The 140,322-nt window shown below is 33.3% G+C and overlaps 21 protein-coding genes and 1 non-coding gene across 29 annotated transcripts; 7 read left to right on the forward strand and 15 right to left on the reverse strand.

The window, feature by feature from the left end:
- Window positions 1-4,695: 4,695 nt before the first annotated feature.
- On the reverse strand, window positions 4,696-8,761 carry LOC126666196 (beta-glucosidase 24-like). Of its 2 annotated transcripts, none has more exons than XM_050359196.2 (13): window positions 8,572-8,761; window positions 7,963-8,032; window positions 7,810-7,868; window positions 7,646-7,721; window positions 7,440-7,517; window positions 6,933-7,020; window positions 6,589-6,844; window positions 6,323-6,441; window positions 5,996-6,219; window positions 5,731-5,762; window positions 5,610-5,643; window positions 5,289-5,391; window positions 4,696-5,142 (listed from the first exon to the last, which is right to left on the reverse strand). In XM_050359196.2, exons 1-13 carry the CDS (start codon window positions 8,725-8,727, stop codon window positions 4,908-4,910), a joined length of 1,530 nt encoding a protein of 509 aa, XP_050215153.1. In that variant the 5' UTR covers window positions 8,728-8,761; the 3' UTR covers window positions 4,696-4,907. The 2 variants fall into 2 exon arrangements, with proteins under 2 accessions (XP_050215153.1, XP_050215152.1); XM_050359195.2 differs by having other exon boundaries at window positions 5,541-5,643.
- Window positions 8,762-18,946: 10,185 nt separating this feature from the next.
- Window positions 18,947-24,196, reverse strand: LOC126653620 (protein SIEL). Of its 2 annotated transcripts, XM_050347566.2 has the most exons (9): window positions 23,430-24,196; window positions 23,260-23,340; window positions 22,857-23,090; window positions 22,320-22,511; window positions 21,727-21,867; window positions 21,445-21,534; window positions 19,978-20,516; window positions 19,437-19,873; window positions 19,035-19,231 (listed from the first exon to the last, which is right to left on the reverse strand). In XM_050347566.2, exons 1-9 carry the CDS (start codon window positions 24,057-24,059, stop codon window positions 19,221-19,223), a joined length of 2,355 nt encoding a protein of 784 aa, XP_050203523.1. In that variant the 5' UTR covers window positions 24,060-24,196; the 3' UTR covers window positions 19,035-19,220. The 2 variants fall into 2 exon arrangements, with proteins under 2 accessions (XP_050203516.1, XP_050203523.1); XM_050347559.2 differs by having other exon boundaries at window positions 18,947-19,873.
- A 163-nt stretch (window positions 24,197-24,359) lies between these two features.
- LOC126653635 (uncharacterized) lies at window positions 24,360-26,154 on the reverse strand. The gene is made up of 5 exons (XM_050347575.2): window positions 25,823-26,154; window positions 25,207-25,271; window positions 25,061-25,121; window positions 24,775-24,921; window positions 24,360-24,697 (listed from the first exon to the last, which is right to left on the reverse strand). Exons 1-5 carry the CDS (start codon window positions 26,085-26,087, stop codon window positions 24,573-24,575), a joined length of 663 nt encoding a protein of 220 aa, XP_050203532.1. The 5' UTR covers window positions 26,088-26,154; the 3' UTR covers window positions 24,360-24,572.
- Window positions 26,155-31,876: 5,722 nt separating this feature from the next.
- Window positions 31,877-33,399, reverse strand: LOC126665229 (non-specific lipid-transfer protein A-like). The gene is made up of 2 exons (XM_050357956.2): window positions 32,944-33,399; window positions 31,877-32,244 (listed from the first exon to the last, which is right to left on the reverse strand). Exons 1-2 carry the CDS (start codon window positions 33,282-33,284, stop codon window positions 32,235-32,237), a joined length of 351 nt encoding a protein of 116 aa, XP_050213913.1. The 5' UTR covers window positions 33,285-33,399; the 3' UTR covers window positions 31,877-32,234.
- Window positions 33,400-35,042: 1,643 nt separating this feature from the next.
- Window positions 35,043-36,951, reverse strand: LOC126680160 (legumin B-like). The gene is made up of 4 exons (XM_050375219.2): window positions 36,615-36,951; window positions 36,240-36,499; window positions 35,643-36,161; window positions 35,043-35,569 (listed from the first exon to the last, which is right to left on the reverse strand). The coding sequence occupies exons 1-4, from the start codon at window positions 36,949-36,951 to the stop codon at window positions 35,183-35,185; spliced, it is 1,503 nt and encodes a 500-aa protein (XP_050231176.1). The 3' UTR covers window positions 35,043-35,182.
- Window positions 36,952-43,728: 6,777 nt separating this feature from the next.
- Window positions 43,729-51,872, forward strand: LOC126666111 (uncharacterized). The gene is made up of 2 exons (XM_050359067.2): window positions 43,729-43,945; window positions 51,562-51,872. Exons 1-2 carry the CDS (start codon window positions 43,835-43,837, stop codon window positions 51,793-51,795), a joined length of 345 nt encoding a protein of 114 aa, XP_050215024.1. The 5' UTR covers window positions 43,729-43,834; the 3' UTR covers window positions 51,796-51,872.
- Window positions 51,873-58,337: 6,465 nt separating this feature from the next.
- LOC126686558 (uncharacterized) lies at window positions 58,338-58,952 on the reverse strand. The gene has a single exon (XM_050380713.1). It carries the CDS (start codon window positions 58,950-58,952, stop codon window positions 58,338-58,340), a length of 615 nt encoding a protein of 204 aa, XP_050236670.1.
- Window positions 58,953-59,097: 145 nt separating this feature from the next.
- On the reverse strand, window positions 59,098-60,940 carry LOC126686638 (serine/threonine-protein phosphatase 7 long form homolog). The gene is made up of 5 exons (XM_050380807.1): window positions 60,806-60,940; window positions 59,949-60,715; window positions 59,773-59,860; window positions 59,282-59,677; window positions 59,098-59,187 (listed from the first exon to the last, which is right to left on the reverse strand). The coding sequence occupies exons 1-5, from the start codon at window positions 60,902-60,904 to the stop codon at window positions 59,098-59,100; spliced, it is 1,440 nt and encodes a 479-aa protein (XP_050236764.1). The 5' UTR covers window positions 60,905-60,940.
- Window positions 60,941-61,257: 317 nt separating this feature from the next.
- Window positions 61,258-62,739, reverse strand: LOC126686702 (uncharacterized). Its single transcript, XM_050380930.2, has 2 exons — window positions 62,565-62,739; window positions 61,258-61,979 (listed from the first exon to the last, which is right to left on the reverse strand). The coding sequence occupies exon 2, from the start codon at window positions 61,975-61,977 to the stop codon at window positions 61,258-61,260; it is 720 nt and encodes a 239-aa protein (XP_050236887.1). The 5' UTR covers window positions 61,978-61,979; window positions 62,565-62,739.
- Window positions 62,740-69,187: 6,448 nt separating this feature from the next.
- Window positions 69,188-69,802, reverse strand: LOC126686774 (uncharacterized). The gene is made up of 2 exons (XM_050381044.1): window positions 69,647-69,802; window positions 69,188-69,601 (listed from the first exon to the last, which is right to left on the reverse strand). Exons 1-2 carry the CDS (start codon window positions 69,800-69,802, stop codon window positions 69,188-69,190), a joined length of 570 nt encoding a protein of 189 aa, XP_050237001.1.
- Window positions 69,803-70,298: 496 nt separating this feature from the next.
- Window positions 70,299-72,338, forward strand: LOC126666296 (uncharacterized). 2 transcript variants are annotated; one of them, XM_050359311.2, is made up of 4 exons: window positions 70,299-70,471; window positions 71,557-71,757; window positions 71,850-71,908; window positions 72,066-72,338. In XM_050359311.2, the coding sequence occupies exons 1-3, from the start codon at window positions 70,361-70,363 to the stop codon at window positions 71,901-71,903; spliced, it is 366 nt and encodes a 121-aa protein (XP_050215268.1). In that variant the 5' UTR covers window positions 70,299-70,360; the 3' UTR covers window positions 71,904-71,908; window positions 72,066-72,338. The 2 variants fall into 2 exon arrangements, with proteins under 2 accessions (XP_050215268.1, XP_050215269.1); XM_050359312.2 differs by lacking the exon at window positions 71,850-71,908 and having other exon boundaries at window positions 70,302-70,471.
- Window positions 72,339-73,396: 1,058 nt separating this feature from the next.
- Window positions 73,397-74,400, forward strand: LOC126665841 (PRA1 family protein B4). Its single transcript, XM_050358771.1, has one exon. The coding sequence runs from the start codon at window positions 73,500-73,502 to the stop codon at window positions 74,160-74,162; it is 663 nt and encodes a 220-aa protein (XP_050214728.1). The 5' UTR covers window positions 73,397-73,499; the 3' UTR covers window positions 74,163-74,400.
- A 1,302-nt stretch (window positions 74,401-75,702) lies between these two features.
- LOC126665842 (B3 domain-containing transcription factor VRN1-like) lies at window positions 75,703-76,343 on the reverse strand. Its single transcript, XM_050358772.2, has 2 exons — window positions 76,070-76,343; window positions 75,703-75,958 (listed from the first exon to the last, which is right to left on the reverse strand). The coding sequence occupies exons 1-2, from the start codon at window positions 76,172-76,174 to the stop codon at window positions 75,722-75,724; spliced, it is 342 nt and encodes a 113-aa protein (XP_050214729.1). The 5' UTR covers window positions 76,175-76,343; the 3' UTR covers window positions 75,703-75,721.
- A 503-nt stretch (window positions 76,344-76,846) lies between these two features.
- Window positions 76,847-80,178, forward strand: LOC126686539 (probably inactive leucine-rich repeat receptor-like protein kinase IMK2). The gene is made up of 2 exons (XM_050380644.2): window positions 76,847-79,184; window positions 79,268-80,178. The coding sequence occupies exons 1-2, from the start codon at window positions 77,186-77,188 to the stop codon at window positions 79,885-79,887; spliced, it is 2,619 nt and encodes an 872-aa protein (XP_050236601.1). The 5' UTR covers window positions 76,847-77,185; the 3' UTR covers window positions 79,888-80,178.
- A 126-nt stretch (window positions 80,179-80,304) lies between these two features.
- Window positions 80,305-83,985, forward strand: LOC126686546 (uncharacterized). Of its 2 annotated transcripts, none has more exons than XM_050380666.2 (3): window positions 80,305-81,330; window positions 81,625-81,716; window positions 83,689-83,985. In XM_050380666.2, the coding sequence occupies exons 1-2, from the start codon at window positions 80,422-80,424 to the stop codon at window positions 81,676-81,678; spliced, it is 963 nt and encodes a 320-aa protein (XP_050236623.1). In that variant the 5' UTR covers window positions 80,305-80,421; the 3' UTR covers window positions 81,679-81,716; window positions 83,689-83,985. The 2 variants fall into 2 exon arrangements, with proteins under 2 accessions (XP_050236623.1, XP_050236614.1); XM_050380657.2 differs by having other exon boundaries at window positions 80,306-81,330; window positions 83,692-83,985.
- Window positions 83,986-85,259: 1,274 nt separating this feature from the next.
- LOC126664776 (dehydration-responsive element-binding protein 2B-like) lies at window positions 85,260-86,448 on the forward strand. Its single transcript, XM_050357326.2, has one exon. It carries the CDS (start codon window positions 85,675-85,677, stop codon window positions 86,266-86,268), a length of 594 nt encoding a protein of 197 aa, XP_050213283.1. The 5' UTR covers window positions 85,260-85,674; the 3' UTR covers window positions 86,269-86,448.
- A 1,006-nt stretch (window positions 86,449-87,454) lies between these two features.
- On the reverse strand, window positions 87,455-89,594 carry LOC126669853 (ADP-ribosylation factor-like protein 2). The gene is made up of 4 exons (XM_050363463.2): window positions 89,435-89,594; window positions 88,582-88,926; window positions 88,413-88,493; window positions 87,455-87,698 (listed from the first exon to the last, which is right to left on the reverse strand). The coding sequence occupies exons 2-4, from the start codon at window positions 88,918-88,920 to the stop codon at window positions 87,561-87,563; spliced, it is 558 nt and encodes a 185-aa protein (XP_050219420.1). The 5' UTR covers window positions 88,921-88,926; window positions 89,435-89,594; the 3' UTR covers window positions 87,455-87,560.
- Window positions 89,595-90,205: 611 nt separating this feature from the next.
- LOC126663094 (protein DETOXIFICATION 44, chloroplastic) lies at window positions 90,206-95,772 on the reverse strand. 4 transcript variants are annotated; one of them, XM_050356399.2, is made up of 13 exons: window positions 95,439-95,768; window positions 95,229-95,350; window positions 94,879-95,046; window positions 94,640-94,782; window positions 93,764-93,899; window positions 93,453-93,549; window positions 93,235-93,335; window positions 92,724-92,887; window positions 91,751-91,822; window positions 91,512-91,628; window positions 91,161-91,256; window positions 90,962-91,083; window positions 90,206-90,639 (listed from the first exon to the last, which is right to left on the reverse strand). In XM_050356399.2, exons 1-13 carry the CDS (start codon window positions 95,699-95,701, stop codon window positions 90,588-90,590), a joined length of 1,653 nt encoding a protein of 550 aa, XP_050212356.1. In that variant the 5' UTR covers window positions 95,702-95,768; the 3' UTR covers window positions 90,206-90,587. The 4 variants fall into 4 exon arrangements, 2 of the variants coding, with proteins under 2 accessions (XP_050212356.1, XP_050212357.1); XR_007636415.2 differs by lacking the exons at window positions 90,206-90,639; window positions 91,161-91,256 and having other exon boundaries at window positions 90,974-91,103; window positions 91,744-91,822; window positions 95,439-95,772; XM_050356400.2 differs by lacking the exons at window positions 90,206-90,639; window positions 91,161-91,256 and having other exon boundaries at window positions 90,974-91,103; window positions 95,439-95,772.
- A 16,901-nt stretch (window positions 95,773-112,673) lies between these two features.
- LOC126666287 (uncharacterized) lies at window positions 112,674-120,101 on the forward strand. Its single transcript, XM_056105786.1, has 2 exons — window positions 112,674-117,531; window positions 119,365-120,101. Exon 1 carries the CDS (start codon window positions 114,492-114,494, stop codon window positions 117,465-117,467), a length of 2,976 nt encoding a protein of 991 aa, XP_055961761.1. The 5' UTR covers window positions 112,674-114,491; the 3' UTR covers window positions 117,468-117,531; window positions 119,365-120,101.
- On the reverse strand, window positions 115,137-115,243 carry LOC126666459 (small nucleolar RNA R71). The gene has a single exon (XR_007637957.1). It is a non-coding gene; the product is annotated as a small nucleolar RNA R71 (small nucleolar RNA).
- Window positions 120,102-126,382: 6,281 nt separating the features above from the next.
- On the reverse strand, window positions 126,383-127,734 carry LOC126686857 (uncharacterized). Its single transcript, XM_056104942.1, has 4 exons — window positions 127,705-127,734; window positions 127,350-127,598; window positions 127,111-127,215; window positions 126,383-126,796 (listed from the first exon to the last, which is right to left on the reverse strand). Exons 1-4 carry the CDS (start codon window positions 127,732-127,734, stop codon window positions 126,383-126,385), a joined length of 798 nt encoding a protein of 265 aa, XP_055960917.1.
- A 588-nt stretch (window positions 127,735-128,322) lies between these two features.
- LOC126686940 (uncharacterized) lies at window positions 128,323-130,629 on the reverse strand. The gene is made up of 5 exons (XM_056104949.1): window positions 130,311-130,629; window positions 129,785-130,181; window positions 129,257-129,625; window positions 129,081-129,180; window positions 128,323-129,006 (listed from the first exon to the last, which is right to left on the reverse strand). The coding sequence occupies exons 1-5, from the start codon at window positions 130,627-130,629 to the stop codon at window positions 128,323-128,325; spliced, it is 1,869 nt and encodes a 622-aa protein (XP_055960924.1).
- Window positions 130,630-140,322: the final 9,693 nt, after the last annotated feature.

The following is a 140,322-nucleotide window of genomic DNA, read 5'->3' on the forward strand; positions in this document are numbered from 1 at the left end:
CAGACCTAAGCCGAGCTCCGAGCTCCTGAGCCCGAAAGACTGGACCATCTGGTCCGAGCTCTGAGCTGCTCTCAGATACAGGAACCATGATAACTTGACTCCCAAGTTATCCGGGCTCCGAGGTCCTGCCCATGAGCGCTCACTCGTGTACCAGATCTGGGGACCACAGAAGATCTTCTGACAGGTACGTGAGGAATGTTCCCTCTGACACACCTAACAACCCGTGCCTCCCGCAGGGATATTCTACCACGTCAGCATAACTGATTTTTGGGACCACTGGGCTCACAGCCTGCCAGCAAGGCAGGTTTGTCCTTAAACCCTAACTATAAATAGAGGGTTTAAGGACAAACCCTAGGTAATTTTCTTTTTCTCTACTCTAAGCACTCTCTTTTCTCTTCTTCTTCCTTTACCTCAAATCTCACTTGAGCGTCGGAGTGAACGTCCGGTGACCCCCACCGGAGTTCTTTCTGACCTCTGTCTGCTTGTGGTGTGCAGGTCGTTACAGCTCGGATTTAGTTTGGTGATTCATCAGGAAGGATATAGAATTCAATTCTCATCAACGAATCGCTTAACGAATTGTAATCACAATTCACCTAAATACCTCAATTGTTGTATAACCTTTTGATTATAATATAAATTCTTAATCCATATACCGATCTCACATACTCACATCTATATCATCTTATATATCCATCATTCGCATCTATTTCTTTTCTCTCTAATGAACCGTCTCTTTTTTCTTATGTTGCTTTAATTTTATAAAATATAACAAATAGTTAACTCTTTTTCATTTTTATTTTTAACGGATTAAAATTTATCGACGAAGCGTATATCAATTTATTGTTTTTAAAATAAAAAAATCTATTAATAAAAAAATGTTTGATTAGTCAGTACATATAATTTGATTACTAGAGGGACACGCATCGACCAATTAAATAAATTAAAATAGTCATATGCTAACACATGAGATTTTTTTATGGTAGTTAAAACAATATTTATGCATCTCAAATAAGTTAAAGTAGTCATATGCTATCAAACTGATAATATTACAAAGTAAAAAATTGTTGTTGAAGACATCCATTACAACTTTTAAAATAAACAGAATTAGATTGACTTTACTTGCCATGATTTTTTTTGGCAATCAAATAATCTTCCATTAAAATCAAGTAGTTACAAGTGTAAAAATTTAGAAAGGATATTAACCATTTCTAATGACCTAACATGGAACAAGATGTAAAATTTTGATTCGCAGATCGCCTTATAAAATATAAATAAAAATTACATAATTGCTCTATCACAATAAAATCCAATTATCCTCTGTCTAACAGAAAACTCACAATCCTTCTTAAGAAAACAAACAAACTTTTCATGTAGAAAGGACAATTAATTTTCGTAAATAAAGACAATCACTATAAATTTTCTTTTGAAAAATCTCTCAAGCCCTAGTAAGTTTTCTTTTTCTTATTCAATTGGGAGGTGGTTTTTGGCCAAAAATCACCTTCCAAATATCTTAGATTCAGTTTTTTTTTTAATTTTTTTTCATATTTTTTGTTTTTAGCGTATATCAAATTCAATAATCGTAAATCAAGAATAAAAAATAGATCGAAAACCTTTCAACAATAAAAATAAAATAGTTTATGTCTATCATAATTTTTAATATTATATTTTATTATTTGTTGTCGTTTTGTTTTGTAAACGAGGGTTTGTTAATGGTGGTTAAATCGGATGTCATGAATATATTTTATGATATTAAAAATAAGTTTGTTGGAGAAATTTTACGGATCACTGCACTTTATTTGCAAAACAGTTGATGATATATATTTTTATTTTTATAATTAAATATGCGAAAAAGCAGCGAGTGTAAGCATAAATTGTCTGTTCCATGTTAGTTTATTGGATTGGGATTCTCTCAAGTTCAAAATGAACTTGTGGGGTCATGTTCATGATCTAAACCATTCATTGTAAAATGAATGGTGTAGATTAATTTGATTAAAATCGTACCTTTTTGATCTACATCGTTCATTTTATAATGAGTGGTGTAGATCATTAAACATGACTCCCTCAAGTTCAAAATGAACTTGAGGGAATCTCAATCCAAGTTTATTATATTTATTTTTTTAATTTTTTCGAATTTTTTACACACATAAATTGTTTCATATTTAATTTAATAAAATCTAATATTTTTTTAAAAAAATAACTTCAAGAAAACGATAATTTATTTGGTTCAACCAATACAGCATATGTCTACAGAAAAAAAAGAAATTAATTCTATTATCATAAGAACATAGTTACAATAAAGTTACATTAAACATTTATACTAAAACACACAATATTATCCTTTTATCTAATTTCATATTGATTTTCATCTTAAAAACGTTTCTACACAAAATCTCAATTTATCATATACTTGGTCTGATTCACGGAGTTGAGTCGACCATCAAAACAAATTAAGAGACCAACTTTCTGACTAGAGCTGGTTAGTCTTCCAAATATAATTTCTCAAAACTAGAAAATCCTGAATCTCCATAGTGACAATTAACTCTAAAAGAGACAAATACAAATAAAAGATATTTCATGAAAAAAATGTTTTCATTATCACCAGTAGAAAAAAGAATAAACAAAGAATAAAGGGCAAAAGAGAGGATTTTTAAAAGAAGAGTGAAGGAAAAGAAAAAGCAAAAGGGAGGGAAATTAGAGAAAAAAAGAAAGAACAAGGATTATCATGTATAGGAAAAATCATTTTCAACAACATTTATTCTTGCTCTATATATCCTTAAGATTAAAGTTCGAAACCGTACAGTTTTCGAGGAGATTTAACTTCATATTTCATTTTCAATCAAGATTTAAAGTGGGAATTATCTGTCTCCATAATTAGATAGAATTGGAAACAAAAGAAATATCATGTTGACCGTTACTATTTCTTTGAATAATATTTAATAAAATTATTTTAAAACTGAAAATAATTGAATTCTTTTTTCTTATATTTTTTCAACCGCACAGATCGATATGTAGAATATTAAAATAAATAAGCGGACGATTTTTGTGTCATAGCAATATCCTTTTTGTTAATGCCATTATGATCAATACACATACGTCTCATTTAACTACTAATGTTAAAACATATAATCTTAACATGATATAAATTTAAAATAAATAACACAGCACGATACAATTAATACGTTAGGATTAATGACAGAACTAGAATGGAGCTAGATAGAGTGGCCGTCCTATTCCGATTTTGAATAATTGCTACCGATAAAATAAATATTTTATAATTTTCTTTTTTAAAAAATTGAGCCAAACATGTTGTTTGGTCTTAAAAAAATTAAAAAACGCCAAACAACATATCATTCCGCCTAAAGAAAGATAGCCAGACAACATATAGTTCAACCAATTTTTTTTTCCACATGAATAATTTTTTTTGATTCTGCCACTGTAAAGATAAATAAGCAACACAACTAACACAATTAATACGATCCATTTAACCTATAAAGATATTTAAAATAGATTAAATATGATTTTAATTTCAAATTTACCATTTCATACTCAAATTATTAAATTTTAATATGATTAATTATATTTATATGTTAATGTATTTTTTTTTATGTTTTTATGAAACTATAATCTTTTCATTTCTAAGATTATTAAAAGTAGTTAAACGGATTGTGCGGATTTGCAAGTCAAACTGCGATATGATTACTTATTCTGTGTCATACATGGATCAACATGTGTTTTGCTAATCGCAAAGTTAATTTATAAAGGGACGATGACAAAACTATATAAAATTTTAAAAATATTTACAAAAGTATTTGTAAACTTTTTTTATTTACAAAAATACGACTGATTTAAAATTAATTACAAAAGTATTAAAAAATGAAAATTAATTACAAAAGTACGATTTGTATAATGTCGCTATAATTATGGTATAATTTTGGAATACTAAAACTATAAATTAAATAATTTTAAAATAATATTTGGTTTATTATTAGTATAATTTCAGTACATTTTCGGTATACCGATTATAAATTTTTATATATATTTTTTAGTTGATAATATGTATATTTTTTTTATATGTACTTTTTACTATAGTTGGTAATGAACTAGAGAATTTGTATATTGTTGATATAATTTTAGTATATTGTTAGGTTAATATTTAGTATGCGATGTGGTGTAATGTTGATGTAATAATATAATTTCAGTATATTTTGATGTGTACACTTTTGGTATACTGTTGGTATAATTTTAGTATATTATTAATTTAATTTTTAGTATACGATTTGATGAAATTTTGGTAAATTTTCATTTAATATTAATGAAATCTTAGTATGTATAATATCGGTATAATTTTGGTATAATGTTGATAAAATGTTAATATAATGTTAGTTTATTAGTATACTGATAATATACCCACATTATACACCATATGTTTGATATTATTTTTTTATTTTTTTGTACTTTTGTAAATATTATTAATATTTTTGTAAATGAAAAAAGGGTGTAATTTCCTTGAAACAACCCGCGCAAAAGTTTTAATTATTTTACTATCAGGCCTATACTCTATTCATAGATCTAACCAATGAGAAATAAACTCTATATATATATATTGAATTTCTAGTTTCTAACATCTGATTGGTTGGCTTCGTACATACTAAAATTATATAAAGAAGAAGAAGAATTACCCAGCTACGCATACTATTCATGGAAAACAAAAAGAACTTCAAATAGTCATACACAAATACACAATATTACATTCTGGAATCTCTTACACTCTTGAGCATAACAAACTCATTCATAAATCTAGACTTCAACAAAACCATATATAAAAACAAACTAAACATATATCATGTTTTAAAATATAAATTATCTGAGTTTATCTCTCAGCACACTGTAATAAAAGCATTGCATTATTAAACATCATTAGCGTTCACCGAAGCGTCTTCATTGATCGCGGCGGATTTCAGAGTACGGTATCCACTGTCGAGGAAATTTTCGAACCAGTCGACTGATGTTTTCGGAAGTCTGGTGAGGTTGTTCTTGTAGTCTATGTAGTACAGTCCGAACCTCACTGTATAACCACTTGCCCACTCATAGTTGTCCATAAATGACCATGCAAAATAACCTTTTACTGGGACAGTGTGATTGCTGCATTCCAAAAACAAGTTTATTACAAATGTAAAATATTTATTTTTGCATTTTGGTCGGACCAGCCGGTTGAACTAGTCCGACAGTTGGATTCTAAACTAATAGTCTTTTTAAGAAAATCAAGCGAACAAAATATATGAACTCACTCAATAGATCCGAGCACATTCCAGAGATGGGATTTGTAGTAATCTTTCCTCCAAGGATCATCGAGATTATCTGGGGATGTTTCATTTTTGGCTTCACCCATACCTATAATTATAGTAGAAAATTTGAAGAATATATAAATAGCTATCAATTAATTTTATGTCTAATAGAGTGAGAATGGCCTACTTTTTATTAAATGTATATCTGAAAAAAGAGTTATTTGCATATTAATGAGAATCATAAATTGGACTTGCCATTTTCAGTAATATAGATTGTTGGATTGCGGTACACATCTTTGGTATAGTTCAAAAGATATCGGATACCTTGTGGATAAACATATAGCCATTCTACTGAAGTCTGCAAAACATATAATTTATCAGATAATAAAATTATTTTCTGTTTTTATTTTCTTTTACTGTGAATTGATTTTTTTAGCACACTAACCGGTTTACCAATTGGTACACCATTCTTGTAAGCTGTAAAAAAAAAGAAAAAACATATTATTCGCAAGGATGAGATATTTGATGAACTAACAATAACTATAATATATTAAATTTAAGTTGTCAATAAACTTTCATTTTATTTTGATATAAGAAAAAAAATTATTAGTAGCAAAACTCGATTATCATATAGATTTAATTTGATTTGAAATCGCTAAAAAACTTTCCGTTGTTAATAATCTTGAAGTTCAATAAAAGTAGTTACGTACCTGTTACATTGACATGACTATCAGTTGAGTAACTAAGATGAGTTGGATCAGGATCAACACTAAAATTTGAAGAAGCATAATATCCAGTGTAGTAATTTAAACCAAGAAAGTCAAATGTTCCTTTGACGAATTCAGATTCATGACCCACAAACTTTGGCAATCGATCTCCAACTAGCTTTTGCATGCTTACTGGATAGTGACCATAAGTCAAAGGATGCAAGAACCTATAATAATATTAATAAACAATTAGTAGATATATATTAAATTGAAAAGAACCATACATTTTTATTCTTAATTAGCTTAATTATAACTTGGAAGATGACTTACCAACCAAGCACGAAGTCAAGAGACCTTAGAGATGCTTTTCGATCATGGTGATCCTCAGAGTTATAGGGTTCATACCAATTGGAAACAACTGTTACTCCGATCTTGCCTTTTTGGTTTACCTTTGCACATGCATTAATATAGTTGAATACAAAAAAAAAAACACTTAAATGTTAATTTTTAGAATTAAGTATAACTTAATTTATTTAAGAATTAATAGTATTTAATTTTATGACAATACTGTTAGAGTTTGTTCTAGTATAATATACCTGGAATTTCTCCCTATATAGTCTGGCAGCAGTTGCATGAGCAAAAAGAAGATTATGGTTAACTATGTAAGGTTCTGTGGATGAATTTCCAGCTTGACATGCTTTATTCACCCAAGTTGAACATCTCCCTGGGGCCAAAGTACCCCTGTCGTAACCCATTGATGAGAAAGTCCATGGTTCGTTTACAGTTATCCACTTTTTAACTCGATCTCCAAATTTTTCGAAGCAAAGTTCTGCAAAATCTTTGAAATCTTTCCTGTAATAATCACATACATAAATATTTTTAGTTAATAAAATTATGCATTATCGACTCAGAAGCTGTGAATTAATTAATGTATACTAACACTATGTCACGGCTTAAGAAGCCACCATATTTATCTTCTAGGGCTTGAGGAACATCCCAATGAAAAAGAGTTACAAATGGCTCCATATCTACAATACATGAGAAAAAAATTAAGATCAGTCTACAGAAATTGCATGAATTATATCATTAAGAAATTCTTATTTACATTAGCACCATGTATAGCATGATTTTTAAACATCATTGACTATAACTTATTTTTATTATGATTTTTAAATCTTGTCAATTTTGTTTAATTTTTTTTCGAGTGTTGCCATATATATCTCGGCTTGTATGGAGCATTTCTTGTATGATGAGGTTTTCCCTGACTTGCACAATAAAAATTCATTACTAGAACAAAAAGACCTCACTTTATCGGACTCTCTTAATGATTTTTTTCCCAATTAGATGTGCAAATGAGTTATAATTATTGATCAATAATTTCACTTCGCTTATAATTATTACAGAAAATCATTTGAATCCATCAAGAACAAGTTTGTAGAGTTGTGACCTTGCTCTATAAGCTCATTGATAACCCTATTGTAGAATTCAATCCCTTCCTCGTTAACTCCTTCTCTTATCCTTCCGCCTGATATTTTAAAATTTTAAAAAGGAACGCAAAATAAGTTAATATAGCATAGATATATACACACAAACACGCTTACATATTCACATGCAAAGACAAGCTAGGACAAGAATTAGTGAAGAAACACGTACTAGGTATCAACCTAGACCATGAAATGGAGAATCTGTAGGCATCGAGACCCATATCTTCCATCAATTCAATATCATCCTGCAATGAAAGATCCATATTAACTTAGATGGATGAGAGAATTAGAACTAATATATATTATAGTATATACTTTCAGAAAAGTTGATACCTTGTAGCGGTCGTAGGAATCATCTGCTACATCGGCATTGCTACCATCAGCTATCCTCCCTACAAAATTATTTCATGCAAATTATGTTAAAAAATCAACTTTATAAATATTATTTTTATAATGTTCACCACCATAAGTATGAAAATTAAAGACCTGGTTGCTCGTGGGAAAATGTATCCCATATACTAGGTCCTCTGCATTTCTTGTTTGCTTTACCTTCAATCTGAATTCACATTATAAACATAAACATTAGATTGATAAAAGAATTAGGTAAAATGATTTTTAAAATCCACAATGATCATTTTATCAAACATATTTCGGAAATATAATTTGGACATGTTAATTTGCCAATTTTATAAATTTGGATAAATATATCTAAACCTCAAATTATGTCTATTTTTAAGATTTATTTTTATTAATTTTTGATTCCATTAATAATTATTTTATACGATTTATCTTTAATTTCACTTCAGTAAGTGTTATTTTGGTTTAAAATAAAAATTTATATCTGAAAATAGATTTTAATTGATGGTCACATATGTTTGTTCCAATTTGTGAAATTGATGTACAAAATGTTCAAATCAGTTTTTAGAGGTATAAAAACAGTAAAATTCTGAATATAAAAAATTACTTTGTCTATTTTTTACAACGCCTATCAAATATTAATTTATAATTTTCATATAATATTATAACAGTTTTAAAATTAATATTAAATTATCATTGTTATTGCCACATTATTATATATATATATATATATATGACCTGATAAGCAGAGGTGGAAGATCCAAAAATGAAGCCAGGTGGAAAATAACTGCGATCAAAATCCTGTGGGATGTCATCATCTGCTATTGCTGAGTGTGTATAAGCCAGTAAGCTTATCATAAGAATTAGTAAAACAATGGACCGTGTAGTAGCCATATTATTTATCTGAATGGTTTATGTTTCTGAGTTGCCAATCAATTAATGCCCCTTTTTATAGACTTCCAAAAGCATGAAATGGAATTACGTGTAGTGCATGGTTCTTTTTTAGTGATGATTATAGAGATAAGTTGGTCCTACATGCCAATTTCACACATCTTTGATCAAGTGCATATAAGTAATTAATTATCCAAAAAAAAGAAGTACACATTAGTTACTGTTTTTTTTGTGTGTCTTGTATATTTACAAAATCATTGAATAAATAAAAACCCAAAAATTAAACCACTAGTGTTTTACGGGGTTAAACTCTCGGTTTATCTGAAATTATAGAAATGAAATTATATTTCAAATCGTTAAAAGAAGTCATTCAAGTATGATTTTATTGGCAATGGGAGGTAACTGTGGCCATATCAATTAAATTTCATTACAAAAGAATATCGAATTTTTCACCAATTACAAAATGGGTATGAAATTACTATTTTTCTTTTAAAGAAAATACTAAATCAGCCCGCACGGGTTTGGTCTAGTAGTCTAAGTCTCAGCCATTTGAGCGCCAAAGGTCGCGGGTTCGAATCTCGGCTACGTCCTTTCTTAATATGGAGTGGTTGAGGTTGGGTTGATGGCCATTATAGTCCGGAATTACCAGGTATGTGGGCTTGCGGCCGGTCCACATTCCGGGGTTTGATAATGATATTAAATTTCGGCTCAGTAGAGTGAGTTCTCATCACCAAAAATAAAATACTAAGTTATATCTTTTTTTATATTCTTCGCATACAATATAGGAAAAAACGCAACATTTTAGAGCGTTTTTCACTGAGTGACATTCCGTTGTAATAAAACCATAATTTAGTGATCTTTTTGAAGCTTTAGAATATAATATCCATTTTGTGATTTTAGCTAAATTGAATGGCCCGAAAAAATTAATATCCGCTTCGTGGAAAAGAAAAAAAATAGAAAACCCATTAATGTAAACTAAATTTCTATAATGTAGAAGGGATCTATCCTCACAGTCATGTATCTCTGATCTATCCTCATGATTACTACAATTAAAAATTATAATTAGACACTCGTCTAAAATCTTAAATGTTTTTTTCATGAATTTGTTATCTAGTATTAGTATCATTCAGGAGCGGATCCAGGAGGTCGAGGAGGGTCTGCCGACCCTTCTTGCCGGAAAAAATCAAGAACTAGTAACACTGCACTGCTATGAAGCACGAAAATTTCGACAAAATTGCGTGTCACGTTTCGGAAACGTTTCAGAAACCGGAAACTCTCAGAAACTCTCGAAAACTCATAAGAAAACATTTCGGGCCTTTTCCATAAATAAAAAAAATTATATAATTATAAAAAAACCTAAAAAATCCCCGATAAATAATTTTTATGAATCAATTACCTACAGTTTTTATTATTTACGTTATCTATAATATAGCTTATTTTCTTATTTTTGTTGGATTTAATTATGTTTTATTTAATTTATTAATTGGCATAAATATATAAATAAAATTTAATATATATAGAACTTTATAATTTCTAATAATATAAATATATCCTTATTTTTTTATTATTTACACGTTTCCCCCACGTTTCGTGTCCTTCATTTTAAAAATTCGCCGTATCCCTGTGTCCGTTTCGTGTCGTTTCCGTTTCCCGTTTCCGTTTCCGTGCTACATAGCTGCACATCAACAAAATTACAGAAATAGGGGCAGGTTTTTCTTGTACGGGTAGTTACAAGTGCTTGTTACGTTTTCCGGAACTGCTCTTAAAACGTTGGTTGTTTACTGTCGTTTGATTTTATCATCTATAATCAAAATGTCTAGAGCTAAAATCTTATATGACGGACTAGGTTAAAGTTAAAAGCATGTACCAAAATTCTCTCGTTTGGATATGACATGATAGAGAATGTCAGCAATTCATTCATCTTTATTTAGTTGTTGATCTGACAATATCCCACTGTTTTTTTTTCATGTATTAAGCTCTATTATTCAATACAAGGAAGATAACATATTGTCCTTCTTCTCTAAACCGGTATTCAACATTTTTTTTTAATAAATAACCGGTATTCTACATGGTACTAGAGCTTTTAGAGATCAAGATTCTAGGATTTGTAAAATAAATTTACCGATTAATCAACACGAATTAATTCTTTTTAGCTTTTTTTTTTCGAGATTAAAGAATAAGATGAAATTCCAAGGCATATATGAGTTGCTAAGGCGCTCTTCTAGTTTAAGTGAGGTCGCGGGTTCGAACCGTACTCATGTATACATAATGCAGCCGTTTAAAATTTGGGATCAGAGTTTTACCTTCCGCAAGAGACCTACCCGGCTCGAGTGGAGATTAGTCTGAATGTAGAAGGTTTAAAGGTACCGTTTCATAGTTGAAAGTCGTTCAGCACACCTCATAATCAGATAAAAAAAATAGAATAAGATGGAAAGTAAGGTCACACTGGGAGCAACAATATGTTTGACAATCACAATCAAGAACGATCCGCACATGCTTACAATGGCTATCATTTGATGTTATACACTAATAAATTATTATAAAAATAACGGATAGTTTTTTTTGATAATTAGACAAGAGGAAGTGTTTGTGGGTGGAATTCAATCCATGACTTTAATATTTTGTGTCCAATATTTATATCATTTGAGATACAAATTGTTGGTAAAAATAAGGGATAGTTATACCACCCCGTGAGTTTTAGCCAAACTTGCTCTTTCTTGTCTCACGTTTTAATATTCAATTATTTACCCCTCAATATTAACCAACTATAAGATATTCCTTTTGTCTTCTAATTTTATTAGTTAATTTAGTTATAAGATTAGATTATTTTTTTAAAAAAATCAACCTCTAAATTTATTTTTTTCAAATAAATTAAAAAAAATTAAAAATTTAAAATTCATAAAAAATCCAATATTTCGTCAAAACAAATTAAAATATTAACATAATCCAAATTTCACGAAAACTTACAAATGTTATATAATTTTATGAAAAATAATAAAAAAACTACGAAAATGTCTTTTTGATAAATTTAATTTTATAAAGTAATTGTCAGTCGTGTGATTGGCTCTCCAGTACGTCAACAAAAGGCGGTTGCACATGGAAGCACGGTACCATATTGAAAATTTAAGAGCAAATTACTATGAAGCCCCTCATATTTGACATAATTCACACTTTAATCCCTCCTGTTTGAAAATTTAATAATGTGGCCCCTCACTTTTGCTTCTGTCAATATTTTAGTCCCTCCATCCAGTTTTAGTGTTAGTCAACGAAGTTAGGGGACTTATGGGTAAATTAATTATCAAATCTGAGGGACGAAATCTTTGATAAAAAAAAAGTGAGGGGTGAAATCATTGAGAAAAACAAAAGTGGGGGACCATATAATTTCGTTGACTTCGTTGACTAACATCCAAAATGGATAGAAGGAATAAATCGTTGAAAAAACTAAAAGTAAGGGGCTATATAGTTCAATTTTCAAACAAGAGGGACTAAACTGTGAATTATATCAAATGTGAAGGGTGTCATAGTAATTTGCTCCTTAATGGTAACTCATGGAGCCACGTATCACAATTATTGTAGGTGTGTGAGAGTCACATGCAAGACCGTCAGTAAAAAAATATTATTTCCTGTTTCTTTGAACAATATTTCACTTGATTTGAAAAAAAAAATATTAAATTTTAAAAATAAATTTTAAATAAATAATAAGAAAATTTATTTTTAACAATATTCTGAATATATAGAATTAAAAAATTTATATTAACAACACTTATGGGCACTTCACTCGCTAGAATAAAAAAAAGGAATAACCGATTAAAAATTCCACGTATAGGTCACAACTATAGTAAGAGTGGGAGTTCCCGTATATCGTCTTCGCCGACATTTTATTTTACCTAAAAAATAAAAATGATGGTTGATCAGTCGGATGTTAGATATGGCAACCAATAACGAGATTGCAATAGGCTTTTTATGTCATGAATGTTCTCTTTAATAAAATCGTCATGACCAGACTTTTTACCATATAACCTATATCTGAAAAACTGGAACACAACTATACTTCCATTGCTTACAATTTATTTCAATTGGTTCGAATTTTATGTAGTAAAATTATTTTTGGACTTGTTTCGAATTAACAGAGGTCAAAATAAACGGGATTTTTAGATCATGTCAAAATAAATATTTTTTCGAATTAACATAGGTCAAAGTGAATTGTACTTTATTTTTATTAAGGTAAAATGACCTTTTTTATTTTTTATTTTAATTATTTTATCAAATGTATTCTTAAAATATTTGGTCAATATATCCCGTTAAAATAAATATTCAGATTGTGTCTAATCCGACGTAAATTGCTTATATGGATTTATTTGATTGATCAAAATAGAAAAGAAAATTTTATATTGAATTGAAATTTAAATATAATTGTACTAATTTATAAAATTGACGAACTAGACTTTCCAAAACTTTTTAGAGATATATTTAATAAAATGTTCAAAGTTATAAATAAAAAAATTATTTTACCTTTATTAATAACTTTTTATCCTTTTTATTTATATTTTAGATATAATTGTCGTAACTCTAAAATTAAAGCATCAAAATGTTAAAATTATTTTTAAAACATATTTTTATCAATTTAATTATAGTAATGGATATATAAAATCATTTTGTCAAAAAAAAGTATTATTTAAAAGAGAATATTATCTCTATGGAATAAAAAAAGTGAAAGTGATATTATCTTCTACTTAAAATAAAGTTTTCTCATCAATTTTATAAATCTTCTTGCTTAAAATTGGCCAATTCATCATTAATAAAGAGAGACAAAGAATAAAGGGGAAAAACAAGAGGTTTTCAAAAGAAGAGGGTGTAAAAAGAAAGAAAGAAACAAATAGAATGCATAGCAAAGGTCATTTTCAACAGGATTTGTACTTGTACTTTGCTTGAGATTAAAGTATAAAACCATATATAGTTGTATTCTTAGGGAATAAATTTTTCATGTTTGTTTTTGAATCAAAAGCAAGACTTGAAGTGGACATATATCTTCATTTGAGCGTTAAAAAGGACTGATTAATAGTTCCAAAAGAGATGATGCATAAGGACATAGGATACAATCATACAAGGGACTAAGGGAGAGTCGTGGACTCATGGCAGCTCCTACTATCCCCAAAATTACAATTTGGCCTAATAATTTCATTATTTCAAATGTTTTCTCTTTTTATTGTTATTATTATAATAAAATATTCATTGAATGTGCAACTCGGCGATTCATCCGCTCCACTCAGTCTTTATTCTTTAAATGATTCCTTTTAAGAGAAAATTAGAAATAAATTTTCTACTGAAAGCACTTCAAATATGCGCTCCATAGATACTTCCATCAAAAAAATAGCATGATTCATAAAGTATATGAACAAAAACTCTAGTACGGGTGATTAAATATTCATAAAGTAAGACAATCCATAAAAGAGAAAAAAAAAACCAACAGATCTCAGACATGTGATTACTCTCACAAAACAAAATTAAATGCTAAAACAAGAGAGAAATCAGAGGGTGGGGAAGTGATTTGAGCCAAAAACAAAAAGACCAAAATCACCTCCTTTGGAAGTTGTAGCTAAAATTTCTAAAAACAGTGAGAGAATTTAGAGAGAAGGTAATAAAATATGGGATTTTTAGACAAGTACCTATAAAACACCTAAATATTCTCAAGAGTACCCTTTGACTAAGATTACTTGAAATTTACGGTTTGACCAATTTCAGTTGCAAAACTAAATTTTCTAATAGCAAATATACGATTTATCATAATTGTCGGGTGAGGAAGTGAAGAATCTAATGTGTCGGACTTTCAAATTGCTCATGGTGCGTGATGCGCATCGAGGCTCTATTAGTTGGTCTGTGAGAGAAACAAATGCAATTTTGAAGTTACAGATTTTCACCCAAAAAAATTAAGGTCATTGATTACAATGACGATGAAGATTAAAGGTCTAATAATAATGATGATGATCAAGATGGTGATAATTTTGAAGATAAAGGTAATACGATGGAGATTTACTGAGCAATTCTTCCACTGCTAAAATCATAGGTTTGGGGACGACGATGGCGGCGACGGGCGGTTGCTTTTTGTTTCCTTTTAACCGCCGATTATGGTCCTCAACCTAATGCTTTCAACCCTGTATATTCAACCAAATATTTTTTGTCTTATTCTTTTGGATTTTGTTGATTTCTTACATACTCTACCCACTGCTTATGTATTTGTTCTTTCCATTATTGATTGATATGTATTTTTTAATTTACATTCTCAATTGCTTGCATATATTGTTATTAAGGATCAATTGTTAGTGATTGTTATAAAAAAATAGCGGGATTAAATCAAGTATAAGCATATGTTTGATATAAATTTATCTAAATATCTATAATTTTGTTGGGTACTGGAAAATTGGAGCAGATTATAGATTTTTGTTTTATGATAATGCTAAAATTGTAAGTAGATGTAATTAAATTATAAATTTTTGGGCAATCATTTAGTAAACCTTTAGTAACCTATTAACAAACCTAAATCAATATTATCCTGATTTAAATTGTTTTATTATCGGTAAATATTAGGAAACCTATTAGTAGACGTTTTTGAAAATCCTGGGTATCTTAATAGTACAGACGGAAATTCGTATCTAGAAAAATCTTCAATGTTAGAACAAGTTACACATTTTTCTCTAACTCTCATTTCTTAATTTATAATAAGTTGGTTCCATGAATATCGTATATAGAGCGGGTCTTAGTAAGAATTTTTGAAATGGCGAAGCTAATATAGCTCTAGAGAGAGGAAAACCTTCATAATGTTGGAATATTAAACCTATAGGAATACTAAAGGGATGTAAAACTTCAGGGATGTTTATCGGTTATCTTTGGGTTACCTAATAGTTGAAAGTGTAATCTATCAGTAAAAATATTTGGTAACCATTTAGTAAAGCAATAGTATCTCGATTTAAATTGTTTTATTATCGGTAAACATTAGGAAACCTATTAATAAATTTTTTTGGAAATCTTGGGTATATTGGGTATTTTAATGGTGCACATATTGTTATAGTATACTCATACAAAGTGTTATTATTACTAAACATTTGTCTACTAGTTCACTAACAGTTTATTAATAGTTTACTATCGGTTTACTTAAAAATCTATTAGTAAACCTTTAGTAACCTTTTTAAAAACAAATTTACTATCGATTCGTTTTCAATTTACTATCGGTATTATATGCATACACGGAACTAGTTTCAATTTGTTTTAATAGTTTACTAATAGCTTACTATCAGTTTACTAATAGTCAACTATCGGTTTACTATTAATATATCAAAAACGAGTTCATTTTTAGTTTTAATTCGGCTTACTAATAGTCAACAATTTATTTACTATCAGTATTATAAATATATGCAAAATTAGTTTATCTTTTGGTTTACTAAACGAGTAGTTAACTTACGGTCTACTATCAATTAACTAATAGGTAGTTAACTATTGATCTACTATCAATTTACTATATTTGTTTGTCCTTTACGATTGCGACTTTGCTGCCTATTTTTCTTAAAAGATGGAAATAATATTTTCAAAATTAACTATAAATTTATCGACGGTTTACTCACGATTAACTAACGTTGTACTATCACAAAATTTATATTAATTTCTTAAAAGATGGAAATTAAATATAAATTTATCGATAATTTACTAACAGTGTACTATAAATAAATTTATTAATTTTTTTAAAAGTACAATATGTTTAAAATACACAATTCAAATTTACCAACACTTTATTAACCATATAATCATAATAAAAATTATTACAAAATTTTATTATAAACCCTTCCGCCTTCACCACCGCAACAGCAACTGTCAAACGAAACTTAAATCGTCTTTTTTAAAATCTAAAATTATTGGTTAACCATTAGTTAACCATTGGTTAACCAACGGCAAACCTGGTCCTAAAAATTACAAATCAAAAATAGCAACCAATATTCATAGGTTTAGAAAACAATCCTATACAATAAAACAATCCTGTACAATAAAACAATCCAAACAATCAACTAAAACTGAAAATCCATATACTAGACAATCACAATTTTAAATCTTTTTTTTCATTTTTGTCTTTCTCGCTCCCGCATTCGTCTTCTTAACTTCAACCTCTTTGTCACTCTCAATATTTTCAGCCATCTTCATGTTCCCATATTGATACAAATAGAAATGCAATACGCTCCCGCTGTTGATCAGTAGAAATAATACTTTCACCAAACTTGTCATCAAGTGGATTCAATCCCTTCACAAGTTTCATTTTTTTTTTGCCTTGACAAATAATATTAGCTTGGCATCAAAAACTTTATAATCAGAAACTATCTTCAAAATTTGCTGAATTTTTTTAAAAATATATAAAATTAGTAACCTTTTAGTGAACTGTTAGAAACTATTTAGTAAAAAATAATAGAATAATGGAAAGAGAGAGAGGAAACCAGAAACTGTTTACAATTTGCAGATTAAACAACACAAAAAAGAAACGATAGATGACGATGGCTCTGAGTTGTTTGAAGGAATTGATTTGTTTGTGCCTTGTCAATTGGCAGTGCTTGATGAACAAAACAAGCATCTCATATATTCAATCAAGGTGACACGCCTCCGCCGTCGCCGTCGCCGTCGCCGCAATACTGAAAATAGCAGCGTACCTCTCCATCTCAACAACAACAAAATTACTCTCGACGAAAACCTCTTCTCTGGTCTCGTCGTCGTTGCCTCTGATCTCCAAATCCAATCATCTGATGATTCTATTGCAGCCTTTACTCATTCATTAGTTGATTTCAATTCGATCACAACTAAATCAAATCCAACATCGTAATCCCTAGCCAATTCAATGGAAATTTCGCGTCATGGCCGAAAAGATCTCAGCGAATATATGATTCTCATCTGAATTGATTGACACAAAGATATCTACTCTACTTTGCAATACAAATCGTATATTTCAAAAACCTGAACAGTAAAAAAATCAAAGAAAATATGTAAAGAAGAAAGGAAAAAGATAGGTGAGGTGATTTTGCAAAATATTACGCGCGTCTGTATAAGTGAGAATAAATAAGCTTTTGATGGTGCTGGGCCGAATTTCCTCATAAAATATTGATTTATTAGTTTCGTCCAATCCATGGAGATGGAAAAAATAATCAACCAATTTACAAGCTTATAAATTAGTACTACAATGTCAAATGAGAAGGTAATAAAAATGACAAGATGACTAGTATTACAATGTCAAAGGAGGTGAATTTAAGGGAGAAAATATTGATTTTATCTATCTACTAATGACTATTATTCAAAAAAATTGCATATAAAGTATTGACTTATCAGTTTCGTCCAATCCGTGGAGATGGAAAAAATAATCAACCAATTTACAAGCTTATAAATTAGTATTACAATTTACAAGCTTATTACAAACCGAAAAGAGAAATTATATTACAATGTCACTGCAGTGCAGTTCAACTAAACCAAGACATCTCCTATTATCTTCAACACTGCATTTAGTTGGTACGTCTCTTCGATTCTACTGAAAATTTTGTTTGCATCAGGATTGTACTTGGTAAAAGATATAAAATTTCGATCCAGATACAATAAATCACTGCAAGAAAAACAGTTACTGTACAAGACGATTTTCTATCATTACCAAACTGTTAAAAACTATGTAAAATAATTCGAAACCTCTAAATATAAGGAAAAAAATACACAATGATCAGAAGGAAAAATACGCAATGCATATGAAATCGACATACCGTAACCCCATCCCCATAGCACTATCAGAGAAAAACCATATTCCAAATAACTATGATCCAAGTCTTCCAGGTGTAGACTAGACCAGGTCACCATCAGTGGATTTCTTGCCTATACCAGTTTCTTATACTAAAAAAAAATCTTTAGGCATAAAATCCACTCGTATAAAATAATCCACAATAAAGCTGGTCTAACCAATAAAATTTGGATAATTATTTTTATCGAAACCAGATTTTTATAGATTAAAGAACTCTATTATTATTAAATTATAGAGTTCACTCATGTTAAAAAATGATCCGCTGTAGATCCTGTCTAGGCTCAAATATCTCCATGTAAAGCCAGTTCCATGATCAGCAGAAGTACAAAAAAATATGGTTAATCATCTTTTGATGCACCAAACCCGTAAAAAGTAACAATAAAGATGTTTTAGGGGAAAAAATGCAAGCACCAATAGAAAACCAGTAGATGCTAAAACCTGCATAGATAAACTTCTTTTTCGGGGCAAATATACAGTAATGGATGTTTTGGACCGCCACAGATTTTGACTGAATGAACATCTTCAAAAATGCATTCGATTCCAATACAAACTCTTACCGTGAATGAACCTATTTTAGGAGTTCTGTGAAAGGGTGCAACAAAATTAAAATTATTAGCCTCACCATAGCCTCGAAGAGTGTTCAGATCCAAAAAGACAAACTGTGTCGACTCTTCACTCATTGCCATCCTCAGCCATAACCTGGTTTCACTTGAAGTATTATGCAAAGTGATCATTAAAGGTATACCAACAGGTAATCCTGATATAAAGGGAAGAGGATTTTCAGAATCATTATTCTGAACATTCAATTCTGCATACAAATGCCTCACTCCTGCGCATAAACTGAACTGCTCGATAGAAAATCGATTAACTAACTCCATTAACGCAAAGGGACTGCAGGAAATACCTCCAACTGAAGTGGCACTTCCATGCAGAGTTCTTTTAACTTCCCCAACAAAATTGGAGAGCTGAATAGATCCTTCCTCGTGAAGAAATTCTAGACGTGAAATTGTAGCAGACAGCCTTTTCAAAGTAGTACGGTAGCAGCAGATTTCTAGTTTAAACAACCTCAATATGCATGCCAAAACCACAAGCTCCAAGACATGTGACTCCTCTTCTTTAGAGAACCCTATGAACTTACATCTCATTTCTCTGAGCTTCCTTTCTAATTTACCTAAGAGAATCTCCAACTCTCCAATTTCGTAAGACTGGCCCTTCCGCACAATGTGCCTCCAGATCTTCGCAAGCAGTGTCATTATTTTAATATACTGTGACATAAACGCCAAAACACTGGTGGATTCTGAAAATGATGAAGCAATCATTGCCACTTCTTCCTTGCAAGCCCTACGTTAACAAAAAAGAACTGGTAATGTACAAAATGGAAGACATAAAATAAGGCAATAAAAATGGCAAGATGTAAGATGAAAGAAAATAACTAGATTAAGAACCTCAAAGTCTTTAATGCTGTATCAATGCAACTTGATTGCACCAACTGCCACACATCTTTGACATTTGCGACCATTAAATTCATAGACTTCCTCATTTGGTCATGCTCATCCAGTTGGCATTCTGCATATGAGTCCCCTACATCCCCTGATTCAACTGATATTATAGAATGAAATTCTGATTTTTCAACGCCTGTTTGCAGCAATGGTGTCAAAACAGGATCGCTAGCATCTATCACATTATGAGTCCCAACATAAGCATTAATTGAAGGAAGAGATGGTTCTTCCCCTTCAACTTCCATATTAGAAGAAACAGGAGCTCTACTGCACTGAAATAAATATTCCAAAAGGGCGTCTTGGTCCAGAATATCTTTCAGTGCAAAAGAGATCCGCCCTAGCAGTGTAACTGCATAAGAGAAAAATCTAGGTGGAATACTCTGGCACCTCTGATCACCTGAGAGTGGAGCTGAGATGGAAAGTACAAGAAATGCAGCTATTCTTGCACTATCCAGGCTTATATTTCCATTAGAATCGGGCTCTATCTGAATGAAATAAGTAATTTAAAGGTTGGAAAAATGAATATTAATATGCGATGAATGTGATAGATGCTGTTTTTCTTTCAATTTAAGGTTCAGTAGATGAAAGATGGAAAATATATGTAAAAGTAGATGATTAAGAGTTAGTTTTTTCTCTCAAGTTCTTAATTTTAATGCAAAAACAGAAAAGACGGATAAATTGCAAAAGATTACTAACAATACAAGGAAGGAGAGAGAAGGCGAGGAGAAGAAATAAAACTATGTCCTCTCTATTAGAGACAGGAGAACCAGATATTAAAACTAAGCACGCTAGTAGATGATGCAGTACTAAACTTATGCAATTGATGATTAGCACTAGAAAGAGACCTGAACAAAAGAGTTATATAACAAACATGTTTTGAAAGTTACTGATTTAGTGAAAATTTGTAGACCTTATCGTTCAGGAAATCTATGGATTTACAGAAGCAGAATAGCAATATGATATTTCCACCATATCCCCGTATCCTCCATAGTTTTTTTTTTTGATGAATTGTATCCTCCATATTATTCATTTGACATTTCCTACAAATATAATTGGAAAAAAGAAAAGAAAGTAATAAAATGTGTACTCTTGCGATTTCTAATGTTCCATATAGCAAAAGATACATATGTTAAATCGTAGACATACTTGTTATTAATAATTGAACACAATCACCACATAGTTAGCTGGTAAAGTGTTTAATGGAGCGTCTTTTATCCAACACTACTCAGCACAATATATCCATACGGATAAAAATAGGCCATAAATGGGGACACAAGCCAAAGACTAAGATAAAATCGTCCCAAAGATTGCACTCATTCAAGGAAATCAAACTAGGAGTATAGCAAATCTTTTACTAGGAAATTATTCAGTATCAGAAGTCGAGATTGAAAACATGTATATAATTATGCTAACCTCTCGAGAAACCTTCTTGATAATGCTTGCTGTGAAATCTTTATGGCTTCGCCCCATATAAAATAAAACGGAGAAGACATCATCTTCATCCTAGAAATAAAAGAAATTTAAACGAGTTTGAAAATAAGATAATCTAAAATCAAAATTATGTGTGGGAACATGTATCAGATGCTTTTCTTTTTTCAGGGTTCTCTCTACTGCTTCTTCAGTACGCATAGGTGGATAATTAGAATGCATCATGCAAGACAACATTCAGAGAACAATGGTGGAGAAGCAGCGTACCTGAGGATACATATCCAAATTCTCAAGAAGGCTGTCTATGGATAGTTGAAACAGCTCCAAATTGGAAAGCTTCATTAGTTTAAAAACTTTTCTTGCTGAAGATCTTATTACATCATTAATATCCACCAGAGTGCCAAGAAACTGCAAAATGCAGCAACTTTTACCTTATTAGGCAATTATAATAAGAAAAGAAGGAATCTTCAAAAAAATAATCTTTTTTTACAGATTAGAAGTTATAGTATAATAAGAACACTATACATTTGTGACACAAACTAGATGGTTGAAATCATCAGTAGTTACAGTTCAAATAAGGGTCACCAGTAGTGGCACAATCATTTAATCAAAATATCAACTCAAACAAGCCTCAAATCCGTACTGCATGGATCTGAAACATGGATCCATTACTCATATTGAATTCTATCCATGGTCGACTTTCTACAGTCATATCAACATGCCACCTCATTATTACAGAAAGTTGTACATTGTCAAATTGAATTTATTGCATTTCGTAAGCAGATTGGAGATGTCAACTATAGGCATTCTGTACAAAGTTTGGAATGTATTTAGAATTGCAAAGAATTACAAAAACTCACCATATGCATTTGCATTTCCTGTACATCTAGACAATCAGAGGCAGCCATATGATGCAGTATTTCTAGAACTTCTAACCTGACAACCATGGAATTATCGTTGAGCACGTCCATCAACAGATTTAAGGCCCGAGCAGCAAACTCAGCAGAAAGAATGACAAGCTTATGCAATGAGTAACAGGCAGACCTTCTCACCTTCAAGCAACGACAATAGTGTCATGGTTAAAATGAACACAGTACAAAATAAGCTTTAAATTGCTCAGAAAGAATATATTATAGCTCAAAGATGGCTCTTATTGAGCTAATGTCTAACTTGTAATACCATGACTGTATTTCAATAATACAACAATCTCATACACATGATATATTTCAGGAAAAAGAGATTGAAATACAAAAAATTTGCATGTAATATAACTGTGTATAAATATGTCGGTGATCAGTATAAGACAATGCTGGGATAGCAGAATTAAGAACAGGAACAAGAAAAGACAATATCATCTCATATGTAGCTGTATGACGAGCACATTTCAATCGATTTACCTCATAAAATTCATCCTCAAGCCCATGCACAAAAGCTCCAGCAGCATTTGCTACCAAACTTTTTAACTTTTCTGCAGTGTGGAGACTATGAGATTTCTTCTCCTTCGCGATAGGTCGGACTTTCTTGGATAGAGTTTGTAACAGAATTTCCTCGGATACCATTTGTATCTTCCCAACCGCACTAAAAGCTGCGACCCTTACGCCCATACTCATATCTCTTGCCACAGAGCATAGCTGCATATATATTAATGAAGAAGCTAATTTAAAACAGAAAAACCCCCCTGCATCATAGTCCTATGTTGAAAATGATCAAAACAATCTAAATGAAAACAGTATGCGCTTCATGAGTAGAAGTAAAGGTAATAAACAGCGTAAATCTAAGAATAGCTGAATTCTTTTATACCTGCATAAATACAGTATCTGACCAATCTTTTTTATTTTCCTCTTGGTTAGCTGCTATAATCATGAGACCCCATTCACTGACCTACATTATCAAAAACACCAATCTGTCAACTTCCTCAAAACTACGCAAAAATAATAACAAAATTAAAACTTCAGAAATCACATTCTCACCAAATTAACAGCAGAAAACCGCACACAATCATCAAAATCGTTCAAAAGCTCAACACCACGCGAGTAGCAACCTTCAATCACACTCTCATTATCCTCAAAAACCACTCCACATTTACACAATCTAACCAATCCATCCAACGCCTCTTTTCTCACATAAGGATACGGATCCTTCGTAAACCCTAGAAACAACGTCAACAAAACCTGCACAGATACACCAAATTTATCTCCATTTTTCAGTAGCCACAGCCTGTTAGAAACCGTACCACAACTGAAACACATGGACACAAAGAGTCCATCGTCCAGCTCAATTTTTAAATTTGGATTCTGCTCCGAAATTGAAGCGAGTGCGGTGAGTGAGTCGAGGTCAGTGGGAGGACTTGAGTGGATAGAGTTGAAAATTGAAGAGGAGAGGTGAGGGCGGTGTGAAGCGAGGTCAGTGAGTAGTTTGAGAATGTGGCGGCGAGTTGTGAGTTTGAGTGAGCGAGTTAGGGTTTCGAGAATTGAAGTGATTGTGGAAATTGAAGTGTGGGGATTGACTATGAGTGATCTTATTATAGTTAGGGATTGTTGAGAGGGTGGGTCGTCGTTGTTGAGAGAGGATTCGCACGTGGTCCACATGTATTTCTCCATTGATGCGAGTTTTTCTGGTATTTCTTTCGCCGGAATTTTCAGTCAAGTCGCTCCATTGAGGGTTTTTGAAATGAGGAGTTGCCGGGAACTGGGAAATGATTGTCTAAACGCGCGCTCTTTTTCTGTTTTTTTTGGTATGTAATCATGAGGTGTTCTAAACAGGTTTCAACTATGAAACAGCGCCTTTAAAGTTTTTACATTCAGATTAATCCTCTCTCGAGTCAGATAGGTCTTTTGTGGAAGGTAAAACCCTTACCTCAAATTTCAAACGGCTGCATACATGTATATTAGGAAAACGTCTTATCAATTGATCTACGCTTTCGAGTTTTTCTTATTAGTATTATCAAGAAAATGAAGCAAATAATACAGGGCTCACTTAGATTATACTAGCTTCCGGGAAATTAATTTCCCGTTTAGACTTTTACTTCCCAGTAAATACAAAACTTAATAGAAAAATAATATCGAATATTATAAACTCAATAGCATGTATAATGTTTGTATCACAAATTGAAGTCAGTCTTCATTTCCATCACCTGGGCTACTATTTGTCTCTTCTTGATCTTCAGATTCTTCTGATTCGGTCGCAGCTTCTGCATTCTCCAGCTTGGTCGCACGAAACACTGCCAGGTGAATATCACCTGACCAAACCCATCACAACATTAAATGGTCATTCTATAGCTAACAAATGTAGATAATACATAAATAAAATACGTACCAAATATAATAAAACTTCCAGATGATGCAGTGGCAGCAACTCCTGGTCTCAGTCGTTTCTCATTGATGAATGTCCCATTAGTACTGTCTAAATCCGTTACCAAAAGATTTTCTCCCTTCTTCTGGATACGGGCATGAAGACCAGATACTGTCAAATTATTAATTAGGAAATTAAGCTTCGTAAAATCTAATTCAAACATGTTGAATTAATCATTATTAACGCTTATCGACGTTTATTAATTCTAATTAACTCAACATTTAACAGAGTAATACCAAATGATGCGTACCTGTTGCGACTGGAATCACCATTTCTGCCTTCTCTGGAAGACGGCCAACAGTTACCTGATTCTGGTAATTTCAAAATTTGATGAGTTAGCTTTTTGTTTGAACTGGTTTTAAATTTATTTATTTAGAGACTATATAAAATACTCACAGAGACAAGTTCAAATGCGTCTGGCATTTTAACCTTATATCCTATGTGCCTTGAATCTCCATCACCTATAATAAATTATTCCTTCCATTTGAAAAAGTAGCAAAAAGAACTCATCCATGATAATAACAGCATATAATTGAAAGATTTGAAAATATTATTTCACATATTTTAGGACAAATCGTACCTATTTTGAACATAATTTTACATATTTTAGGCCATATTTTATTAAACTCAAGTCGAGCTTGAGCTCGAACTTAGACAATGTAAGTCTATTCGAGCTCGAATTCGAGTTTGGCCTAACACAGGCACATCTCGGCTTGTTTACATCTTCAACTGTAAAACAAATTAAAGCTCCATAACACTAAATTGAATAAGTTAAACATCATGATTAAAACAATACTATAAAAATTTCAGTGAATCAAAATTAAATATACGAAGTACGTACTGGCCACAAAACTTACTATAAAATTTTAACACAAAGACATAGCAGTGTTTGAATTCAAAACCTCTATTAAAACTATCCAATTTAAATTTATATATCGATGCATTACACAATAAAATTACTCAATATAATCAGTTATCAGTAGAAGCAATGGATGGGAGCAAAAGAACTTACCAACAGGTTCAAGAAGCCATCTAACCTGAACATCAGTGACTGTGCTTTCAGCTTTAGAAGCATGAATAGGACCAAAGCTCCTGTTCTTTTTTGCTTTAATTCTTAAACCATGTAGCTTCGAAAACTGGTTAATGTTTGAAGATTGCAATGAGATTGAATTATGAACAAGAAGAGATGTTTTAGAATGAAGAATGGTTGGTGATACAGAAGCTGAGCAGCCAGTTAGCTTCGGATGGGATAGAGACTTTGCTGCTGTTATGTCCATTATTATTAAATTTATTTTGCAGAGCAACAAAATAAATTGTGTGTTAATATGAATGTGATGACAAGAGAAAAAAAAAGGGTGTGAAGTTGGTTGGATAAAAAGTTTTTTTGGCTACAATAGTTGAAATATGTGGCATCTATTTAATGCCTTTACATAGAATGTGGATAACCAAATCCCTATTTACTTCAATTCTATACTAAAATTTAGTTAATTTATAAACAAATGGTTTAATTGCGTAAAAAATCACAAACTTTAGCGTGTTTTGCAAATTTAACATAAACTTTCAATTTTGTCAAATTAATACACAAACTTTTAATTTTTGACAATTTTAGCAACAATCAATTTTTCGTGAAAAAAATGTTGATGTGTACACCGGAATAACCACTATTCCGGCGTCCACATCAGCATTTTTCTCTATTTTTTTGAAGGAAAATTCATCGGTGCTAAAATTGCAAAAAATCTAAAGTTTGTGTATTAATTTGCCAAAATTGAAAGCTTATGTTAAATTTGCAAAACACGCTAAAGTTTATGATTTTTTACGCCATTAAGCCTAAACAAATTAATTTTATAAGTTATTTAATACTGATTTAATTAGTTTTATATAAATTAATTTGAAATAATTTGTATGCAGTTCATTTAAATTAAATATTTCATATTCATATTTTTATGCTTTTATTTCGGTTTTTCAGTTAAAAAATATTAAAAGTTTATAGAAAAAATGATCGTTTATTCTCTTAAAATTTGTGCACTTATGTCTTATGGTTCTGAAAGGTACAGATAGACCACTAACATGTTTTAATGGGCTCATAGGAGAGAGAAAACATCGTTTAGCTTAAACGTCACTAAGTCGACAAAGATAAAATTCAGCCCACAAGCCCGAACAGCTACCTCGGATCACAAATCCCGAACAGTAGAGCTCGAACTGCAAAGCCTGGCTTACAAAGCCAAAGGCCAAACAAGAATGAAGAATAATTACCAAGATAATAACAACATTTATCTCGTATGTGCCGGTCAGAGGTTAGATGAATGGTTTTAGGTTTGATTGGGTTTGATTAGGTTTGATTGAATTTGGTTGGGTTAGATTATTGATTTTTTAATTATAAATTTTAGAGATATTTTAGGCATTTCTTTTGAGTTTAAGGGGTTTAACAAGCGCCGTCATTAAACTTAAGGGGGGCGGGGCAGGGTGTTTAGTAACTGTTTTTGAAACTTAGGGAGTTCACGGTAAGAGGATCCTAAAGTGAAAAGTTATGGGTGATTAATGATTATTATCCCACAATTTACACCTATTTTTTTTTTTCTCTTTTCTTTTTATACTAAACCGACTTGATCATCGGAGTGAATAGCCGGACACCTCTCCCGGCATCAATTCTAATCTTTGTTTGTGTGCTTTTCAGATCTTCGTGTCACCGTAGATCTACCTCAGTACTTGGTGATTTATCAAAACCGCTCCTCCCATATCTATCAAGTATAATTCTACTAGCATAAATGTGTTTTATTTGGACTCTGTCGGTCTCGATATGCTTCGGTTAGAGTCTATGATCTAAATCTCTACTTTTGTGGGCTTTTGCACTCAGATTCTAGAGATTTTTAGACAAATACCCTTAAAATGATAAAATAATCTCACACATACTGATTGACCAGGTGTGTTAAATAAATACGGTTTGACTGTTTTAAGTTTCAAATAATAAACTTTCAAATATAAAAAATACGATTTATGCATTTTACCCAGAAAACTGCTTCACTTCCTTTATTTCTATCACCACTGTTCTTGTTTTACCGTGGCTCTCAAATTGACAGATTCATTTTGATCCTCCAAAATTCGAAAATTGAGCTTGATTTTATAGTTCAACCATATCATCTTAATAACTCATTGTTGCAAAATCTGAATCAGTAATGAACCACTGCAAAACCCAGTTCATATCGTAACAGCCGGAGTTCCTCCGCCAGCAGCGGTGCTACTCATAACTGAGTCACTGGATTTTGTTGTGGTGTCGTGTGCTTGAAAAAGAAATGGAATTCACTCCCGGAAAGTGAAGAGTTCAATTAAAATCAAGACAAGGAGTGAAAATCGCCGGATTCACAGAACTAGATGGAATTGATCCTAAACTTCTCTTAAATACCCTTTTCTTAGTTTTAATTTTTATTTCGAGGATGATGACGAAGACGATGACTTGGTGTTGCTTGTGCTGCTAATTTTGTTGAAGTTGCTTGTGTTTTCATCCATTTCAAGAATCGAGTCCATGGAAATTAAGTGGATCTTGTTGATTTGTTTATGTAATAAAAGAACCTTTGAGTTATATTTGGAGATTTGAAAAGAAATTACTACAAAAGTTGTTGGAAGAAAGAGTTTTGGATTTGGAAATGGAGGCACCGATTTATCCGCCAGAAACAGAGGCCAAAAAAGAAGCAGAAATAGAGAGGGAGTGAGAAAGGATGAGAAGAAGAGGGTAAATTAAATGAAAAGTAAGAAAGCTACAAAATTAAGTAGAGCCCCATCTACCCACCTAACTCAACACAGTATCAGATTGGAAGAACCCAACAGTAAAAGGTTAAAAAATGGACAACTTTTATTATTGTTTTCGGGTGACAGAAGTGTCAAGCTATTGTTAATCACTCTTTTAATAATGTCATTTCATTTTGGTAGCTCTATTTATTTCTCTCATTCATTTCTCTTACACTTTGATTTCTTACCGATAACACCAGAGGAGGTTTTAAAGCCCAAAATATAATGCTAAAACAAATTTACTAACGGTTTACTAAACGATAATTTAGTGTACTATTGGTTCACTATCATTTTACTAAAAAATAAATCAGTTTACTAATAGTTAACTAAAAATTTACTAAATTACTAGCAATTTACTTTCAGTTCATATTCGAATTATTAAAAAATAAATTTACTATCGGTTCATTTAAAAACGAGACTTACTAACGGTTTATTAAACGATAATTTAGTGGTTTACTATTAATTTACTAAAAAGTAAGTTAGTTTACTATTGTTTATTTTTTAAAATTATAAAATATTAAACTTATCGTTTATATCGGTTTACTAAATATAAATTTACCAATCGGTTTACTAATATTTAACTATTGGTTTACTAAAAATTTACTAACAGTCAACTAATGGCTTACTATCGACATACAAAAAATCATTATTAGTTTATAATCGGTTTAATAATAATGAACTTCGGTCTAGTATTAGTTAACTAATAGGTAGTTAACTATTGGTCTACTATCAATTTACTAACGGTCTACTATCAGTTAACTAATAGGTAATTAACTATTGGTCTACTATCAATTTACTGTATTTGTTTGTACTTTACGATTGCAATTTTATTGGCTATTTTTTTTAAAAGATGGAAATATTATTTTGGTAAAAAGATACAATTTTTAATATCAATTTATTAAAAGATAAATTTACTATTGATTTACTATCAGTATTATAAATATAAACAAAATTAGTTTATCTTTTGGTATACTAAATGAGTAGTTAACTTACGGTCTACTATCACTTAACTAATAGGTAGTTAACTATTGGTCTACTATCAATTCGCTAACGGTCTACTATCAGTTAACTAATAGGTAGTTAATTATTGCTCTACTATCAATTTACTATATTTGTTTGTCCTTTACGATTGCAATTTTATTGGCTATTTTTTTTAAAAGATGGAAATAATATTTTGGTAAAAAGATACAGTTTTTACTATCAATTTATTAAAAGATAAATTTACTATTGATTTACTATCAATATTATAAATATATACAAAATTAGTTTATCTTTTGGTATACTAAATGAGTAGTTAACTTACGGTCTACTATCACTTAACTAATAGGTAGTTAACTATTGGTCTACTATCAATTCACTAACGGTCTACTATCAGTTAACTAATAGGTAGTTAATTATTGCTCTACTATCAATTTACTATATTTGTTTGTCCTTTACGATTGCGACTTTGTTGGCTATTTTTCTTAAAAGATGGAAATAATATTTTGAAAATTAAGTGTAAATTTATCGACAGTTCACTCACGGTTAACTAACGGTGTACTATCACAAAAATTATATTAATTTCTTAAAAGATGGAAATTACCTATAAATTTATTGACGGTTTACTCACGGTTAATTAACGGTGTATTAAAAATAAATTTATAATTTTTTTTAAAGTGAAGTATGTTTATTATACACAATTCAAGTTTACCAATAATTTATTAACCATATAATCATAAAAAAAATTATTACAAGTTTCCAACGTGTAACCTAACGTTTACTAACAGTGTATTACAAACAAAATTATTGGTGTACCTTTAGTAAACCACAATTCTTGAAACGCATTGATACATTTAATACATTTTGAGAGTGCATATTAATCACAACTTGAAACACATTGATACATTTAGTTTATTATCAGTGAATATTAGGAAGCCTATTAATAACAATTTACTAAAAAAATAACTTAGTTTACTAACGATTTACTAGTCGTATTATAGAAAAAATTGCTTGAGCTTATGTTCGATAAAAAAATTGCTTGAGCTTAGAGCTTTTTATGTCAAAAATAATTTAAAAATAATTATAAATCTACCTTTAATAAAATAGTTTTTTATGTCAAAAATAACGGTTAGTAAGCCTAAAAAATGATTATAAATCTACCAGCAGTTAACTTAAAGTTTACTAACAGTATTGTTAAAATTAAAACTATTGGTTTATTATTAGTAAATCATTGATAAACCAACAACAAAATCATCACAATCATAAAATACAAAATAAAATCACAAAACATAACGAGTTTATTGAATTAAGTAACAATTTATATTGTAAACGACTTAACATGTAGTTGATGGGCAAAAATTGCTCTCATTTTGCATGAACGTCAAATACATAATGGTTTATAAAACTAATACATAATCTAAATTACAAAAATTATGATAATCCCTGAAAAGCCACCAAGATTAAACAAAATGAAGTAAGCCAAATGCCCATTTTTCCACGTACAAAAGCCAAAAAAACGCCATTAATGAATCAAACGAAGCTCCACAACCACACACTCCACTTGCTGCTCCAACCCAAAACAAACAAGAAACTGATAAACCAAAAGAATACAATTACAAATGGTAATAATCTGTATGTCAAGTTACAGAAGGTAATAATCTATTTTTAAATCATATCCTGCATCCTTAATTCCTTTCAATTTTGAAAAAATTGATTGAGGACTTCTATCAAACAGATAGCGTGCATATATTGCCTCCTCAATACATCTATAAACACCACAAAGAACACATAATTAAACAAAATTCAGCAAACAAAATCTAACAATCTCTAAACAAAAACGAGCATACAAATTATTACCGTTAAAAAAAATACTAAACTTTGTAGATGATAAATTAAAGCTCTGAACTATAAATGGTGCGAAATGAAAACGTACCAAATGAGTTCCATTTTTTATTGATGTTGAATTTATTACTCAAGACGAAGTGAAACTCCTCGTTGTATGAAACAAAGGTCCGGGAATCGGAAATGGGTTTTGGTCCGTGAATGAAACAGATCGGTCTGCTGAGAGTACAAACCGATCGGTGACCGTTGATGGAGAAAGCAAACTTAGCTGGTGACTGTTGACGGAAAAACGGAAAAAAACAGTAGCATATTTTTCAATATTCTGAACAGTAGAAACATTAAGTTAAATCGTAAAAAAGAAATGAAAAAAGAGGGTGCAGTATTTTGGAAGGAAAACGCGCGTCGTCGTATATGTGAGAATAAATAGGCTTTTGACGGTGCTGGGCCTAATTTCCTCCAGATTCTATGGGATCTGCCCTTACGTGAACATATGTGTTTATATTGCTTTGCAGTGCTTTAACACAAGATTTTGGCGTCACTTGTTGTATAATTATATGTACTTTCTGAAAAGTTAATTACTCGAAAATTTAATTACTGGGTTTATTTTGCTTCAACAGTTGTATGCTTATATATACGTGCTAGTTGATTATGAAATTATTGATCTGAAATATATGCCTCCATTAAAACCAAGATATTGCAGCTTTGTACATACAAACTCTTTTATTATAGTATTTGAAGTACAAAATGGAGATAGATGGCAGCAATTTGAAGATTCTCCTAATGCTTTATTTCTGGCTTCTCTGATAGGCAATCCCTCTTAATTAGTTGATGCTGGATCAACAAAATTTATTGGACAAGCGTTAGTTATTATCAATTATGAATACACTTTACTAGAAATTAACACCCAAATCAATTGAGTTGTGGAGTTAGGACTTTGTGGTTACCAAATTCATACATTTTATTAATCAAATTTTAATTTAACCAACAACGAAAAGTCACATGACTAAATTCATGTGAAAATTGCAAAAATGTATCTTCCTGATTTTATCGTGTCAATTGAAAATCGGTATCCATTTTAAAGTAAACTATGTTATTTAATAATCTTAAAATAAATAAATGACCAATATTTTATGCTAGTTGTTCACGTAAGAAGGAATTCACCAAAAATTGTTTGAGATACTATCTGATTCAATTCTAGTGTGGAACTCATTATATTTCTAAATGAATTCTATTTAAAGGTCATTTGAAAAAAAAATTCTTGTGTTTGGTATCACGAATCTTAAATATGAAATTCTTATTATATTTTGTATGATTTATATGTTTAATATTTTAAAAATAATAATAAACCCGAATTCCATTAGCATACCAAACACATATTTTGTAATAAATCAATTTAATTTCTTGAAAAATGTAGAATCCATTTGAACCAAATAGGCCATACTATTAGTTATAAAATTGAAATGTAATTATCAAAATGTAAGAATTTAACAGTAAAAGTACTGTGAAATTTAAGGTTTGAGAAAAACTTACCTCTGACAGTTAGTAGTTTTAGAGATGGGGATGTTAATATCAACTCCACACTTCTTTGGAAGGGAAGACGCGGCATCAACTTTTAGACTAGGGTAGCGAACCGCGGCCGCCTTAGCACATTCGCAGGCAACTCTCCTATCTTCCGGAGTTGGCGCAAGCGTTTTCAAACTCCTGACTCCGGCACAACACGCCAGAGAAGGAGAAGCCTCAATTCCTGTCAGGAAAGGAATACAAGTCGCCAGTGAAAAATTCACTTGCGCACAATCTATGGCCAGACCCGGTACCATCATTATTTCAACAATGGCCACAGCAAGCAAAATCTGTACCACCACTCCCTTCATTTTCTTGCTAGTTACTGAAGATTTTAAGCTTAATTAATTTGATTAAGTGATGCTCAAGTGATACTAGAGAAGCTCAAATTTATAGGCTCCACATTGCAAAACTATAGTATTTGTGTGATGCATATTGGTTATGTTACTTTGGATTGTTGTCTGTACTTTAAAATGTCATTTGATCAACTTTAACAGGAAATAGGATGAGGTTTTGCATCATTTTAGTTAATTACTTCCTGCTATAGCTAATGATGTATTCTGACAAGGATATCTAACAAACTTGGTTACAAGTTTACTACTAATTTGAATGGAGTTTTACTTAACCTTTTATAATTTTTTAGTTAAAATTTCACTTAATAGCTTCAAAATTTTGAGTTGATTTTTCATTTAATATGATCAGACCAGACCCATTATGAAGAACAATTATAATAAAATATTGGTCAAATGTTCAAAAAGGCCATAACTTTCATGAAAGTTTCACAAAAGTCAAAATCTTTCAATTTTATCTAATATGTTCTGAAACGCATGATTTCGTTTCAATGACTAGTCCACAGTATAAAAAGATTAAATACAAATTATATCACAAACTTTAGCGTGTTTACAATTACAGCACGAATTTTAAAAATGGACAAAATCAGTCACCACTTTTTATTTTTTGGCAAATCAGAATAGTGAGCTATTTTTTGTTGAAAAAACACTGACAGGGCACTATAATATACAACTATATCACCATGTTTTTAATTCATTATTGGTCGATATTTTGATTTGTCAAAAAATAAAAGTTGGTAACCGATTTCAGCAAATTTTAAAGTTCATATTGTAATTGCAAAATGCTAAATTTCATTATTATTTTTGCAATTAACCCTAAAAAAATATTTTACTTAAATATAGAATTGTAGCTCCGTTTTATCGATGATAATGGTCAGCAACAACAACAACAAATGCTATTACTTTTTATAAAATAGTTAATCTTATTAATAGTCCTATATTTTCCTCTCTCTTTTTTATTTTCTTGTTCTATTAAAGACAATAAATTGATGACTGTTGTATCCTTCAAAGTGTTCCAGACAAAACCATGATTTTGAGATTATATGTTAGTTTTCTTTCTTGATTTTTTTTCCTCTATTATAAGAGTATTTTTTTTTTTTGGATTTTCCAATTTTAATTACTATTGAGGATTTTGTCATTTATTTTCCTGCATTTTCTCACTATTCTGTTACCTGACATTTTCTTTTTATCTTTTTGTTTGATAATTATTTCAGGGCACAATTATGTGAACTACAACAGTGTAAATATATATGGAGTTTATGCAAATGTCAGAGGACATTTGCTCCATGTCAATGGATGGAGGTTTAACATCAAGCATTAATCTACAAATGCATAACTGCTAATGTCCATATACTGTCCAATATGCTTATCCTAATAAGAAAAGCGCTTGATTTGACTAGAATTTTCTAGCTTCTCGGGTGGATTATTGGTTGGTTGCTTTTTTTATTGCTCGTTGGTTGCTCGATAGTTGCTCATTATATGAGATATTGTTTACTTTCTTTTATTTACTATTACCAACTAACATTATAAATTCAATTAAATGACAAATGATCGTTGTAGCTTCTTTACACCTGAATCAAATCAAAATAAATTAGATAAATAAACTACATAATATTGATTTGAAAGTCACCTTTGCCCTTACCGTTCTCTTAATTAAAACGAATTAAAATACAATTACCAATCTGAAAAAGGTGCATAGTACGGTAACCTCTGGAATCATTTACCCATAAACTTTCATTCTCCTGCTGCGTTAAACAGTACAAGCCTATAGTAACTTGGGCTTTATTTTCATTCTAGTGAGTACATAGCCACTTATTCTTGAAATTTATTTCAAAATTACACTGCATTAGCTCATTATCTCATTGTGGAGACCTAGATCTAGATCCAGGACTAAGCACTGTGATTTCCTGTCTGTTGTCCTTGAGCCTCCTGGCTTCATCAATGGAGACCTGGAATGCATTTGCTAATACTTCCTCTGGCATAGACCTGATTGCAGAGACTCGTCCTGCCAGTTGGCTGATTTTAGCTCTGTCGTTAGTCTTGAATGATACCCATTCTAGACCTTCACTGTTTGCCTTTGTAATTACTACAAAATTCTGTGGAACTGTCAACATTTGATCCCTTTTCACCTGTCCGTCGAACACGGAATTTCCATTTTCATTCACAATCTGAACACGACCGCTTCCTCTGGTAATGTATCGGATGCTGTGGGCGTTGATGTTCCAGTGTGGTGTCATTATCGCATTCTGTCGAATAAAATTAATCATTAACAAAATCAAACGTCTTTGATTTATTTAAATTTTAGTTTAAAAGGTTTACACTATAGAGGACAGCTTTCTGAATACTGAGTCTGAGGGATCTGAGGATGGGGAGGTCGTGACTATTGACATTTTTGACACGGCCGCCGCGTGGGTTGAAGATATCAGATTCTGATGGATTGTTGATGTTATGTCTCAGCCTGGCTGTGCAAAAAGTTTCTTCTACACCATTGGTTCTAGTTCTACCTCCTCGGCTCCTCTCTAGTTGTCGCTGTGCTTCTGCTTCTTGTTCTTGTCGTTCTTCTTCTTGGCTTCTTCGCGGGATTAGCATCTCAAGATCATCCACCACGCTCACAATAATGCCTCTGTTATCATTTTCACCTCTCATCTTTCTTGCAAGGTCAGTGTTGATATTGAAAGCTTCGGCTATTATTCGCTCATCAATGCCTCTGAAGACATTTCCGGATCTATCTGTCTGGCTTCCTCTGCTGCCTGGCCCTCTTTCTCTCTGCCTTCTTAGAGAACGTTCGCCTCGTTGGCTCTGTACTTCTCGTTGAGGGTTGCCAGCAAGGAAAAAGTCCTGAAATTACATATTTATATGTATCAATGTGAAGAACATTATTCTGATAAAATTTTCAAATTATTATGTGATTCTTACTCTGTGATTCTGATCAAGTTGGTTGGCAGGATTGCTGGTGTCGATGATCTGGACAAGAACAAGAGGGGATCGGCCATTGTTATAAATCCATTGAGCTACTCCGGCAGGCAAGGCGATGACATCACCCTCTCGGATTTGACGGACCTTCTGATGCTGGTCTCTCTGGCTCTCATGTTCTGCACCGGGAGTAAATTGCGACTGTGATGGGGACTGGTATGTCTCAGGACAGCCGGGGATTACAGCTCCCTGAATTCCTCTACCTGCATTGTTACGTACGTATGATAGAAATGCAATGATCTTAATCTTATATTCTTTTCTCATATTAGTGAAAATGTAAAAACCTGATGAAAGAGTAATTAAAGAAACATGACATGCCTCGGACGACATAGATGAGCTTAGGTCCGTTGACGTATTGTGGTAACAATAGGCCTTTTTCTTGAATAGTATGGCGCATAGCTACAACACCAACGCATTGGAACTGTTGATCATTCTCATCCCATATTTCAGTCAGACCAGCTTCTGATTGGAACCTGCGAGAAGGCTCGACAGCATTAATGCGGTTGAGTTGGCACTCGTCCCTCTGCCATCTTTGTTGTCGCTGCGACTTCTCTTGTCCGCTGGAGCGTGAAGTTACCTGCTCTATCTGTGCAACAGAGCTGTGGAGAAGAACAAGAACGCAAAGACCGAGAGAGAGCAAATATGAGTAAGCCATAAGAGACTGCAGAGGCTGCTATATGATGATAGGATGATGAAAAGAGGATCGTTATTTATAGTGAAAGAAATCTCAGTTTCAGTTTGAGTATTTGGGATGTGGCGAATGGTTTTTTCAATTTTTCTGCATGTGGATTTGTCTTCATATTGCATGTTAATTTCTTGGTTACACATGGTTTTCTTTAAGAGTATTACGTGTTGATGATGATTATATATGTAGAATCATAGCTTAATTTATTTATAACTTCTGTTTTCTTATCAACTTATTAAGTGTTATATGTAGATTGGATTATTTTCTGAAATGGTAGAATGTAGTAAAAACAAAAGGGTGTCATAAGGCTTGAATCTACGGCACCTTAATTGGCTTGCTCGCTGTATAAGACAAAAAGAAATAAAATTGACATAGTTAATTGGTTCTTCAGGTTTTTCTAGCCAAAGATAATGTGCAAAAATATTACTATAGCATCATTCTTATGATTGTTGAATTAAATAGTGTATGTGAGATTCGGTTTTTTGTTCGATACGGTTTTTGCTATGAAAATTTATCTAAAATCCGGGGTATTAATTGAATTTTCGGTTCGGTTTAATTCGAAAAAATCAATAATCAATGTATATTTTTCGACTCTGAGTATTTTTGGTACAGTTTTCGGTCGGATTTCGGAGATCTCCAAGACCGTCTGCGACTCTATAATAAAGCATTCTTTTCAAAAGAAAAATCATTTCCTTACAATTTTAGATTATTTTGTTGCAGCAGAAGTAGCAAATCACTTCCTTGTTTGGGGAGGGTGTTCGATGATCAAAAGGTCACAAAGGTGCCGAAGTAATCATTTAAAATAGCTGACGGTAGCCATATAAAAGTTACAAATAGCTAAAGTTTTTGAGAATACTATAAAAAATTAACTTAAAATACATACTCCTTTATGTAAATTAACTATAAAAAATTACAGCATGCGTAAATTTAACTATAAAAAATTAACTAAATAATTAGTGATATATTTATGTAAATTCTAGCTGGGACCAAAAAAAAGTAAGTGGGTTTTTTTTATCTTTTAGTGGGCGATAGGGAGTGGCATATGGTATAAAACTTTATCTGAAGCATGCGTAAATTTTCTATGTGATCTTTTTAACAAATAAACATTTACGGAACTGTCAGGTCAGTCCACTTTAAAAACCAGACATTTATCAGATGATATTTTACTATTATAAAGTTAATATTTAAATATATTCTGGTCATCATTGTGAAAAAATATCCCTATAATTATTAATTTAATGTTTGGATAGGATCACATGAATATAGTGCGAAATGGTTACATTTAGGAAAAATCCATGCAGACGTCTCTGTATTTTATCAATTTTATTTAGAAAGTCCCTATTCCAAAATTGTTAACGTCTAAGTTCCTATATTTGTTAAATTCCGGTTATGACGCCCTTCGGTGGACAGAATTTAATAAGTGAAGTTCACTCCCTGGTAATTAAAAGAAAAAAGTGACATGGCGTTCATTCCAATTTACTGAGGTAAACATGTCCATACAAATTACAACTTAATAAAAAAATGTAAAACAATAAAATTCGAAGGCAAAATATCATTTTCTCCATCTTCTTCGCAACAACAAATGCACCGACTGAGTTGAGAGTAAAACTCAGTTGAATTCAAGAACATCATTGTCGTATTAAGTTTATCTTTATTTGAATTGGGTTTGTGCCTGTTAATAATGAAGATGAATTTGTGGCTATAGTTAAGGGTAGACAAAAAATCTAGTCAAATTGATTAACCGAACTGAAACCGCAAAACAGAACCGAAAAATGCGATAAACCGGTTCAAGAGTTTAGGTTTCAGTTTATAGTTCTAAAAACCGCAGTTAATCGGTTAACCGGTTTATAAATAATATATATTTTTATAAATTATATATATAAACATACATACGTTTTTAATAATTCAAATAATATACATTTTGTAAGCTACACATATACAAATTTTAAATACAAAAATATATTTAAAAAAATATTTGTTTAGGAATATATTTTTATTTTAGAAGAATATGTATATATGTACATAAATAATATTTTAAAAGAATTTTATTTTTTAAAATAAAATATTTACCTAATTGAAATAGCAATATATAAGATTTTTATTTTAATAATTGAATAAAATGAAGATTAAAATTTAATTATTAGACTATTTTTATAATTTTATCTATAAATTTTATCTTTTTTGTATCTAATTTTTTTAATGCTTACATGGTTAAAAACCGCAAATCCGAAAATCAAACTGTTTTTAATGGTTAACCGTTTAAAATTTTAGGTTCAGGTTTTAAATTTAAAAACCGTACTGCTATGAACCGGTTTACAAATTACTCTCGTGGACCGGTTAATCGGCCAATGCTCACCCCTTTGCGATACCATAATATTGCTAGATTGAAGTGGATTTTTATTTTCTTCAGTTTAATTTTAAATTTTAAGATTTTATTGGTTTTGTTTTATATTGTCGTTGTTTGTGTTGCTGGATTACCATTGATAAAGACACCAGCATAATAGCTACTTTCATCAAGTGAAGATGATGAAGTGAAAAATAAATTAAAAGAAAAATAAAAAAAGAAATTAATTAGAGATCTTTCTATTTCATGTGTATTTTATTCATTTTCTATGGGTTAAAAGTTAAAAAAAATCAGATTTTTTTTTTAACAATCTCATATAACGCAAGTGAACTTCACTTGCTAAATTTCGTCCACCAAATGATGTCATAATCGGAATTTGATAATTACAGAGACTTTGACATGGATAATTTTAAAGTAGAAATTTCCTTAACAAAATTGGTAAAATATAGGGGTGTCTATATAGATTTTGCCTTACATTTAGCATTAGCTATGGTGGGGCTTGAGGGAAGCCATCAAGAAAATGGTCCATTATCTCATTAAGAGATAGGGGTGGATATGGACCAGTTAACCGGTTCACGAGGATAATTTATAAATCGGTTTATAGTAGTACAATTTTTAAAATTAAAGATCTGAACTTAAAATTTTAAACGGTTAACTATTAAATTGATTAATCATTTAAAACGGTTTGATTTTTCAGTTTTGCTGTTTTTAACCATGTAACCATGAAAAAATATTAGATACAAAAAAGAGAAAATTTATAGATAATTTTTTTAAAATAGTATAATAATTAAACTTTAATTTCCATTCTATGTAATTATTAAATTCCTACTTCAATTGGGTAAATATTTTTGAAATATATTTTCGTGTTTACAATTTTTACATGTGTAAATTATAAAATATATTTTATTTGATTAATCGGTTTGACCGATTTTTTTGTCCACCCCCTATTAAGAGATATTAAGAGCAAATTATTATAAGACTCTTTACAATTAATTTTTTTCTTTTTGAAAATCAAACGATATGATCTTTTATTTTTATTTTTATCAATGATTTAGTTGTTCCATGCATTTTTATTGTTAGTCAATCGAGTCAATGAAATTATATAACCTTCTTTTTTATTTTCATCAACGAGTTTATCCTTCACTTTTTTTATCAAAAATTTCGTATTATACATTTGAAAATTATTATATTTTTTAATTTTTTAATTTTGTTGACTAACACTAAAAATGGACAGAATGATTAAAATGTTGATAGAAATAAAAATGAAGGAGTGCATTATTTGATTTTCAAATAAAAAGGAGTAAATGTGAATTTTAATAAATGCTAGAGACCACATAATAATTTGCTTTAGTTTTATTATATTATGTAGTGCTTAGACATTTTAATTTGTACTATCCTTTTTGTCCATTACATTTTCCTCTTTTAGATGCTTATATTTACATATTATAATCCCACTAAATCCTGTAATCTATTAATTCATATTTTAATTTTATCAAAATATGTTTGCTCATAATTAAGATCACCCATGTCGCCTTGGCGCCGGAATGTGGAAGAACTTATGTGTTTCCACTTGCCTATTGATAATGGAAAATACTATTAAATTATACATTTTCAAAATGTTTAATAATGGGATTCTGAATGATGGTAAATTTGGAATTAAATGATTAATTTAGGTTTTTCTTCTTGAAATTTCTTTATATTGATTAGATTGAATATTTAATTTTTCATTAGTGATCAGGAGGGCCACATTGTCCATTAAGTATGATAAATGTATTATTCTATAGCAAAAACAAATGCTTGTGCCTCCTGCTTTCACAGCTCCATGCTCAGAAGCTGAATTCAGAAGTTGTTTTTGTGTTTAGAACATTCACTACAAATAAAGAAAAAACTCAAATTTGCAATAATGTTGCCATCTTTTTTTTTTTTTGATAATTTGGGGAGGGGGAGCGCTTGTGGGAGGAATCGAACCCACGACCTAGCAGTTTGCTGCTTAGCGCTTATAGCATTTGAGCTAATATGACACTATGAAAATCGAAATATCAAATGGATTTTATAACTATAAATCCATAATCCATTACATACAAAATTAGAGTGAAATAAATTTAGATACATCTCCTTATGAAAAGATAAATTAGGGATGATACTATTCTTAGGTTAGGGTTGGCTCCATCCTATAATGAGATTGATTGTTTTTTTAAATAGAACTAGAGTATATGTAGTAATAAATTTAGATTTAGAGGAAGTTAGGCTTGACTTTTTGAGAGATTGGAAATGAATTAAAAACTAAATTCAGATTAAAGGAAAAAAAATCACCACAAGAAAAAATTATTCGTGGTATCTAATTTTACAATAAATTTAATTTGTATTCGGATTTAAATTAATTGATAGTATTGGTAATTCGTGGGTTTTTTTTTTAGAAATTTTTTGCGGGTTTTCTAATTGTTGCTATTCTTGCGTCTCAAACTGATAATTCCAACTTGAGCATGATGTCATATAATAAATCGTAAAAAGTGTTGAATAATGATAAATTTAGCTGAAATATGTAATTTAGGTTTCTCTTTTTGTAATTTCTTTATAAACATTAGACTCGATGGAAACTGGAATATTATGAGCCGAGTTTTATGGTATTTGTCCACCGAGACGAATCTCGAGACTCGTTGAAGAATCTGAATATGATTTAGTACCGAAAATAAGGGAGATTTTAGAAGATCAATATTTTAGAAGAACATGAAACACATTCCTAAATAGATTTACATGTCAAATGTGAATCCCTTTTCTATTTGAATTCTAATGTTAAATAGGAATCCCTTTCCTATTTAGATGCTATAAGGTAATCTCTCACTAGCACTACATAAAGAGTTTGAAGTATGCCTAAAATACAGATATTCACAACTACAATTATTCTCCCTTAAGTCTAAACTGACTAAAGCATCGGAGAGCTAAATCGGACAAACCATCCGATTAGCCATCTACACTGTTTTGCAGGATTAACGCCGTCGAAATGTCGGAATCCATCAAGACTGAATATTTAATTTTCATTTTTTTTTTGTCAACAGGATAATTAATATTTAATTTTCCACTACCGATCAGGAGGGCCATATTTTCCATTAAATATGATTTATTACTGTATTCTATTATTGGCATTATTAATCCCAACATTTTAAAACATAATAAATAAAACCCAAAATTTTGGTATTTTTGCATTTTGTAGCCCAAACTGTTTTCCGGCAATTATTTACCTATATGGCACTCATATTATTGACATATTAAATGTCAACATCTTAAAATATTGCAAAAAAAATAATCCAGAACTTTGTATTTTTGCACTATGTAGCCTAAAAAAGATATCAAAATGACTGGAATTCGAAATGAGGCTACGAATGAAAAAATTGGGAAGGTTAGAATTTATTTCGTAACTTTTTTAACGTTAGACTTAAATCGCTAATAAGATAAAACACTAGTATTTGTTTAGCCAGTACCCTTAAATTTTATAAAATAAAATTATTAACAAATCATTATGGTTTTTTAAAATATAATAATTTATTTTAAAAATAACCCATGATACAAAATTATATTTTTTATATTAATCAAATTTAATTAATATAAAACATAAAATTATTGGATTAAGTAGAGATGTAACTGCCTCCTTCTCTTCTATTTTCTCTCTAACAAACCCTAACCGCCTATAGCTTTTTTCTTATTTTTTCTTCGGCAGCCGTCAATGGCTTAATTTTTCTACTGATGGTGGCCACCCCTTTTATTTATCTTATTTTAATTTTATAGAATATAATAAATAGTCAATTCTTTTTTATTTTTCTGACGGATTAAAATTTATCACGAATCACAATTCAATTATCAAGAAGCGACGATAGATTGAAGATCTTTCATTAACAAAATGGATTCGTCTATGAGTTATACTAGTTTTATTTATATTTTATTGTTTGTCTTTTTTATGGATGTTTTATTTTGTCCTTTTTCTGTGAAAGGTTTGTTGTTCTTTCTCTGTGAAAGGTTTGTTGTCTCCTTTTTAAAAGGAGTTGTTGTCTCTTTCTTAGAAGGAGCTATTGAATCGGATGTTGTGAGTTTGCGGGTGTTTGAAGAAGTTTGAACGAAAAGTCATTGAAGACTGCACTTAATTCGCGAAACAGTTAGTAATTTATTTTTATTTTCGTAAGTAAGGTCTGCGAATCAGGCAGCATATTGTCCCATGTCAGGTCATCAGATTTAGTTTTCAAATTATCCCAATTTTTTTACAAATGTAACTGTTTCATATTCAATTTAATGAGATCCGATAAATTAAAAAAGAAAGTAGAGATTTAACTTTTTTACTTAGACATATTTAACATCATAAATGTATACAACCAAAAATTGAGCATTATATAAGCCAACATTGTAGCAACCCATACATCAAATTTAGGCTCGCACCTCAGTTTTTAATAAATTTGTTTCTTCTGCAACTTCTACTTGAGAAACTTTATACAAGAACCAACCACTAATTGATAAGACACGATGCCTTGCCTTTACATCTCTACCAACCTTAACCTCGACGGTGTCGACACCGATCCCATTTTCTCCGACGCCACCAAAGCTGTCGCCACCATCATCGGAAAGCCTGAACACGTAAGACTTCTCTTCTCTTTCATTTCTCATAATTTTAGTACAATTTTGCATATTCCTTCATTGTCCGTACGCCGTCGTCGGAAACAAAAACTATTGCGGGGATAAAGATACAGTGAACTGCATTATTATGCAACACGGTCCAATTAGGTTGGCCAGAAAAGAGGTCCCGTAGCTATATTTTTTCTTGGGTCCAAAATATTAAAAAACTTTCTTTTCTTTAATTGCTAGCTAAATTCTTACTTAATTTTAATTATGTATTTAGTTATTTTTGTTCTTATTTTAAACTTTATTTTATTAAAATATTTATTCATCATTTTATTTTTTAATACATACAAATAGATTTTCCAAATTTATAAATTAAGAGAGTTAAATGATGTTATCATGAGCTTATTAAAAAAAATGAAAATAGAAAGCAAAATAAATCTAGCATGTACACCAAACAGGCTCAAGTGGCTATTTTCATGCCATCAATGCAGTAACTATCGAAAAGGATAACTTTTTGGGTGTAATCTAAATGTCAAAATCACACTACAGAATTGCAATCCAAGTTATTTTGTTTCTGTTTAGAGCCATGTTCACATATGAACATGTTCGTAGAGGTGGCTATGGTCCGTTTTGGCCTAAAGCCAAACTGGTTAAAATAGGCTTGAAACTGGTTACATTTTGAAATAAGCTCGAACTGGCCCGAAACTGTGGAAGAATGGATTCCGGAGTGATTTTTCATTTTGTGGAACCGTAACTGCAAGTTTTAGTTTCGATTTTTAACTGGCAGTTTCGATTTCCAATAGACATATTCATGGGACATATTCGTATCGGACTTGACGGGCTATTAATTTTTATGTAAGCCCAAGTTCGGTTTGTGTTTCATATGTGCTATCCAAATCCAGCCCTTAAACTCTTGATATGCAGCCTCAGACAGGAGTTTTTTTTGACTGACTTGAAAAATTATAAAAAGTGAAAATCCGACCGACCCATAAAATAGCCGACTTTTTTTGGACTCGGGCCGGCCTTATGATAAAAAAATTAATGCCCAGCCCAGCCTAAAAGGACGGACTTGGGCGGGTGGACCAGATACCCATGCCATAAACAGTGTATATTCAAATAGGCAATATAAACAAAATTATCTTTTATCATAATTAATTGTCATAATTTGTTATAATTAATTAAGAGTATTTAATAACCTAGACTGATTAGGGCTATAGTTGACATTTTTAGAATGAATGCTATTACTAATTAATATTTGAGTCTTTGACAATGTTTACTAGTTCGGCTCTATTTGATTTTGAAAGTAAAGGCAAGTAACATACTCTCTCTACATATGTTCTTAACATTTTTTTATTAGTTAATTTATAGCTGTTATTTAATGATGTGAATCTTACTTCCATTGTAAAATTTTACTAATTTTTACCTCCATTTTTATTTTATTTCTTTGGATTAAAACTAGAAAAAATTAAAATCGATTTTAAATTATATATGAACAATTATTTTTTGGATTTTTCAAACTGCCCGATACCGGAATTTTTACCGAAATCGATTGGTTCCATTTTTAATTTTTAAAACTGTGAGCCGGGGGCCTGCAAACTGAAACCAACAGCAGACATAAAATTTTCATACATGCCCCAGTACTATATTACATTAATTAATTGATAGTTGAGAATGTTAATTACGTGTGTAGTCAAAGAGTTCATATGAAATAGATCTGGGTCTATTTAATATCCAAAATAACTAGAACTAAATATTTAGATATATAGCTGGACTCTTATAATTATAAACTATAATCTTTGCATTTTGAGGAATTTACATCATGGATGTGCTTTTCTGTAGTATTGATCTTTACAAAAACTACAACTAAATTTTTTTGCATATAATATTTTCTAATCCAACAAAAGTCGTAATTAATTTAATATTGATTATAAATAAAACACATTGATATCATTATAATAATTAATATAAATAAACTATAAGTAAAAGTTATTCTTGTCAATTAATTTTAAAAATTAATAAGTTAAATTATTTTGTACGTCTCCAAAAAAAGTCTCACTAACTTAATATTAATTATATAAAATTGGTATTATTACAATGAATTTAATTAAAATATATATTGACAAGTCAATATGTTGCACGGAAACGAAAACGGAAATAGAAACTGAAGCGGACACTGCGGAACGACCTTCTCTAAAATATGGAAAACAAAAAAGTCGGAGAAATGTGTCAATAATAAAAATACAAGGATATATCTAAAAATATGAAAAATTACAAAATTTTGCAAATATTAAATTTAATTTGTAAAACATATATTTTCATACAAATTAAATATTCTGACTGTTAATAATAAATCATTTGAATCTAATCAAACTTTGAGTTCATAACTAATTAATAATTATATAATTTTCATAACTACAATTGAAATTAGTATTTTAGAGTTTCGCAATTATAATAAATCCATAATATAATCTGTTCGCGTGGAAATATTTCCAAACTCGAATCTTTGAATTTATAGATGGGTACTGTGTGGATCGATGCTTTAACCGGTTCGGTCCGAAAAGTTGAACAGGGTTTGATTTATCTAAATTAAAACATTAATCTGGAGGTTAAGAAACCCAGGCGAGATTAATATTTGAACTACTCCTACTCCTAAGTTAACCAACCGCGGGGGTTGGGGATAGAAAAGCGCAGGGCTTTGAAGTTTGTTTTTGATTGATAATTTGAGTTGTGTCTAATACAAACTTAAAACTAGCTATTTATAGGGGACAAACCCTAAAATAGAAAATCTAGTCTAATGAGATACAATCTCTTATTTAGATAAATACTAAGCTAAATAACTAAGATAATGAAAAAATAAGATAATGACTAAAAAGGATAAATACCAAGCTAAGATAAAATAAAAGGATAATTGATGGCTTTTGGGCTTAAAAACCCGAATTAACCCGTATGAGCTCGTTTTTGGGCCAGTGTAAACAATGCCCCCTACGTCTTTTTAGCTTGATGTCAAGAAAGGAGAAAAGACGTATATTTATCACTTGTCTCAAATTATTTGGTAATCGGTCATTTAGACCGAAAAATTAATTTTAATACTCAGATATTTATTTGAACGATCAGATATTTTATAACTGTATGTAAAATTGATCGGCCTCTTTACCATAAGACTTGAGAATGATAAATGTTCGGCCGATCGAAATGTTTGTTCCATAAATGAAAAAATCAATATGATGTTTGTATGTGGCTAAAATCGGCCATGTCTTTTATAAAGGACATCTTTAATTACCAAACATTTAACTGGCCGATTAAATCTGAGAAAGTGGATGAATATTTGTATGGCCAACCATTATCAACAATCCAGACCATGATTTTTAGTAAGAGTTGAAGTTGCATGTATATGATTGGCCACGTTTCAAATTTTCAAATAATCATGTTGCACTCACTTATTTCAACAAATCCATTCCATTCTTCCTCGCCCTGATCACACTATAGACTTCATACTCTTGAATCGCCACGTCACTATGCTATATCCACTTTAATCTTCCAATTGGGCGTGAATTTGACCATTAAATAGCCTTCAATTAACATTTCAGATGCTCAATCATTTCTTGACCGATTATTTTGATATTCCAACATTTAATCTCATTTAATCGGCCATTGTCTTTCATTTGATTTACCATAATATACTCGCCATATTATTGACTCGCCCGACCACGTGTTAAGGTTTTATATCATTCCATCATTTAATCGCCATCATTGCATAGTGCCCCCATATCACATCTTGCGTTTTTAGGCAATTGTCCTCTCATAACCTCAAGTAATCGGGCGAATTTAAATGTGTAACAGTGAGCTAAAACTTGCCAACCCATATGTCTATAATGTAGTCTATTGATCGCCCTTATTGTTTAAATTTGATAAGCACATTCTTAACATCATCGCCCACTTCTCCTCTTGCTCTCATGTAAGATGACCAGCTTGACCTTAAATCGCCCAAATTTCACCGTGCACTCATCCATTGTAAGTTGTCTTGATCATGAATCACCCAACCTCAGTCAATTTTGTAGGCCTGATCAAGGTGGCTAGTAATTGGTCGTGCCCTCAACATCTTGATTCACCCAATACCAAGTAATCGATACTCGCCCTCTGGTTGTGCTAATGAAATCTCATTATCAGAAGATTGCAAAAGATAAGTCCTTAAACACAACCTTCTTCGCTGAGATGCCCATACCTCGCCAAAAAAACCTAGTACTCGCCCTTTGGCGGTTGAGTAGACGCAAAGGTTGAGAGCTCAGAGGTTGAGGGTTCACCATTTGAGGGCTCCACACTTGAGGACCTCGCCACACAAAATCATCACCCAAGTGTTGCCTTGCTTTCATTTTGGATGATAGCCACGCCGTATCGCCCATAAATGTGGCTAGTGATCGACCGTGCCTCAAAGTACTTTGACTCGCCCTTAAAAGATCGCCCATCACCCATTCGATAACCAACATTGAATCGCCATATATGGCCATGATGCCACCACTTGATCTTAAGAGGCCATGATACCACCACTTCTTGATCTTAAGAAGTTCAGCACAAGAATCGCCCTCTCACCCGTTTTATTGCAAAATGAATTGGGTAACGTCACAATCTTAACCTCATGACTCGCCCATTTTATTGGGGACTGAGAGCTTTGTACTCGCCCTCTAGGAGTTGATAATACTAGCCCTCTAAAGGTTCAAGAACTCCTTTATTGAGATGCCCAATCACCTCGCCATACAAAATAATCACCCACTAGATCGCCCAAATTTCAAAGAATCAATTTAGAAGGACTCATCAAAGTGAATGACAATTGGCTATTGACCCCCGGCATTTTTGACTTGTTTAGGACGGCGGACTTGTTTGGATGTTGCCCTCATTTAGCCGACACCTCTTGGACTCTGAGCCTATTTGGTGTTTGGGGTAACTCGGCCCTTCTATTGGCAATCTCGGTGATATGTTACCCTAACAAGACTTTCGTCATGCCCCCAGCATCGTGACTCGCCTAAAGGTATATGGATCACCTGACAATGTGCAACCCACTTCGCCAAAAGTTATATGGATCACCTGTGTACTCAACACCTAAGAACTTGTTACTCACCCTTTTACACCTACAATACTCGCCCTGAGGACATTATAATTGAGGAGTTGGTACTCGCCCTTTGTTGGTGCAACTAATACTCACCCTCTATCGACTTCATTCTAAATGATCGCCGACGTGGTTAACTTGAAAGAACCCATCAAGGTGGATAGTGACGGATCGTGCCCTCAATATTTAGATTCGCCCAACCCCGAATAATTGGTGTAGTATTCAGCTTCTAAGGATTTGAAGGCTAAGGACTCGGCACCTGGAGACTTGGGGGTTGAGAACTTGGTACTCTCCTTCTTGTACCTATTATACTCGCCCCTCTATGAAAAATCGTTATAATGGCGAATCCAAATATTCACTAACCAATTTTGGATGTTTGTTGGGTTGTTACCCTTGCTCAGCCGATACCCCATGGATTTTTGAGTCCATTTGATGTTTGAGGCAACTCGGCCCTTGTATTGGCATCCTTGATGATAGGTTGCCCTGACAAGACTTTCACCAATGATTGAGATACTAGTATTCGCCGTTATCTCCATTTGAATGACCGTGTAATCACCCATCATTATTTTGGTCTCACCCACTTGATTCATCGCCCATCAAGTACCTGCCGATTTTTGGGTTATCTCATCACACTTATGAAATCGGCTCGTGACCTTGAGGGGCGAGTCAGATGTAAGTCGCGGACATAGTCATTTGTCTCCTCCTCATGTACTTTGTTTGGATGCTCGACTACGAGGTCGACGGTCTTTGTCCCAGCGGGGGGTGCGTAAGTCCCCAAGCGGCTGTAACTCGACAGTCATTGTTCTAGCGGGGGGTGCATAGGTCCCCAGGCAGCTGTAACCCTGACTTGTCACCCTTTGTCATGATCGCCTCCAAGCCTGAGTTTGAATCGCCTGACGATGCGCAACCTTCTTCAGATTAGACCCTCTAGTACCCAACATACTCATCCCTATATGAAGACTCGGCATATGGGTGATTCAAATACTCATTGACCCATTTTGGATGCCGAACCCGTTGGGTTGATGCCCTTGTTTGGCCGATACTCCCTGAACTCCAAATCTATTCGATGTTTAGGGCAACTCGGCCACTCTATTGGCGGTCTAGACGATACATCGCCCCGACAAGACTTCCGTCAATGATTCCATGAACACTTGTTAAGCTACCAAGATCCGCCTTTATCTCCCTTTAAATGATCGTGTGACCATTCATCACTATTTTGATGGCCTCGCCCATCTGATTAATCGCCCATCAAGTACCCGCCGATATTTTGGGCTATCTCATCACTTATGAAATCGGCGCATGACCCTGAAGGGCGAGTGGGAGGTAGGTCGCGGACATAATCATTTGTCTCCTCCTCATATACTTGGTTCAGATACTTGACTACGAGGTCGACGGTCTTTGTCCCAGCGGGGGGTGCGTAAGTCCCCATGCGGCTGTAACTCGACAGTCATTGTTCTAGCGGGGGGTGCGTAGGTCCCCAGGCAGCCGTAACCCTGACTTGTCACCCTTTGTCATGATCGCTTCCAAGCCTGAGTTTGAATCGCCTGACGATGTGCGACCTACTTCAGATTGGACTCGGCTATGTTAACAAGTGCACCTGTAACTTTCCTTCGTCGTTCCAGTTTTTGTGCTCACCATAAACGCGTCCCCAGTGGAGTCGCCAAAAGATGTTCGCGTGGAAATATTTCCAAACTCGAATCTTTGAATTTATAGATGGGTACTGTGTGGATCGATGCTTTAACCGGTTCGGTCCGAAAAGTTGAACAGGGTTTGATTTATCTAAATTAAAACATTAATCTGGAGGTTAAGAAACCCAGGCGAGATTAATATTTGAACTACTCCTACTCCTAAGTTAACCAACCGCGGGGGTTGGGGATAGAAAAGCGCAGGGCTTTGAAGTTTGTTTTTTATTGATAATTTGAGTTGTGTCTAATACAAACTTAAAACTAGCTATTTATAGGGGACAAACCCTAAAATAGAAAATCTAGTCTAATGAGATACAATCTCTTATTTAGATAAATACTAAGCTAAATAACTAAGATAATGAAAAAATAAGATAATGACTAAAAGGATAAATACCAAGCTAAGATAAAATAAAAGGATAATTGATGGCTTTTGGGCTTAAAAACCCGAATTAACCCGTATGAGCTCGTTTTTGGGCCAGTGTAAACATAATCCAAGGAAACTTAAAAGATAGAGGGTGTTGATACATCACAACTAAAGGTAATCCATAATCTTTTAAGACTTTTTTTTTAGAAACAGGATTCTTATTAGGAAATAGATATCTACTTTTATTATTCGCAGAGACGCTAAATATTTTCTATGAGTTTTTGAGAGTTCTGATACAGAAATATTTTTGAAATAGAGAAACGCGCATTCCTTAAGATTTCCGTACATCATTAGAGTTATCTTACGAGCCACGTGCATAGAATGTAAAGAAGAAATTAAAATTTACAAACACTCTAATGCGGAATATCTTAACGGTGCTATACTTTTGATAATTTATGTATTAATGCATGTATTGCTGCAGTTTGTGATGGTGATACTAAAAGGATCAGTAGGAATATCATTCAATGGAAACAAAGAGCCAGCAGCATATGCAGAGGTAGTGTCAATGGGTGGGATCAACAAAGAAGTTAAGAGAAATCTAATTTCTACCTTAGGCCATGTTCTTCAAACCAATTTATCAATTCCTCCAGCTCGTTTCTTCCTTAAAGTTTATGATACTACTGCTGCCCAAAACACCCCTAAATCCAAACTATAATCTTACTTATATTGTAACTATTTTATGATTGTTATGTCTTGTTAATAATTTTCTATTTCAGTTTTCTGTTTACTCAATGTTCTAATTGTGTATGTTTCAGTTTCTGGATTTTCGATGTCAATTTATCTTTAGAAAAAGAAAATTGATTGATGAAGTACATGAATTTGGATATGTAGATTTCTTTACTTTGGATTGGTTAGATTCAAGAATAAATTATCGAATTTATCAAGCCATCGAATCTTAAAAAAATAAAAAAATTCAATGAAAGAAAAATGAAATGATATTAAATCGAATTTATTAAAGCCATCGAATCTCATAAAATATAATTATATTTATATTTGTTTCAAAATAAATTTAAGGATTAAATTGTAATTGAAATTTATTTAGTTAAGTATTTTGACTTAGTTAACTAAAACAAAAAATAAACAGAAAGATTATGATGTTAATATAAATAAAAATGAAGAACCATCTAGTTTATTTTTTAAATAAAGATGACGAAAGTGTAAATTATAGCATGTGAGAGGTTTAGATTTTTTTTAATGGTGGAATGATCATTACACTATTTTATTTAATGAATAAAGTTCATGGTCCATTTGTTTTTTAATCAAACATTCTGTATTAGATCAAGTTTTAAAGCATTATAAATTATAGATCAATTTATTTGGTGAAAATTGATTAATATAATTAAAATTGAATTAACTAAATTATTTTTGTTCTTAATAGAACCGGTTGAATTAATCAAATAAATGAAAATTTTAAAAGTATAAAACTTAATCGATCGGATAAGTCGGTTAATTCAATTAAACCGTTAAAAATATAAATAAAATTATTAAAATAAAATTGATAAAATTTTATGTTAACTAAAAATTTTAGACTCCAAATTGTAATCAAACCAAAATTTATTAACCAAACTAAACCAATTAAACTAACCGAATTAATTGATAAAAACTAAGATTAAATTTCTGGATTTTAAAAAAAGACACCATAAATTTGGTATTTCAGTTCGTTTTACCTTTTTAGTTTTAAATTGTCTAATAATTTTCTGTTACATTATTTTCAATATGTATAAAATGCTCCAATTATTTTTTAACACCTCATTTGAAGATAAAAAACGAGCCAAAATATCCAATTTAAATTTTTTATTTTTTAAAACTATGGAGTTGGCTGTAATTGATATTTTGTGCTAAATGCCGGAGGCAAATTGACCCTTATTATACTATACATGATTTTCAAATCGAAACTACGGAAATACTAAACGGCATGACTACTATTGTTCCCACGATGCCGTCTTCATGTTTTGTGCCGTCTGTTTGTCTAATAAATTAGGATAATAGCACACAAACACATCTAATGATGGTTAGTATAAGTTAGTATAAGACAAAAATAGAATGAGTTCAAACATTATAATGTTAGGAATAATAGGGTTTTTTACACAAATCCCCCTAAAAATACTATGGTGTTTCACTTTTCCCTCACCATTTTGATTTTGACAAAAATCTCTCAAAAAAAAAATGAAAAGTTTAACCCAAAATAAAAGAAAATGAGACAATATTGTCCTTGGTAGGGGTGTGCAAAAACCGACCGAAACCGAATAACCGAACCGAACCGACAAATTCGGTTCGGTTCGGTTTGAAAAAGTAGAATATTTTCGGTTGGTCGGTTTGGTTCGGTTTTTAGAGTAAAAAAATTTCAGTCACTTTTACACGTAAACCGAACCGAAAAACCGAACCGAACCGAAATAACCGACCGAACCGACAGATTTCGGTTCGGTTCAGTTTCTTAAAAAAACCAAAAATTTCGGTTCGGTCGGTTCGGTTTAACCGAATGCACACCCCTAGTCCTTGGTATTTGTCAACATTTCATTGGTCTATGTTTGAGTCAATCAAATGATGACATGTGGCAAATCTAGATTTGGTTAGACAATCTAACCAACCGCCACCGATCACCGGCCAAATTCCGGTCCGACCGGCCGGACCACCGGCCAAATTCCGGCCGGACCACCGCGGTCAACGCCGGTCAACGGCCGGACCACCGCGGTCAACGCCGGTCAACGCCGGTCAACTGCGGTCAACAAAAGTCAACAGAAGTCAACCCGCGGTCAACGGCAGTCAACTATAATGGTGAGATTTTAAAAGAATTAAATAAAATACAAATTTGCTATTAGCAGGAATAGAACCCATGACCTCTCACACTTTGTCCATGTGTCTAACCATCAAGGCAAGACATGTTTGTTGTCTTTAATTACTCTTTAATATATATACATATACTCTTTAATAATGTATAAGAAAGCAAACTAAATATAAACATATTAAAATGGTTGATTATAAATAATATATTATTATAAAATACTAATAAAATATTACGCTTGTTAAAATTTAAATTAATTTATTCTAATTAAATTAATACTAGTGTAAATTAAATATTAACTTAAAGTAAATTAAGTTAAAATAAATTTATAAATTAATGTATTAGAAACACAATTAACTTAATGTCAACTCGATATAAACTCAAAATAAATTATATAAGTTAATTTAGTTGATATAAAGTTAGTTTTTAAAATTATTATAAATTACTAAAAAAATTGCTTTAAATTGACATGTAACCTTCATCAAGTTTACATTGAGTTAATATTAGGTTTATATCGAGTTGACATTAGGTTTACGTTGAGTTGATATTAAGTTACATTTCAAAATTAAAATAATTTACTATTTCGGATTGACATTAAATTTATATTGAGTTGACATTAGGTTTGCATGCATTGACATGAGATTTACACTAAGTTGACATTAGGATTACATTGAATTGGCATTAGGTTTACATTGAGTTGACATTGAGCTGTCATTAAATTGATATTAAGTCGACGTTGAGTTGATATTAAGTTAATTTTTAAAATTATAATAATTTACTAAAACATTTACTTTGAATTGACATGTAGTTTACATCAATTTTACATTGAGTTTATATTAGATTTACATTCACTTGACATTGAGTCGACGTTGAGTTGATATTAAATTTAATTTATATTAAGTTTACATTGAGTTGATATTAGGTTTATATTGAGTCGACATTGAGTCGATATTAGCTTTACATTGAGTTGACATTGAGTCGACATTAGTTTGACATTGAGTCGACGTTCAGTTATTAAGTTTGCATTCAGTTGATATTAATTTACATTTCAAAATTAAAATAATTTACTAAAAAATTACTTTGGATTGAAATTAGGTTTACATTGAGTTGACATAGAGTCGCCATTAGGCTTACATTGAGTTGACGTTGAGTTATTAAGTTTACATTGAGTTGATATTAATTTACATTTGAAAATTAAAATAATTTACTAAAACATTACTTCGGATTGACATTAGGTTTACATTGAGTTGATATTGAGTTGACATTGAGTCGATATTAGGTTTACATTGAGTTGACATTGAGTCGACGTTAAGTTATTAAGTTTACATTGAGTTGATATTAATTTACATTTTAAAATTAAAATAATTTACTAAAAAATTACTTCGGATTTACATTAGGTTTATATTGAGTTGATATTAGGATTACATTGAGTTGACATTGAGTCGACATTGAGTTGATATTAAATTTACATTAAGCTAATATTAAGTTAATTTTTAAAATTATACTTACTAAAACACATTAAATTTACATTGAGTTGACATTAGGTTTACATTGAGTTGATATTGAGTCGTCATTGAGTTGACATTAAGTCCATATTGAGTTGACATTAAATTTACACAAATTACTGTAATATAAACTTAAATAATTTACTTTCAATCTACTATAGTTTATTTTTAAAAGTATAAATTATAGAAAAATAATTTTATATAATAATATAAAATAATTTCATTTTAAATTTATAATTATTTATCAAAACATTTACTTTGAATTAACATTCAGTGAACATTAAATTTATATTGAATTTATATTGAGTTCACATTAAGTTTACTTTGAGTTTATATTGAGTTGACATTGAGTTAATATTCAGTTCACTTATATTAAAATTACTTTCGGTTTATTTTATTTTAATAAAACCTTAAATAATTTACTTTCAAATTACTATTAGTTTATTTGTTATATTATAAATTACTTTTAATAGTATACATAACGAAGTTGACATTAATTTATCATTGAATTGACATTAAGTCGTCATTGAGTTTATATTGAGTTCTTATTGAGTTTTCGCACACCACGGGGGTCCCACTACCACATATCCGACCATGACCATTAAACCATTATATTTTTTAATTTTAAAAAGTGAAATATTTTTACTAGTTTTACTTATATATTAATAAATTGTATAAAATATAAATATATGTATATTTTATTTTTTTATTGTATAAATATTTAATAAATAAATAAATTTAATTAGACTAATTTAATATTAAACTTATAATAAATTTAATTTAAGTTGATATTTAGTTGATATTTAATTTATATTATAAATTAATTTCATTCTAATAAGTTAATTTAAATTTATAATCAGTTATACATATATATTATAGAAATGTTGACAACAATTAGCCTTTGCCCTAATGGCAAAGCACAACCTCTCTTTTATAAGAGGTCAAGGGTTCAAATCCCCTCAACCACAAAATGGTGTTTTATTTAATTTTTAATTATCTAACTAAAATTGGTCCAACCATTAAAAATGGTTAGACCACAAACCAGTAATGGTGGTGGTCTGGGCGTTGACCGTGGTGGTCTGGGCGTTGACCGTGGTGGTCTGGGCGTTGACCGCGGTGGTTCGGGCGTTGACCGGCGTTGACCGCGGTGATCCGGCGGTGGTCCGGCCGTTGACCGGCCAATAATGATCTGATCGGTGGTGGTTCGGTTTGAATTGGCCCGGTTTATATAAAATGAGGAGAAATTATTAGGTGTAATGAAAACACAATAGGTAAAATACACCATAGGGATAAAATAGTAATCACAACTATTAAAAGGTAGAGATGAAAAGAATCTTTTAAAATTGAGAGATTTTTGCAAAAAAAAAATTGGGTGATTTATACAAACTTTTGAGTTTTTGGGTGATTTGGTGTAATTTTCTCGGAATAATAAGCTACTAAAACAAGCCACGAGATATAATTTTAAGGCTAATGGGTTGAAAAACCCCGACCCTTGTTTTAGTTTTTAATTTCTTCTGAAGTAGCAATTTTTTCAATTATATCCTATTTTGTATTTTTAGATTTCAATTGCACCCTAATGTATTAAATCGAACTCTTTTTATTTGGTTAATATTTAAAATAGATTCTTCATTTTTATTAAAAAATCTAAAAGTCATTTAATGTTATAAATTATACCAAAAAATCTTTTTCTTTATAAATAAATAAAATTTATATTTAAATTAATTAAAAAAATAAAAAATATTTTTTAAAATTTCCGGAGGAGGAGCAGCTGCTCCTCCTCCGCCAGCTCCTCAACGGAGGAGCAGAACTGCTCCTCCGTTGAGGAGCTTCTGCTCCTCAGGCGAGGAGCATCTGCTCCTCAGGCGAGGAGCATCTGCTCCTCAGCGAGGAGCAACAGCTCCTCAGGCCAAGAGCTGGCGTAGGAGGAGCAGCTCCTCCTCCTCCGGAAACTAAAAAAATAAAAGAAAATTAATTTATTTTTATTTTTAGGACTTATTTGAATTTTATTTAAGTAAGAGGATTTGTTTGAATTTAGCCAAATGGAAAAAGTGTGTACGAATCCTTAAATGTATTTGTTTTATATATTTTAGTTCTTACAATAATAAATTCATTGAATGTTTTTAATTTAGGGTGAAATTGAAAACTAAAAATGTAAAATAGGGTATAATTAAAAACATTGCTAGGTCGGGGTGGAATTGAAAACTAAAACAAAGATAAGGATTTTTTCAGTTTATTAGCTTAATTTTAACATTAATGTAAATTTTTTAAAAAACAATTAGACATCAAACGTCAATAAACCGGGTTAATGACCATAAAATTTACTTTTTGTTAATTATTTCCGAAATTATCACCAAAAATTACGTAATTCCCATTTTATGTCATCTAGACCGCGGAACAGTTCCGCGGTTTGTATAAACCGCGGAACAGTTCCGCGGTCTGTCCTACGTGGCTCCTCGCTGGAGGAGCCACATAGGAAAAGCAAACCGCGTAACAGTTACGCGGTTTGCTTTTCCAACGTGGCAAACCGCGTAACTGTTACGCGGTTTGCTTTGTGCAGTCAGGGAATTTAATTCCTGACTGCACTGATTGGGAGAAAAATTCTCCCAATCATTTTAATGTAATCATTTAAAAAAAATTTAAATAAATAAAATATTTATTTAAAAATGAAAAAAAAATTATTAAAAAAATTACGTTTTAATTGCTGAATTTTTTAAATTTAAAACGTTTGAATTAGTTAATTTTTATAACATTCTACAAAAATAAATTTATAAAATACTACAAAATAATTATATTAACAAATATTCAAATATAATTTATACTTAATAACAATAACATATTTAATAAAATAAAAATTACAAATTAAAAAAGATTACCACATCAGATAATAATGTACAAAGTACAAAAAAGAAATCATCTAGGAGTCCTATCGTCATATCTACTAGTGACCGGGAGGTTCGAGCGCAAGTTGTTTCTGTTACGGTTCGCCCGACGGCCTGTACTGATGGTGAGGTAACGTCGACCTGGGCGACCATCACCATCACCCTCTCCTGCATCGGCGTCCTCGTCGTCGGCTCCGTCGTCATCCTGCTGGTCCTGGGGAATGGCCGTACTCGTCGTTGCTGGTGGCGGGGTAACAAATTCTCCTTGTTGGCGGAACATCATCGCCTCCATGCTGTCTAGACCTAACCAACTGCTACCATATGACAGAAAGTCTGTAGTCCCAGGTGTCTGTGGAAGTCCCTGTGAAGCTGAAAAGTCCTGTGTACCCTGTGTAGGCTGATCCCACTGCACCTGAAAAGGAGGCACCGTAGGTGGTACATAAGCAGGCGGCGGAGGAACAAAAGGCGAAGAAGGTCCTGGTGGCACTGGATATGAACACGACCCCTGAAAATAGTGATGTGCCGAATCCCCGTAAAACTGGCCAGAAGAAGAAGGAGGACCCGATGAAAAGGGTGGCGGTGCAGAGCTGGACCCCGCGTAATAGTAATGCCCTCTGAAAGGATGAAAAACCACTGGGGGAGGCATAGGATCAGTCGGACGCTGAGGTGGTGCAGGGGGGTGACGCCGCTGTCGCCGTCGATGTCGCAGTGTAGTCGGATCTATCGGCGCGTCAGGTATGACTGGTAGTCGATGCGGCGGTATAGAAGGCTCGATAGGGGGCGATGTAACATCACGGCGGTCCTCTCTGTGTGCTGGCTGCGAACCGCCGAAGCTCAGTGTCAACAGGAGCATCCCTACGTACACGCTCCACAAAATCGGCCTGCACATAAAGATATAATACGTTAAAAAAAGTAGAAAATTAACCCACAATTTATTGATTAATTAATTGAAAAACATATAATTTAAAAAAATACCTGTGCTCCGAGCTCAGCGCCCTGTCGTGTGATCCAGCGACGCGTGACATACCGAAACCAATTCATATACTCGGAATGATAATGAGGTGGGTCCTGGAGGGGCTGTCCTGAAATTACAAACCGGAGCCGGTCGTCCCACACACGAATGTAGTGAGAGTGTGTCTGGATCCAAGATGAGCTGCTCTTCAGGGTAAGGGAGTGTAGTGAGTGGTCCTGAAGTGGGGCGTCTGGAATACCCTGTTGCAGTCCGAACTGCTGCAGAACTCTGTCTGCCTGGTGCCACTCCACAATATGAAAATAAATAAGTGGAACCGTGGCCCGCCAAAAAGCGCGCCCATCTAAACAATACGCTGGGATAGTGTCCAACATATCATCAGTGTACGGCTGCCAGATAAACTGCATGTATAAAATATAAGACATTTAGTATTAAAACATTCCCACAATGAGCTATTTAACATACGAGATAATAAAACCGAAACATAATTTCTTACATCTTCGTAGCGAGATGTGTCAAGCCGAACACGGATGTCAGGCAGCGAGTGTCGAGCCGCACGGCTGGCGTTTCTCCGGCCTCCCCATCTGTTATTCAAGAACAACAACACATTAATCCGTCAATATTTAAGAAATAGAATAAAATTAAAAAATATTAAATAACAGTAAAACACACCTGTCGCCCAGTGGTAGATGTGGTGAAATAGTGGGATCGGCAAGAGCGGGAGCAATAACTCTAAGTCGGTCCAATGCCCACAGCTGCAGTATCCACAACGGCTCGCCCATGTTGCGGCGATTCGCAGACCGCAACGAACATGAGCAAAGCTCGTGATATAAGTAAGCCAGTGTCGCTGATCCCCAGCTGTAGGTCCGAACTGCCGCCAAGTCCTCTAAAAGTGGAAGAATCCGTAACGAAGTCTTTCCACTACCGAGGTCAGTGAAGCACAATCCTGTGACAGCGAGCAAGAGATACGCCCGTGTGTACTGATGGACAAGCTCGTCAGTCGCCTGGTCTGGTAACGCACTGAAGTTGGGGAAACTCTCTAGGATCCAAGAAGTCCGGACTGTGGAATTTGCAGGCTTAACAGGATATCTGCCCGCAGGAATCCCCAAAACCCTCTCTGCCACTGCAGCCCAATCATGTACAATACCTCCTGTAACAGCATGACCGTCTACTGGTAGTCCGGTCTGAATGGCCACGTCCTGTAGTGTAACCGTGCACTCTCCGCCGGGTAAGTGAAAAGTGTGGGTCTCCGGCCTCCACCTCTCCACAAGGGCTGTGATCAGCTGCATGTCGACGCTGTAGTGACGCATAGCAAAACAGCCTGCAAATCCAGTAGGCTCGATCATCGACCGAATACGGTGGTCCAAACTAGCGAACGGCAAAACAGCGCTCCTTCTAGTCGTACAGCTAGTGCGAGACAGAAATCCCTCGTCAGATCCCTGAAAAAAATAAACATTAAGTTAGTTCAAAAATTTAATTAAGTTGCAAACGTAACTGTTGACAAAAAATAAGATGCAAACGTAAGTTACCGTGCCATCCCAGACATCCTGAGAGATATGGTCATGCTGTAAAAAAAGTAGCGCCGGTCTTTCAGGACCCGGCTGCATGTGATCGTGAGCAGCTGCCATGGCTGCAATTTGTTCAATACAAATTATTAAACAATTAAATCATAATTATATCAAACACTTGTTCACATATAATATGAATAAATTAAATAAAAATAACTTCATCAATTAAACTAAATAACTAAACAAACACAAAATAGAATGAGCTGCCAGATTTTCAATTTTAATAGAACACAAATGAAATTACAACATCCGTAGTACATGGTAAATGGAAACATAAATTCTCACATCACTGAACTCTAAAAGGACATGAACTAAGGTTATGACCATATGTAAGACATCTTCTACAGTAGTTGCTATTCCGCCTGTCCCTAAATGTCTGGTCCATTTCATTCCTACGCCTACTCTCAACCGGCCTACCCTTCTTTGCCTGCTTCCCATATTGCATTTTCTTTAGGCCACAGATTCATATTGACACACATGTCGTCAACATTCTGATGCGTGTACTCATGAGGAAGGCGCGACTCAAAATGATCTGTATTTTGTTCCGACCGACCACCGACATTCTCACCATGGGTGCCATCTCCATTATCACCACCGATGTCATCATCATCATCATTCTCGTTGTCATCAGCAACGGCCCCGTAGAAGTGTTCTTCTTCCTCATCCTCATCACTAAAATCATCACCATCGTCTACATCCGCACAGTCGTCTACATCCGCACAATCGTCTACATCCACAGAGTCGTCTACATCCGCACAGTCGTCTCCATCCGCACGTACTTGAGATAACGGATTGTACACAATATAAAACTCAAGTACCCTCATTTGTGGCGTCCGCAAAACATTACGCCACATTGCTTGCATATGAACATCTGTCTCCATAGGAAAACCATCATATTTTTGAAATCTTCCATGTTCATCGAACCGAGGCACTCGTAGATAAATCTTCACTATCTCGTCACCATCCTTCAGCCCAATTACCCTTCTAATTACGACTTGTAGTTGTGCAAAATTCACTACACTCGTCAGTTGAACCAGTTCTGATTTACCAGAAACATAATCAACTCCACCCGGAGTCGATAATATTGTACCATCCCAATAAATTTTTAGGGCTGGCAGCTCATTTGTCGTCATTACTACATTAAAAAAATATAATTTTAACTATATTTTTAGGGCTGACAGCTCATTAAAAAGAGGGTTACTCTCATTTAAAATATAATTCAAATATTCTACATGTCAAGTTCAAATTTTTAATAATTAGCCGATTTAAATGTAAATACGAATATTTTATGTTAACTTTTTTCCCAAACCTACAGTTATAAAAAAATTATATTTTCTCTAAATACTGTTAAAAACAAATACCTATTATATTTAATTTTTTAGTATCGAATCTATTTATATAATATAAAACATAAATTTTAATATTTTCACTAATTCCAACCTAATATAAAAATATTCTAAAAATTTCATATATTCGATTTTCTAATTTTAATTTACTCTATTTTACATTTATATAAACTTTATACACATTATTCTAATTTTATTTACACATTAATCTAATTTATTTTATAATATATATTTTTAAAAAAATTAACTAAATCTAACTATATTTATTTAACTAACTACATTTCAAACACTATTTTAATCTAATTACATTTCAAACATCATTTAAATCTAACTACATTTAATAATTAAAAATAACATAAATTTAAAAAACTCACCCGATAATTCCGCCAAAAATTAATATTCTCCGCTAAAAAATAATATTCCGCCACGAAAAATAATATTCCACCACGAAAACCGACTCCGCCACGAAAACCGACTCCGCAAAATCTTCTCCACAATAATTCCCCGATTTAATAAATTTTTCTCTCTATATCGCTCTAAATTGTTCTCTCTCTCTCACTATATCTCTCTCTCTCTTTTTTTCTGGTTTGTGAAAATATAAGGGGGAACGGATTCCCCCTTATATAGTAGTTGTAGACCGCGGAAATGTTCCGCGGTCTACAACTACTCAGTCAGGGAATAAATTCCCTGGCTGCCAACTACTCAGCCAGGGAATTTATTCCCTGACAGAGGGAATAAATTCCCTCTGTAAACCGCGGAAGAGTTCCGCGGTTTACACTGACGTGGCTCCATCTGCGTCCAGATGGAGCCACGTCTGCAGACCGCGGAACACTTCCGCGGTTTACAACAAACCGCTTAAGTGTTCCGCGGTCTGGTTGGTATAAATTGGGAAAATTAGTTAATCTCAAGCTAATTTTAGAAATTTTTTTAATTTTGAAAATAAAAACGTCACCCCAATAAACCATATCTATTAATTATTACCATACCATTTGCATATGCCACACGTGGTACTGCATGAGTTAATTGGATTTGCACTAACCCCGTTTCATTGTCAAGCTACTACAATATAAACACACTATATATACTTGCTGATTTGAAAATAAAGTTATAGTTTTATACTAGTTTTTTTCTCTGTTCCTTTCTAAAACATTTAAAAACAAAAACATCGTTACTCTTTTAGAAAGCGTTGATTTTAGTTTCTACTCTTCTATTGATTTGAGAATCACGTTTCGAGCTACTTACGGTGAGTGTATATTATATATTTTACTGATTATTTGTAACATGATTTAGGTTCGACAATTTTTTTATGTGAAATTTATTATTGATAAAGTGAATGTTTTTTTAGGAGACGTAATTTCCAGTGATATACTGATGAGTAAAAAAAATTGAATTTCTTTTTTTATATACTATAATATTTGTTGAAATCATATAATCATAATTTATTAGAAATTTAAAAGTTATGGCGAAATGCAAATTTTAAAAATATAATGAATATGCAATACATATATAAATTATTAATAGAAACGTAATTATCGTGTTGAATATAGAAGAATTTAAAATAAATTTATATTTACATATATTTTATTTTGAATGGTATTTGTTACTAATAGGTTATTAGAATTTGAATAGAGATGTACTTACAATTAAAGTCACTGATGTTTTTCCAAATGACGATTTGAGTGATTATTTTGGATAAGAAATAGTGCCAGCAACTCAAGGTTCTAAAATTTCGTTAGTGTTGACACCAATATTTACAGAATATACAGAAGGATCGTCAAGTAAACAACTAAAAATAAGGTACAATGCTTATAATATGAAAATATATCTTAAATTTTAATTTACTAAACGATATTGTAATTTGTTTATGTTTTACTTTTGTGAAAAAACAGCTATGAATAGAGAAAAATAAAGAAAAACAGAATGAAAAGTATGAAAAGAAAGAAATCGAACAGCATAGCTATGAGGAAAAAGAGCATAATGATTAAATAACTCCAAGTGCAAGTTAGCTTTGACAATGTATATTTTTGTCGTTTTGTTGTTCATATAAAATTGTGTGATGTATATAAGATATAACTAATGTTAAATATATGTATTTTGTTTTAATTTCCTTTTGTGTAAAATATATATTTATATATCATATAATAAAAAAAACCCGCAGCGAAGCGCGGGCGTTATGCTAGTTGATAATAAAAGCTAGAAAAATAAAAAATAATGGCCAAACGCATATTTGGGTCCCTGCACTTGTCCTCTTTTCCAACTTAAGTCCCTCCACTACAAAACCTCAATAGTAAATCCCTGCACTTCCATTAATGATCATTTTAAGTCCTTCTGTCATCTCTCGTTGGTTCGTGCATTACACGCATTGTGCACTGTGAATGGTTGGTAAATTGAAGTGCTGACTGGGATATCATTTGCTGACTGGGATGTAATTAAAAACGATATGTTTTGGGTCCCTGCAGAAAATTGAATTGCGAAAAAATTATTATCCTAAATCCAGAACCCTAACATCTCGCTGAAAACCCTAATCTCCAAATTAATTCAATCTTCTTCACTACCTGATTGGAATCACAATTCTTAGCAACTAATAGAAGGAGACTCATGTGATCGGTAATTGTACGGTGGAGCACAGCGACTGGTGATTTTCTTTCAAATGACGAAAAAACGTCAAAAGTTGGCGACAAAGAGGAGAAAACCCTCGACATACCATGGTTAGTGTTGTTTTTATACTTTTGTGTGCCCATTTAGAGTTGTCATAAGTAAAAGTGCTGTTTCTTTTTGGGTTGCAGTGGTCCCTTTTGAATTGTATTTAATTCGAATACATGGTTGCAGTGGTCCCTTTTGAAGTTGTTTATTTTAATGAGTTGTTTGTTGGTAGTGGTCCCTTTAGTTGTATTGAATTAATTGAAGGTTGTCAGCAGTGGCCTTAGGTTCATTTTAATTAATATATTTGCTTTGCTGCTAGTCTAATGTATTGAATATATATTTGCTTTGCTGTTTGTTTGTGTGGTGGCATGGAATATATACATTTGCTTTGTTGTTTGTCTAATTAATGGTTAATTATTTTGTTTTGGTAGGTAAGAATGTATCAAACATCACACTAGTTGTTTGTCATGGGGGTAAACTAGTTAAAGAAGGAAATAAATGTAGTTATTTAGGTGGGGCTGAGGTGGTGGTTGATAAGGATATTGACATTAAGTCAATGAACTACAACAATATAATATCATATGTCCATTTTTTATCTAACGGTAGACCTATTAATGTATACTGTCAAAAATCTGTTGGGTTGTTTGTTAAAGTGGATGGGGACAGTATTTTCTATGAACTTTGTGGGCTATTAAATGAAGGGGGCACTCTGAAGCTGTATGTTATCAATTGTAATAACAATGACATTGCCCATTTAGAGTTTTTAGAAACTAGTGAGGCAGAACATGTGGTGGAGCAGGGTGTAGAAGAACAGGTGGGCTTAGACCAAGTGGTGTTAGACCAGGGCTTAGACCAAGTGGGCTTAGAACATGAGGGCTTAGAGGACTTAGATCAAGGGTTTGAAGCTGATGGGGAATTAGAGAGGGAGGTAGAAGATGATGAGGGCTTAGGTCCGAGGGGTTTTGACAATGTGGGAGTAGAAGGGGATGATTACCAGCAAACATTTGATGATATTTGTGTGAATGTTGAAGGGCTTACTGATGATGAGGAACATGAGCTTCAACAAGCTAGGGACAAAGTGAGGGCTTCTAGGCAGGAAAGACACCCAAATGTTGTAGAAAATACAGAAGGCGAGGGTGACATTCTTAGTGACGGTGATGATAGGGAATATTTAGATGATAGTGATGAAATAGCAAACAGCAGTGATGGTAGTGTCTATTATGACAGCTCTGACTTAGGTAGTTATGAGAGTTTAGGTGAAGGGGCAGAAGATCCAGATCAACTAGTGAGGATAAACAGTAGCCATGTCCAATTTGATCCTACAACTAGGATACCTATTTTTTGCATTGGGATGAAGTTTGAAAGTTTAGAACAGGTTAGGGATGCTGTGGCTAGGTACTCTGTGTTAAAAGGGCTGCATGTGCATTTGGTTAAAAATGATAGAAGTAGGGTAAGAGCTGAATGTAAGTTGGGGTGTCCATGGGTTTTACAGGTTAGTCCACATAATGCTGATGACAATTGGACTGTAAAAACATACAAACCCCACCATAGATGTGATAGGACAAATAAAAGCAAATTGTGTAATACTGCTTTTTTAGTGAAGCAATTCAAGCCTAGGATTATATCTCAGCCATACATCAAACTTAAGGAATTGAGGTCCTTAGTTAGGTCTGAAATAAAGCAGAAAGTAACTATCAATATGTGTAGGGCAACTAAAAATCAGGTAATGGAGGAGTTGATGGGTAGTTATAGGGAAGAGTATGGACTCCTACATGATTATGCTGCTGTAATTAAGCAAACCAACCATGGTACAACTTGCTTTGCCCTGTCATGTAGCACTGATAATTTAGAAGGCAAACCCTTGTTCAGTATGTTTTATGTCTGCTTTGAGGCTTGTAAGAAGGGCTGGATGGCAGGTTGTAGGAAAATTATAGGGATAGATGGTTGTTTTCTGAAAGGAATATGTAAGGGTCAGCTGTTATGTGCTGTGGGGAGGGATGGAAACAATCAGATGTTTCCTATTGCTTGGGGTGTGGTTGAATTGGAGACAAAAACAACTTGGAGCTGGTTTCTCAAAAGCTTGATCAATGACCTGAAGCTTGGAGATGGAGAGGGGTACACTTTTATCTCAGATATGCAGAAGGTAATTGTTACATTATTATGATTTTTGTAAGGGTTAGTTGTGCTAAGGCTTACTGTGTTGTTGTTTTCTGCAGGGACTAGAAGCTGCTATGGAACAGCTGCTTCCAAATGCAGAACACAGGAGATGTGCCAGGCATGTATATGCAAACTGGGAAAACACTGGAGAGGCAGTGAAAGGAAGCTTGCATTCTGGAACTGTGCCAAGAGCACATATGGAGGTCAATTGAAGCAGAGGTTAGAGGTGTTAGATGGATTAGGTAAAGACATTGTACAAGCTGCATTGTCATATGGGATTAGGAGATGGTGTAAAGTGTATTTTGACACCTCCATCAAGTGCGATGTGGTGGACAATAACCTGGCTGAGACCTTCAATGGCTGGATTCTGGAAGCAAGATGCAAGAGCATTATTACAATGCTTGAAGAAATCAGAGTACTAGTCATGAATAGAATATGGATTAAGAGGCAGTCTGCTGATTCATGGATAATGGACATTGCTCCAAGAGCTATGGAGAAGCTGGAGAAGAACAAGACAATGTCTCATAATTGGGAGATGGATTGGAATGGGGATTTTGGTTATGAAGTCAACCGTGTTACTAACAAGGATGACAGACACACTGTGGATTTGGAGCTGAGTACCTGCACCTGCAGAGAATGGGATCTCACTGGGATCCCATGTTGCCATGTTGTGTGTGCTATTTACTCCATCAGTGACAACAATAACAAGACTCATAGAAGTGACAAACCTGAGGAATATGTGCACCATTATTACTCAAAAGAAACCTTTCTGAAGTCTTATGCATACACAATGATGCCTGTCCCAGGAAAGTTGCATTGGGTTAGGACAGAATTGGAGAGGATGGAACCTCCACAGTTTAAGAAAAAGCCTGGGAGGCCTAAAAGATGTAGAAGGAAAGACAAGGATGAGACAAAAAAAACTGGAAAGCTAGGGCAACATGGCAGGAAGATGACATGTGGTCATTGTCGTGAAGGTGGTCATAATGTCAGAAGTTGCCCTAACAAAAGACCTGGTGAAGAGGTAATAATATTAATTCTTACACATTTTATGAAATCCTAAATGTTGTAGCTACTAATATTTGTCAATTTTCCTCTTTATAGATTAAAACAAGAAAGAACAAGAAAAGGCCTCGAGTAGCTGAAAATGCACAAAAGGGTATTGGTGCCTCATCTACTGCTGCTCAAGTAGGTACACCACCAGCAAGGGCCATTTTTTCAAGCGTTGATAGACAATTCTCCAGCCAACCAGTACATGAGGCAACAACACCTCAATCTGCAAAGAGACAACATGCTTCCCAACCTGAGGTAAAAAGCATTCACTCCTTTTAGTTACACATTTGGTTTTTCTGTGCATATTTCTTTATTCTCTGCATTTGGTGTTAATTACACATTTGGTTTATGCATTAGTTATTTCTGTGCATTTGATTTGTTGATTGAATTTTTGTGCATTTAGTTTTCTGTGCATTTGTTTTTGCAGCCAAATAGGCCTGTTCAGGCTGCAGTCAATCCATCCAGACCCACCAGAGACAAGGCTCCTGCAAAGAAAGATGGAAGGCCTTCAGATTTGCAACTGCACAAGGATAACGAGTACCTCAATAGCAGATTCATGCCGAAGCCCAAATGGAATGGGAACCCATGCACATCTCTCAGACAATTGCAGAAAGAAGGTGCAACTTCCTCAAGACCCAAATGGCAACCTTTCTGGTAGAGATTAGGATCATTTTGTACTTGTTAGAGATTAGAAAAATGTGGACATCTCTTTCAGTTTAGTGTAACTTTTTTGCTGGAACCTCTAATTTTGTGTGTACTTTTGTGCTGGAAACATATGATTTTTGTATGAAATTCAATATATGAGGCCAGAAACACTGTATTTTGCTTAAGGCACTGCCTATTAATAGTCAAAACACTTGTATTTTGCTTACTATTGTTCTTATGCACATTTTATCTTCAAAATTACAGGTCAAATTAATGAAATTAGAGTTCAATGAGTTCTTCAAAATTAGAAGCCAAATTCATGACATACAGGTCAATATTGATAACAAAATAACAGCCCAAATTTTTATACATTCAGTTCATGATATTACAGGTCAAATTTTCATTCTAACAAACTGCATAATAATAAAATTTCCTAACAATCAAACTTCCTAACCATTACAGCATTACAGGTCAATTCTACAGCAACCAAACTAAGGCACAATCAAGTTTTCCTCAAACTCACAAAGGCTACACTAAAACCAGTCACTACAAAACCAACACCAAGAGCAATCTTCAATAATTTGGTTGACCTCTTCAAGAGTGCACAATTCTCTTCTAGTACCTTCATTTCATCTTTCAGTGTATCAATCTCCATGAACAACAGCCCACTTTCCTCAAATAAAACACCATTTTCTTCAACATACATATCATGAGACTCTTTTAATCCTTCAAGATGATCCTTAATTTCCAGAATTTCATCGTTTTTAGATGAAAGCAAGCTTGCAGCCTCACGCAATTTGACTAAAAGTGCATCCCGTTCTTCAGTCATGGTAGTAAGATCAGCTTTCAATCCTCTGAGAAGCATCATTTGATACGGCATATCATTGTCAACCCAAGCAAAGAAGTCACATTGATTCTAGATACATTAAAAGAAAATCAATTTTCAGAACACATAAAATACATTGTCAGAATTAATTTTTATAACACATAAATTACTTATTGTTCTCTTCGAACAAGTGTAGAATCGTCGGCCAGGATTTCTTTCTGTAGAGGAAATTTGCAGGCGAGATGGGATTCCACATTCGCACAACACATCTTGACCTTCTACTCCTGCCATTTTTGTTTTCTTCTTCCCCAAAATTGGTATCCCGTTTTTTTAACCCTAAAACCCTAAAAGAAGAAGGCGATGTCAATTTAAAGAAGAAGAAGATGAAATTATATGGAATCACGTGGTTTGCTGATGTGGAGTTGAAATTTATATATTATTTACACCTTGGCATTTTATTTTTTCTGTTTAATTACGTGGAAATTGGAACTGATCAATGGACAAGCGTCGTTTGCTGTCTGTTAACTCGCTCTGACAGAAGGACTTAAAATGATCATTAATGGAAGTGCAGGGATTTACTATTGAGGTTTTGTAGTGGAGGGACTTAAGTTGGAAAAGAGGACAAGTGTAGGGATCCAAATATGCGTTTGGCCAAAAATAATTGTAATCAATGGAGGATTGGGCTATTTGGATATTAGGCTATGGGCTAAAGAAACTGGATATTCTAGAGAATTGGTAGGTAAAGCTTAAGCCATTAAAAATGAGTGGAGTTCTTTATAATTTGTCCTTATTTACAGTAGAAGTGAAGGGGCAAGCAGTGACAGCGACTGAAGAAGAAGAAGAAGAAGTATGCCTTGCCTCAATCTTTCAACCAACGTCTCCCTCGACGGCGTCGACACCTCCGTCATCCTCTCCGAAGCCACCTCTACCGTTGCTAATATTATCGGCAAGCCCGAGGCTGTAAGAAACCCGTCATCTATTATAATTTTGTCATTATTATTTTTTGAAAAGATAGGATTGAATTGGAATCAATCATTTCACTTCTTATGTCAGTAATTGTAGTAAATTCTTTGTTTTAAGTATTTTTGACAGTGTAAGCTGAAATTCAATTTTCCCCAACTAACTCTAGTATGGGTTTTAGATGCCCTAACATAGTCCTGGTAATTTTAGACACGACACGATTAAATGATACGATACGACACGAAGTTAAACGGGTACTGTCCTTTTCGTCTGGTAGATGTTTGTTAATTGTCATTTATTGTTGCCAGTGCTAAGAAATCTAAACTAAAGAAAATATAATCCGTTAGGTTTATTTACTACTGGTTTTAGTTTATTTAAGGCTTAACTGCTTAAAAGGTTATGAATTTCAGCGTGTTTGACAATTTTAACACAAACTTTAAATTTGGGCAATGTTGGACATCAATTTTTTAATTTTCGAAATTTTAAACACCGAGCGATTTTTCGTTAGAAAATGGTGATGTGGACGCTGGAAATGTGTTTATTCCGGTGTCCATATCAACATTTTTTACAGAGAATTGCTCGGTGTTTGAAATTGCCAAAATTGAAAGTTTGTGTTTAAATTGCAAAAATGCTAAAGTTCATGATTTTTAAAGCAATTAAGCTTTTATCTAGTAATGCTAGAATTACTTCATGTTGAACACATTTTGATTGTGCTGAACTGTGTTAATCCTCACTTGGTAAGCTTTGGATCTGGTTGAAGAATTACCAGGGCTTGTTCCACGTTTTGTCATTGAAAACCTTGTTTGAAGTCTTTAATTAATTGATTCAGTTGTTGCATTTTTAGTAGTGGTAGAAGTTATACTCAAAATACTTATTCCTCGATTTTCCATGGAAATTGAAATGTGATAGAAGGTTTCTCACCTGAATATGTTATATGTTGGTAGTGGTGTACTTTTTATGTAGCAATGCTGCCAAACAGGCCCTCCAAGATAGCTTTTGTTAGATTAAACTAACAATTGCAACTGCAGAACTTCTCTTGAATCTAACTCTTGTTGCATGTTCGTTGTTTATTTGTCATTATGCAGTATGTGATGATTGTGTTGAAGGGATCAGTACCCATTGCATTTGGCGGAACAGAACAGCCAGCAGCTTACGGTGAGTTGGTGTCCATTGGTGGCCTTTCTCCCGATACAAACAAGAAATTGAGTGCTGCAATTGCTGCAATCCTTGAGACAAAGTTGTCAGTTCCCAAGTCTCGATTCTTCCTCAAATTCTACGACACCAAGGTAAGCTATCTTAATTTCTATATATATGTGGACAAAGACGAGTCACTGCCATGTGCATATTTCATCTCATTGCATTCTTCCTGCTTGTTTAGGCCCATCAAAGTCAAGAATATGCACAGTGTTTGCACGCTTTACATCAGGATTAGACCATGTAATTAAATCTTTACTGTTTTATAACTGTGAGCATTAGTTATTAACTTCCATTCAGACCATGTCTGCTTTTTATCCAATTATGTTCGACTTTAGCAGCCTGTCATTTTTCACTATACCGATTTTATTTCTACTGATTCTGTTGCTTTATTTTTCAGGGTTCCAACTTTGGATGGAATGGTTCCACCTTCTAAGTCCACCTCCGTATTGCGAGGGCCCTGATGCTGAATGATAATGTAAGCAAACATCAATAGCTCAGGGAGATTGTATTTTGAAAACTTGGTTATGATAGGATATAAAGTCTGTCATCTTTATTTAATTGGGCATATCATATCCAGAATATTAGATGGTTTCAACTCTATGTTTGTGGAAATAACACAATCTCTACTTGACATTAGCAAATACTGGCATGGATTGTGATGGATGATTTAGATTGGATGCTGTGTTCTTAATGCTCAAACTATGCATTTGAATAACTAGTGCCATGCTGCGCTCCTGATATAAGCTGGTTGTAGGTTCTTGTTCCAGTATCTAACATGTTTCAAGAGCAGACAGCAGTTTGTCTTGTAGCAATGAAACAGAAAACTGACTACATAACTAAACAGAAGCCCAGCAACTTTTGAAAAGTTCGGCCCCTTTATCTCTTCAGGGTTGTAACCTGCTACCCAGTAACAAACATATAACTATCAACTTTTTAAAAACCAAACTAGCGTTTAGAAGTTTATGTGTATTATACTTATACACTAGCCGGTTCAATGACTTATAGTTTTGTATAAATTTTTTTTGTGGGTTTAAATTGATTGAACCATAAAGATGGTATATTGTGTAAATAACTAATTATTTTGTGATTTCGAAAGTTATTGGTACGAAAGTTATCCATGAGTTATTGGGCTTACAAATGTAAAAGAGCCCATAAGAAATCAAAATCAATACACCAGATTTAGGAATCACCGCAGCAGGTTCCATGCAAGTACGTGTATACTTCTAATTGGTCATCTTAATAAAAGAAAGAATAAATAAAAAAATCCCCCAGTTCCGCTGCGCTTACCAAAATCGCGTGAAGCAAAATCTTAAGAAAGAAGCAACGACCGTCGCGTCAAACATCCCTCTCTCTAAATTACTAAAGGCCAAATGTTGTAAAAAGGCCAAAACTTTCACAAAAATTTCACAAAAGTCCTGACCTTTTAATTTTGTCGATTTTGGCCAAAAATTTATTATTTGGTTTCAATTGTGGCCAACTCTCAATTTGATTTCAATTTGCCTATGTGGAGCCTATGTGACGCCTATGTGGCATGCCAAATATTGAAAGGTCGGGACTTTTGTGAAACCAAATAATCCATTTTTGGCCAAAATCGACAAAATTGAAAGGTCGGGACTTTTGTGGAACCAAATAATCCGTTTTTAGCTAAAATTGACAAAATTGAAAGGTCAGGACTTTTGTGAAAATTTTGCGAAAGATTTGGCCTTTTTACAATATTTGGCCATTACTAAAACAAAACTAAAATCTAAATCAGATCAAAATCTCCAAATTTAACCCCTTCATTTCCCCCCTATATTCTCTTCATTATTCAATCCCCCAATTAGATCCCAAAATGTCATCTCAATCACCAGCAATTCTCCCAATCTCCAACCCCCAACAAACCACCACCACCGCCGCCTCCCAACCTCCCATCGCCACCCCCGCCTTCCGCGCATTCATAAACCACATCTCCGACTCCGTCCGCAATGGCCTCTCCCAGCGCCGCCCCTGGGCCGAACTCGCCGACCGCTCCGCCTTCTCCAAGCCCGAATCCTTCTCCGACGCCGCCCTCCGCGTTCGCAAGAACTACACTTATTTCCGCGTGAATTACCTCTCCGTCATCGGCTTAATCTTGGCCTTCTCGCTTCTCTCTCATCCCTTGTCTCTTCTCCTCCTCCTCGGACTCCTCTCCTCATGGCTGTTTCTTTATCTCTTCCGCCCCGCCGATCAGCCGCTCGTTATCGTCGGCCGTACTTTTAGCGACCGTGAAACGCTAGGGCTTCTGATTGTGTTCAGCGTGGTGGTTGTTTTTCTAACGAGCGTTGGATCTGTGCTTATTTCTGCTCTTATGGTTGGATTGGGGATTGTTTTTGCTCACGGTGCTTTTAGGGCTCCGGAGGATCTTTTCTTGGATGAACAAGAACCTACTGCCGCTACTGGCTTCCTTTCTTTCCTCGGTGGCGCCGCCTCTAATGCCGCCGCCGCTGCCGTTCCGGTTGTTGCCGCTCGTGTCTAATGGATCTGATTTGATCCGGATGGTGCTGTTTGGGATTTTGGTAATACAGTAAAATTTTCTTTTTTGTAATTAGGATTCGCATTGGTACTTCTTTGTATGGATCTATTATATTTTGATTTCTTTCGTTTTTTTTTCTTGAATATGTTCTAAAAATGTTCTTTATCGTTTAGATATACTAATTGTAATTGATTTACTCTTTCTTCAGATATCATTACAATAAATTCATTTCTTTTTTTTACTTTATTTCAATGGTTGATGAATATTGATCAGATCTAGATCTGTTGATTTTATTTGTCTTTACTGTTTATTTGGTTTGTTGATTTCCAAGCACTATAAATTCATTCTTTATTTGATGCCTATATGAGTTGCTTGTTGCGGTGGTGATTAGCCAGCTATTAGCTTGATTTGTTCATTATGTTTTTGTTTCCATGCGTGTTGATGGTTCAATGAGTCATGCTGCTAGGATGAGTTGTTGCCCTTATATAATCTGTAACAATTGATCAACCCAACCCTGCCATTGTGCAATAGTATGCTTGTCCTGTCTATGCGGCATGGAAATGTTGAAATTCGGAAGCGACGAAATGAAAACACAGTAACAAAAAACGGCGAAACAGATTGTTATTATAGAGTTTTGAAGTTTAAGAAGGGGTTTCTGAATCGAAAATGAAAAAGAATTCGCTGAAATATAGAATTGTCGTGCAACATTGGTCCTTGTTAGTTCTTCAAATCTTCACAGGCTAAGATTAGGAGGTCATGCAGTGATGTTTACTTGCTGGCCATGGGTGCTTTTTATTTTCTAACCATCGGCTATATACTGAACAAAGTCTTGGATCATGTGTGTATTTACTATTTTGAAGTAGGTACTGAACGAGTTTGCAAGTTGGGGTCCTATCGATGATTTTATGACAGTTCATAATATTGCAGATCTGTTGATGCATATAACTCGAGTTAGATCTGAACTGCAAGCTATTGTTGTTAAAAGTGGGATCAAAAAATAATATTTCTTTTGCTGTTAAATTATAGTGGTTTTATGAATAGATGGTTTATTGAAATTCTATTTCTTTTCATCTCCGTAGTTCTTTCATATTAATGAAGAAATTACTGTAATGCACAATTTTTTTCTTCAATTTATTTGGGTTTTTGATATTCCTGTGCCTCATAGGCAATAAAAATTCCAGTTGTGTGCCTCTTTGGAATTTAATTCCAAAAAGGTGCCTGGTCCCACGCGTTCCGCATTGTAGGAATGCGGAACACGTGGCGTTCCGCATTCCTACAATGCGGAACGCTTTAAGCAGCTGATTAATTGCTTAATCAGCTGCTTAGCAACGTTCCGCATTGTAGGAATGCGGAACGTTGCTTCTCCCCAATGATTGGGGAGCACTTTTGTCTCCCCAATCATTGGGGAGATGCAAATGATTGGGCCAATCATTGCCAAAAAAAATTAATAAATAATTTTTAAAAAAATAATATTAATAAACGATATAAATTAATAACGATTTTAAATTATTATTAACAAATGATATAATTTTAGAAATCGATATAAATTAATAAACGATTTTCTATTGAACCTTCATTAAATAAATAAAAGAAAAAATAAAACACTGAAAGTGGTCGACTAGAAATGACCGATAAGCTATAGAGTAAAAGTTGACAAACTCTTGCCAACCCTTCTGGAACCAAATCTCACCGTCAGATTTCACTAAATCTAGTTTCCATTTTGCACCACTTGGAACCTTGAGGACTACTGAACTTGGCAGATTGTTTCCGTAGAGTCTGACAAATTTTCTTGGAATATACTGTGCATATACGTAGAAATTTACATGTTCATGGTGAAGTTAGAAAGTCTATCTTCTTCTTATAAGTTATGCAGATCAAAAAATTGATTAAAAAAAGGTAAAAGGACTTACAAGCTTGCCATCACGAAGGGCGTCGTCAAGAATAATCTTGAAAAAACGGGGTATTTTTGATTTGAACATCGGCCTTCCGTCGTCTCTTAGAGGACAAGAATCCATTCGGAAACTCAAAATCAGTTTGTTGTTCTGTAATGAGAGTGAATGAGGTGTGTTTATTTTAGAGACTAAGTTATATATGCAAAACCAAGGCTCAGAGATACAAATTAAGTGACCTACATGCGGTAGTTGGCTCCGGTACCCAGATATTTTCAATTTGTTAAAATTAGTACTTAAATCAAATAAGCATTTAAATCGATTTTTAATATATCGTTTGATAACATTGTATTTAATTTATAGTGTTTATAAAAAAAATTAAATAAAATTTGTTTTTTTTTTAAAAGTTCAACAATGATTGGGCACTAAATGCCCAATCATTGCAGTCCCAATGATTGGGGAGACAAAACTGTCTCCCCAATCATTGGGGAAGCACGTTCCGCATTCCTAGAATGCGGAACGTGCTTAAGCAGCTGATTAACTTTGTTAATCAGCTGCTGCCCTTGTTCCGCATTCTAGGAATGCGGAACCCCATCCGTTCCAATGCGGAACGAGTGGGACCAGACACTCTTTCGGAATTAATTCCGAAAGAGGCACTGAATTGGAAATTTGGGTGCCTTTGAGGCACCCAAATATCAAAAACCCAATTTATTTTCATTTGACAATGAGAATTGAGAAACTTTAGGGTTCTGGAAAAGAAAATCAGTTCTGGATTAGAAATAAATTTGGGTTTGGCAAAAAGTTTAGCAAAAAAATCTCTTGTAAATTTAAAGAATGAAAAAGCATACACAGAGGCAATCCCACGTGGCCAGTGAAAGTGGTGGCAAGATTGCAAAATAGAGTAAAAAATTGCAAGTTAAGGGCCCCACCCCACAAAAGACATATGTCCGTTGGAGAAGAACGAAAAGACCTACCATAAAAATATAGCCGTTGGGTCAAAATGTCTGTTAATGTCAATGGAGAAAAAACTAACCTTTCTGCTTCATCTCTGCAACGTTATCCGGCTACATATTTGTATGCAAGTAAAAAGTAGCCGTTACCCTTTCTGCTCCTATACAGACTTTGTCCACTCTTCACATGCTTCTGCATCACTCACTTCCATCTCTAATCATTCCCCTCTCTCCTTCTATATCTTCTATTTCATTTCTTCAACTCAAACACATCATCATCACCAATCATCATCATCACCAATCATCATCATCATTATTCCCCTTCATTTCTCTCTTCCATCACCATTTCTTACTTCTCATTCTAAGTTTGTTCATGGAGAAGAATAAATTCTTCTTCTCCTTGTTCTTCCTTTTGTTTCTGCTAGCTCAGTTTGCTTCATGCCAGAGATGGGATGGTGTCATTGTAACACAATCGGATTACAAATCTCTCCGAGCTATAAAGAACGAGCTCATCGACTTTAAAGGGTTTTTACGCAGCTGGAACGATAGCGGATATGGAGTTTGTTCTGGCGGATGGGCCGGTATCAAATGTGTTAAAGGACAAGTTATTGCTATACAACTTCCATGGAGGGGTATTGGTGGTAAAATCTCTGAAAATATTGGTCAGCTTAAAGCTCTTAGAAAAATTAGTCTCCATGACAATGTTCTTTCTGGGACTATCCCTTTATCTCTAGGTTTCCTTACTGAGCTTAGAGGTGTTTATCTTTTCAACAACCGCCTTTCGGGTTCTATTCCTGCTTCCATTGCTAATTGTTCTAGTCTTCAGGGTCTTGATGTTAGTAATAATTTACTTACTGGTGTAATTCCTCCTGCTTTAGCTAATTCTAATAGATTATATAGGCTTAACTTGAGTTTTAATTCTTTAAGTGGTGCAATTCCTTCTGGTTTAACTCGTTCGCCTTCTATTACTTTTCTTGCTTTGCAACACAACAATCTTTCTGGTTCTATACCAGATTCTTGGGATAAGTCTTACCAACTTCAGGTTTTGTCACTTGATCATAATTTTCTAACTGGTAAAATTCCGGTGAGTTTTCGCCATTTGGATTCTCTTAGAGACCTTTCTTTGAGTCATAATCAGATTTCTGGTAACATTCCTAGTGAACTAGGTAAGCTTTCAGGTTTACTAAAGCTTGATTTTTCAAATAATGCTATTAATGGAAGCTTACCCTCTAGCTTTGCCAATCTTTCCTCTTTAGTCTCATTGAATTTGCAGAGTAATCACCTTGACAGCCAAATCCCAGATATTTTTGACAGATTTCATAATCTTTCTGCGCTTAACCTTAAAAACAATCAGTTTAAAGGTCCTATTCCAGCAAGTATTGGAAACATTTCTAGTGTCAGTCTAATTGATTTATCACAAAATAATTTTACTGGAGAAATTCCAGCTTCAATTGCTGGTCTAGCCAATCTTACTTCTTTTAATGTTTCTTATAATAATCTATCTGGTTCTGTTCCTTCTTTGCTCTCTAAAAAGTTCAATTCAAGCTCTTTTGTGGGGAATCTTCAGCTATGCGGCTTCAGCGGTTCGACTCCATGTGCTTCGCCGCCGCCTGTTATTCAACGGTCTCCAACAATGTTAGGGCCAATAAAGCTTCATCACAAGAAGAAGCTTAGCACTAGGGACATTATTCTTATAGCAGCTGGTGCCTTATTAGGATTACTGCTTTTACTTTGCTGCATTCTGATATGTTGTTTGATGAGGAGAAGAGCTGCTCGAAAGCGCAATGATGGTAAAACTGCTGCTGTTGGGAGGACAGACAAGGCAGGAGGAGGGTCTGCAGAAGCCGAATCAGGCGGCGAAATGGGTGGAAAGCTAGTTCATTTTGATGGTCCATTTGTGTTTACTGCTGATGATTTATTGTGTGCAACTGCAGAAATAATGGGAAAAAGCACTTATGGAACTGCATACAAGGCCACTCTAGAGGATGGGAATCATGTAGCTGTGAAAAGGCTGCGAGAAAAGACTACGAAGGGGCTGAAGGAATTCGAATCCGAGGCGGCTTCACTCGGGGCGATTCGTCATCCGAATTTGTTGGCGTTACGAGCCTATTACTTAGGACCTAAAGGAGAGAAGCTTCTTGTTTTTGACTACATGCCTAAAGGGAGTCTTGCATCATTTCTTCACGGTATGTAAACTTGACGAACTTTGAAATTACATTAAACAGGTTGAATTGAGTAAAAATGATTTAATTTGTAAGTTGTTATGTAGCTCGTGGACCGGAGATAGTCATCGATTGGCCAACAAGGATGAACATAGCCATCGGAATCTCGAGAGGATTGAGCTACCTTCATACGGACGAGAATATAGTCCATGGAAACTTGACATCAAGCAACATACTACTAGATGAGCAAACCAATGCTCACATTGCAGACTATGGTCTTTCCAAGCTGATGACACCTTCAGCCAACACCAACATCATTGCTACAGCAGGAGCACTTGGATATCGCGCGCCAGAACTACCAAAGCTGAAGAATTCCAACACAAAGAGTGATGTTTACAGTTTAGGAGTGATAATTCTCGAGCTATTGACAGGGAAATCACCCGGCGAGCCGACGAATGGCATGGATTTGCCACAGTGGGTAGCATCCATAGTGAAAGAGGAATGGACTAATGAAGTATTTGATTTGGAACTTATGAAAGACGCAGCTGCTATAAGCGATGAGTTGCTTAATACCTTGAAATTGGCTCTGCATTGCGTTGATCCATCGCCGTCAGCTCGTCCTGAAGCTGAACAAGTTGTTCAGCAGCTAGAGGAAATTAAGCCTGACCTTGCTGCTGCCAGTTCTGCTGATGAAGGAGCCAAAATCCCACCACCAACAAGTGAATAGAAAGAAAGAGTTTTGGGTTGGTTTTACTTGAATTTTTACCACACAGTTTATAGAAGCATAGTTATCAGATTCTTTGATTCATATTATTTATATGTAAGTATGTATACATTAGCGTGGGGTTGATTTAGAGTATATTCTTTTTTGTCTTGAACAATAATAAATGTAATTCATAGTCAAGAGTAAACAATATGAAATTACAGCAACATTTTGATTGTCCTAATTTGTATTCAGATTTGGTTAAATTACCTTATTTTGGTTCAGTGAGATCTAAGAGGAGTTGTTTTCTGGTTATTTCACATCAAGTTTGATGAGCAGGATTTTATTCAGATTGGACAAGCATGTAGTATTTATTAGCAGACTGTACAACAAGCGAACACATCGACTAGCCCAAGCTATTAAACATTTCACAATACATCATCTTATAACCACGAAGACGGCGTCGTTTTCAGGCAGATAAATTTTCTGCTAAACTAATCACTCTAATCTTCCTCTTTTCCATTTATACCTTTCTTCAACTGCCGGTGTTTAACAACAATGGCAGAGCTATCAATAGAGAAGGTAGCCATATCAGGTCCAACGTTAGCCTCTCTAATCCAATGTATTTCCTCCTCATCAGCTGACGTCGACGGCCTCTTATTCGGCCACGTCACGCAGTTAACTCCCTCAACTCTCTCCGACGACTCTTCCTCCTCCATCCACGATCCCTCCGATCAACACCAACTCATCGCCACCGTCACTTCTTTCCTCTGCCCTAACGCTCCTCTTTCCTTCTACGACTCACTCGGCCGACTCAACTCTCCCGCTCTCCTCCGCTTCCTCTCCTCATCCTCCACCACCAACCACCGCCATTTCATCGGCTGGTTCTCCGGCCGACGCAAAACACCTCTCCGTCCATCCTTACGAGAGTTTTCCGTATCTCGCTCTCTCTCCTCCTCTCAATTCCTTTTTCCTATAACCACCTCCTCCGAACACGACGGAAACCTAATTAAAGGCCTCCGCCCCTGCGTTTTTCTCTTGTTTTCTACACCTGTGCATGATCAACTAATCCACACGCACGAGTACCGCGCGTATCAGTTCCGTTCAGAAACGACCTCGTTTGAATCCAAACCGATTGATATTGTGAACATTGGACCGGCGTTCCGAGGCAATTACGGTAATTTTAGCCCTAGTAATTCGATGTTTCCGATGTTGAACTGCGAGATGAGCGGTTTATCGGCAATGAATGAGGATAACAGTTTGAGTGAGATGAAGAAGGTGGTGAAGGATCAGAAGGAGTTGGATTTGTGTGCTGAGGGTTTTGAGGTTAAGGATTTGAGTAGGTTGATTGGATCGGAGGCGTCCGGTTATACTTTAGGATTAGAAAATATGTATGAGAAAATGTTGGTTAAGATCGAGAGTTTGGCTAGACAAGTTGAGACTAGTAATGCTAATGTTCTTGAGCAGGTAAACGACTTTCTTCAACTTCATTTCCGTATTTTGATCGTAAATTTGTGTTAGTGTTTGGTTATAATTGCTTCAAATGGTTGTTTTAGTATTATTTTCATATTGCTATGCTATAAATTGAATCAGTATTAGGTATAATTTGAAGTAGCTGATCTTTTCACATTTGTATTGTTATTTACCAATGTAAAGAAGTGGCATAAGTCGCTCTTATTCGGTGCTTAAACATTGCAGAATTTAGTCATGATTGTTATCCTATATATTTGGAGCTTACAATGTCCATTGGCCTTTTTGCAGGAAAATCAAAATAGGAAGTTAAGATACAAAGTTGCCCGAGGTGGACTAGAGTGACAGTTTGGCTCCTGCTTGTACTATTAACTTTCCTTCGGGTAATCTCTTTTGCCTCTTCTCACTTAGCTACACCACAGTGGTAGAGCGAGAATATAAATGGCTACCCTCACTGCATCTTTAAATAGTGCTTTTTGTGGTTTGATTGTTAGTTACATATAGTTGATGCATACCTTCCTCATACATCAATTACTTCCAAGTTTGCAATTGTATATACGATTATATTTTCCTTAATTAATGTTACTTTCTGAACTGTAAGACTTGCAGCTGCTCTAAGAGTTTGTTGCACTAACACTTTATCATGAGTTCCCCTTTTAAGTTTTTGACACTTACAAAAGGTGTTACAGTATGTTTTTTTCATGGCATGGGAGTTTTGACAGTTATTCCTCTTTTTCCCTTATTTGGAATATTTTATTCTTCTTGTTTCCGGAAACGAGAATTGGATATGATATCACTTCTTTTACCAGTCAAATTGCTGCTAAGTAATACATCTGAGATTCTGAAGTAGTGTTAATTACTTTTAGTAGCCTTGTGATATCTTTAGGCCAAGCAACACCATTTTCGTTTGGATAAACGTTGAAATCAACTTTTCAAATAAATGTTACGTTTTAATAAAAATGCATTGAAATGTCTTTATATTATAAGTAAGCTGTTGCTGCTACAACATCAATACAAGCATTAAAACTATGACCAAAAAGCTAATCTTATATTCTAATATGCATTTGGGGCAGATATGTAATTATTTAAAGAATGCCTTTTGTAAATTTAAAATACCATAGGGTTTAGACAGTATATAGTCCATCAATGCATGTAACACTGCAAGTGACACAAAGAGTAAGAGAAGAAATTTATTGACGCAGAGCTGTGTAAAACAATCGATGTAATGGTGAATGGTGGTACTTGCCCTAAATATTCTGTAGAACTACCTTAATCATGACTCCTGAGAGAGTAGGATGCTTATCAGGCTCAGCTATTTACCTGAGTCACTTGAAATGTTTTTTAGGCATGCTAATTGCACCTTTCATTTGAATGAGTGCATTGTTGCTGAAATGAATGCTAGTTTTGTTTGCTTAAGAAGTATATGTTATAATTATGAAAAATGATTTTAGGGCAGTTATTATCATTGATGTTTTAGATCAGATAGATTTTAGTTTTTAAGGTTAATGATTTCTTTTACCTTCAAATGGCTTCACAAGTTGATAGAAAAGAATGTTTTGTGTTCAAATGGTAATTCAAAGATACAGAAGGCTAATAACTCTTATGATACATAGTAGTATATGGACCGAATAGAATGTGAAACACTATCATAGTAAGTCTGAAAAGTGAAAGTTGGATAAATAATTAGAATTTCGAGTAGAAGTTGAAACTCTAGCAAGAAAAATATGTTGTGTTTGAGAGAGGAGGACCATTGATTTTAAACTTTGTTGAGAAAACGTTATAATATAAATATCACTATGATTTATTGTCACAGATAGATTCACATTTAAAGCAATAACTGGAATTTACAACTTGAGTTTCGAGCGAGGACATTGCAATAAGTTGTAACTTGTAACCACATTTTTTTAGTCTTTAAAATGAGTAGGGTTTCATAACTTGTGGCGCCAGCCAGAATCAATGGCTGCTAAGAAGAGTCTCTAGAGATACTCATAGTTCTTGCGGTTAAATTTTACTTGTAGTTCTCATTCTTCAATTCATTTTTTTTTAAATACATTCTTTAATTTATTGAATAAAGTAACAAACAGCAAACAAATTAGGTACCATTATAAGTCTTCATAGATTTATTTTATATTGTCATTATTTAGATTGTAGAAAGTCTCCATAGGTTCTAGTGGCTGATTGTTCAGACAAAATTTCTTCCACTGCTGGAATGAATTTATTTAATGTTAATTTCTTTAAGCTTTCTTCATGTTATCTTGATAATAGAAAAATCTGAGAAATAGACATTGTCAAGTTATCCATATTACTATAGAAACTCTCATATGTATCATGCTTATTTTTGGAAATTCTGGACAGCAGCCGATGAGCCATATATTTGAAGTCAAATGTCTTGGAACTCCAAATAATCAAGATTTTTAGCGGTGGTTTCTGCAGAAGTCAAATTTCTTGAAACTCCTGCTGGTGAAATCGCTGTGGCAGATTCTAGGTTGCTTCGTAAGCGGCTTGGAGTGTCTCTTTTGGGAGTAATATGTGTACTTGCTATGTGTATAGTCATTTGGTTGTGTACTCTTGAGATTTGTTGGTGAACAGGGTGTAAAATGTGGAGGCGAATGGAAAAAGAAAATGGAATGAAATTGGTGAATTGGTGCTCTAGTCTCTAGTTTAATTTCAGAAAATGATTCTCTAATCATGTGAATTTTCTTCAGCCTTTTTTGGTCAGGCTCTGTTTACTTGATTCAAACATGAGTGCCATTTTAAATTCATTCCATGTCCTTTGATTACTAAAAGTAAACAGTTGATGGAGCCTATTTCTAGCTGGTGGTGGAGATTAGAAGGCACTATAGAACTTAAATTTGGCCCTGCTTGTATTGGATGTTTCTCAGCAATATCACTAATGCCTGGTCCAAAAACTAAGACATTTTGTTCATCAATTTGCGAGGCCAAATTGGATTTCTCTAGGAAGTAGCAAATGCTTTAGCTATTAAATTATTAATATTATTCTTTTAAACGTTTGAAACACTAGGAAAGGACTTGGTCCTTTTATAGTTTGACCCAGTCAATCCTAATAGAAACTAGAATTATATTTTTTTCTTTAATTATTTTTTTTGTTCTTATAAAATTATTATTATATTATTATTAGAAATACAAATATTATTAATAGTATTTTTTCTGAATAAAAATTTTCAATCTGATTATCACTTAATAATTTCTATTGGCTAAACCTATCTGAAGTTTTTGTACTATATCATTCTATTTCACTTAATCATTGACAAAAGAATTGTCATTTAAGTGATTCTTTAATTATTTATTTTGTACACATATAATTGTTTTAGGCATAAAATATTGTTTCATACAATTAAAACAACATTTTTTATACGCAAAAATTCCATAAATGTATAAACTAAACAGTTAAGGACTATTTAAATGTAAACAATTTATGAAGGACCAAGTGAAATAAAAACTAATAATATAAAAAAATTATTACGAGTTTAGCCAATTCTATTTGAAAGATGGGAAAACAAATCACGGAATTTACATCTTTTTACTGATTTTTTTGTCAATGCATTAACTTCAATTTAAATAAGAGCTGTCTTCATCGAAATTGATCTAATATGTAAACCAAGTTCGTTCTTGGTATATATTTCATTGCTTTTCAAAGCCAAAGTCTAAACAAAACTTACAAGAATAAGGAAGTAGGCTATTGTTAATAAAATATAACAGCCGCAATTTGGATGATGATTTTTGCACGAGACTGATTAGAAATATATTAAAAACACAAAGATTGTCTGTCAATTCTTCATCCCCAAGAAAATGACAACTAACACAATAAATGGGGTTTTGCCACGTGTACAAATGATACACCATAATCATGCCACATCAGATCATCAAATATCATCTAAATTAAATTCATTCTTCTTCTAACATTCGTTTACTTAATCCCCAAGATAACTATCGCCTCTCTTCGTAACCATTTTTACAATATAGGATTGAAAATTCTCGTCATTTCTTTTTCATAAACCCTTTCAAAACCAAAACCAAAAACCCTTCAACTACTTTAAATTCATAAACAAAAACAAAATATTACAACATCTCAAGTTTAAGATTTGTCTGATTAGTGTTGGTACCAACTTTGTCACGACTCGGTTTTCTCGGCATCGAGACGGGGGCTAGAAAAGGGAGTTCTCTCTCTTTCAATCTCTACCGACTAGCCGTTATTTGTTGTTTTTCTTTCTATCCGTTATTTTCATATTCTTGGAAATTCTGAGTCCGTTTTCTCAAAGAAATTAACTTGAAAACTCAATTTTTCTTTCCCAAAAAGGTAAATTCTTGAAGACCTAAGTCATGAGTTCCAAAAAGCAAGGTGATAAAATCCGGAAGTCTCCAGTAAAGGGTTCAAGAAAAGGTTGTATGCCCGGAAAAGGCGGGCCGGAGAATCAGAATTATCGATATAGAGGTGTTCGACAGAGAATTTGGGGGAAATGGGTTGCAGAAATTAGAGAACCAGCAGGAAAAAAGAGCAACTTAAATGAAACAGGGAATAGAAAAAGACACTGGCTTGGTACATTTTCTACTGCAGCTGAAGCAGCTCTTGCTTATGATCATGCAGCAAGAAATATATATGGTGCTGATGCTGTTCTCAATTTTCCTCGTTACTCTTCAGAAACATCATCATCGTCAACTCGGGTTTTTAAAACAGAATTGAATAGCTGCGAGGATTATGAGTCTGATAAATCAAGATTGAATCTTTTTTCCGATTCGGAGAAAGCCCATTTTTCTGTTGCTGAGGAATCGAATGAGAAGAAACTCGAAAAATGTCAGGTTGGGGAGAGTATTTCAGAGGATTGCAATTCGAATTTAATGGATTTAGAATTCAATTGGGGTTCAATGGAAGAGCTCAGACTGATGGAGCAATGGTTCCCTGAATCAGGATTCTGAAAATGCTAGTGGCTTCTATTTAGATTTTTCTTAGCAAGAACACAATTTAATGGTGTAGAGATAATATAGTTGCTCATATCTAGTCCAATGAAAAACAACTTATATTTGTCACTATGCATCTTTTGGCTACGATTTTCAGTCATACGTATCTTTCAATTATACATTCCGCTCTTTGGATAATATCTTTTTTGATTTTGATACTATCTCCGTCCCGAAATGATACGATATTTTCATGTTTATTCACTTCTTCACACGTAACTCGAATATGAGTATAGCTAGCTTTTAGATCAGTTCGTTTGATCGCTAGCTTCTCATATTTTGATATGTATTTCGTTATTTTAAATTGGAGTTTTCTGTAGAGTTAGTTATGGATTTGTAGTTGTATAGCTTATGTAATCTTCTAGATGTTAATAAATGTTAGATTTAATTGTGGCTGATAATTTATTTTTTTGATATCATTAATATTTATTCTCTGATTTTGCTTATCGTTTCTTATAGTTGCAGGCTGTGGAGTAAAAAATACTCCCTCCATTCTGAATTAGTTGTCGCTTTAGGGAGATTTTTTTGTTCCATAATACTTGTCACTTTAGAATATCAAGAAAGCATTTATTGCTATTTTTCCACATATATCCCTCATTAATTCATTGAAAGAATACAAAAATACAAATAAAGAATCATACTAATTAATATAACAAATTTTAATAAGGGCTAATTTAGTAAAAATACTTATAATTTTAGACATATTTATTGATTTCTTAATTTGTGTGAAAATGGCTAAAGCGACAACTATTTCAGAATGGAGGGAGTACATTATTTTTTTTGTAAAAGGAGAAGTATGTTTAATTTTGCTCATGGAGATCATCGTGCATTGAATTAGAAAATGTTAATCAGTGGAGTATTAGTTATAATTATTAATATTGTATTTTTATTGATATAATTAATATTTTTAAAAACTTATTATCGGTATTGTAATTGTTTATTTATTGTTGTTATTTTAGTTGAAAAATAGTTAACCTGAAGCTGGCGACGGTTGTGTCCTAGTACCATTTTACATTCAAGTGTGACATTCTTAAAATGATTTTTGTTGTTTTTGCTATATAAATAATAGCACTGGTGAAAAGAAAGCTTTTCAATAATCAATTCATAAAATGAAAAGGAAAAAAAAGAACTTCCAGAGCAACCAAAAGAAATTGAATCACTTCAGATCATAGAATTGCCAAAAAGTTCCAATTCACACAAAAAAAAATGCATTTAAAGCATCGTCTTACAGAACGCAAAGTTTGAGAGATGAATCAGTCGAGCATATAGATTCGCGAGGCAATGTCCTGAACTAACCAATCAAATCCCTCGAGCAGCCCCTCCCCGGTATATGCACTACAGCCCTGAATTTTCCAGTGTCGAGTTTTATCCATATTCTCGAGGTTTAAAACCTTGCACGAGTGCAGCAGAAGCAGTTTCAAAAGTTAAAACACAAAGTACATAAGAAACCATCAAAACATAGAAAGAAAAGGAGCCATAATATTGATATAAAATTTCAACATTAATCGGGATGAAGAATAGCAGCTCCACCCAATTATGGTTAGAAGCCTAATGTCGAGACGCTATGGCACAGTTGATTTCTGTCAAATCACCCGTTCTTTCAATTTAACAAACATTATTTCAAGCCTCATACCTTTTTGAAGCCTATAAATAATCCTTTAAAAGGTAATGAGCCAAGGTCAGTTAACTAAGATGTCCGAACAAATTACGAAAAATGCAGGAAATAACCATGTATCCAGCTTTATAATGCTAATACCTAACTACAACACAATGACAATAGCTAGCCGTAATGTAAGTTTATTCTACGTCTCTTCGTGGTCATGAAGAATAGAAGGGTTCAAATTCAATTCAAGGCAGAGCATGTAGATTTATCTTAAATATGCTTAAAACCCATAGGACTACTGCAGCTGCAATACTGCATCATTCCAAAGTGAAATTCACACATACGCATGCTTAACAATGTATTTCAGAAAGCCACATTATTATCAAAAGGAATAACGCGATGGAAGAAGACAATAAATTATAAGTTTTACCAACACAAAGACACTAAAAGGAACCCGTAATAATTAAACATTAGTTAAAAACTTTTTTCAACTAGAGTGTACCTTAGCAATTTCCTCCGGCGTAAGGGCGCCTTTAATGTCTTGCTTGTTCGCAAAAATAAGCAAAGATGCACCTGATAGCCTCTGTTAGATGAAGAAAACAAGTAAAGTCAAAAACTGAGAGCAATATTATTATATAATTAGTAAAGTTGATGATCAAACCGGTAAATACCTCTTCCTTCAAAAGCTTATCAAGCTCCATTTTGCAGTCATCTAACCGTCTAAGATCGGAACTGTCAACTACCCAAACGAGGCCATCAGTTTGCTCGAAGTAGTTCCTCCAATAAGACCTTATAGTTCGTTGGCCCCCAACATCCCATATATTTAAGGTATACTTCTGATACGCGATGGTTTTAATATTGAAACCGAGAGTAGGACTAATGACACTCGTGTCTTCCCCATTGATCTTCAAAACAATCGTTGTCTTTCCAGAATTATCAAGGCCGACCATAAGTATACGCATTTCCTTCTCCTTTCTCTTGATTTTTCGAATGATGCTAAGGAGCCCCATTTTTCGCTGAATGATCACATAATAAACAAAAATTGATATTACTCTCCCAACTTATTTCATGCTGTCGAAACGCCAAATGAATCAAAATAACTATATCACAATCTAATTCCTCATCATATACCATCAAAATAAATGACAATTGTTTAAAATTCAAAAGAAAAACATAACTAATGGTAATCCAGATCTAAATAACTTACCTTCTTGAACTTAGTTTCAAAGATTGAAACTTTTAGCCTTTAATCCCGTTAGAGATTGAAAGAGGAACCCGAATAAATTCAAATTTTGAGGAACCCAGATAATAAAAGGACAAATCACATGAACACTTTGAGTTGAAAGTCATCGTATATTACTACCATATGAAGATGGTGACTCATTTTCACAAACAAATAACAGAGCAGACAAAGTGAAAATAAGGAAATAATGTTTGTTTAAAACCTTCACTCAATGAAAACAAAAATTCCACCCAACAAGAACACCCTGTTTGAAGTAGATTTAAACTTTGTCTGAATATTACCTTTTGTTATTCCAATCAGACCGGAAACTTTTGTTTGCTTGTCGATATTTCCTCCTCGTCTGCCTACAAACTTGGTTTCTGGTGCTTAAGATTCCATCAAACGACCAACTGAAGCTTTTTTTTTTTTTTGAGAATCCAACTGAAGCTTTCTTTTCAGCAAATTACTCTAAGGCCCCATATATTGTTATGATTCACAGTTTAGTATCTCTTCTTTAAAAATTAAACTATTTAGTACCTCACTTTCAATTCCGTTAACAATTAGGGGTTTTTGTTAGTTCCGTCAATAATTTATATTTATTTTCAAACGATTTTGTAATTCACTTTCAATTATTTTAATGATTTGATATCTCACTTTCAAATATATTAACAATTTGATAACTCATATTTAAACGATTTTGTACTTCACTCCTCACTTTTAATTTTATTAATAATTTAGTATCCAGATTTAACAAAAGGTTGTAATAATTTGTAAAATTAAAAGTGAGGTATCAAATTATTTAATTTTAAAACAAAAAATGTCGAACTGTGAATCGGAAATTCAGAATAATTTACTCATTTTTTTATCATTTAATATTTTAAGTTGGCAAACACTTTATTAGTTTGTTGAAGGAATGATACGAGAATATAAGACTTAATTTCAAACATAAAATTGTGTTTTTGTTCTCATCTTTCCGCAGTATGAGAAGCTTAGTGCATGTAGCCTACAGCCTTGTAAGTTGTAACAATCAGCAAGTTAAGCTTATTAATAACAATAAATGTATTCAGGCACAATTCATTCATAAAGCCAATTAATAATTATAGTGATTTCCAATTGAATACACGAATTATGTACATCTCTAGAGCCGATCAGCCAAAACATCAGCTATAACTCTACCAACAGTTTCATAATCCGGTGCTTTACTCAAGCAAGCAACATTGCAAATGCGGTCAGGATTTGAATGCTGGACAACGGGTGTAAACCACTCTCCAAAGGATGATGATCGCCTCAATAACTGGATCGAATTTTACAATTCGAAGAGGATGATGTCATGGAGAGATAATAAAAGTCGCCTGTGTGGCTGTAGGATGTAATTAAGCAGTTGATCATTTGGCCTCTGTGTTCCAGGTCGCAACCCTCAATTCAATGTATGAGCATAACATTTCACTCACTTTTCTACTCAGCTTTATCCCAGAGCAGTTTCCATGGCCCTGTTTTTGTGCCCAACCTGTGAAAAGCTATAAAGTGAGAAAAATGGTGCAATTTCAAAACAAAAGTGCAGCTCAAAGAATACATACACTTCAATTAACTGGTTTTAACAACAATCTGCCTATAGAGGATATGATGATGGTTATATTGTAATAATCAAGTCACTAGTGATGCATATTGCAAGAAAATGCTGAAATGGAAGACGCGGAACATGTTTTTCTACAAGTATTGGCTACAAATATAAAATTTTGGAGTTCCAAAAGCACTTCTGAAAGAAAAAAAAAACCCGAAAGGCAGGACTGGAACATAGGCACAAGCTCTTACAAAACAAGAATTCTTACCTCCATATTCCGGCCACAACACGTAAGGTCATGAAAATAAATAAGCCTGCCCAGACTCCAGGAAGCCCATAGATGGGAGCAGCCACATATATGAATGCAGAGGAGATCAATCCTACTAGCACCTACGCGGTCAGATGAATAGCTGAGAAAGGGAGGAAAAATACCATAATTAAAATTAAACTAGTTAATAAGAACAAACCATTGAGTAGGCAGCATATCCAAAGTCTGAAACGCCATAGTAGAGACCATCAAGAACAAAAGCTATAGCATTAATTGGCTGAGACCCAGCAACAAACTGCATTTCAATGTAAACTTTTATCATAAGCTCAGCAAAATGATGTATAGTAATCATTTACACATCAGTTATACTGCAAAATGAGAAAAAAATTATATGATCCTACATTCAGTCATGCTGCAAAACAATTTCAGCATTGGCTGATGTGTAAAGATCACTACTACTGTTTTTACATATCTAGCATAGGCTGGAAATACACTTAATATAAAAAGTTCTACCACAAGATAAGAAGATAGTTAAAGGAATAATCCTTACCCAAATACCAGACCAAGCAATCTCCAGAACTTCCGAGTCTGAACTGAACAAGCTAGAAAATGCTCCAAACCCCAGCGATAATATTCCACCCAAAGCAATTCCAGTCACTACACCAATCTGCTTGATAATAAATTAATAGTAAAATAATATGATATCATGTATATTCGCAATGCCAAATAATAAAAAACACTGATCTATTCTAAACTGAAAGTGGTAAAAGAATTAGGAGTACCATAGACCTGAAGAACTCTGTATATCACTTGACGTGCTTCTACATAATTTCCTTGCGAAAAATCACTGGCCAGAAGAGCCTGCCAATTATACCCAGTTATGAACTATATAGCAAATGGATCTTCAAATAGAAAGATATTGCCTACTGCCACATCATACTTCTGTGAGTGATATGAAGAATAGAAGCTACTCAACTGCTATTGCCAGAAACCTTGATCTTAAGTATTGCAGTCTTCCTTACATTTCTACAGAAAATGCAATCACCCCAAGCATTTTCACCTAGTTTTCTTATATAAATGACCCCACTTGTTTTCATTCTTAGTAAATTTCTTAACTTTTTGTTCATGTTGACTCTTGATTAAGGAAATTATCGAGTACTAAAAGCAGCCAGAGGTTGTTTTCTTGAAAGTTGCCCAAGCAAGAAATCTAGACAACAATGCAAAAAAGATCTCGATTTTGCAAACAAGTGCAATAAAAACTGTAATTAACTTCTCTTCTTTCTCAACTATCACATACTCGGGCATGACCCATTGGGAAAATGATTACAACATAGGACACTAACCTGCTATGAAACTCACACCATATCCTTTAATATGCAAACCAATAATTGCTTTTTCAATGAAATCATTAACATTAAATTGTGTGCTTAGATTCAAGAGAAGCAAAGCAACATTCTAAAGAATGAAAACATCTGAATCAGGCTTGTAGCTTCATTTCGAAGTTATTGCTGCAACTTATGTGTGAGCCCCGAAATGTCAAACTCAGTTGCATGTTACAACCTTCGTCTGAACCTTCACAACTGTAAAGTGGCATATCAACTTAATGTGATTTTATAACAGACCAAATGCCTCGTTTTGAAAATATGAGAGACTAGCATTGAGTGTAGGAAAGGTGGAAAGTTTTATGTTTTCTTCTATCTTCTTAAGAGCTTTTTCCTTACTTATTGGAGCATACACAAATATTAAATCCTGTACTACATACCTGACCAGCAAGAGCTAAAGCGTCATTAAGTAATGATACTGCCAACCAAACTTCCATACAGATTTGATGACCAGCCATTGGTATCGGCCCCTCCAAAGCTGCCATGGAGGTGGCTAGTGTCATTGTTAAAAGCACTGCTATGGTCCTGCCAATAAGGAGACCACCTGCAAGTTTAAGAGAGCACATGACCAAGTTGATTGAGGAAGTTAGAGTAGAGAAATCAATCAGCAAAGTTGCAAATTCACAGTAAATATCCAAGGGTGCCAATAACCAACAACCTTTTCCTCAGAATTATAATAAAAACAACACTTTTCGAGACACTTCTATGCTCATCAGAAATCAATATTTTTCCCTTCATCATGCTATATTCTAACTGTTTTCTATACACAATGGGCTCGACAGAAATTTGGTCCTTCCATGGTATCAAATAGCCGAACTTTCCCAACATTGATTTTTTTCTAACAAAATCGGATTGAATTGATACTAATGCAGTTGAACTAAATAAGTGTACCAGAAGTTAGATAGCTGACAACTCTTCTCCCATCAATATTTGGAGAAACGAATGACATTTTGCTACTCAATTTCCACAGGAGAATAAAAGCAATAAGATATCTGAAGAAAAATAAGCATAGGTAAACTTATTGGGAGAGGAAATTTCAGCCCCTAGAATAGAGACTATAATGCATGAAGAGCACTGATATTATTAATTTTACCGCATTAATGACGTACTCAGAAGTCACAGTAGCAATTGCAGCACCACCAATGCCAAAACCAAGCACAAAAATTAATATTGGATCCAATATTGCATTGAGCAAATTGCCAGCCCCTGACGATCCAGACAATTACATCAGAAAAATTCCAGCTATAAAATTTTTCTTTTGAACCAAACTATAGCATGTGTATTGAAATTTTTAATTCCTTGTTGGTGAATTATAGCATTAAAAAGAATAATGTGTTTAAATCTTGCAAAGTGTGTGGACTGTGTGCAGATAAGCTTGACGAGACAGAAGCAAAGATGAAGTTCCTGCTGTAACACTTGCCGATGGCATAAAGAGGTGTCTTAGTGTCCTTAAGTCCACGAAACGTTCCTTGTGCAGCTAGTGCAATTACAATGGGTGGAGCACCAAAGGCCCTCCAAGCAAGAAAGTTCTCAGCTGGTACTCGCATTGGCGAATCCTAAAACAGAACGAATTTGAGAGAAATTTCAGGTGGAATTCTTCGTCACTTGTAAAACACTTTAATAGCAAGATGTAAGCATATAGCCATAAATTCACAATACGAAAGGCTTATGCAAAATGCTAAAAGGCAGGCAGAATTAGAATTAACTAGCTCGACTTATAAACTATTTCTTCTAAAATTAGAGTTAACGAGCAATATGTAAATGGTAAAAGTAAGCAACCAAAATGCAGCAAGGAGGCAATCTTTCAAAAGAAAATAAAAAATTAATGTAGTTCAGAGAACATATCTACAGCCCTCCAAACAATCATCTATTCCACCCATAAAAACCACATTTATTCAACCACCCATATTTGGCAGCCTTCAAAAGCTTTTCGCTAGGGGTGTGATTACCTTCTTCCTCAGCCTTACAGATTCAGTAACTTTCTACATCAGAATAGAAACCATACTGCTCAAGGAAGTACCAAGTTTTATAGATTATGTGTCATTTTAAGAATTCCAAATATAAAGAAAATCTAAGGATTCTAAAATCAAAATTGTATTCCTCATAAGTCTTTCCTTCATCACTTGTATCAACAGAAGCAATCATTTTTCCTTGTTGTATACTTGTAATGTGAAGAATAATATCAAATCGACTAAAAAGGTGGTGATCTTAAACTAGGAAGAGTTAAGGATACCCTAAAGGTCCCATTAATTGACAAAACCAAAAACATAGAAATTGATAAATAAGTATGACGTACAACAGGTATACCCAAGATATTCATCAAAAAACCCGAGCCAAAAAAGAGTGTGACAGCTTCAGCTATACCAACACCAGCAGCAAGTGCTAAAGAAGTAGACACAGCTGGAAGGTATGTCTTTCCTTGTTTCTGATTCTCAAAATCTAAAAGAAAAAGGTTTTCCATTAAGTAACAATCAGTAGTAACACAATCCGGAATTAAAAATCAGCAACATTTAACAAAAAAATAAACATCCCTACCATCAGAAAGTTGACCAGAACCATCATTTCCATTGCATGTACTACTTAACAATGCTTGCTCTTCAGCAACAAATGAAGTGGTGATATTAAGTAATGGAACACTAAACAGCTTCGAAACCAGATTAAATACCGTAACGGATACCCCAACTGCCGCCAATTCAACAGATCCTACAATGGACAAAATAAATATTTTGACATATGTTTACACAATATAAAAATGGAGATATTCAATTCTCATGTTTGGAAAGGTACCATTCTCTCGAATTCAATTCAATTCCGAACAACGAGATTAATCAGCTTTCAAAAAGAACAGAATAATAAATTAAATGAAATTAAAAATGGGAATGTACCAATATGACCAACAAATCCAGTATCAACCAACGAAGTAATCGGATCAGCAGCCAGAGCAAGAGCAGCAGGCAATGCTATTGACCATATCTCAATACTAATTCCATCAACCTTCAACCAATCACTGCAATTAAAAAAACACATACTAAATTCCCTAAAAAAACTGATAACTGTATAAAATTTAATCCATTCGAAAAAATAAGTTAGAAAACCTTAAACTGCCAAAGAAACCAGAATTCGAATCCGAACTCGGTGGCTCCGGCGCACGAGTAACTGAGGGTTTAGGTTTCTTAGGCGGAGGAGAGTTTTCAGGTGATGTGGTGGTGGTTTTCTGATGCGATAATTTGGCTCGTAAGCGAACTGAACAATAACTACTATTAGGGATTGAAATGAGAGATTGAGGATTGAAAAAATTGTGTTTGCAGTTCTTAATTAGGTTTTGTGATATAATAACGGAATTAGCAGCGGCAGCCATTTTTTTAGTTCAGAGAGATTGAGTTGAGTAGATGAGAAACCACTGAAACCATAAGTTTATCACAACTGCATTTAACGGATAAATTTCGCGCTCCGTTGAAAAGAAAAATATCTTCCTCAACATTTTGGCCACGTGTTTTGTTCTCGTTCTTAAGGTATCTGGCCTTATTTGTTGGGCTTGAATTTAAATGGACAAAATTTAGGATTTGGATTTGGAATTTAAGTCCATATGTTCCATCCAAATCTGAAGTGAAACTAAATTTAAGCCCATATGCTCCATCCAAAAATTGAAATATGATGTAATAAAAATTGAAATACAGTCGAACCTCTCATAATTAATATACATGGTGGATTAAAAATTTATTAATTATTAGAATTATTAATTTATTGAATTTATATAAAAAAATTACAAAAGATATTTTACAGCATCTACATTAATAGACCTAATATTAATATTATATTATAAAAAAATAACTAAATTCACTTTACAATCACTCAATTTAAAAGAAATAATTTTATATTCAATTTAAGAAATATCAATTAATATCAAACTACAAAATAATTATTAAAAAATTATATTCATAAAGTAAAATAATTTTTAATATTTTTTATATTAGAGATACTTTACTTACTTTAATTTGTTTATCTAATAACTTCTTTTAAAAAAATTCAAAAAAATAAGAAAGTCATAATTTGATGGTATTTTAACTTCCACTTTATGAATTAAGTTTAGTATTACCTCAAATAAATCATCAATTGTTATATATTTCTTTAAAAAATCTCTCTAATAATTAATATTCATGTAGAATATATTTTAAATTTTATTAATTATTAAATAGTAGAATTATTAATTATCCGACGTGGAACGAAATTGGTTCTCTCAATTTTCTATTAATTATTAGAATTATTAATTTATAGAATATTAACTATTAGAGGGTCGACTGTATGAATAACAAATATCAACCTCTCTCTTCATTAGGAAATCCTAAGCCTTGCCTCTTCTTCTTGTGTCATATCCTTCTAAGGAGGTGGCTTTGATCATTCTTTGCCAAAAATCACCTCCTTAACTTCCTAACCTCTCTAAATCTTTCCTTCTTATACTAAATAAACGGTTTTCATATATTTTCGATTCTTTTTCTGTCATTATTGATCTCATTTATCCTTTATATGGATCTTATCTACCCTATACGAGTTTATCTTCTTCAAGTGGCGAATTCTGGAAGGTAAGAAACTGAAGTTTGTTGTGCCCCCTGAAAAAGGCTCCGGCTTTCAGGCAACTCGCTTGAAATATTTATTTACACATTTAAAATTTACAGCTTGAATTGTTCTCTAGATTTGTTATGATCTAAATTTTTTTTGTTATAATCGTTTAGATATGTTAATTTTGCTCATTTAGCTAGATTTATGTTTTAGATTCAGATTCGTGAAGTTGTATTATGTAACATATTATATGGTCAAGAAGTCCTAAATTGTTGTATAATGTAGCTCAATATTATATCTATATTTGAAACTCTTGTAGTCGTATTTTCTTCAATAGGATGAAACTGGTCTTTTGATAAAAAAAACAAAAAATATTTTCATTAACGAATGAGTTATTAAAAGATCAAATGATGATATTGTCAAACAATCACCCGCAAGAGTTTTATAGGTCTTCTAATTACACGAATTGTGTACAAACAAGAGCTCAATTTTTAAAATTGAAACACTAGTCTACAAATAATTATCATTTAAACTTCTCATCATCAATAAGAAGACATTTTTTCATATGTATAAATAACGAAATTTAATTAGAAAAATTTTCAATAATACATTGAATTTAGTTTGTGATAAAAAGAAATTACCCTTTTTATAAAGTTTGATAATAAAATAAAATAAAATAAAATGTTATACCCAAATTAATAAGCCAAAACAATTTAATGATACGTTCAAAGAAAAAAATCCATTATTATATATGTGTGTGTATGTATGTATGTATATATATCTCAATTCAAGATTTGAAAAGATATTGTAATTTATTTTTATAATAAAACAACTTAAACTAAAAAATTTATAAAAGTAGTTAGATTTTAAAAAACGAGACACAAATAATAAACATTTAGAAAGGAGAAATTGATTGAATGAATTGCTCTTAAAAATCAGTTGGTGGTATTTCGTCTAGAAATCAATCAGAACATGTGTGTTGTTGAAATTTGTAGTTTTTTGTGTTTTTATTTAGAGGATCTATTTACAAATTTAATTTTTACATCTTAAATTGTTTTCTAAATTTGTTATAGATTTAGGATTCTCTTGTTCCAATTACTTAGATGTATAAATTTTGCATACATGACTAGATTTATTTTTAAATTTAAATTTATAAAATTATATTGTATGACACATTATGTTGTCAAGATGCCTTAATTTATCTCACTCAATGTGCCTAGATTTAGACTCTTGTAGCATATTTTGATCAATGATATAAAACCTATCTATTGATTAAAAAACTCTAATATTTTGACAATTTAAATTTAATTTTTCTCTAATTTTGAATGCAACTTTTTTTGATTTCATCTAAAATTAGAAATCGACTACATGAGCTTTAGATCTAGCCATAAAAATGGACTAAAAAATTAGAGGCTATTTGACAACTTAATGTCTCAGCCAAAAACCATTAAAAATCTGTATCTAAAAATAAATCTTGCTAAATGACATAAAATTTATAAATCTAAAAATTACAACAAAAAATTCTTAAATCTACAACAATCGTCCGGAATAACGTTCGAACTATAAAATTAAATTTGTAAATTATAAATGAAAACACAAGAAATCTAAATTTTATCGGTATCACTTGTTCTGATCGACAATTAAACGAAGAACCATCAAGTGATTTGAGAGAACGCCAAACTTCGAATTGTAAATTTTAAGATTTTATAAAATAAAATCAAGAGGAAATACCTTATTAAATTTTCAATTTGAAAAAAGAAACAACTCATTTAAGGTTAATACAGACCATAAAGATAGTTGGAACTGTGAGAGAAAAAAAATACTAGTGACGAAGTAGAAATTTTTTACTTTTGGTTGAGTTGAGAAATATAGAAGTGTCGCCGCTCGTTGAGTGCAAGGGAGAAGAAAAGCTTCTAAGTTAAGCAGAGGTAGAAAAAGCCATAATGCAATTTTACTAGTTCTTTTTAAGTCAATGCGAGCCCACAGTGAAGTCGATTCTAATTTGAAGAAAGAGTTAACACGCCCTCTGAATTTGTAATACAAGATCATTTAACTTAATTTTTACTTTTTTAAACAATTAATCCCAATTTTTTTTATTTTTGGGTCAAATTATCCCGTAACTGTATTTTAAAAATGCGTGAAATACAAATCAGAGGTGAGTGATGCGAAAAAATATATTAAGAAGTTCCCTAATTATTGCAATAAAATTATTTTTAAACCTATTTTTTCAATAAAAATATAAATTATGGAACAATCTTATCCAAAAATAGATAGTTTTGGAATTATTTGCTCAAAAAAATTAAAACTGAGTCAACTGATCCCGTGTTACAAGTTCAGAGGATGCGTTGAACTTTCGTTCATTCTATTTTTTATGAATAGTTCTACTACTGGTGCCAAATTACCCCTTCTTAATCTTAAATTTTTTTGATTAACAACCAAAAATGCTTAAATTGGAAAAGATATTCCAATACTTGAAAGAACCTTGCAAAAAAACAAAATATGCACATTTCTGTCCAACATTGGAAAAACATCCAAAGAATCCTAAAATTTGAGGGTTCCAAACCCTAAAAAAGGATCTATAGAGCTGAAAAATCCAAATGAAAGACGATCCAAAGTTTGAAATAGCTAAACCCCACTTGAACATTGTGTGACCTATAAAAGAGGAGAAATTGAGATCACATCACATCCAAAAAGAAAATGAAATGATTTGAAGGAAATGGATATGTAAGCCCCCCCTGCCTAGATTGGGGGTTGGGCCCTCCACAACTCAAAATGTTTCCACTTCACCCTTCATCTCCCTGTGAAATGCTTGTGGCTTCACATTATCCTTCTATTGTGATAACTCACTCACATTCATTAGAGAATATGTAATAACTAATAACCAAATCTTTATTATTTATACACATGGACCCCCAACTAGGTCCGGCAATGGTTCCATTAATTTTATTTGAAAATTCATTTAAAATATTATATTCTTTTTTTAAAAAAATTCCATTTAAAATTTAAAATAATTAAACATTTAGAGCAATTTAATTTTTTCATTTAGATTTTAAATAATCATAAAAATTAAAATTTTATTAAATCAAATTTTAAGCATAACTTAATAAAGAAACTGTAATTTTATTCTTTTTAATCTATTTTAAATAAATATAAAAAGTCTAATAAAATCCAACTATTTCTCTAAGTAGGTTTCATTAACCGTGATTTTAAAACATTCAATTTTAAACCAAAACTGTGAACAGTAAAATTTTACAATTCCAACTCCAACCTAAATTTTTATATAGGTTAATCAACTATTTTAGTTTTTTTTTAAATAGGTTAATCAACTATTTTAGTTTAATCTTTCAATTTTGATTAAGTTAATCGATTTTATCTATCTTTTTTACTCACTCTTAACCCGCTTTAAGGGAAATAACAAATGACTGTTTTCTGACAGTCAGTTTTAATTATCTCTAATTCTTTCGCTATTACATTTTTAAAATTGTTTTAGGCCGTCTCTTTTCTGGACTCCAATAGAAGACTGCAAAACTGGATCAAGCTGAATAACCAAACTAAACAAAAAAACAGTTTTAAAAATTTCCAATTAAAATTAATGTAAACCAAACTGAAAAGAGTCAAATTTTTTAAAAAAATCAAACTAGCTAATTCGATTTAATTCAGTTTGAAGAAGTTATATTAATATAAATTAAACTCTAAAATTAAAAAAATTAATTCAGCTCGATTTTGTTCAAATTGAGGCTTACAGGATCACCAGTTTCTTCTTTTAGTTTCAGATTTTATATATATACTGAAAAAATCTTATAAACTATATATATAAGCATTCCTAATTACTCGTTTGACCATGACAGAAAAATGTCCATTGCAGCTGGCATTGCCTGGAGAATACCGAAATAATATTAATTTTGGTACGTTTCCTGACATAACATTTAATAGAATATATACAAATAACAATAATTATAAATAATTTTTTCTGCTCTTCATAAATATCTAATGCATGTTTATGTTACAGGAATTAGTAGCTCAAGTTTGAAGCAAGAACCACTAGCGGGTTACTTTATGATTTGTTACAAGATAAACTATATATGAATGAACATTATATTAAATTTTTATTTTCACGGAATTTTCAGGGTGATAGATTATATTGCTCAAATCTCGGAATTTTACTTTTCACGTTACGTTGTGATAAAAAAATAATTGGATCTGTTAGAGAAAATAATACTAAAAAAAGGCACAAAAAAACTCATGCAATGAAAAACAAAACATTATTTATTGGCAATTAGAAAAAGAAAGAGATATTTTAGTGGAAGTAAGAGAGGAAGCGTGGAAATAGAGTCACCTTAAAAGGGGGCAAAATATCAGAAGTTCAGATTTTGCAGATCCATTCTCTTCCAAGTTTTTAAAATCAGTCAACAATAATAAGAAAACTCTCAAATTTACTCTCAAATCACTTTGAAGTAGTACAAGCCGCATTCAGATTTTTTTTTATTTGGTGAAACGATATATTAATATATATTTTTAACAATTTTTACTCCGTCTGTCCATAATAAGCCGTTTGATAATAATTAAAATAATTAAAATAGTTAAAATTAATTTTTTTATTTAGTTTAATATTTTATTATCTTTTGATTTTCAACGGTTAAAATGTAGTATTTCATATTAAAATATATAACAATTAATTCTTTTGATAATATTATATATATTAGGAGTATGTAGATTTTAATTTTAAAATTATTTACCAACTATATAAAGTGGTCGATAATTCAAAAAAAATGATATATCAACTCAAAACGGAAGGAATATAACTAAAAAAATAAAATAAAAATTAATATTTAGAAATATTATTATAAAATATTATAGTATTAAATAGCAGCTATATATAGCCATATATATAGATGCACCATGATCAATTAATTTTTTTTTTATTAGAGAATGAAAGATGATGACGAAAGAAATCAATTTAATTTTTTTATTAAAAGATGAAAATAAAAAAGCTTGTGAAAAGAATTAAATTTATAAATTTAATGGAAAATTGGTCACTAATTATTATTTAAATTATAACTTGGTTTTTTTTATTTCATAATGGATAAATAAGCCCTTTCTGAAGTAGTATGATCACTTATCAGAAAAACAAGTTAAACAGTTAATGTATAAACAAATGATTAGTAACTAAAAAATAATACAAAGTAAAATAATAATAATAATAATTAATAATAATAAGAAAACGATCCCAATTAGAACCACTGATCCTGCTCCTGAGAATCATGGTGCTCATATCATATCTTAATACATAGTGAGAAAAATAATGGGAGGCACATGCTACTGCACCCACCACCATAACCCAATATAGCAAATAATAATGAGAAAAGTAAACTGAAAGAGACTGCACGAATTCATATCATTTACATAGAATATCCATAATTATTGAAAAACCTAACCAATTTCTCCAAAACCTACTCCATATCTCATCATATTCTTCTTTAAGAAAGTTCCTCGTCTCCTTTTCACCAATTATTCCAACAAACAAACAAACAAAATCAAGAAACATGATCGAGCTACAAAAAATCAAGAAACATGAGCTACAAAATATTAGCATTCACCAAACTAAAACCAAAGATTCAAGAAACAAATCACGTACCGAAGCGAATGAATTACACAGACCATAAATTTAGGGCCGGTTCTTGCATGAGCAAGAAGAACCAATGAAACTCAGGATGGATAGCGCCAGTTAAAATAATTCAAGAAAAAGATTAATTTTCATGGCGCTATCCCTCCTGAGCTTGACAGATTCTTCCATACTTTAGTTTTTCTTGGTGAGAGAAGACGGAGTGACACACATGTTTATGTAAAGGAAAAGAATGTGATGGGAAAAAGTGGAGGGGGAAGAGGGTGTATTTATAGCAAAATAAAGTAGAAGGGCCGAGTGGGCAAATGCAGACAAACGTCACCACCTCCTGGAGCCATGAGAAACTTGACTAAATACCACTCTTTTTATTTGACATTTCATTATCTTTTTTAATACTATATAATAATCACACAAATCCTTTTTGATATTATTATTTTTATGATTTAGTCAATTGTTATATCTACTTCATTGCTGTTTCTGCCGACTACGATACTCCTGTATTAATACTGCCACGGTGTACTTTATTTTGGTTATATAGGTTTAATGAATGATTAACAAACCGGACCGGACCGGACTGGTTGGTTGAACTATTTGAATCAAAAAATAATTTGTTATTCAGCCGAAATGATCTTAAAATATCAGAAATCCCATCAAATTAGGTTGGACCGACAAAACCGGATTAAACCAGCAGTAAAATTGATGATTCGGCAAGCTAAACTACCGGTGGAACCGAAGAAACCAATTAAACTGATACTTGAACTGATTGAACCGACAATAGAATTATAAATCATGTCCAAATTTGATATTTATATAAAGTAGTCAACCAATTGAATTGGGAACCGGCAATATTGGTTCAGCACCGATTCAGTTTTTAGCACACTGGTATAATGATTTAAGGAATCATAGTTGATCTTTTTATATAAAATTAATTTTACAAAGTTAAGTTGAATTTATAAAATTAACTTTAGTTCTTTTGTCTAATTTTATAAGGTTCTTATTGATAAATTAAAAGAATTAAATATGAACTATTGCAATTTTTTATTTTTAAAATTTTAAACATGCAACTTTTAAAATTTATTTTAATATATCATATCACATGCTCATAGGATGATTTTTAAGATTAGATCAAAATTAATAAAAATTAAATTTTAATTATATTTATAAAAATTGAAAAGGTTAATTTGGATGTTCACATCCATTAGACCGGCTATATAATAAGGGGGAATTCGTATTAATTAGTTAGTATTGGCTCTGTTTGGTGAAAAGTGCCTTGTTATTTCTATGCTTCATCATGACTTCTCCTTTTTAGTTAATCTTCATATTAATGATGACATTCGTACTCATAATTACAGTGTTAAATTAAATCATTTCATTTTCTATATGTTAGACTAATTAAGTTGTGAAAAGTTATTTACGATCTTAGTAATAATTATGAATCTTTTACTTGTGATTACTTTTTATGGCATAATATGTTTAGGCTAATTATGCATCAATTTTCAACATGTTATACTAATTAAGGTAAAGAAAGTTTATTATAATACTGGTTAATAATGTGACTTGTGTGTACCACTTGTTGTTTACTGGCGCCAATAATGCTAAAAAGTTTCTTCAAGTTCATTCCTGAAGGCTGATGGGTAGGGGTGAGCAAGAATAGAACTAGATCGAAAAACATAATTAAATCTAACCAAACTTTGTTGTTTGGTTCGGTTTTCATTGAAAATAGTTTGGTTGGTTTCTATTTAAGGTAATGTTTGGTGTTTGGTGCTCAGTTGTGTGTGGACGTTTTGAAAATCAAAAAACCGAATTAATCAAAATTTAATAATATATATAATTTTTTTAAATAATATATATATATCAGTGTTCTAAAAACCGGAACGGCCGATCGAACCGGAATCCGACCGGTGGTCCAGTCTAAAACAGCAAAAACTAGATCTTTTGATTGAACCGGATTGAACCAGTAAAATTGTGTTGGACCGGTGAACCGGAGCTTGAACCGATGAAAAACCCGTGAACCCAATTTTTTTATATTTTTAAAATTTATTAAACCGGTTGAACTGGTCATTGAACCGGTTCAATTGGTTGAACCGAGAACCGGTGGCCACAGCGGTTTGGCCACCAGTTCGGTTTTTAAAACAGTGATATATATACATTTATGTTTATATGTTTTTTTATCTTTATATCTTAATTATCGATGATATATGAATTAATAATTGTTATATATATATATATATATATATATATATATATGGAAGTTTATTAGACTCTAATTATTTAATATTTAAATTAAATAAAAAATAAAAAAGTAACCAAATTCGGTTTTAATCGAATCAAATCGTACCGAACTAAAGTACGGTTCAATTTTTTTACCTCCAAACTAAAAGTTCGGTTTGGAAATTTTCCAAACCGAAAACGAAAAAATTCCAACCGAACCGACCGATGCTCACCTCTATTGATGGGTAATTTACTCCGAAGTTATCCGAACATTCATTTTATTTCATCTTATCATATGTCAAACTTTTCTTTTATTACCGTACTTTAATTTTTTTCAATGAGAGATTTTTCCAACCAAAATGCAAATATGGCAGCCGGATTTTATCACATGAAAATCAAGATTTACTTGTTTTTTTCCGGAAACTTGGCACGTATTCATAATTCCATTTTATAGTAAAGTTTTTAAGCCAAGTTATACGTACATGACAAGTTTTTAGGTAGAAATGCTAAAATATTATTATCACGTAAGCATTTTTACCCAAAACCCTTTAGTTGGAAAAATAAACTAAAATATGGTACTAATTAAAAGGGTTAATTCCAAATTAAATTCTGAATTTTATTGTGATTTGCAATTACAATATATACTTTTAATTACTTGGCAAACTTAGGCATCAACATTCACTTTTTGGTCTGCCAACACACAGTTTTTTTTCCGATGTAAAATTGTTGGGCTGGAAGCCGAAATTGCCACGTATACTGACACGCTGGATTTTCATAATTGCCACATAGGCTGACATCTTGCAAATTAAATCGTGACTTTACCGTAATTTGCAATTACAACATATGAACTTTAAAACTTGGCAAAATACAGCACCAACTTTTATTTTTTGGCCAAATCGAAACAACATATGTTTTTCCAATGTGTCGGCCTATGTAGCAATTTTGACTTTCAACTCTGAAAGTAAACGGTGTTTTGATTTGCCAAAAAATAAAGTTGGTATATGAATTTGCCAAACTTTTAAAATTTATATTGTAATTGCAAATCACGCTGAAGCTCGTGATTTAAATTTCAATTAACGTAACTAAACAAATCGAAAGTTGATAATCAAAATAAAATAAAACAAAAAATTTGATACCATCAGGATCAATTATCCAAAGGCACATAGAACTAACTTGCGATGATCACAAAAAAATCTTTAATTGTTTATTATTACTTTAAATATATCATGTAAGCCGAAAAGTCGGACTCGAGTCCGTATGAATATAATGTATTGATCGATCTTGATTATTAAGTATTAATTTTGATTCGAGTTTCAGCCGAGTTTATGTTTATATTAAAAAAAAGGTTGTTGACGAATATACAAATTTAAAGTATTTATTAGCAAAAATAAATATTAAAACATCGACTTCATTTAATTTTGTTTATATATATAAAAGTTGCTATTTTTTTTATTATAAACGGCTTAATATCTTAAGAAAAAACTCTGACCTTTTAGCTCCTTTTTCAATCCTACCTTAACGTTGAAAATTGGTCAGTTTTCCCCTATTTTACGTTTTTATGTTTCAATTATACCCTGAAATATTAAATTGATGTCTTTTTCATTTGAAAAAAAAAATCAAAAACGTTCTCCATGTCTAGCATATATTAATTGTATACGTTGAAAATTTATTTAGAATTAGTTAAATTACTTAATAATTTAAGTTGATTTTAATTTGATTATGGTATTTAGTTAGTTTTTAAAAATAAAACACTTATTTGTACTTTTTGAATGAAAATAAATTTAATTTTATCTTTAAACTTATTTAATTAAATGATTTCACCATTTAAATAAAAAAATTGTGAAAAAAATGAAAAATTAGGATACAATTGAAACAAAAAAATGTAAAATAGAGTAAAACTGACCACTTTTTAACATCATGGTAGAATTGAACAGGGATTAAAAGATCAAGTTTTTTTTTAAGATATTAGGCCTATTATAAACCATGTGAAGTCTTTTATATTTTAGCGACGCAAGATCTTTTACATTTTAACAACGTAAAGGTCTTTTTATATTTTATTCATTTGGCAATGTTTAATATTTTGGTATTTAAGATTATTAAATCATAATAAAAACGTGAGAAGTTGTTTGAAATATGTTTAGTTTTTTTTTTAAATAAAAATATATTAAAAGCCATAAAAAGTGGTAAAAGACACTTTCTCAAAATTTTTGCACATGAAATATGTTTAGTTGTATGAAACTATATAAAATTAAGTGAACTCATGAAACTAATTGGAATCACTTATGTGGATCTATACAAAACCTTTTGAAATTAAATGAAGCTATATAAATTTTTATAAACTGTATGAAACTGTCTGAATTTAAATTGAGATTAACTTCTACAAATCTATATAACCTAATAAAATTAAGACCTAAGCATCCAAAAAAATACTTCACCTTTTTGAAATTTTTTTGTTTATATTCTAAACTTTTAAAATCGTCAATTTTATTTCATTTTACAAATTTTAGTTTCAGTTTTACTCATTTTTCTAATTAAAGTTTTTATATACTGAAAAATGATGAATTAAAAAAAATTATGTATATCCTTCATTTTTGACACTTAAATAAGCTCTTAATATTTTAAAAGTACTATAATTTTAAGACTACATGTCAAGTATATATATTATTGTACGTGAGAATTTTTATAATTTTTTTAAAGTTTGGTTTAAAAAAATCCAATTTGTGATTGTTTTAAACTAAAATAAAAAAACAAACCATATTAAAAAAAATAACTTCCAAAATCAATTTGTGGGTGGTGTTGATTCGGATTTCATGGTTATAGTTTCTAATACCAGAAATTAGTCTCCGGGTGGTGAAAAGTTTGACCGAAGAAAACTGCACTTTATTAGCGAAATAGTTGATAATTTCGTTTTTATTTTTAAAAGTATATTTGTGAATCAGTCAGCATGTTCTGTTTAGTGTCAGGTTATCGAACTTAATTTTAAATTTTTTCAAATTTATTATAAATGTAAATATTTTATATTCTATTTAATGAAAGGTTATGAATTCAATAAAAAATATGGCCTTGGTTACGACCATCAAGTCACCATGGCATGGTTTAATAGATAAATAAAAAAACATAAAGAGTATATTACAATTTTTTTTTTGTTACATTTTTCTTCCCATTTTAACGTTATGCATCATCTTTTAATTTTTTTTTAATAATTGGAGAGAAGAGAGCGTTTGTATGAAGAATTAAACACATGATCTTAGCAGATTGTTGAGCGCTCATACCATTTGAAATATAATTCACATACTTACAATCTTCTTCCTTTAATTGATGTTGGAAGTGAATTAATCATAGTATTTGATAAGAATATAGTAAAAACACGAAAATAAACTTGTAAAATTTAAAGTATTAAATGTATTTTTTAAATTTGTCAAATAATAAAATGAACAATATTTATAATACAGAAAGAAAAAAAACTAAAAATAACCTTGCATTAAAAATGCTCTGAATACAAATTTATTTTCCTCAGTTCAGTATGCATATTCACAATAATAAACTCTACATAATTCAACAAAATCAATCATAATGGTCCTCCTCCATTAATAACAGTAATTATTCTGATGATCATAACACAGTACTAAAGATGTAGGGCCATTTGATAGTAAATCTAATATAAATTCTTTTCAAGAAAAATAAAGATATTTGAATCCTAATTGTTAGGTATTGGGTGTTGGCATACAAGAGATTTAATTTGGATTGGAGAAGTTTCTTTACTTCATCATAATCGTATTGACCAAAACAGATTGGAGCTCCTGATTATCACCATCAGCTGCCGGCCCCCATGATTTAACCATTTTTTGTCTAATTGTTTTCGGTTTAATCTGTTTTAAATACAGCATTTGGAAGAGGTATAGAGAAAACAAATAATGGAGAGTACATTAACCATTGAATAAATATTTTTTAAAAGAATTTATATTAAACCAGTTATAAATCAATTTTTTATTAAATATAATAACAAAATTACATATTACACTTATTGTATGTAGAACAAATTAGGCAGAAGCCATAATGTATAAGAAAAATTCTTCAAGCTACTTAAAAAGAGCACATGATTTTTTTTTTAGTTTTTTTGGGCTATTTGAACCCTTAATGTTTTTAAATGGTGCAAATAAATTTTCATATTTGAAAAAAATCACAGATATAACTAAAAATATAAGGGTTTAAGTTTTAAAAAAATAAACTAAAAGGGGCCTCAATACTCTTTTCAAAAATTGAAAAGGTTTTTTTTATTATAACTTTTAAAAACATTGAGGACATCAATGGCTAAAAAACTAAAAAAATGATGTGCTTTTTTTAAATAATTTTATTTAAAAAGTTAATACTTTTAGCCAAAAATTAATATGGACCACATTTATAATACTAGAAATTAGTCTTATCCTAATATTTAGGAGTATTCTTATGAATTAATGGAAAATGATGGTAGTCAGAAAGCCAATGATAGAGTTGATTGACAGTCAGTGAAAATTAACCAAGAATAGGTTAATTCAACCTAACCAAAGACTCGACATGCATGGTTGGACGTTATGGTTAATTGAGATCAGGAGTTTTTTAAACAGTTAGGACTAGAAAATTAATTAAGAAGGCACTCTCTACCAATATTTTAAGAATGCTTCAGAACCAGCTGGTAATTGAAGGTCAATCCGATTATAAACCCAGTTTTTTAAAACCAAACTGGCTGAACAATTCGACCGGTTCAACAATCAGTTCAACCGTTTGAGTAAATTACCCAAAAAATGGTAAATTTTAAAACATGGAGTATGGTCTAACTGGTTGAACCATGAGTCCAAAAGGTTCAACCTCCAGTTTAGTTAGATCAACTAGTTCAATTCGATCCAACCTAGTTTAGCAAGATTTAAATTTTTAGATAGTCAAATGGACCAGACAATTGGACGTTCATGGTTCAATTGGCCGGTTTGGTCCAATTTTTTAATCACTGGTTCAACATTTTTGATCTAAAAACATAAAAATCAAAAATAATAAACCAATTAAAGTATAAAAACCATTTAAATCTCTATTTACTAACTAAATTGTAATAGTTATTTCAATAGTCGATCGGTAATATTATCACATCGGTTCGGCTATGGGTCTCTACGAGCATCCGCAAGAACCATCGGATCAAGAAAGATAGCCAAGTTATATACCAGTAGCAAGTTGTGGTGCTATAACTATAAGCAGGAAACGACAAGAGCTAAAGTGAGGGTCTAAATTGAATAGTTCTGGCATGAGCATTAAAACCCTAAGCAATGAGCCACAACTACTACTATAGGCATTAGCCAACCTCGCACCCATACGACCCACACCCACATATTCCTCAGTTTGAGATGACAACACTCAACAACCCTTATTACCCCTAAAATGGCCAATCAATGCATTCAATTTTGATATTAGATTTTGCAAACATTCAATCTGACAATCTTCAACTACTCAGCTTCACTTTTTCCCCAAATCCTGAACCAAAGTTTTACTTTTTTTAAAGAACCTCCAACATTGACATGATTCATTCCTTCCCTATTTTGTTAGTTTTATATCGAACAAAGGATCACTTTACCCCCTGAACTTGGCGCAAAGTATCAAAAACGTCCAAATTAGCAAAACAGTATCACTTTTACCCTGAACTTGTCAAATTTGGTACAAAAACCCCCCTCCCCACTCTCACCTAGGAGAGTGAGACACACTCTCTGATTTAAATGGTGGTTTTTAATGGTAAAAGGTTTAAAATAATCCTAATTCTTTTAATATTTTATAAATTAGTCCATAATAATTAAAAAAAACAATTTATTTTTAAAACCTCATATATCAAAATTATATTAACTAAAAACATAAAGGATCTTTTTGTACTTTTTACAAAAAAAGTCAAATTTTTTTAAAATTCAGATGAGCAGCTGCCGGAAAAAATTTTCCGGCAGCTGCTCATCAGCTGGGTTCGTCTCTCAGGACGAACCCAGTTCTGGGTTCGTCCTGAGAGACGAACCCAGTTCGTCTCTCATCTGAGAGACGAAGTTCGTCTCTCATCTGAGAGACGAAGTTTCGTCTCTCAGATAAGAGACGAATCCAGTTCGTCTCTCATCTGAGAGACGCGGATTTCGTCTCTCAGATGAGAGACGAACAGATCTGTTCGTCTCTCATCTGAGAGACGAGATCTGTTCGTCTCTCATCTGAGAGACGCGGATTTCGTCTCTCAGATGAGAGACGAACAGATCTGTTCGTCTCTCATCTGAGAGACGAACTCAGTTCGTCGACGAACTGAGTTCGTCTCTCAGATGAGAGACGGCTCAGATCCCGGAGGTGGTTGATAGGTCGCTCAAATGGGTTCGGGCGGTGGTGTTTTGAGCGGTTATTGATGGGTTCCGGCGGTGGTTGATAGGTTCCGGCGGTGGTTGATGAGTTTTTAGTGGTGGTTAATGGAGGTGGGATAATGGTGATGGAGGTAGAAGAAGATGGGGTTTAGATTAATTAGGATTAAAATATTCAATTAAAATTCAGTTAATTAGGGTTAATTAGGGTTAATTAGAGTTAATTATTTGAAATTTAGAATCTCACTCTCCAATTAGGGCGCCACATCAGCATAGGGGTGTTTTTGAAACGGTTTGGCCAAGTTCAGGGTAAAAGTGATCCGGTTTCGCTAATTTGGACGTTTTTGATACTTTGCGCCAAGTTCGGGGGGTAAAGTGATCCTTTGTTCGTTTTATATCCCATCCACATTCCACTACCCTAATTCAATGTACTTCTAATCTAGTTATGTTTAATGGATGTACAACTTCTATTTCTTTCTTTCTTATATACTATTTGATTAAAATTTAATAATTTTGGTCTAACTTTAACATAATTTTAAAAAGTATTTAGTAATGGTCTTGTAATATAATACTGCACTGTTTGAATTGAAAAATTTTAGATAGTTTTAAACAAAAAATATTATTTAATAAGAAAAAATATTATGAAAATCCGTAAAATTTAAAATCCTTTAAATCTTTTGTTATTTAAAATCTTACTTTTTAAATAAAAAAAGTTCAAATTCATCACTTTTTATAAAGAGAAGTGATACTAGGTTTTATCATAAAAATATATAGAAAAATTATTGCACGTAACCGTTGCGGCATGTCATTCATGCAACAAACCAATTGTGCGTTAGCCATGTGGAAAAAATCATAATAAAAAAATTAAGTAATAAATGAAATATTCTCTATCGCAAATCCCCATTGACTTGTTGTAATTATGACATTACACATCTAATGCATTGGATAAACACTCAAATATATAACATTAGTAGAAATAGATACAAAATTTGCATTTGCAAAACTACCACTTAACGGTTTTCAAAAATATTGTTTAAAAGTTAAAATTTACAAATATATTTTTTTAATTTGGCTATTATACGTGCAATTTATTGGTAACATACTACCGCCAAATTTTATAGAGAGGTGCACCTCACTTTGCTAAATATTTTGATACCTTTCACTCACCATCACTCGTCGACACTAAATTTACAGTGAAATTCAAAATTCGCCGCTACTCCTCAATTTCGACCGTAGTTTTCGTGCGGTTTTTAATGGCGAGTGATGATTATTGAATATTTAGTGCTTCTGATTCTATAATTTTGGCCTAAAAAATACACGAAAATTAGTTAAAAACTTATCAAAAACAATCAAGAAGTTGCTTTCTACACAATGATAAGTACTGAATTTGATAGTCCATTTTGGTATTCGATTTTTGTTTATAAATTTATCAATTAACGGTTTGGAGATTAAGGAGAAGAAAGATGATAGAATGAAGGAGTCACAATAATAGTCCATTCTAACAACAAGCAACAAAGTACTCATTTCATCTCAAATTTGATACGCATATTTGGTTTATTAAACAGTTATATCCTCATTAATTATGATGGAATTGATAGGAGTATTTTACTCCTATTTAGGGTGTCGTTTCCGCATGCTTTTATTATGATTTATCACGGTTTTATGGTATTCCGAGTGCCTTATTATATGTTTTATTATTTCAGGTACTTTGGAGCATCGCGGAAGCATTTTGATACAAAAGATGGAAAAGTCGACGGAAAAGAGGCGAAAGCTCATTTGCAAGTCTGAAAAACCGACCCCTCTGCACTAATTGGCAAATTGGAACCAGCTAGAAGCCTCAAATGAACTTGTGTTCTTCATGAAAGTTGAAGTAGACGTCACAAGCTTTCCAACGGTTCAAGAATCGACTCAATCGGACATTTCTACGCAAAGTTATGAAGTTTTGAAGATCGGAGCTGAAACCGTAATGCCAAGCTCGAATCGAGCTCACCAAGGCCAAGAGGGAGCTCGATTCGAGCTCACCACTCTGAGTTCCAGAAATTCAAGCTCGAATCGAGCTTGAGGAGCAAAAAATCAAGCTCGATTCGAGCTTAGGCTTGTGTAAAGGGGGAAATTTGATTTCAAATGCTTCAAGGCTTGATTCTCTTTGCTTCTTTGGGCCAAACACTCCTTGAGTGAATGTTTTTCTTTCCTCTTTTGTAAACATATAAAAACCCTTTTATCTCTATTTTAGGTTATGTCATGATTTGGTAGAGAATTGATAGACATCTCATTATTGTAGCAACACTTTCTCTCTAGCTTTAAATCATTGTTCTTATTGTTCTTACTAAAAGTAGTAAAGGATCTTCATAGTTCTTGGTGTTCTTCAAACTAATTTCCAGATTTTGCTATATTGGGAAACTTATTAAATACAAGTATTAGTCTTTTAATTGAAGCTTCATTATCTTGTTCATGTGTTTAAGGTTCATTTATTACTCCAAGGTACTTAATCTTTACTCTATGCCTAATCTTCATTATTGCTTAATTAGTTTTGCCATGATGATGATTAGTAGCTAAACCCCTTGTTTGGGGGTTGTTATGATTGCCATGCTTGATTAAATAGGTGATTAGGGTTAGGGTTTATGGGTGATGTTGGTTGTTGTGCTTCTTGAGCTTAATGCTTAGTATAGGTTGGCCTCTTATTCTTTGCTATGTGGTTTAATTAAGAGGACGAGAGTTAACTAATTAGACTATACCTAGGGGAGTACATGCTTTAGACCTAGATGCATTAGCATGATCTAGGGCTATCTTGGTTGTGGAGTTTGCTTGATTAGTCGGCTCGATTAACTCTATCAAAATCTATGAGCACGAGAGTGGATTAGATTTCGGAATTGTTAATCAAGTTTTGACTCATTCACTTCCGGCTCGAGAGAGCGGAATTGGTTCCGTAGAATAGCTTGACCCGACCTAAGCTCCTATCACCTTGACCCGAACTACCTAGATATGACTTTGGCATGACTAGCAACCTCCAAGCGTTTTTACCCTTAGTTGAATCCTTATTGTTCAATCTTGTTTAATTGCAAGTTTAGTAGTTGTTTACCTTTAGACTTTTGATACTTTGAAAACCATATTCATGTTTGCTAAACGAATTGAATAGCAACTAAAATCACTCTCATCGATAATCACTCTTGAATTCACTCCTTGTGGGTACGATAACTCGGACTTAGGTCCACTCTATTACAAGTTGGGTTTATCCTCAACAAGTTTTTGGCGCCGTTGCCGGGGAGTGACGAGTGTTTATTGATTGATTGAAATTAGTTGTAGTTCGGTCGAGTTAGTTTTATTTTCTGTTTTTGTTACAATTGTTTGTTTTTGCTTTTTTCCGGGTTACGCGTGGTTTGCTTGTTGTTGTTTGTGTAGGATATCAACTATAGTGTATGCACAATACACGAAGGGCTAATCTTCCACTAGAACCGTTTCAAGACAAGCTCGGGGGCTTTGAAAGAAGTGTGAGGCGGGAAAATCGTAGACCCGCTATCATGGAAAATGAGAATGAAGATTTTGAGGAAGGTGAGCGGTTCAATCCTCAAGTGGAAGGAGCGGAACAACATTATCCGCCTCCTCCCCCACTTGAGAATGTGAATCGCCAAAGGCATCAAGAACGCCCAAGGGATGATCGACCCCACTTGCATCCACAAGTGCACAATCAACCAAGACAAACTTTAGGCGAATTCTTTTTGCCGAATGTGGATAATGCCACGTTTGGATGTTTTGCAATGCCGGTTCAAGCGGCAACCTTTGAGATCAAGCCAAGTACGATACAACTTTTAGAGAATCGTTGTGCATTTTACGGGTTGAGTCAAGAGGATCCCAATGCGCACATCGCCAAATTCTTGGGTGTACTCAATACGTTCAAGCTTCATGGGATAACCGCGGATCAAATCAAGTTGAGAATGTTCCCCTTCTCTTTAAGGGACAAGGCTAGCTTATGGCTTCACTCTCTACCCAACGAATCCATCCACAATTGGAGAGAGTTGGCTCAAGCGTTTCTCAACAAATATTTCCCTCATGGCAAGACTACAAAGTTGACCAAGGATATTCTTGAATTTATTCAATTTGAAGGGGAGTCACTTTATGAGGCATGGGAGCGTTTCAAGGATTTACAAAGGAGTGTCCCCCATCATCGGCTCAATAAAGAGCATGTGATCCAAATCTTCTATGATGGGACGACTATTACTACTAGAGCAACAATTGATGCGGCTTCGGGCGGATCACTAATGCAAAAGACGTATGAAGAGGCACTAGAATTGGTGGAAAAGTTGGCGATAGTTAGTAGCACTTGGGGCCCTATTGATAGAAGAGCGCCATCTACTCAAAAGTCGGTAATGACTCTTGATCAAGTGAGGGAAATGGAGGCCATAAAAGCAACTAATGCTTCTCTACAAGCACAAGTGGATGCCCTCAAGAAACAAGTTGCTCCAAGAAACGCACCGGTCGCCTATGTTCAAGTGGGATGTGAGCATTGTGGGGACTACAACCATAGTAGTGGGGAGTGTTATGCCACGGGGAAAGCTTGGAGTGAGCAAGTGAACTATGTTGGGGGCCAAGGGCAAGCTAATGACCCGTACTCTAATACCTACAACCCCGGATGGAGGAATCATCCTAACTTTGGATGGAGAAACCAAGAAGGTCAAGGCAATGCTCAAGCCTCCAACCAAGCGGGTCCTAGTTTTCAAGGAGGAAATAGACCTCAATATCAACAACAACCACAAGGTCAATACCACAACAACCAACACCAAGGGAATAATTATGGTGGTAGACCACAATACCCTCCCGGTTTCCAACAACCAAGGAACACGGATGAGGGAAACATGCTTGCCAAATTGATGGAGAAATTTGAAAAGATGGAGGTTGAAAATAGGCAACTTCACAATGAAAATAGGCAAAGGGAGAAGAACCAAGCTTCCACCATCCATCACTTAGAGACTCAAATCTCACAAATGGCACTTTCGCTTCAAGGTAGACCTCAAGGGGGATTGCCCTCTACTACGGAAAACAATCCTAGAGAGCATGTGAAAGCCATCAAAGTTGTGGAACTTCGAAGCGGTAGAGTCCTTGATGTTGATCATGATAAGGATCTTGAAAAAGCTAATGGCAAGAGGCCAATGATTGTGGAGGTTGAGCCTCAAGTGGTAATAGATGTTGCAAGCTCTAGTCAAGAGCTACCAAAGTCGTGTGAGGAGGTGGCTATTGATATTGATGTTGAAGAACCATATGTGAGGCCACCACCACCACCACCTTTTGTGCCTAAAATACCATTCCCAAGCCGGTTGAGAAAGGCTCCGGATAATGAAAAGTTTCATAAGTTTCTTGAAATATTCAAGAAACTTCAAATAAGCATGAGCCTAGGGGATGCCTTGCGAGAGATGCCCCAATACGCTAAGTTCTTGAAAGACATAATTATGAACAAGCGAAGTTGGGAACAAGGCGGAACAATTCCTCTAACGGAAAGTTGTAGTTCTATTATCCAAAGCAATCTACCGACCAAGCTACAAGATACAGGGAGTTTCACGATTCCTTGCTTAATTGGCACTTCTACTTCTCTTAATTGTCTTTGCGATTTAGGTGCAAGTATAAATCTAATGCCGTTGTGTCTTTTCAGGAAAATATGTGGAAACCAACCGATAAAACAAACTTCCATGATGCTCCAATTGGCCGACCATTCGCTCAAGAGACCGCACGGGGTTGCGGAAGACGTGCTAGTAAAAGTGGGCAAGTTCATCTTTCCGGTGGACTTTGTTGTGCTTGATTATGCGGTCGACAAAGATTGCCCCATGATTCTCGGGCGTCCTTTTTTGAATACGGGGAGAGCATTGGTTGATGTTAATGGGGGGAAGATAACATTAAGAATGAATGATGAGAGCATGGTGTTTGACATCAAGCATGGCAAAAGCAAGTGTGAGGAGGAGAAATGCATGAAGATTGATACTATTGAGCCCACATTCCATGTGCCTATGAAGGAGGTTCCTATGAAAGAACCCGAGGTTGTGTGTGCAAAAATCAAGACAACACCTCATGTCAAGCCACGCAAGGGAAAACCAAGACGTTGGGCATCATGGAAGTTGAAGCTCAACGGGATAGCAAACGCAAGCAAGAGACAAATATGCACGGAAGTTGCTACTCTTGGTGAGTACGTCCAAGTTCGAACCTCTCAAGTACATTCACAAGCGGGGAAGTTGATTTCTAAGTGGAGCGGGCCGTTTAAAACACGGCGCAAATTGGATAATGATTTGATTGAGTTGGAGGGGGCCAATGGAGATGTTTTTAAGGTGCTTGGAGAATGGTGCAAACCATATCCTAGAGTGTTGATCGATGAAAGTCGCGAGCAAGTCGCTCTTTTTGATCCTCCATGATTTTGAGGATCGATAGTCGAGCTTTCGACTTAAAACAAGCGCACTTGGGAGGCATTCCCAAGAGGTTCGATTTCTTTTCTTGTCATTTATATTTTGTTACTTATTTTTAGTGTTTCATTTATGTTTTTGTGTGTTCGATTGAACACACAAGATTTGATTTTCTAAACTCAACTCCAATTCAATTTTTATTTGTCTAATTTCTTAGCATTGAGGACATTGCATCGAAATGTGTGAGGAGGGTTGGAAAATTGAATGTAGTTGCGTAGGATTGTTTGTTTTGATGTTTTTTCTTTTTCGTTGTTAATTTTAGTTGTTTGTGTGTTTTTGATGTTTTGTTTAGGAGAATTTTGGTCGAATCTTTGAGCATGACCCTTAGCTTAATTTTGTATCATGTTAGCTAAGTTGATCAAGTACTTGCATTATATCAATTGTCATGTTCTAGTTAATGAATCATTGAATGGTTTTTCTTGTTCTAACAATTGTTGTTGATGATTGCTTAGTGAAATGCCAATTATATGACATAAGTTGATAAGATTAGGGTGAAATCACTTGTTAGCAACAATTGACCCTAAATGCATGACCAACGAGCTTGATGCGGATACATGATGTGTATGTAGTAAAATTGTTGAATTTTAGGAAATTGGGTATATGTGGCATGATTGTTGTAGTTCTAGCATTGGTTAAAACACACCCAAGTCTTGAGTTTTTTCGAGCCTATTTTGTTGTTGTGTTTTGCATGTTTAGTCCTAGAACTTGCTCATATCTCCGGGCAAGATTGTATTGTTGAGTTTTTGGCAATTAGGTGATAATGGCAATTAGGATTACACACTTCTCCAACCCACTCAAAAAGCCTACCCCTTTTCCCCTAGATAACACAATTTGAGCCTTAACCAAATTTTTTGTTTAAACCACAATTTTCACACAAATCAACCTTTTTCAAAATTTTACCTCTAAAACACCCTAACTTGACTTGAAATAGTTCATATAAAAACATAAGGAAACTCTAGCTTGATGAACTATTGAAAAAAGTGAACTAAGTGCTAAAAATATAAGTTAATGCCTTAGAGAAAGAAATAAAAAAAAAACATGAAAAAGAAAACAAAAGAAAAAAGAGAGAAATTGAAGAAAAGAAAAGAAAGAAAGAATAAACAAAGGCATGAAAAGTTCTCATTTGTTAAAAAGTTCACTTGTATGAAAATTTCCAAGCTAGACCAAGTAAAAGAGTGCAATTGTTATTCAAGTCAAGTTTTTAGCAAAAATCTATCTTTTTACCTACCCCTAACCCTTAGCCCCATTATAACCCTTGAAAGTCCATTTGATAGTTGCCGAAAACCGAACTAAGTAGTGGAGTCCGGAATTTGAGCAAGCCTATGGTGACTATTACATGTGTTCTTTGTATACTCTTTGTTATCTTGAGCGAGTGAAATCTAGTGAGGAATACGCCATTGCTTGTAGTAGAACATTTATGCCGTGTTGTGCCCAACGTAGCTTGAATCCGATTTGTATACACGTCCCGCATAAGATAGCAAGTTTGTAATATAGAATGGTCGATAAGCATGCTTCTGTGATTGTAACCTTGATGCTATCAATTTATGTCATTGACATTGCATTTCTCACTTGTTTGCATCACTCTTAGTTGTTAGGTCGGGAATCATTCGTTTGGTAATTCATTAGTTGGAACATTGTGTATGATATATATGCGGGTTTGAAGTTATTAGCTAGCATGCGTCTCCGAGTAAGATTCATTTCTTGCTTGAGGACAAGCAAGGTTTAGTGTGAGGAGGTTTGATAGGAGTATTTTACTCCTATTTAGGGTGTCGTTTCCGCATGCTTTTATTATGATTTATCACGGTTTTATGGTATTCCGAGTGCCTTATTATATGTTTTATTATTTCAGGTACTTTGGAGCATCGCGGAAGCATTTTGATACAAAAGATGGAAAAGTCGACGGAAAAGAGGCGAAAGCTCATTTGCAAGTCTGAAAAACCGACCCCTCTGCACTAATTGGCAAATTGGAACCAGCTAGAAGCCTCAAATGAACTTGTGTTCTTCATGAAAGTTGAAGTAGACGTCCCAAGCTTTCCAACGGTTCAAGAATCGACTCAATCGGACATTTCTACGCAAAGTTATGAAGTTTTGAAGATCGGAGCTGAAACCGTAATGCCAAGCTCGAATCGAGCTCACCAAGGCCAAGAGGGAGCTCGATTCGAGCTCACCACTCTGAGTTCCAGAAATTCAAGCTCGAATCGAGCTTGAGGAGCAAAAAATCAAGCTCGATTCGAGCTTAGGCTTGTGTAAAGGGGGAAATTTGATTTCAAATGCTTCAAGGCTTGATTCTCTTTGCTTCTTTGGGCCAAACACTCCTTGAGTGAATGTTTTTCTTTCCTCTTTTGTAAACATATAAAAACCCTTTTATCTCTATTTTAGGTTATGTCATGATTTGGTAGAGAATTGATAGACATCTCATTATTGTAGCAACACTTTCTCTCTAGCTTTAAATCATTGTTCTTATTGTTCTTACTAAAAGTAGTAAAGGATCTTCATAGTTCTTGGTGTTCTTCAAACTAATTTCCAGATTTTGCTATATTGGGAAACTTATTAAATACAAGTATTAGTCTTTTAATTGAAGCTTCATTATCTTGTTCATGTGTTTAAGGTTCATTTATTACTCCAAGGTACTTAATCTTTACTCTATGCCTAATCTTCATTATTGCTTAATTAGTTTTGCCATGATGATGATTAGTAGCTAAACCCCTTGTTTGGGGGTTGTTATGATTGACATGCTTGATTAAATAGGTGATTAGGGTTAGGGTTTATGGGTGATGTTGGTTGTTGTGCTTCTTGAGCTTAATGCTTAGTATAGGTTGGCCTCTTATTCTTTGCTATGTGGTTTAATTAAGAGGACGAGAGTTAACTAATTAGACTATACCTAGGGGAGTACATGCTTTAGACCTAGATGCATTAGCATGATCTAGGGCTATCTTGGTTGTGGAGTTTGCTTGATTAGTCGGCTCGATTAACTCTATCAAAATCTATGAGCACGAGAGTGGATTAGATTTCGGAATTGTTAATCAAGTTTTGACTCATTCACTTCCGGCTCGAGAGAGCGGAATTGGTTCCGTAGAATAGCTTGACCCGACCTAAGCTCCTATCACCTTGACCCGAACTACCTAGATATGACTTTGGCATGACTAGCAACCTCCAAGCGTTTTTACCCTTAGTTGAATCCTTATTGTTCAATCTTGTTTAATTGCAAGTTTAGTAGTTGTTTACCTTTAGACTTTTGATACTTTGAAAACCATATTCATGTTTGCTAAACGAATTGAATAGCAACTAAAATCACTCTCATCGATAATCACTCTTGAATTCACTCCTTGTGGGTACGATAACTCGGACTTAGGTCCACTCTATTACAAGTTGGGTTTATCCTCAACAGGAATCATTCAGAAATTAAATAAAAGATATGAAAAAATAAAATTTACTACTACATTAAATACAGATAATTGTAATATTTTTCATAAATTAACTCATTTACCTAAACTTTAAAAAAACATATTCATTAAAAAAAACTCAATTTGATGATCAGAATTACCTAACATATCAATTACTAAACTTTAAAATTAAACTAATTATATATCTATATATTACTTATAAATTTAAGGGTTAATTCCAGAAAAATATCACGAATTTCACACGAAATTTCATTTAATCAAGACTTTTGAAATTTATCATATAAAACCATGAACTATCAGTTTTTTTAAATCTATTACCGTTTATTTTCCGGCTAATTATTACCTTTCATTTTTTTTCAAATCTGTGGGATTCCACATGTCAGCAAAAATATACCGGAAATTAATTTGGTGATATATTTGAAAAAAAAATGAAAGTTCATGATTTTATATAGTATTTTTTAAAAATTATGATTAAATTTTTTGTTAATATGTAAATGTAAGTATATATTAGTTATTTATTTTTATTTATTTTAAAATTTTAAAATTTTAATTTTAAAATATACGTAGCATTAAAAGTATTTTTAAATTCATTTGATTTTTGTTTTTTACATATAATAGTTGGGTCCATTACAAATTTATAAAAAAGAGTCTCCACCATGTGGAATGTCTGAGAATGACAATGATGCAAATGTTTAAATGTAAATGTACCCTAAGAAAGCATAAAATGGGCATTGGTGCAGGTTTGGCAGGAAAGAAAGAAATAGTATGAATTTGGGGTAATTAAGTAAATGTGGAAATGATTGAGGGGTAGATAGTGAATAATGCCATTTATGGGAAAGTCCCAAATTCTGTGACATTGCCCACTGACTCAATAAACTCTACACTGACTCATAGGGAAGGCTGTAAAAGAAAGGCATTGGAAATTGTACCCTAACCCCTCTCTTACCCTATCATTTACCCACTTGGGTCCCTCCCTTTTAATGAATTTCAGACTTCATCATTTCCAATTACATTTGTGACCCCAATGTCATTATACTTTTCCATTTATGAACTTTATCTACCTTATTATTTCTTGCAAAATCCCATTCCATCGTTTTGGCGTTTCTTCTTAAAAAAAAAAAAAAAAAAAACCATTCTGGTATAATTGGGGGTGTAAACTGGCTAAGCCTAGCCCGAGTTAGGTCAAGCTCGAGCTCAAATTTAAATGTGCTTTACAGATTCGAACTCGAGTTTGAACGGGCTGAAATTTTAAAAATCTAGCTCGAGCTCGAACAACATTTGAGCTATTCGAGCTCAACCTCGGGTTAAATTTAATAAAAATGAAAAACAATTATGAAAAAAAATCAAATTTGATGTATTTCAATTATTTTTCACTTTACATTATGCAATTTAAACAGTTTTTATGATGCATACCCAAAAATTGAGGTGTAAAAATTTAATATAATGATAATAAAATTATTATTGTTATTTTATAACAAGCTTGTTTAGGCTCCTGAGTCTCACGAGTCTCACTAATTGATACTCGAGCCGATCTCGAAGTTTTTTCGAGTCGATCTCGAGTAACTCACGAGTGACTCAACTCGTTTATACCCTTAAGTATAATATGACCTCCGTCCAAATCGAGAGTCACTATTTTAATTTTTTATTCTAAATTATAAGCAGTCGGTTATTGTTTGAACAATAAATTATTCTATAAATCCTCATTCATTATAATGGAATTTCATTAAAAATAAACAAAAGATACTAAAATTAGATAAACTAACTTTCTAAATATTTAAATATATCTTAAATTGTTTATCAATTTGGTACGGAGTAAATATTTTTTAAGTCTAATAAAGACAATATCTTTTTCTTTTAAATCACTTAATAAAAAATTAGATTGTTATAAATTTTAAATTTTCTTTAATTAATCTAAAAATAAATTGATCAAAATGACCGAAAGCGAGTTATTTAATATTAATCACAAATTTAAAGATTAAATTATTCAAAAAATTATACCTCAAATATAGTTTTTAAAAATATTACAAAAATTTAAAATTCATTTTTTTTCTATTTATATTGAATGGCAAATGACTTTATTTAATTGATAAAAATTAAAGATGACGACTATACCTTCTCACATTTGGTCAGAATCACTAGTTTTTTTTTATAATATTAAAGGTCAATTGTTTTTTCTCTGATGTTTGATTGAAATTACTAGTATCCTCTTCTATAAGCTGGTATATTTATTCCAAAAAATAAAAATAACCTAACTCATAAATTTATTTTTCTTTCACAATAATCCAAAAAATTGTAATATAATATAAAATAAATTATGATAAACAACAACAACGTATTTATAATTTTTCTAATTTATGTTTGAGAAAATAAATAAATTATACTTGATATCTTTTGAAAATTAATTAGATATAATATATTTTATTTTGGTTCTATTTATAAATTCTACAATTTAATATATTTGTTTAATATGACTTAATTTTGAATTATAAATTCTTAAAATTTTAAACCAAGAAGATATTAAATTTTAACTTTTTTAATGAACAGAAGTATATGTATTTTTTTTATTTTTTGGAACATTATAAACAAAATTATGGTTGAAAAATAATTAAAATTATTGTAAAATTTTATTTGATATTTTTAATAATTTTATAGATTTATTTAAAAGGAAAAGAGTTTTTGGCAAATAAACCTTTTGACTAAACTAAACAATAGAATTGACTAACGAAAGAAAATAATACTCCCTCCGTTTCAAAATAATAGTCCACTTTTTTCTTTTCACACGGTTTAAAAAACATAATTAATGCTCTATTTTTTCACAAATTTATCTTCATTTTTCCTATCATACCCTTATGAAATGTTACAAGTATAGGCTAATAGCAATAAATAATAAGGACAATATAAAAAATAAACACTTTAAATTGTGATTTAAAAAGAAAGTGAACTATTATTTTGGAATAAAAAAAATAAAAAAAGGGGCTATTGTTTTGAAACAGAGGTAGTAATTAATTTAATCATTAATTTTTTGAAAATCATGGAAAAACTAATTATTGTAATCCAATGTTGAGAAAAATAATAGCTAAAAATTAATAAATTTAAGGAGTGAATTGATAAAATAAAGTTTCTTTTAGTGTTAATAGTGAAAGTTCAAGGGGCAAATACTCTTTCTGTTTTAAATAAAAAATACAGTAATCCAGAAGAAGGGGTAGATTTGGGGATTGAAAATAATGAGGTTGATCTGGCGACTGGCACGCCGCTGCTCCACGCACTTAATGGCAGCTGAGTTTTGCAGTACTTTTACCACCTTTTGACACGACTTACGGGGCGAGAGTGCTACGGCTTAGACCATTTCTGGCCGTAGGATATTTTTTGTCAGATCTTCTTTTTCCTATAATGAATCCATCATCTTAAAAACAAAATTAATAATTTCGCTCTACTTTTATTGGTCAATAAAATCCATTTTTGGATTTAAAAGATTGTCCAGTAGCCTAAATATTTAAACATGTTTCCAGTCGTCGACGTTCTAAAAGTGAAGTTAATAATGGTTAATACGACTGTTAGAATATAGAGTGTTTATACCATACAACCGTTGTGCCACGTCATTTTTACGTCAAGCCAATGAATATTTCTGATAGGAAATCTTTTAATTATTACTTATTTTTTTTATCATTCAATTTTTCACATGGCTAACTGATTATTGGTTTGTTGCAATGACATGACGTAACGGTTGTGTGGTATAATTATTCTAGAATATGATATATCGATTACAAAGCTGATGTGATAACGCTGTAATATAAGAGTTAGGTCAAAATCGCAAAAAATGTGAAGTTCTGTCATTGACGATTACAAAGAAAACGTCGATGATTCGCCGATTTCGATGAAACATGAGCTAACATATAAACACGTTAACGATTTGAGTTGTATTATTTAGTGGTTGTAATAAGAATAATTTTAATGTGTAAATTGATAATTTTTGCGCGTTCGATGGAAATTGTGAGATTCGCACGATTTAGGGATATTTGTGTTGACAACGAGATTTTGACGAGATTTACGTAACGCAAACTGAACGTTGCCAAATAACTTTTAAGCTTCCTTAATGATGTTTATGGGATGAAATGTCTGATTACGATATAAAAATATTGTGTTAAGCTTACAAGCGTTTGACGTTAACTTAGAATTATCAGTTAGGCTTCAAATTGTTTTCAAACGTTGTTTTTTATTAATGATTATGAAATGTTTTCAGTTGGTTATATGACGTTTGAAATGTTAACAATCAGGCCTAAAGAGCATGTGGCCTCGGCCGAGGGGTTATGATTGATTTTTACGTCAAGTCTTGAGTCATTACATTTGGTTGACGTAAAGAGAAATGTATTTTGAGAAAATGAGTTTAAAATGTCAGAACCGGAGTTTACGAATTTGGTCGACAAGACTGTGAAAAAAATTCTAAAGTGTTTTTGAAAACAAATTAGATCGACTATCAGTTAGCGAGAAACAGTATGAGAACGTGAATAAGGGTATACGTGTTACTGTTATGTAATGTTGTGATTGGTCCGAGTCTATAGTCAATTGTAGAGTTAGAACGTTATCCTTATATGTTAAGATATTGATAGATCCGACGAGTTCAAAAGTCTCGAGATCAGAGCAATACTTAATAGGAACGATTTTAGAGTTTAACAAAATAAGTGTGAGTTTATATATTTACTATTGAATATTAATAAAGTGTATTGTTTTAAAATTGAGATGCTTTATTTAATCACATTGCATCTGAATGGTTTTCAACACTATTATGGATCTAATGGAACGTGCTACTTATTGGGCATCTATGACACTATGTGCGCACTTTCACTACTAAAAAACAGTGGTTTAGCGACGGAATATTCCGTCGCTAAACCCTTGCATTCCGTCGCTAATGGTGATTAGCGACGGAATGGCGACGGATTAAGTCCGTCGCCACAATGTTGGTCGCTAAACAAGTAGCGACCAACATTTTCAATCCGTGGCAAAGTTAGCGACGGAATTTCCGTCGCCAAATTTGCCAATCCGTCGCCAATTAGTCTCATTTGGAGACGAATTCTGAGACTAATTGGCGACGGATATAGATATATTAGCGACGGATTATCCGTCGCTAAATGTGACCGGTTAGCGACGGATATTTCCGTCGCTAACCGGTCACAGTTCGTCTCACTGTGTTCATTATAGCGACGGATATTTCCGTCGCTAAACCTGACAATTCCGTCGCCAATTTTGTATTATTTTGGCAAATTTCTGCCGTTTTCTGTTGTTTTTTTGTTTCACTGATGTTTAAAACCTGCTAAATACAATAATTAAATTTTATTTTAGATTACACCTATTTGAAACTGAATAAAAGTATATATATATAAAATAAAATATCAAATTATACATAAAACGTTGTCTGAAAAAAAACATCGTACATAATATATTTTAGAAAACAAAATAAACAGGAAACTACAAATCTGTAGTATCGCCACCGTCTGGCGGAGGAGGGGGAAACTGTGGCTGATACTCTGGTGGGAGATTCGGCATCATCCGTGCAATCTCATCACGTATCATCTGTGCCATGCTGGCCTGCTGCGCCGCCAACCGCTGCTCAACCTGCCGCAGGCCCTCCTGGATGCCGGCCTGCACACGGCGCTCGACCTCCTCATCCGCCTGCTGTGATGTCCGTGAAGAGCTGCCTCTCTGCGGTCTGATACTCGGGCCTACATATCTGCTGGTAGCCGAATCCAGGCCGTACACCCGATGCTTCTTGTTGACGCCCTCGATATCCATAAATATCTGCGTCTCATCCACAGGACTCGAGGTGCTCCCCTCTCCGGTCGGCGACTGTGTCGCAGCAGCAAGCCTCTCAGCGATGGCGTCCTAGGTACAAAACAATTACAAAACATATCAGTTTAGTTTTATAACAAATAAAAAAACATAACAATTTATAAATAATTCTAATTATTCAGGAAATTTCGGCAGCATTTCCTCTGTAATATGAACATCACCCATTTTTCAGGGAAGTCCTGCAAGCAAATTACAGCAAATTACAATATATAACCCAACCAACCAAATATATTAAGTTCTAATTACACAAACGTTAAGCCTATACAGTTTAACACTTCATATATAATATATTCAACACTTAAGCCTATATACACAACTTATAGAATTTTAATGTGATAAGGACTTACAGTCATATCCTGAACCCTCTTGTCGACTGGTTTCTTCTCAGCCTTCGTTTTATGAAGGCGACTGTACAGCTCTGTCGCAGTCGGCTTCCGGCCGAGCTCCTTAGCCTATCAGAAAAATACAGATTTATTAAGTATTAAAATAAAACAAATACGTTATTTAAGTAATTTAATTACTGATTAGAAACAAACCATCACATCCATATGCTTGATAGCAGAGCGAGATCCTTGGTATGGCGGACAGGACCAGAACCGGGGCCCGCAGGCTCACTCATCCGGTTTGCCCGAGCTGTCTCTGACTTCTTTTTCTCCTTCTCTGTGTCCCAAAATGCATTCCAGGCTTCCCAGATCTCCTGATTCACAGATGTATGCTTCTTTTGCATTTTCCTCATCTTGTGGATGTTGTCTTTGTACCGGGTGGCTGCATGGGTCATGAAGACCCGTCTGATTACCTTCTCGCTGTACGCAGAGTCATCCCACCAGAACTTCTTCTGCAAACAGTAATAACATGAGCTTTGAGTTAGAATTTTCACAAATACTAAAACTTAAATATATTAAACTGAAAATTTAATTACCTGAAATTCCTGAAAATAGAACTCCCTCTGATCCGCTGTCAGAAAGCGCCATGCTGATCCAGTCTCGAACCAGCACTGCCTGAAAATATCCCGGATAGCCCGAGAAACAGGCCCAAAGTCCAGCAACATTGTCCTGTGATTTAATAAGCATAATTTACTTTACATACATATTAATTCCATACTAAAAATCAAAAAAATTAAAAAAACTTTAATCATACCTGCTAGGGTCCGGACGAACCATCGCCCTACCCTGGTTGTCCAAAATGGCCGGGGGCTCGCCTGCCTCACGCTCCTGCAAAGGCTGAACAGGTCCTCCAGCCTCCTCACGATGCTGCTCCTCAACGGGCTCGGTAGGGTCCCCCCGTCCTCGGCCTGATCCTCGGCCTGATCCTCGGCCTGATCCTCGGCCTGATCCTCGGCCTGATCCTCGGCCTGAGCCTCCGCCTGAGCCTCGACCCCTCATACCTGCACTAATTGTCAAGTTAATTGTTCCAAAACTAAACAACACATTATAAAACTACATACGTGAAACATATAACTAAGAAATATGAATTCAATTTAAAATAGTACACTTGAATAAATAATTATAAAACATAATTATAATTAAGAAACATGCTAATACATAAAATACTCTAAGCTACTAAAGTTCTTCAATTTCATCTTCATCTGATGAGGATGCGATAAAGTCAGATTCTGTTTCATCAGGAGGCACGAACAACGCATCTTCTTCAGCTTCTCCGTTGTCATCAGCTAAATATGTCGAATTGTCGTCCGTTGCAACAATGAGAGGATTTTCTTCTATCACGTCTTGAAAAGCCGGGATAATCCCCTCGGGCATGTCAAGTTCAGATCTTGCCTTTGTCCTGCAAACTGCCCACCAATTTAATTTATCCATTCTTTTACTAGGATATGGCAGGTAATGAACCTGGTCGGCCTGTTCGGCTAAGATGAATGGTTCATACTTATTGTATCTCCTTCTGTTATTAATATCCACCATGTTGTATTTTTTGTTACTAATTGTGCCAGAATTTCGTGTTGGGTCAAACCACTCGCATTTAAATAAGACAGTCGTCTTCATTGGAAGAGCCGGATACTCCAGCTCAATTATGTCTGTCAGAACTCCATAAAAGTCATTTTCGCTGTCGACATATTGAGTTCCCTTCACGCAGACTCCACTATTCGTAGTAAGCTGTTCCTCCCCATAAGCTTGAGTCTGAAACTTAAATCCGTTTACACGGTACCCCTTAAATGTTCTTACTGATCTAAGAGGTCCTTTAGCGAGACTAAGAATAAAGGGATTAGTACAAACAGTTGGATCTTGCACCTGTAGCGTAAAAGTGTATTATAAATCAGAACTTTTTATTGAAAGAATCGAAAAGTATTTTGTAAAATACATACGTATTGTTGAAACCAGTAGGCAAATTGACTCTCGAACTTCGCTTCAATTTGAGAGATGGTGATTTCAGGGTTTTCTCTGCGCAACTCGCCTTCGAAAACCCTTAGTTAAGAAGAAAACAATTATTACAAGCTGAATAATTATTGGATATGACATTGACAACTGTATTAAAGCTTACTCTCTGTAATTTTCAATTTCTGAACAATTCAACAGAACATATGTCCGAGCAGCAACAATCTCAGAATCTTCAAGATATCTCTTGCGGCAAGCACCCACTGATTGCCCGTGCGGCTTGAAAATAGATAGTCTGTCGACATCGTCATCGACTTCAATGTCATAAACTTCATTCCTTTGCGGCCGCTCAGGTATCATTGGGTCACCTTCTGAAAAGTAATAAGCTGCAAATTTTGCGGTTTCTTCATTCAAGTATCCGCTACCGATGCTTCCTTCCACCCTCCCTTTATTGCTGACTTTTTTTTCCAGCTTTCTCAAATATCTGATTCCACATTCCTCAGTTAGTGAACATGACATGTCAATACATATACTGCTACACAGAATTGAGAAAATTCAATTACTTTACCTTTCAAATGGATACATCCAGCGATACTGAACCGGACCTGCCATCATAGCTTCGTACGGCAGATGTACGGGTAGATGTTCCATGGAGTCAAAAAAGCTGGGCGGAAAAATACGTTCCAGCTTGCACAGTATCTTTGGGATTTCCAGCCTCATACGATCTAGATCTATCTCTGTTAGAGACGTGGAGGTTAACTCACGAAAGAAGATACTCAGCTCTGTTAAAGGCTCCCAGACTTCCTTCGGTAATAGCTCACGGAGAGCGATTGGCAGAAGTCTTTGCATAAAAATGTGGCAGTCGTGACTTTTCATTCCATGCATTTTCAGACCGATTGTATCAACACATCTGGACAAGTTGGACGCGTAGCCATCTGGAAACCTTATTAACTTAATCCACTCAAGTAAAGATTTTTTCCCGTCCCTGTCCAAAGCATACATCGCCTTAGGAAATCTCCCAGTAACCGGATCTTTAGCTAACTCAGGCCGATCACATATGTCATTCAACTCTTCTCTAGATTTTGCATGGTCTTTCGTTTTCCCGGGAACATTTAGTACCGTATTGAAAATGTTGCCGAATACGTTTTTCTCAATGTGCATGGCATCGAGATTGTGACGAATGAGATTTGTTTTCCAATACGGCAAATCCCAGAAAATACTTTTTTTATTCCAACCATAATTTTCCGACTTCGCAGCATTATTTTTCTCAGCCCCAAATTCATATGCCTTCATAAACCCCAGACTGTCCACCTCTGCCAACAATTCTTCTCCGGTTTTTGGGTGTCCGAATTCTTTGTTTACGGTTTTCCCTTTACGGAATTGAGTTGTGTTACGACGGTACGGGTGACCACGAGGCAAGAACTTTCTGTGGCAGTCAAACCACGACTGTTTTCTACTCCCTTTCAGCGTGAAAGCATCTGTATTTTCCATGCAGTGAGGGCAAGCCAGTCTCCCAGATGTGTTCCAGCCAGCCAACATTGAATAAGCGGGAAAATCATTAATTGTCCACATCAGTGCCGCTTTCATTTGAAAATTTTGTCGCCTATGAACGTCTAATGTCTGGACTCCAAATTCTCAAAGTTGGTTTAGCTCAGCTATCAACGGCTGCAGGAAAATATCCATTTGATGTTTAGGATTTCGAGGCCCAGGGACAATAACAGTTAAAAACATGAACTCATCTTTCATACACATTCCTGGAGGGAGATTGTAAGGTGTCAAAATTACTGGCCATGATGAATAATTCTGCCCGAAGGCCCCAAATGGTTGAAACCCATCAGTACACAAGCCTAGTCTGATATTTCGAATTTCTTCCGCAAACTCTGTATGCAATTCACTAAAATGTTTCCACGCCGGGGAATCTGACGGGTGACACATCTTTCCATCAACCATTTCGTGTTCAGCGTGCCACGTCATATGCTTGGCAGTGGCTTTAGAAGCGTACAACCTCTGCAATCTCGGAGTTATAGGAAAATAAAACATTTTCCTATATGGGACGTTAACTCGTCTTTTCGCAGAATTTCCGTTAGGGGCCGGTTTCCACCGTTCGTGATCGCAAATTTTGCATCGCGTTAAATCCGCGTCTGACCCCCAATAAATCATACAGTTGCGTAAACAGCAATCGATAACTTCAACCGGCAACCCAAGACCTCTAACCATCTTCTTTATTTCGGCAAAGTTCTTCGGCATCTTGTTGTCCTCTGGAAGCAGCTCTTGTATAAATTCGGTCACATCATCTACTAAAGCCACTGACCCACTATGTCGACATTTGATGTCCAACATTTTAACTGCCGCAGACAAAGGAGAGTGTTTGCTACTACCGGGGTATACAGGTTCTTCAGCTGCACGCATCATATTATAAAAATGTTTAGCTTCATTATTCGGTTCCTCCTCCGTGAACACTACTTCTGGACCAGCAGCATCGATAACCATTCTCTGAACGGAGCTGAAATCGTCTTCCTCCTCATTTTCCATGTCAATGTCATACTCCGGCATCTGTGCAACGGGACGAGGATCTAAAACATTTCCCTCCCCATGAAAAACCCAGACTTTATAATCTGCCATAAACCCTTTCTGCAGAATGTGCAGCTTCACTGTTTCGACGTCTCGATAACTCGTATTTTTACATCTTGCCCTAGGACATGGGCATTTAATCTCGGGCCCACTCATACACGCGGGATGACGTAAAGCAAAATTAACAAATTCCTGCACGCGCTCGTCAAAACCTGGGTATAGCAACCCGCCCTGCAGCCGCTTATACATCCAACTTCGGTCTGTATCCATTACTGTAGCACGGATAATTAGGAGGGGTTCTCGCTCGGAAATAGCAAAGTCAATGTAATTGACTGCATTAAAGGTATGGACCTATCCCATTCGCAAAACTAGCGCCCCTTAACTCGGCCACGATATATGCCTAGCAACGGAGAAAATATTCGGCAGCCTTCCGGCGTCGTTCTCCTTCAGTGCGATATTTAGTATATGTGGTGTAACGCTAATTATATATTCCGCGAGGAATAAGCGTTACAAAACATATATTATACATCCACCCGGAGAACAAACGCTGGAAAACAACCGAATATTTTTCTACCGCTACTAGACATATATAATTTCGTGATCGAGCTACGGGAGGACCAGTTTTACAAACTGTACAAACTGTACAATCCCGTGTCGTTCAATCGCTTGAACACACGGGACGGGAAATCTACGGCTAGGTTTACGATTTTATTCGGTGGGAATAAAATCGAGGTCATTTTAGGTTTAAAGAGCTTATAAATTAACTGAATATAAATGAAAAAAATAAAATAATAACAGTACTTACTTGTTGGAGAGCAGAACCGCAACAGATAAAAAGGATCGATAAGGAATGTCGGACCGCTGCAACCAACTGACGGCTATCAAACCTATATATCACGCACTAAGTACGTTAAATTTCTAGAAAAATTTGGGCAGCACTTCCCCTAAAAATGAGCATCACCCATTTTTCAGGGAAAGCCTGCAAGCAAATTACAATTCGTACCAACCAAAATACAACCCACTTATAGCAAAAATAATTAATCAAATTAGCACTACTAGATATTTTAATTAACTAATTAACCAATCAAAAGAATTAACCAATTATCCTAACTAAACAATTTATTAACCTAAATTAGGGTTAGCTTAACCTAAATATTACCCTAAATAAACAATTAAGTTAAAATTAGCAAATTAAATAATCCAAAATATTAATTAAATATAACGTAACCAATTTTTTTTAGTTAACCTAACAAAATAAACTAATTTCAAAAAAACGTTTGAAAGTGAACCATTTTATTAATCTTATCTAACCTAAAATTTGAAATTAATTTTTAATAAATATAAACTGATTTTATAAATCAAAAATTAATAAATAACCAAAAGTGAACAAATAACCTAAAATTATATTCTAATTAAACTAAGTAACCTAAACTAATAATCTAATTAAAATAAATAACCTAAAATGAAACAATTTATGTAATAATTAAAATAAATAACCTAATTTAAATTAATTCAGAATTAATAACTAGACAATTACCTAACCTAATCAATTAGTAAATTAATCTAATTAACAATTATTACTTTATATTAACAATTTAATTAATATAAACTGAAAATAAATAAAAATTATATTTTCAAAACCCTAACCTTTAACTGGACAGCGGGGGCGGAATGTAGACGGCAGAGGCGGATTCACGGCGGCGGAGGACGATGAAGGATGAGGGCAGCGAATAATCAATCTAACAACAAAAAAAAACAAATAAATACAATAAAAAGACGTTAATGGAGATTAAAGGGTGAAATAGAGCCTACCGACGGTGATACCACGGTGAACTGACGGCGGAAATTGGCACCGGAGAAGGAGAAACGGCGGTTTTGAAAAATAAGAACAGAAACAGAAGTGAGGAAGAAGGGTTCTGCTCGTGGATTTTAATTGATTTTAGCGACGGATTATTAAATCCGTCGCTAAAATCAATTAAATGAAACGAAGCGTTTCAGCTTCACAATTTAGCGACGGATCGTCAAAAATCCGTCGCTAAAAATGAGGCTGAAACGGTGCGTTTTAGTACAGCTCAACGTTAGCGACGGATATGATCATCCGTCGCTAAAATTGACCAAAAAACCAGGCGACAACTCTTCCCGCCAAACTCCCGCCACATTGGCGACGGAGTAGCGACGGACATTCCGTCGCTAACTTGGCGGGCTCTTTCCCGCCCCATTTTTTCACGCCAACAGCGACAGTTTTGAGTTCCGTCGTTTAATCCGTCGCTATCTTGATGTTTTAGCGACGGATTTAGCGTCCGTCGCTAAAATCCGTCGCTAAAACGGTGTTTTTTTAGTAGTGTTTATTGATCAAGCACATGCATATTGAGAAGAGAAAATGATAAGTAAGAAAGGAGATAGTCGATATGAGGCCCTCATGTAATCAAAGCTTTTGAGACCCGTCCCTACTAAAATCGGTGATTTAGCGATGAAATTGGCGGGAGTATTCCCGCCAACTTTAGCGACGGAAAATCCATCGCTACAATTAGCGGGAGTATTCCCGCCAATTATTTTGATAGATTTGCCTCGCTAAATCCATCTTTGAACAGCGACAGATCTAAATCCGTTGCCAAAGTCCGTCTTAGCGACAGAATTTAACGACGGATTTAAATCTGTCGCTAAACTTTAGCGACAGACTTTGGCGACATATTTTATATCCGTCGCCAAAGGCAACTTTTAGCGACGAAGTTTTAATCCATCGCTAAAATCCATCTTTGGCAACGGATTTTAGCGACGGATTTAAAATCTATCGCTAAAAGTCCTTTGAAAATAAATAAATAATTGTTTTATAAAGAACTTATAATTATTAAGAACAAATAATTACTATTTTTTTCATTAAATATAATATTATTTAAATATAATATTATTTGAATATAATATAATTATTTATGCAATATATTAAAATAATTATTATTTATTTATTTATAAAATTATTATTTAAAATAACTATTAATTACAAAAAATAATTATCTTAAAATATGGGAATAAGTATTTGCTATTTTTAGTTACATTTAAATATAATATATATAGATATACAACAAGAATCTGAGCTGGTACAGGTGGAGCTTGCGCGGAGAAATACAAAGTTAATGAACATGGAGTGGGAGCAATGGAAAAAATGGGTGACCTACTGTTTGTAAATTCGCGAGTGGGTTAGAGAGGTCGACATGTGCGTGACGGAGGCCGACAGGCGACGGATGGGTGGTGGATGGCTACAGGTGGGTGACCGATTAAATAATAATTTAATTTTACGATTTAATTTTTTTTAATTTTTTTAAATTAGCGATTGGCGATGGATTCAAATTCGCCGCTAAAATCCGTCGGCAATTTCTTGAAATTCCGTCGCCAAAAAAATTGGCGACGAGGTTTTTGCCGATGGATTCCGTCGGAAAACATTTCCCGACGGAGGCCGACAGGCGACGGGTGGGTGGTGGATGGCTACAGGTGGGTGACCGATTAAATAATAATTTAATTTTATGATTTAATTTTTTTAAATTTTTTTAAATTAGCGATTGGCGATGGATTCAAATTCGCCGCTAAAATCCGTCGGCAATTTCTTGAAATTCTGTCGCCAAAAAAATTGGCGACGGATTCCGTCGGAAAACATTTCCCGACGGATTTCATGCTTTTAGCGACGGAAAAATCTGTCGCTGAAAGCCGTGTTTTTAGTAGTGCGTATCAATATATGTAAGTGAACAATTTTTGGTAATTGTTAGAGCAATACTTCCAACTCATAAGGTGATTGTTTGAGTTGCTTGTAGCCTAAATTAGGTCGTTGGTGATCGCTAATAGCTATTCTCACAGCCTAGAAGGCAAATATTGGAAATTGTGCTCGCGGCTAGACCACTGGTTATATATGATGTGAAATGAAAGAGATGTTGTATATGAATTGAGGGATAAGGTTTCATCTGATTTCTATATACTGCGGCATATGCATACAATTTTTATGGCATTCGATTCATGTGTTTTTTTGTTAATGTTATTTAGTAAATTAATATGAACTCACTCAAACTAAGTTGGACTTGTTGTTCACTCAATACTTTTTAGAAAGCGTGTTTTTGGCTGAAGTTGATTTTCTCTAATCTTTTTTTAAGAAAGTCATATTTTTGACAAACGTAGGTAAAGAAATGTTCTCCAATAACCTCAGTAATTAAATATGGTATCATGTACATATATAGTGTTTTTACACACATATGTTTATATTTTAAGAAACGCTTATGTTAGTATGAAAAGTTGTGTATTATATGAATGTGACAATGATGCAATAGCGTCTTTCAAAAAGTTAGTAGACACGTGAAGTATAAAAATTAAAGGTAAAATCAAAGCTTGCTACGAGTTTCGAAATAGCGACTTTCATCCTAAAACACTGGTCGCGGCTTAAAAAAGTTGAATTGCGACACCTATTAAACGGTGAATTTTATTAAAATTTAAGAATTTCAATCATTTAAAATCTCTTCATTCCCTAAAAAATCATTTAAAATCTCTTAATACAAATAGTATTTTAGTATGAACTCTATGTAAGTTTTATTAAATCGGTTCATATTTATTGGTATGGTCTAAACTTGCAAATTATTAATGATGAAGTTTGACAAATAAATATTAAATTTTTGGTGTCTGTATAAATGTGCATTTTGTGCAAATTGAACTAAATTAAACTAAAATTTAATTTTTTAAATTGAACTGATACTTTTAAAATTAAATTGACATTTTTCAAAATTAAATTTGTTTAAACCATATTAAATCAGATAAGTTCGGTTTGATTTACAATAAAAACTGGATCTTTTATATTTAAAATATCAAATTAATCCAATTAAATAATTTGCTTTGATTATTTAATTCGATCAATTTTGCACACATTAGGTGTGAGTATGGCCAGCCGGCACGGCTAATGGTTGTGAGAGATCCGGTGGTTGTGGTCACATCACAGTCTTCTCATTAGATATTAATCCACCACCTGGGGGCTAGCCCCCCCCTCACCATTTGCAGGGTTGATATATTGGTTAATTATTTTATACTTTAATAATTGTACTTTTTTTCTTCGTAATTTTTTTTTTTTTTTGATCGTCAAAGAGAAATTATATTGAAATCTCAGAAGCCGAAGGAATATCTTCGGTGATACAATGTCGGATTTGATTAGGAACATCCTCCATAATCACAACATCCTCAGAAATAGTTAGAGCCCATTTCGCTAGGGAATGAGCCGCCATGTTATTCACACGGGGAGTAAAAACAAAGCTGATACTAATAAAGCTCGGGGACAGACTAAGAATGTCATCAATAACGAGACCTTGGTGTGTTGGATCGACTCTTCTTTGTTGAATCATCTGGATAACCGATAAAGAATCACTCTCAACAATTACATGCTGGAAAAGGCAGTCTACTGCTACCTGCAGCCCATACAAAATTGCCAACCCTTCTCCTATAGGAACAGATTGAACCGCGCTCATCTTTTTACCCACAGAAGCTAAGACAGCACCATCTTTGTCTCTAAAAATCACTCCCAGCCCTGCTGAACCGTCCCTCGTAGAGATTGCAAGATCAGAGTTCATCTTCACGTATCCAGGCGCTGGAGCTTGCCATCCAGAGCTAGTTTCGTGTACTGCAGCTTCAACATTATCAGACAAGTTCTGATAATTAAGGCTATCCTGACATCTGATCAGAAAGAGAGCCACAGAATCTTCCTTACCTTCGTGAATCAACATGTTGCGAGAGAACCAAAGTTGCCACATAACAGTAACAAAATAAGCAAAGTCATATTTATTTAAAACTGTCAACATTGTCTCAATCCATTTAAAAACGTTGGGGAATGGTATATCTTCCACACGTAACCCCAGCTGAGAACTAAGCCAAATTCCTCTTGCCCAATCACAATCCATAAGCACATGAATAACTGACTCTCCTTCTCTCCCACATCTAGGACAAATATTATCAACCTGGACACCTCTTTCTTCAAGAGCCTGATAACACGGGATGATATTTTTCAATACTCTCCACACAAAATGTTTAATCTTAGGCATAGTTTGGATTTTCCACAATTTTTTCCAAATGTCAGAATTGGAATAAGCAGAGGCTCCACTTTCCCTAGTATTGAAATTCATAAGCTGGCACGCATGATACCCCGACCGAACTGAATATACCCCATTCCTTGTATGTTTCCAAAACATCTTGTCAGCATGAGCTCTTGTGCTAAGAACCATCTTGAGGATTGATTCAGCTTCAAAAGGGAGGAAAGATGCTTCAACGACTTCACGCTTCCAACCGTTGGTGTCTGGATCAATGAGACTACATACTGTGGCGTCAAGAGGCAGATTTTTAATTAGCAGCGGCTTCTCTATAGTCTCCCCGCAAATCCACCTATCGTTCCAGACCCGGACTGTTTCCCCATTCCCAATTCTCCAACATCTCCCAGAATCGATAAGAGCAAAAGACACCATACTTCTGATAGTATTTCAATTTTTTAGAGTAGAGATAATTGATAGTATTTCTTTGGAAAAAGGTAGAAGAATATACAATACTTCTGATTTCATACAAATATTATAATCTATCATACTCATTTAGGTTTGGACAGAGGCAGGCCCATAAATTAATTTAAGAAGGGGTCATATTTTATAAAAATCTAAATTGATAACTATATTTTGAAAAATAATAATTAAGAAGATGTTTGAAGAAAAATATAAGTTCATTAATTATATAAAAATTTAAGCATAATTTTTATATATATTTTTTGTAAAATAAAAAAAATTCAAAGGCTTTTTTAAGCTAAGAATTTTTTTGGAAGGGGCCAGGATCCCCCTTAGGGACAACCTGGCTCCGCTCCTGGATTTGGGTATAAAAAAGTATTCAATTTTGTGGTCAGAAGAAGATAATTTTTTTTCAAACCGTTACACGAGACTCAATCTGTCTGGTCAATCGGTTGGTTAGTGTAATTCGATTCGGTCCAAGCACTTATTATTATTATTATTATTATTATTATTATTATTATTATTATTATTATTATTATTATAACGTTTTGTTAAATAAAAATTCCTTTAATTTGCCTATTACCGTTATTTTTGAAAACATATTATTTGATTATTACCGTTATTTATTTATTTATGTGTTTACAACTATTTTTATATACAATCTTTTCCTCCATATGAGAAAGACATGCACTTCATAAAAATCCTAATTTAATATAGCTGCTACGATTTATTTTTTAAAGAAAAAATACAACGGATTTTTGAGCGATTACATAACGAGTATTATATAGTTATTATCATAGTGCACTGTTGATAGTTAGACGGTTGTTTTATCTTAAGGACGGCGTGGTTGATAGAATGACTTACACCTTCGGATAGAGCCGCAAAACGTCTTAAAAAAGAACAATTCAATCCGCGACTCTCGGTCTTTTGTTGTTTTCATTTCTTCTTATAATTGTTACAACATTCGTTATAATTTAAAAAGAATGTCATAAATACTAATTTTATATATGTGTATGCACGTGCGCATGTGTATATGATATTTTTAAATATTTTTTTAAATCAATCATGTTTACATTAATTTACTAACATTAAATATTCTTTAAAATAATAATATATGTGTGTGTGCCTATAATAGTACTACTAATATTTCGTAACATATTTATTAAGGAACTGATCAAATATGAATGTCATACTGTATTTATTAATCTATTAATCTAATTGTTCAAAGAACTATGATAATAATACTCCCTCCATTCCTAAAAGGTTGACGTTTTAAAAGTTAAAAAATATTCCTTATTAAAATGACTCTTAATATTTATTGTATATATTAACAAACTGGTCATATCTAAATTTCATATTATATAATATTCATATTAAAATGACTCTTAATATTTATTGTTATATATTTCTAGAAAATATAACAGTAGATATATAATATTATTGTTGAAAAAATAAATATAAAATTAAACAAATTCATTATTTTGAAGAGTGGTATTTTATTCTTTTAAAAAATATAAAAGATTTTTTTATACATTTTATTTATTTGTACAAAAAAAATTAAATACATAAATTTATATATTTTTAGGGTGAAATATGCACAAAATTATAGAAAACACGATGATTTTTTTTCATTTTTATTTTCTATTATTTTTGCTAATTATTTAAGAACTTCATCTAACAGTCACAGACATAAAGTAAAATTATGAATTAAAACTTTTAACTAGACTTGCAAAAGTCAAAATGTTTAAATTTTGTATTCATCAGGCCAACAAAATTTAAAGTATATAAGCGACTTAATTTACAGAGCCGACGCAGGTAATTGGTAACGGTTTTCACCTTCCAATTGTTAAGAACGATCGCCATGGTATACTTGAGAATTATCATCATGGTATTCGTGGCAAGAAGGACCTACAACAACCCGAAATACCCGACATATCTTTCATTTTTATATCGATTCTGTACCAATATCAAATCGTGCATTCGAACCGGATCGGCTGAAAATACAAACACCCACTCATCTTTTCATATTACTTTTGTGAGTGAGTGGAGATTATTATATACTATACACAAGTGATATGTTTTAGCCTTTTAGGTGTATCTTAATTCTATCCTCGAGATGAATTTTCAACGGAAATTATAAAGTATCTATACTATTTGT

Source organism: Mercurialis annua, linkage group LG1-X (assembly GCF_937616625.2).
Source record: "Mercurialis annua linkage group LG1-X, ddMerAnnu1.2, whole genome shotgun sequence".
Classification (NCBI taxonomy): domain Eukaryota; kingdom Viridiplantae; phylum Streptophyta; class Magnoliopsida; order Malpighiales; family Euphorbiaceae; genus Mercurialis; species Mercurialis annua.

Excerpts from the sequence above, each read along its gene's own strand:
- LOC126686940 (XM_056104949.1), bottom strand. The coding sequence starts at position 130,629 with ATGTTGGCTGGCTGGAACACATCTGGGAGACTGGCTTGCCCTCACTGC. Across the intron at positions 130,182-130,310 it reads TTATGGTTGGAATAAAAAAA|ACCATGCAAAATCTAGAGAA; the intron begins GTATTTTCTGGG and ends GGAAAACGAAAG. Across the intron at positions 129,181-129,256 it reads GAAATTGAAAATTACAGAGA|GGTTTTCGAAGGCGAGTTGC; the intron begins GTAAGCTTTAAT and ends TTCTTAACTAAG.
- LOC126665229 (XM_050357956.2), bottom strand. The coding sequence starts at position 33,284 with ATGAAGGGAGTGGTGGTACAGATTTTGCTTGCTGTGGCCATTGTTGAA.
- LOC126653620 (XM_050347559.2), bottom strand. The coding sequence starts at position 24,059 with ATGGAGAAATACATGTGGACCACGTGCGAATCCTCTCTCAACAACGAC. Across the intron at positions 23,091-23,259 it reads CAGATACTGTATTTATGCAG|CTATGCTCTGTGGCAAGAGA; the intron begins GTATAAAAGAAT and ends ATATATATGCAG. Across the intron at positions 21,535-21,726 it reads ATTTGGATATGTATCCTCAG|GATGAAGATGATGTCTTCTC; the intron begins GTACGCTGCTTC and ends TTTTATTTCTAG.
- LOC126686774 (XM_050381044.1), bottom strand. The coding sequence starts at position 69,802 with ATGGCAGGAGTAGAAGGTCAAGATGTGTTGTGCGAATGTGGAATCCCA. Across the intron at positions 69,602-69,646 it reads TAAAAATTAATTCTGACAAT|AATCAATGTGACTTCTTTGC; the intron begins GTATTTTATGTG and ends TAATGTATCTAG.
- LOC126666287 (XM_056105786.1), top strand. The coding sequence starts at position 114,492 with ATGCACAATACACGAAGGGCTAATCTTCCACTAGAACCGTTTCAAGAC.
- LOC126663094 (XM_050356399.2), bottom strand. The coding sequence starts at position 95,701 with ATGGCTGCCGCTGCTAATTCCGTTATTATATCACAAAACCTAATTAAG. Across the intron at positions 91,823-92,723 it reads CTTTAGCTCTTGCTGGTCAG|GCTCTTCTGGCCAGTGATTT; the intron begins GTATGTAGTACA and ends TATAATTGGCAG. Across the intron at positions 90,640-90,961 it reads GTTGTGGCCGGAATATGGAG|GTTGGGCACAAAAACAGGGC; the intron begins GTAAGAATTCTT and ends AGCTTTTCACAG.
- LOC126686558 (XM_050380713.1), bottom strand. The coding sequence starts at position 58,952 with ATGCCTCCCCCAGTGGTTTTTCATCCTTTCAGAGGGCATTACTATTAC.
- LOC126669853 (XM_050363463.2), bottom strand. The coding sequence starts at position 88,920 with ATGGGGCTCCTTAGCATCATTCGAAAAATCAAGAGAAAGGAGAAGGAA. Across the intron at positions 88,494-88,581 it reads ATAAGCTTTTGAAGGAAGAG|AGGCTATCAGGTGCATCTTT; the intron begins GTATTTACCGGT and ends TTCATCTAACAG. Across the intron at positions 87,699-88,412 it reads CGCCGGAGGAAATTGCTAAG|GTTTTAAACCTCGAGAATAT; the intron begins GTACACTCTAGT and ends CACTCGTGCAAG.
- LOC126666196 (XM_050359195.2), bottom strand. The coding sequence starts at position 8,727 with ATGGCTACTACACGGTCCATTGTTTTACTAATTCTTATGATAAGCTTA. Across the intron at positions 7,869-7,962 it reads ATTTTCCCACGAGCAACCAG|GGAGGATAGCTGATGGTAGC; the intron begins GTCTTTAATTTT and ends ATAATTTTGTAG. Across the intron at positions 6,220-6,322 it reads CTTGACTTCGTGCTTGGTTG|GTTCTTGCATCCTTTGACTT; the intron begins GTAAGTCATCTT and ends ATATTATTATAG.
- LOC126686638 (XM_050380807.1), bottom strand. The coding sequence starts at position 60,904 with ATGGCAGCTGCTCACGATCACATGCAGCCGGGTCCTGAAAGACCGGCG. Across the intron at positions 59,861-59,948 it reads CATCTACCACTGGGCGACAG|ATGGGGAGGCCGGAGAAACG; the intron begins GTGTGTTTTACT and ends CTTGAATAACAG. Across the intron at positions 59,188-59,281 it reads GCGCTGAGCTCGGAGCACAG|GCCGATTTTGTGGAGCGTGT; the intron begins GTATTTTTTTAA and ends CTTTATGTGCAG.
- LOC126686546 (XM_050380666.2), top strand. The coding sequence starts at position 80,422 with ATGGCAGAGCTATCAATAGAGAAGGTAGCCATATCAGGTCCAACGTTA. Across the intron at positions 81,331-81,624 it reads ATGCTAATGTTCTTGAGCAG|GAAAATCAAAATAGGAAGTT; the intron begins GTAAACGACTTT and ends GCCTTTTTGCAG.
- LOC126666296 (XM_050359311.2), top strand. The coding sequence starts at position 70,361 with ATGCCTTGCCTCAATCTTTCAACCAACGTCTCCCTCGACGGCGTCGAC. Across the intron at positions 70,472-71,556 it reads TTATCGGCAAGCCCGAGGCT|TATGTGATGATTGTGTTGAA; the intron begins GTAAGAAACCCG and ends GTCATTATGCAG. Across the intron at positions 71,758-71,849 it reads TCAAATTCTACGACACCAAG|GCCCATCAAAGTCAAGAATA; the intron begins GTAAGCTATCTT and ends CTGCTTGTTTAG.
- LOC126666111 (XM_050359067.2), top strand. The coding sequence starts at position 43,835 with ATGCCTTGCCTTTACATCTCTACCAACCTTAACCTCGACGGTGTCGAC. Across the intron at positions 43,946-51,561 it reads TCATCGGAAAGCCTGAACAC|TTTGTGATGGTGATACTAAA; the intron begins GTAAGACTTCTC and ends GTATTGCTGCAG.
- LOC126653635 (XM_050347575.2), bottom strand. The coding sequence starts at position 26,087 with ATGGACATAACAGCAGCAAAGTCTCTATCCCATCCGAAGCTAACTGGC. Across the intron at positions 24,922-25,060 it reads GGTGATTCCAGTCGCAACAG|TATCTGGTCTTCATGCCCGT; the intron begins GTACGCATCATT and ends ATAATTTGACAG. Across the intron at positions 24,698-24,774 it reads TGGAAGTTTTATTATATTTG|GTGATATTCACCTGGCAGTG; the intron begins GTACGTATTTTA and ends GGGTTTGGTCAG.
- LOC126686539 (XM_050380644.2), top strand. The coding sequence starts at position 77,186 with ATGCTTCTGCATCACTCACTTCCATCTCTAATCATTCCCCTCTCTCCT. Across the intron at positions 79,185-79,267 it reads TCTTGCATCATTTCTTCACG|CTCGTGGACCGGAGATAGTC; the intron begins GTATGTAAACTT and ends GTTGTTATGTAG.
- LOC126665842 (XM_050358772.2), bottom strand. The coding sequence starts at position 76,174 with ATGGATTCTTGTCCTCTAAGAGACGACGGAAGGCCGATGTTCAAATCA. Across the intron at positions 75,959-76,069 it reads CCCTTCGTGATGGCAAGCTT|TATATTCCAAGAAAATTTGT; the intron begins GTAAGTCCTTTT and ends GTATATGCACAG.
- LOC126686702 (XM_050380930.2), bottom strand. The coding sequence starts at position 61,977 with ATGACGACAAATGAGCTGCCAGCCCTAAAAATTTATTGGGATGGTACA.
- LOC126680160 (XM_050375219.2), bottom strand. The coding sequence starts at position 36,951 with ATGGCTTACTCATATTTGCTCTCTCTCGGTCTTTGCGTTCTTGTTCTT. Across the intron at positions 36,162-36,239 it reads AACTTGATCAGAATCACAGA|GACTTTTTCCTTGCTGGCAA; the intron begins GTAAGAATCACA and ends ATGTAATTTCAG. Across the intron at positions 35,570-35,642 it reads AGAAAGCTGTCCTCTATAGT|AATGCGATAATGACACCACA; the intron begins GTAAACCTTTTA and ends TTTATTCGACAG.
- LOC126686857 (XM_056104942.1), bottom strand. The coding sequence starts at position 127,734 with ATGGCGCTTTCTGACAGCGGATCAGAGGGA. Across the intron at positions 127,216-127,349 it reads CGGGCCCCGGTTCTGGTCCT|GCTAAGGAGCTCGGCCGGAA; the intron begins GTCCGCCATACC and ends TTTTTCTGATAG. Across the intron at positions 126,797-127,110 it reads AGAGGGTTCAGGATATGACT|GACGCCATCGCTGAGAGGCT; the intron begins GTAAGTCCTTAT and ends TTTTGTACCTAG.
- LOC126665841 (XM_050358771.1), top strand. The coding sequence starts at position 73,500 with ATGTCATCTCAATCACCAGCAATTCTCCCAATCTCCAACCCCCAACAA.
- LOC126664776 (XM_050357326.2), top strand. The coding sequence starts at position 85,675 with ATGAGTTCCAAAAAGCAAGGTGATAAAATCCGGAAGTCTCCAGTAAAG.